The 124,278-nt window shown below is 40.7% G+C and overlaps 1 protein-coding gene across 1 annotated transcript; it reads right to left on the bottom strand.

The window, feature by feature from the left end:
• Nucleotides 1–30,964: 30,964 nt before the first annotated feature.
• LOC311270472 (gamma-aminobutyric acid receptor subunit pi) lies at nt 30,965–88,900 on the bottom strand. The gene is made up of 10 exons (XM_084375369.1): nt 88,655–88,900; nt 76,665–76,754; nt 52,050–52,162; nt 48,802–48,869; nt 45,323–45,540; nt 42,271–42,353; nt 37,449–37,586; nt 37,211–37,363; nt 35,340–35,530; nt 30,965–35,091 (listed from the first exon to the last, which is right to left on the bottom strand). Exons 2-10 carry the CDS (start codon nt 76,715–76,717, stop codon nt 34,726–34,728), a joined length of 1,383 nt encoding a protein of 460 aa, XP_084231495.1. The 5' UTR covers nt 76,718–76,754; nt 88,655–88,900; the 3' UTR covers nt 30,965–34,725.
• Between the last annotated feature and the right edge of the window lie 35,378 nt (nt 88,901–124,278).

The raw sequence follows: 124,278 nt of genomic DNA, 5'->3' as shown, positions 1-124,278 counted from the left end.
AACCCACCGAGAATGATCACCCAGCGCTGCCGTTCCCCTCAGCGCTATGAAGCGTTTAAACATCCTTCAACACATTGTTTTGGTTTTACGGCCCTCAACTTTTATTTCGCTTTCGGTCTCGCCAGTCTCTTCAGTGTCCATTTCAGGTGCAACAGGCAGCTGTTTTCGGCCAAAAAACCCCTCTAAAATAAAATCCTGCACACTACCTGCCAAACGTCGTGGAAGATTTAGCTGTTAAAGAGTTAGATGTTACAGGTGGTCACAAGCATGAGTCAAAATATATGCTGACTTAAGTTGCTATGTATATTCTGGATGTGTAAATGGCGACTGTGTACGACAATGTCCCCCCACATCATGTTTTTATATGATAATATGTTCGTGTTGCGTTAACAGCTTTTTTCACTGCCCCTAATTGGCCAAGGAAATTGATTATTGCATGTTTAAAGATCTTTTAAAAAAGTATAAAAAACTGTAATTTGAGTGAAAATGTAGGTTTTTAACTTTTACTTCGGTCATTAAACCTACAAACACTCAGACACAATACTGAGAACATAACCTCTGTGCCAATGGTACCCTATATTATATTTAGCCAATAATATATTGTCCTGTTTTATCATTATTTCATAATTTATTATTACCATAATCTAATCTATTCATTTAATTGACGTTTACTGTAGTTTTTTCTTCTAGTGAGGCAGGTTCATGTCCAAATCCCTGAAGGTCATGACTTTGTGAGTCAGACATGAGCTGTCCAGACATTTAATCAGCATATACACACGCAATCCTTCCTTCTCCACATACTAACATGTGCTTGTGTAAGTTTGATGAAATGCGACTGGGCACCGGGCACCTGTGACATGTATTGTTGTGACACAGTGGACACCAACATGGCCCCATGGCTTTTAACCAGCTCAGAGCCCAGAGTATTTTGGTCAAGAAAAGTCAAGTCGAATCAAGTCAGATTTATTTATAAAGCACTTTTGAAAAAGTGAGTCCCGAAACCTGGAAATAAGTTTGCATTTTTGCACTTCCGGTTTCCTTGTCTTGTAGTCAATAGGCCTGAAATACGCTCGGTTGTCAACATAAGCTTAAGAAATGTTCAAGTTTTGTTCTGCAACATAAAATACGCCAGTAAAAACCCCATGATTGAATTATAACATTTATGTGTCTCAAAAAAGGTAATCGCTAACCAGTGGCTAATTGAGTAATTACATCACGCCAAATGCGGACACTCAACTACTTACTAGTTCATCTTTACAGGTGGACTTTACAACTTATAGACTATTGAGAAGCAATGCTTAGTGTTGGTGATGTAGTTGTGTAGTTCGTTTTTAGCCCAGTGTTAGCGTTTTCAAAAATCATAAAAGTGGTGCTGAACAAAACATATCATGAACTTGTGTTTCCAAATCCCATTGCCAAGGTGACGCTAACTTCTGCATTAGCCTACAAAAATATGTCATCCCTACAGCAGAGAACAAAGGATGATGTATTGTGTCACTTAAAAGGTGTAATTTATAAGAAATTATAAGCTTCTGGACTCGCTACTCTTTGCTATAGTTATCTTTAAATTGCCCCTTTAACCAACGTTAGCATCTGATCCAGTGCTGCCAGAATCCAAAAAGTGATAATGCTAATTCTGACCAGAGAGCAACAAGCACAACAGCAACACAGTTTAAAAAATCTAATTACATGTTATGCTCTGGACAATCTGGCTTCCTTTCCCGGTTAAAGGGGGTCCTGGGATGGATTTACCATCAATAAACTAAAGCTCACTATAATAAGGTGCCAAGAGGATTTGGGAAACCAGTGCTACTTTTAAACCTGAGAATGGAGGACGGTGTGGTGTGAGCTGGCGTGTTAGTGTTCCTACAGCGGCAGGGCGGACCCACTGACCACCAACCACCAGGGTACGGCACAAGGACTTCAGTGAAGGTTTGGAACATGTATAATGATCTAAACAGAGACTACTGAAATTAATCTTCCGAGGCCCCTTTATGAGAATGTGGATTTGTTATTGCCTCCACAGCCTCCCTCCACTTTCCCTCGCCTGAGAATACAAGCACTGCATCACGGACAACATGCCAACAATGAGCTTGAGCTCTGGTCGTTTTCACCTCATTTACAAACCGGGCACATGACGGCCTTTTCACAGACTTGTTTTCAGGGGAGGCTGCCGACAATAAGTCGAGTATATTCATTTGTAATCACCGTTTCCCCTCCAGTCTCGTAAAGGCGCTGCAAATAAACTCCTCTCGTGTTTTCATGTCTCAATACGGCCATCGTGAAATTTCATCAACTCACTCGTTTGTCATCATTAGCGCTGACGGAGGTCACTCCGCTCCCGTCTGCCGATCCTCAACAATAAGTTTGACGCAAATAAAATCTATTTGGGCTCGGAGTGCTCCGAGGCTGTTTGCTGTGGCTTTTATTTTGTTGTTTTGACACAGAGTATCGGTGGAGAGACAGGGTATACGTAGGGCAGCTCTGTCCGTGGTGCAGCAGTGAATTCGGCCTTATAAGTATTCTAGTCTCCATCCATAATCCGGCCTGCGTGAGCGGGGACCCAATGAGGAGATGAAGTACCATGGGAAGGTTTCCCGGCAGAACAGAAGGAGGGGAAGGGCACTGCGAAAGAAATCCTGTTTCAACAAGTCATTTTTATCATGTTTCCAGTCTAAAAAATAAGATTTTTTACAAAACAAAACACCGAAAACAATCTGCTAGCAGGGCCTCGCACCTTTGAGCCCAAACCAGCTCTCATTTAAAACGAGGAACAATATTTCAAAACATATCACGTCGATACTGAGGTGAAAAGGTGTCTTCCTGCGGCTTTTTCTCTTTACGAAGGTTTAAGAATAACAGATTCTGTTATACTGATACTTTTTGAAGGAGTATAAAAAACATTTCCACGCTGCCCTTTGCTTGTCATCTGAGTTATTCTTGGATTGTGTGCAGTTCTGTCTATTACACAGAGCTGGGAAAGGGCAGGATACATACATGCATACACAGAGAGAGAGAGTGAGAGGAGGAAGCATGCACCAAACAGTCCCACCAGTGTGATCCAATCATGGATATGGGAATTCCGTGACAATACTGGGCCCTGTTGGGGAAAGGGGGGGAACTGCACTATATGGCACTCTTCTTTAGAAGATGGTGTGCATAAGCCAATGGGGATTCATACACTTGCCGACTCTGTTTATAGTACAAACAATGAACAGGAAACAGAAAAGCAAAACCGTGTTTAAAACGAGCATATATTATCAGAATCTATTTTGGATTTACTCAAACAAAGATGTATTGTCTGATAGGTTGAATCTAAAAACAGCCCTGAGGGGCAGCTTGCATGTGAACTCTGACCCCAATAGCTGTAAACTTAGAATAGCCAGGGGTGTAGCAGGCAGGACTCCCATAGGCTGCCCTATCATGCCCGTTTCTGTAGAATAATTGCTACTTGTTCTCAGTGGTGAGATAGGTCATCACGGAGTCAGAGCCGAAGCTCTCCCACGGCAGATATTTCACGCCTGTCGGTGGATCTCTCTTTATCTCTCTTCCTCCCTCTCTATTAAAAAGACACGCTTTGGCTCGTTTCTGGAGACGTCTTCTTCATAGCTGCCCAGAGAGGCTTACAGCTGGACACTTTGGCGCGAGTGTATCGAGGCCCGAGTTCATCCCCGCTTGCACTGCAGTGCGCGCCCAGTAAGTGCTTCTTTTTTTAACCATCCTTAATTCATTGCAAATCCACTCATCCTCGACATGGCCTTCATACAGAAACATCGCTTTTCTGTTTCCCGGCCGCATCAAAGAGGATGGATGGGAGGAAATCAAGAAAGCATATGTCGCTCACCACGGAAACCTCCAGCTAAGCCCTGCTGCCTCACCAAGAGACAGTTCGCCAAGAGAGTAAAAGCAACTTCTGGGCTTTTCAGCGACACATTCTCATGGATGTTTCATGGTCAGGATGTGCTGGTGGCATTTTCCCCCGCCTGTGCCCGTCTGCTCCAAAGTTTTCACACTTTTTTTTGAGCCATCCAAGCCGAGCCCTGAGCTCCAAACTCTCTCTAATTGGTCAAAACCGCTTATTTGGCTGGTGCGGCTCGGCCTGCCCGCAGAATGTTCCACCGCTCTGCCACAGCAAAGACTGGGAGGATGCAGCGGGCTGTGGGCACAACGAGGAGGGGCGTGGCTGGCATCGGCTGGAGAAAGAAAATCATGGCCTCCAAAACCAGGGTCATATAAAGAGCATTCCCACATGAGCTAAAACGGCAGATAGCCTTGAACAGCTGAGCTCATTAAATCTGACGGCTTCTCGGAGAAAATCGAGAAGGCTTTTCTTACGAAACGAGAAAATCTCTGACTGAGCCGCAGCTGGAAAGCCATTACACATACCTGCATTTTTATTTACTACCCCTAGTATCTCTTGGCAAGGGTGTACGCAAACCAACATAACATAATAATCTACTGTGCCAGCAAGAATCATCCAAATTGGCAGAGCAGAGTAAATTCACTCAAGCAATCCCAAAACTGCTATCGTGATGTGTTGAGTATTTGGCAACTGAGAACACAGTTAAATCAGATTTGTGTGCAGTTTTGAATAATAGATGTTGACTACTTGAGAACCAGATGGGTGAGAATTACCAAATTGGGAAAATCCAAACGTTGTGAAGAAAATTTCCAAAACACCTTCTTGGGTACTTTTCTTTTATAGTCTATAGTCTCTTCTCAGTATCGTTTGAAGGTAATCTCCACCCATCTGTCTCCATATAGTAATTTGCAGTTGCTATTGACCCTTTTCCGAGCCACAGTGCTTCAATCTTCACTTACCGGATCATTGGCATGTTTTATTGACTGAATTACAACAGGCACTTTATCCAAGTTCCTTTTTGTTTTATTGTCTGTGTCAATTAAGTCACTTCGCCCTGCAAAATTTAGATATGAAAACAGGGCCGAGCTTTCAGTTAAATATATCTCTCAACAACGTAGGACTTTATGGACAAGTGTACTGTTTAAACAGCCACATGCATTTAACACACGAATAAGCAGGCGATTTATTACCTTCATTACATAACTGTCATGAGGCAATAAAGATCTCGGTCCTCCAAGTTCTTGGATGGGAAAGCAGAGGACTTCTGAGCAACTGCAGGATTTTTACGACTGTTTTTTTTCTATTTATATGCAGGAATTATCAAGCATAGCACCCTTTACCTGCCCTCACTTTAATTCCAGTGTTAATGGTGATGGTTTGAAACATATTTTCTCGCAGACAAGCTCATACAACGCTTGTCTTTATCTCCGAAGGGGAAAATGAGTCCTAATTTAGTCCTGTGCTTGGTGAGCAAGAAAACTTTTGGCGCTAATGAGGGAGGGTATGCAAGAGCTGCTTCGACAGATGGCGTCCAAAATATTTGAAGAGGCAGCCTCTTCATTGTTTGCATGCACCTGATGGTGTCCTGCAGTGCCATGTATGCTGCCCCACAAAGGCAGAGAGCAGCAAGAAGAGAAAATGTAAAAATACATTTTTCAGGCTTCAAACTGTGTGACATCTAATAAGGTTGCCTTCATTTTATGACATGATTATATGGACCCCAAAAATCCGTCATAATACCTTAAATATAGACCTGTCTACTGCACTCTTTAGTTATTTTCATCACAAAAGACGAGACAAATGCAGCTGGCCTACCAGCAAAGTATGTTTTTTTCAGCTTTCATATCCGGTCTACTTTGAGAATAGGGTAGGAAACATCACAATGGACTGCTACTTATAAGTAATGAAAAATAAATTAGGTTGTTCTGTCAGGTTGGAAATATCTATCAAATGTCACAGTTTGAAATAGTCAGACGGGACGGTTGAAAACAAAAAACAAGCTTTAATGAGCTGATGTCCCACATGAAATCCAAAGTCTGAAAACCAAAATCCAAAAAGCAAGTAACAAAAGACAAGCAAGGGAAAGTCCAAGGAAAAGAAGTGAGGAACAAATCAGGAACACAGGGAACACGTAACGACCGGGGAACAGGCACAGCACAGGAGATGCGTGGTAGGAAACAGAACCAGCAAAGTGCAAGGGAACAACACATTACAAACTACACCAACAAGGGGTGCAGGTGGAGAGACACTGGGAACAGGGCAGTGCTAACAAGGCTGATGTGAGACAGGTGTGTGGGGGAACACAGGAGAGAAACAAAACACTGGGAAATCAGGTGAGTAGGAAGCAGGAAGTGAAAACTAGACACAACAGGATATGTCTACAAAATTAAACAGGAAATAACTAACCAAAAACCAAAACCATGACATCAACATGGACTTTTTCCATGGACTCCTGTCAGGTAGGAATATCAGTGAGTATGGACTTCTACCTATATATTATATTATTTTGATTATTTACAGTCGAGTGAACAGATGTATCTCTAAAATGCTACGTGTCTGCTTTTCTATACTATTCAAATCTTATCAATCTACTTATGATACGTTTACTTAATTCAATGTGTTAATTTACATCTTTCTGGTGTGTGAATTCCATTTGTCAAAAACGGAGATGACAGCTACATTGCCAAGCTTGTTGGCTTGTGCAGGAGTTTAGCTAATTTTAATGGTTCATCGTTATTTTTCTTATTTAGCCTTGCTAATTTTTCATTTATGGATAACAGCTATGGAAGTAATGAGGAAAATAACATTTGCTTTTGGAAAGGCTAATCGTGGCTATCTCTCCAGCTAGCTGTTTCTTGACAAAATGTTAGCTTCTGTGCTTTAACTGTCAAGTTGTCTGTCTCTGTAATACAAAGTGCAGTTTTGATGCGTGCTGGGCAGTAGTACAAAGCCAGAGTGGTATATGTGGTATGTTTTGTTTTTTAGCCGTTTTGTAGTAATGAAACATGCTGTTTTCAGATTTCAAATGACATTTTCATGGCCTAAAAGGTCAGGCCATATCATAATATTACATAAAGGAAGCAGTACTGTATGACAAAAAGTCATAATCCAGTCTTAACTTGACTTTGACGGAATATACATACAGTACTTGGTGCATTTTTAGCGGCATGCTCCTATAGCGAGCATATTAACCCTGGTTAAAGTCAACTCACCCCAAAGGGTTTCTCATGTTCACACATACTGTACTCTCCAGGGAGGTCTTGGAACAAGATGGATGTAACTTGAAGCTCAGTGCCGGGGCCCTCGAACCCCCGAGGCCGGCTAACCTCTGCTCCGCTGCTCTCCACTCCGCTCGGCCTTGATGTGTGTTTTTTCACTCTCTCGCTCTCCCCTGATTTCCTGGGCTTATTGAGTCATGATTGCACACCAGCGCCCAGTGACAGAGGATGTCAGTCGGCTGTCAGGCATTCAGGAGGCTCCAGCTGAATCAACAGTCTGTGCACAGAAAGCAGCTCACTCGGGCAGACACACATGCACAGCATCTCAGTCTCTCTTGTTTATATACATAGAGGAGGAAAGCTCCAAAAAAATATGGCTATGAAAAATAGACAAGGAGATATTTACTACCTCATATGGACATCACGGAAAACATAACCTGAGGCAAACTGTGTGTTGTGAATGACATCAGAAGCTGATGAAAGATCCTGGCTGAGGATACTCCTCTTTCTGGCTGCCGCCATCCTCAGCAGACTGGCCCATACATCTCTGTGACGCACTGCAGGAGTTAAAAGTATGAGCTCTTTTTCCTGTTCTCTTTTTTCTCCTCATTCCATTCCCTTCCCTTTCACTCCCTCCAGTTCATGACACTGGAAGCGTGCCAAGCAAAATGTTGACCCTGATTCCCTGGCGTCAGTCGTGAAGCTGGTTCTGCAGGGCCTCGGCTCTGGCCGTAAGCAGCGCCGAGCTATGATTGGCTGTAGAGAGCAAACAGGTAGCCTACCTCGGAGAATTTGCCGATGCACTGGGTCACTGGGCGACAACAAAATAAAACTTAACAATGAAAAATGGACCGAAGTCTTTTCTAGCCTCGAGAAAAGCTTTCTCTGATTTTACTTTTTGAAATAACTTCCACGCTGTCTCTCCCCTCGTCTCCAAGGAGAAGGTCCAACAGGATTTGTCTTCAAAGAGGCTTGACATGTCTAATGTGCCTGCTGGTCAGTCAGCAAGGGGTCAAGCTATTCTCAGAACCTCCAGCGGAAAAAAAACGAATGCGGCACGGAGGACGCCAAATGAGCACACTTGACCTCCTTTCATTCAACAAAATTCACGTCAGAAAATTCACAAAATAAACACTCCGCTGGATATTCACAGAAAAGCACCCAAACGCTCCAAATATGGATTAAATAAACCATCTGACCCTTTGATTTCTCTTCACTGGTTTCGTATGAGACCGTGCTCTTTAGACTCTTCATCTTTTGGGGGACTGGTCACCACTGCACCCCAAATGCCAGCAGGCCAGATCCCAGCTTGGAGACTAGAACTGTGTGACATCACATCCTGCCATTGTGTCGAGAACGCACAGCTGAACAGACGAAGAGTGGGCCAGTAACATCCCAATCGAGTCTCTGACTGCCTTCAGTCCACCAAGAAAAACAGAACATACAATTAGAGGAAAAAGTATAAGAACAACAGACTTCAGTCCAGACGTATGAGTCATGAGAGATAATAGCTCGACGGCCAGTTGCTTCTGTCATTGGCTGGCAAACACTGAGAAAAAAGGTATTTTGACTATATGCGACTAACAGTGTCGTTACTAAGGCAAACCACATTTATCCTGGAATGGCCTCGAAAGATGAAACAGTGTTATCTCTCTGCAGAATACTGAAAATAATGTGAATGCAGATACACTGTTTAGACTGCTCTTCTCAATTTATCTGCCGATAAAGCCTATTCATTTGGTTTTTACGTAACGTGCAGAGCCTTGTTGTTTCTCAAAGACGTTTTATTCCACAGCACTTGAAAACCTACTTGTATATTGCATATTTTTGGTCTTCATAAGAAAGTCCTTCCAGTGTGTGTTTCTAAAATACACCGTCGAGCTGAGTTACTGAGCTGAATTTCCCTTAAATTATAATAATTATATTTTTAAAGCTTTATTACTTCTGAAGTCACAGCGATTTACATTAAAGTAATTTCCTTGAAAAGACTGCTTGATTTGAGTTGGTATCATTTAAATCTATGCACCGATGTAATGAATAAAGTGTCCCTGCCAAACATATTTAGATCATTAAGAAACAGAGTATGTATGTGCTAAGACTGGAGGGGCAAATAAGAGCCCTTTGTCGAGTAGTTGTTGAATGTGATAATAGGATAATTAAGAGTAGTACGTTTATTCTTATGTTAAAATGATCAATGTTCAGTATGATAGATAAATGTAGAGGCTAATGATTTGAAGTATATAGGATAGCCTAAAGTTTTTTCCTTTCTCGTGAAACACTGCACAGTTTTCCGACACAAACTATTCAGATTAATAAAATAAAATCTCCCTTCAGCTTTGCTCAGAATTAATTTGCATGCAACCGGTGACGAGGGGGTCACCACTTGGCATGGCTATGCATAATGTGTGTACATCTCCCTAATTCTGCTCAGGCGTATTCAAACTCTCCAGCAGCCCCTGAACTCTCTGCGTCTGTGCTCTGACTCATATGGATAAACAGGTTTGCACTGTAGCGAAGTTGCCTATTCAAATTAGTTGGAAAATTTAAGTCCTACTGCGCATCTGAGCCATCCCTGATCCAAAGTTTTGAATAAATGAGATGTCCAGTAATGTATAATCTGTCTCGATACAGTATGTACGTGATCTAAATCTCAGACTGCCTCCCTCGGCTGGATTCACTTCCCTTTCTAAAGATATATTTTGAACTCTTCAACGACTGGATACCTCCAGTTCATCCAGACACACATCCTTACCAATCCATCAACACTGTACCACTGCCTAAATAAATAATAAAGTGGCTCTTCACCTGTGTCACAACTCCTCAATGCTGATGGGATGTAAAAAATTCATCTTGGCCTTTACTCAAGCTACTTACGTTACATTACTTACTGCTATGCCTCAGTCATGCACTTTCAGACACCAGTCTTCAAGCAAGGCTGTGTATTACAGTTTTTCAACTCAGTGGTTGTTGGGGGTATTTTATCACCCATGAGCTCTCTTGTCTCTCGGGGCTGAGAGGAGAGGTACTTCACCTCTGACTGTGTCATTCCATGGTGCCTTACAACAGTGATTTCCAACCAAGGGCACTTGTACCCAAAGGGGGTACCTCTGCAGCTGACAGGGACTGTGCACAGAGGTAGTGGAGAAGGTAGGAAGAATAGAAATCACAATGTGATGTAAATATCAACACACTGAGTCAGCTATAACACAAGATATGTGATTGAGAGTGAGTGAAATAAGCAAACTGAGAACAGGCTGGTTGAACGTGTAAAGTATGCAAACTGCTGACCGGCTGCTGCAACGCTGCGCTTCCAATGTAATCAATAAAACTGGCCACACCAGGCGTGAGAGCAGTGCACAAGTTGCGCGTATGTGCCACGGAGAGGTGTCGATATTTTAAAATTAAACGTGTGTAAAAAAAAAAAAATCTTGTCCTCATGTGGATCCTTTCCAATTAAGACGCTGAGATCGAACGGCGCTTCAAGTACATTTTTCGCTGCGTGTTGGATAGCAGCCATGTGTGCCCATTCTCGTGTGACTTGCCAGCGTGGCCAGAGTGGCAGATAAGAGCTCACTAAATAACAAGGAGCAGCCAGCGGGCCAATCTGCCCAGGGACAAGACAAGCCCTGAGGACTGTGGGCCCCAGTGACAAGTTAATCTAGAGAGGGCTGCTCTTCAACTGGTCTTACTCCTTTTGAGTGTGTGAAGACATGTCTGCGCCAGGTGTCTGTGCTGCACGCACACTTCCCTGCAAGCCTTGACAATAAAATCATAGCTCTCTGAACACCTTCCCATGCCCACTTATAAATATTACACCGACCCTGCTTTTACAGTCCCCAGAGCCTGTATTCCAATATAATGAATTGAGGAGACGGGCAGGTAGTATTATTTGAGTGGGAATATTAAAGGATTTATGGAGATCAATAACTTCATATTATGTGTTTAAGTACAAGGGTCTGTCTGATCTGAATATGTTCCCGTTGATGTTTACAGAGCAGAAACCTGACACTCACTGAGTCAATGATATCTACCCAATATAATATGTGTGAGCGTGCGTCTGTGTATTTTCTGAGTGTGCGTGACGCACAACTGATCCTCCTGTGTGTCTATGTGAACGTCAAGTCACGCACGTGTAATTGTGCATCTGATTGTCTGAGTGTGTATGTGTGTGTGTGTGTGCGCCTGTGCTGTTTGAGGTTGTGTCTATGTTTATATCTACTTGCTCTTAATTAGGGGAAGCAGTGAGCATTGCAGTTCTGGAGGGGATTTTACGGCTATGTAAACATCATACATCATGATTCAGCGAGGTGAGGCGAGCGCGGCCCGGCGGCTGCCAGATCTCACTTAGATTGCTGTCTAGATGGCAACAGTGGAGGGTGACACAGCCTGCGTGGATGCGATGACTGATTTGTTTCTTCGGGTCAGAACACATGGGGGTGGATAAGATTGAAATGTAAACACGATATTTGGCTTATGCTATTTAACTTCAAGTATACGTGATATATACTTAAAATGAAAGCAAATGACTGAGTCACATTTTTCATTCGATACGGTTTTATCTGAAAGCAACAGCATGCAACTACTTTTAAATGATGAATGCAGTCGATTTGAAACCACCTCACTCTCAACTATACAATAGGTAGTGGCAAAGGGCTTAAGTTTTAGATACTATAGATTATTGACTGTTTTATTTTAATCAGTAGCGGTGCCTTCTACTTCTACTGCTACTACTATTATAATAAAAATAATAAACAGATGATAAGAAATGACTTTTCCAGTTTACTGACCACTCATAGCACTTTACAACACTTGTCGCATTCATCCATTCACACACACATTCATACAGCAATGGCACAGGTAGCCGTGCAAAGTGCCGACCTGCTCATCAGGAGCCAAAGGACACTCAGCCATAGAGGTTAGGGACTGACGCACAGACCGTCCAATTAGTGGACGACCCACTCGACCTCCGGAGGTACAGTCGCCCCCACAAGAAGAAGAAGAAGAAGAAGAAGAAGACAAGCTTGCATTTATATAGCAAATTGCGAGGAAACCCAAAGGTTTCTTTATTAGGCTAACGATGGCTAACGCAGTCAATTCGGGCATGACGTCATTCTATGTTTTGAAACTTTTAAGGGTGCCAAAAAATATATATATACCAAGCTTTAGAACCCTTTAAGGTTCCACAGAGAATTATTTGTCCTTAGGGTGAAGAAGAAGAAAGTGTCATTTATTGCTAATTCAGTACCTTTCCAAATAGTTGTCTCTCTAGTCCTTATGACTGCATTATTAAATTACTGCAAACAAAGAGGACCATGTAGCCTTCATTTCACCCATCATCACTTTGTTTTGTTATCTTGACGGAGGGGAATAAATACTGTATGTTTTTCCATCAGCACCTCAGTCCTTTCGCTATCTGCCACGGAGCCAAAGACTCTGAAAGCTTTACTTTAGTTCATGTCAGACTCATCCAACAGATGTTTCACTAAATCTGGCACCGGGGCACAAAAAGCTCCACTTCTTTTATCGTGGATGTTGTAACAAGCTTTGATGCTACCTGCATTTATAGACGCAAAAATCAATTCAGTTTCCAGTGTACAGTAAAGCTCCCATTTGTTTCCACCGATCCAACAATATCCACTAGGCTGTTTGTTTCACTGCAGGCGGAGAGATGTTTAACCCGCTGGCTGGCGTCGCGTCGCATGATGGATGTGTTGTGCATTATCAGGCAGTGTTGTGCATTGGTTATTTATCCGAAGTTTTACATGCTCTTATTCATTGTGTCATAGAAAATGACAATCACGGCAGGCAGACGGTTTGCACTGGGGATTGCTCAGCTATATCGCAAAATGCGAATGTCTTACACTACAGAAAAGGTGAAGATTACTTATTTTTTCAAACTGCTCCTCCAGGGGGAAAATTGTTATTTGTTTGCTGCCATCTTAGAGAAATGACAGGAGGAAGTTTGTGAAATTAATATGATAAACAACCAAAACTACTGGAAATATGTAAGAGAAGGGTGCAGCTGCCACAGAGGACCAATCATAGCTGCGACAGTCTCCACACAGCCCACGCCGCACCTATGCATCATTAAATTGTTGTGTTTTGGCTCCAGGGACACTTCATGTGTTTCTGCGACATTCATATGTTTCTACTCTCCTCTGATCTGTGTGATCCAAGAGCCCACTCTGACATGTCTCGCAGTTATAAAAAACTGTATAATAAGTTTTTTTTTAAATTCTAAAAATAAAGACGCTGAATATCTGTAGGCAGCAAATGAACTTAGAGCTGGAACAACTGATTAAATGACTTGTGTGTGTTGACAGAAAATTAATTGGCAATTGTTTGTTTTTTTTGTACACCAGGCTTTCAAACAGTAAACTCTAACCTATGAAGGATTAGTCAGCATGCTCTGAGTTAGGGCATTCTGTACCGTTATAATTAATTTGCTGCAATAAATACAAATTCAATAAATACTGTCTCTAGATGAAAACCATGGTGGAGAGTCTGGATCAGCCGGAGGACGAGCTCCTAAGTGACGGCATAAACACCCTGCTGTACTTCAGCCTGAATGAGGGCTCCGCAAAGCCGGCATGGAGGCTCAAGGTACCTTACCCTGTCCACTCAATGATCCTCAACAATGATATTTGAACTGTTGTTAGCTTAAGGTAAGGTTTAGGAAAATATCATACATTCAGACTCATTGATGTCCTGTAAGTACGTCACTCGCATAACATAAGTTACGTCATTTATGTACATTAACTTAGTTACGTAGCATAACTTCCTTCAGAGGAACAGGCTAGGAAAGAAACAAAAATAACCTGCTAGAAAGTATCATGAAAACAAGCATTGCTAAAAAACAATTTCATAATAATGAGCTAAGGTTAAATGTTATGGATTATTTCATCTTTACATTTAATGTTCTTTCTTAAAATGTACACATTCATTATTCATCTATTTTACAGTATCTTGTTGCGTATTCGTTATTGAAAACTATGGGTTTCTTCAATAACTAAGCAACATTATGTAGAAATTGGCATTTTGTGTGATTTGGCGCCCCCCACTGCATCTGAGACAAATAAATAAACACTTCAAAGATGTGTCCTCAAAACAACCTAATCAGACTGGAGTTGAAAACTAAAGAAAAACTACGAAAGGATAAAATCAATTTAAACAAATAAATAAAACTGTGTACTCTCTGTGTAGGGTTTGCTGGCCATGGTAACTGGCCTCAATGTTACATTTAAAGATCCCCTACAGGCATGTTCTCACACATAAAAATGATCCGCTCAGAATGATAACTTGTGTCTGATATGATTTTTCCATTAAAACCTTCAATACATCTTCCACCGTTCCACCACCAGTCTAACACACACACACACACACACACACACACACACACACACACACACTCCAGGCAGACAGATTCCATGTTCTCCAAATAAAGTCAGCATGAGGATAATCACTGACACATTTTGCTAGGTGTATTGATCACTGCTTCTTTTATTCAGGACATGAGGATGAGCTTCTCCCTGCACGATGTTTTCACAATGTGGTAATGTTTTTTAACACCTCTATTTTTTCCGCCTGGTCTTTTTTTACAGTAGTCTGCCTCCTCTGCATCGGAAAAAACAACTACTGAATTTAAAGTACTTCTGTCGGATGAGTGTCATTATCCTCACTCTTTAGAGGCAGTCACAGTTGCTCCTGTGTGTATAAAGAACGTCTCTCTCTTTGTCTCACTCACTTTGTCCTATCTTGTCAATTACACTGTAGGAAGAGAGTTTATTCCTCTTCACCAGGAGCTCAGTTTGCCCACAGTGGGACTAACCTGATTTAATAGAAAAAAGATAGATAACAAAAATAAAGACTAATAGACATTGTGGCGTAAGTCGGATGGAGGAGCAGTATCCAATACCAACCATACCAATGCTGTTTCTCATCCCAGAATGTTCCACACTCTTCTGTTTGCTTGAACTCGTGCCTTTCCGTCCCGAAATAAACTGATTGCAAAAGGATTTAGACCCATCACGAGTGTCACTGAAAGCCAAATAATAGCGTTTATGGCTGCATCACATGAGCGCCCTGATTATGTGCCAAACATTATCCCAAACCTCAGAGGAGCATTAACATTTGATTGCAACACCCCATTAATGAGCGCGAGGTCACACAGAGTGCAGAGTGAAATCGGGTCCAGTCATAATCTCTCGCTTTATAAAAAGTCCTCTGACACCTGCTAATTAACGCGGCCCCGTGCACGAGTCAGACGCCACGCCACCTCCCTTTTCCAGGCGAGTGGGTGGTTAATCAGCCCTAGCTGCAGATGTGTTACTTCTGATACGGGAATAAAACTTTGTGATTTAACCCAGGCCTCGAGGCCGTCCCTCCGCCAGCTGGCCCCTGCCCACTGGCACACCCTCCCTCCTCTCCTCCTCCCCTTTTTCTCCTTTCTCTTTCTCAGCGGCGAGCTGTGTGCAGCTACTGACCCTAATCCCAAACCGCTGCTGTCACTTCTGCTTAGCCACTGCTTCTGATTACTCTACAGGGGCATGCCATAAAAACCCACTTTCTCCATTTTCTCCAGCTCAACACATGGAGCAGACTGCCGATGAAATGTGATATGAGGGATTTCAAAAGCATGGATTTTTTTTTCCCTCTTCTGCCGCTGCTGCCGCTACTCGTTGCTCTCACCCCGTCGTGGGTTGCGTTTGCTGACAGTTTTTCAGATGCATGTGGAGCAACAAAGATAGCATATGAAGTCACAGGTGTGGGATTGCTTTCTGTCCTGTTCTTCTGACAGATCACACCTTTCTGTGTCTAGAGGAACTTCTATATGTGTTTAAAATGCATGAAAATAACAGTAGGAGGTACGAAACACCATGAAAACTCTCCACTATTAAAATGTGGAACACATTTTCATCTTAGCATGATATCTCGTAACAACAGTTTCCATTCATGTCGAAAAATCTTTTACATATAAAGCAGGAAAAGGTCATTCAAGTTCCCTGGTGTATAAGAGGATTGATCAAAAACCATCCAACCATCGTGAGCATCGCTTGAGCGCCTTTTCCCTCAAGTCTTTTAAAGGATCTTCTAAGTTAAACATAATCAAACTATGAGGGTTTGATGATGCTGGGGGATCAAACAGATGAGGATCTGCAGGGTAAACACTGAGAGGAAGTTACCACAGAGCTCCTCAGACTGAATGCTCTGGAGGAGCTCGACTCTGTGGGCTGTTTTTATCCCTCAGTTTGGATCTTATGATTCATGGGAACACCACTTAGAGGCAGAAAATAGAAGCCAGTGAGTGTATGTATTATGGGAAGTACGGATCTGTTTGTGTGTGCGTATGTGTGTGTGGTGGGAATGAGCGTGTACTGACTGCAAAACGTATCCATTTGGACTAGTGCTTTAATCTGGCATTGTATTATCATCATCATTCAATTTAATTATCATAAAATGGACATACAATTCCTTATTTCTTAGTTGATTAACTTTATCTCTGTACTTGTTTAGAGATGATGCCTTCATGCATTCCCTGTAGAAAGGGAAAGCATGAAAAAAATGCATGCTGGGGATGCGATTGTTACTTCAAGTAAAAAACATGTACAGTACAGCCACTGTCATATATACTGTATATGAATGAGCTTAAAGCAACGCTTTTACTATAGCTGTGAGCCAAGAGAGGCCCCACGGGACACCAAAGTACCCCCGTTAATTGAGTGGCAATTAGTGCGTTGTAGTTCAGTTGTTACACATTTGTTTGGTAATGTGGCGCACTAAAGTATGATAAAAATGAATACAGAGAGAGAAGATTTTGAAGATAACTTAGTTTTATTACATTTAATATATTTCAGTTGTTATTGTGCTTTTATGGTACAAAGCTCCCCTTTGGAGCTTAATCTGGCCCTGTTTAGATGGATGCACCTGGTGCTGGAGAGGTGGTCAGCGAGCTGGGACCTGCCCTGGTGCCCGTCTAATTTTCTCTCTGGTGTGTTCAGTTGACCACCCACTGCCGGCAGGACCCCTCCAATAATTTGATGGTACTACTGCTCAGTCTGTGTAAATGTAAATGTAAACCAATATGAACAATTCCATTCTTCTCTGCTTTTTTATGGTGTAGAATCAAAAATGATGTCACCTTTTTGTTTCATATCTATGTAGGGTTCAAAAGTGAAGCTATTTCATGTATTTCAGAAGTTCGGTTGATTCATAGGTTTGCGTTAGTTTGCTAAAAAATATATATATATTTACAATGTGTGCACAGCTTACTATTTACATATTTATGATAACACAATTATTTACATGTTAAAATATTTACATTTGCATAATGGCATGCAGTTACAGGCTATGCTAACCTCCACGTTAGCCCACATAAATACCTCATCCCTTCAGCACTGGAGGGAGCCTTCCTCGAAGATAACCCTAATGATGTCATAGTGATGTCATCAGAGTTATCTCTGCTTCAAATCAAGTACAGTCTACATTAGGAGTTGGAGCATGGAGTTTAAAAGACGTGGGCTACATGAGTCATGAATGGAGTAATAAAACAGGCCATCAAGTTGCATTGTGGGAAATGTGGGATCCAGCAGTTTTGACCCATCGCTTACAGCAACCTTTCTCAAAGTGTGGTCCATGGACCGCCGGTGGTCTGCGAGAGCCCCCCCTAGTGGTCCACGAGTAGATTTGGTAAAATATCACTCCAAACTCCAATGCTAGGTGGATAAGTTTTATTGGTTAAGTGGTCATTGGTCTAAAAAAGTTTGAGAAACACTGTCTTATAGCGATACGAATATCAGGATGTCCCTGCTGCAACAATTTTGACACCTTTTTCAAAATGTGTCTTTTGAAACATTATGAAATCTGTACTTCAGGCCACATTTTTGTCCAAGTTTGTGACTCGGTCTGCAGGTGTGTTTCTGTGCTTAGACACTGAAACCCAAATGGAATGATAAGCTCAGCCTATTGCTTCTTTTCTCCCCACCGTGCAGTCACATTGCAGCGGTGTGGTGCGTTCACAAGGTATTGTGCATTTCATAATAGAGACCCAGGTCCTGCATGTCCAAATACACCTGATTTGTTTTGTAAATGCCACTGTGAGTAGACTCCCTGGCATTATTCATGGACTGTATTGTGTTGCTGCAGGATATGTGGCTTATTTCCTTGAGCCAGAATGTCTCTAAACCATGACTCATCTCTATATTTTCACTCACTGGAGGCCAAAAGCATTCAAACTCCCAGCGAGGCTCACCTGGGTAAATTGGAGACAGCTCCCCTCTCTGCAGCCCTTTATTCACTTCTGATGCACGGTATCACATAGCTCAAACCCAAGTCATTGATCAGGGGAGCGGCGGAAACTTGTTTAAGGTGGGGAAAAAAAAGAGTCTTGCCGACGCAGGAGCTCCCTAGCAAAACATTTTCCGGGGCCCATGTCACGACTTACATAGCCGCTACTGCAGCACATGAGAGAAGAAAGAGGAAAGAAAGAGTGGGAGAAAAAAAAAACTGGGGGGGGAGTTTAAAGATAGGGTTTGCTGAAGGAAGTAGCTGAAATATACATCACAGCTTGCTGCTCTTGTGAGATCCCGCTGCAGTCTCGGGAGGTGCAGGGGTGGGAGAATGGAAAACACGCTCTTTAGTCACAGAGAGATGAAACTCAAATACTGCACGGCGAGAGATGGCAGGAATACAACAGCGGAAACTGCCTTAATGTAGCGGCGTGTTAGGTAGTAGCGTGAATTTCAATCACGGCGCCAAGCGAAATTAATCAGGGACGTGGAGGGCTCTTGACGATTCCAGCAAAAAGTGAATAAGATCACAGGAACGTCACAGTGCTGCATATTACAGGATCAGGGTTAGACAATAAGATAATCTGCTGCCGGGAATGAGGCATTATTATGAATAACAATGTGAGTGTGTGTGCGTGTGTGTGTGTGTCCGTGAATATCCGTTTTTTTGTTAATTGGAAGGTACGGCTCATGAGCTTACACCTTGTCAAATGTGTTCACCTTTGAAAACACTCCTTCTGCTGCACCGTCTCTCTGCCTCACTCGGAAAAGCAAACCCACACGTGCCAACGCACACACACACACACACACACACACACACACACACACACACACACACACACATACACACTCTCTCTCCTCTCTGTGTTACATGCGAATTTGTCCGCCAGTCAGTTTGTCTGCTCCTCTGTTCGTTGTCCATCTCTGTGCGAGTGTAAAAGCGTCCGAGTGTGTGTGTGCGTGTCCGTGTGTGTTGGTAAAAACGCTGGAGCTGCTCTGTATTCCCGACTCCCCACTGTGATGCAGAGGCTCCAGACTGAGCTATGACTCATCATGGGCTCTCAGCGAGATCTCTGAGGTCAGACACAAAAGAATACAGGCAGACAGAGCGGCAGAGAGACACACCGAAAGGAACGGGCTTAACAAGCGCGTGAACACGGGCTTGAAAATCCGTCGCCAGGTCGAAGCCATTCCAGATAAATAACCTCGGAGAAAATATTCCCCATTTCTCCGAGAAATAGGTTTAATAAGGACGTAGGCTGAAATCTGCCGGCCGCAACATCAAGGGTCAAAGCTAACAAACCATACAAACTGTCTGTCCCTGCGTTTGTTAGATGCTCTACGCCCCAAAAAATGAATTCATTTGGCCGCCGCCAAAAACTGTGGACACTCCCGCTGTCTCCCAGCCTCACAGGAGCAAGTCAGCAGAGAAAAAGGGATGGACAAAGCAGACAGCTCAGTGTCGTTATCACACAAAATGCTTGTTACATAAACAAGCTCAGATCCTGCTTCCAATTTGAGCCCAATTACATGGTGCTCACAGGCCATAGGGAGAAACACAGATCTCAGGGCAGATTAGGGATCACTCCAGCACGCCCAGCACCAGGGGCTCTCAATAGAGGCTAAATGCTGCCATTCTGCTGTGATCTCGCAGATGGGCAAAGTGGGGGGCAAATAGAGGTAGGTGTGTGTGTGTGTTTGTGTGTATGCGTGTGTGTGCACAGGTGAAAGAGGGAGTGAGTGAGCCACGAGGGTTTGTTCATGTTCCGCGGCTGCACATGACAATGAGCGGGGAACCACATGTGATAAGATATCGCGCTAAACAACCACATCTGATAAGACTGTTGTGGTTGATTGTGTGGAACTGAATAACTGTAGGTGGCATGATAACCACAGCAGAGAGAGTGAAACCACTTCCTCAGTTTACAAGCAGCGACCTGGTTAGTGGCCGTATTCTGATTTGCCGTACATTTCTCAGGTTACACGGCTATTGACTTTCATGAGCCAAGTTTAACACTGAGGTTGGTGAGATCAGAGAAACCAACAAAAGCGAGCTAAGTAATGAAAGTTTCGAAGCAGAAAATCCCCACCCTCTTTCCTCAGGCCTTTTTCCACAGCTCCAAAACACACGGCCTGACACACTGACTACACCGGCTGCCCTGTAGCTCCTGCTGGCCAGCTGGGAGTTAACAATGTTGACAGCTAGTTCACTGTGTGAAACACGCTCTCTTAGCTCTTTTTAGTGTAATAATTACATTAATAAATGAAAAGGAAAGAACTAACATGGCTATTGTTGGTACTTATCACAGTCAAGCTAGCATGGTAGTACTGGGAAATTGCACTTCTGCTATTCTTGTGCGTCCAGCTCACTTAGCTTCAGCAATATATCCCCCAGGCCTTGTGCAAGATTACAATTACCCACATTGAGTGCAACAAAATGACTGGATAGGCTTATTAGTGGCCTGCTATGAAGTATTTTTCTTTAATGTCAGATGGCATTTGATTTGTTTTTTATTGCTGTTCTGATATTAAGAGATTTTCTACAAATACAACAGAAAATGCTTCTAAAACAACTCACCGACCCTAGCTTTAACTTGGAAAGATGGTGCTTATATCCTGGAAAATGCTGTGGTTCTAGCGGCGTCCAGTGACCTCTTACTGGCCCTTAGAAATCCAGAGGGGAAAGTGTAAATCTTGCACCAGGCTATACCCATATCTGCAGCAGGTCACTAAGCTCAACAGCCTCATGTTAGCTCAAGGGGGGGTAAGGAACGTTGGCAAGATAAACTAAGATAAGCATTACCGGAGGCCTGGACCTAGAGCGGATCAGGAGGCGCAAGGAGGAAGGTTGGGATGATACTCTTGAGTTGGGAAAGGGACTGGAGGAAGGAAACTGCGTCATGGAAGCAACAGCCTCTATCAGTTTTGGTGTGCCCGGACACAGCAGGCTCGCGACTAGCGTCTCATGTGCACAAGATAAATGTCCCTTGGAGCTCATGGCATACTCATGAACCAAATAACCAGGTTTGATAATGTGTAAGTTCAGTTTAACATTGACCACAGCTCAGTGTCGCACGTAGAGCAATGAGGAGCTGGTAGTCAGAGCTAACCGGCCACAAGAAGCTCCGCTGGAAAGACAGCTCACCTTGTGGAGCTTTGACAGCCGCTATAAGCGCATCTATGTCCCTTTGTGAGAATCACTGTGTGGGCACCTGCATTGCTCTGGGCAATCAGCTCTACTACGAGAGGCTCTCCTGCCATGTGTGTGTCTGCGGGGGAGTGCCAGTACATAGCCTTAGCCATGCTGTTTATGTTATTTTTCTGTTAAGCTCTGAATATGGCACAATTATCAAAGGGCCCATGTGTTTTCTTCACTGTATGATGTCTTTCAGCCTGTGCTTTCTAAGACCAGCCAACGCTAAAGCAACCAGTAGCTATAGAGGCACACACTGGCAACCGATGGCTAGCGTTCTGATGTTTTTCACTTGGTGTGGCATCTGTTAACACAGTTGCAAGGGTGTGAACATGCATATTACCCCATTGAAAGGGGTGAGAAATTTAAGTTGATCCAAACTTTCAAGCAGACAAATTTAAGCTAATTTTAAAACAAGTCAAATTGTAAAAGACCTACTGCCAGCTGGATTTATGATAAACGTTCACTAGAAATACTAAGAAGTCACTTATCTTACAGAGTCAAAGATGGCTGACCCTGTATTTGAGAATGTTCCAACTGCAGATCTCCCCAGCGGGAAGTGGGCAGTGTCCTCCGGCATGAGATGTGACACTTTCTTAAGGATCTGCAGCGGTGAGATACATCTCCTCTGACTGAGCTTCTCTGCGAAACATTATTTATTTTTTGAGGCACAAAACCAGCTAAATATTCCTTCTTGTAGTGTGTTAGCTGTGATGGAAATACATCAGTGTAAGAGTTTATGCCATTCTTTTTCTATGTCCTATTTTTCTATTTCATATTTATGTGCCCGGTAATACTTGAACATTTCACTCTTTGTGCGGCGTTATTGGATTTTTATTTCACTTAAAGCAGTTGATTTTACACAGAAGATACTGTTGTTAGCCTCCAATTAGAGTGAAAAGGACCAAAAATAAATGTAAAAGTAGTGGACCTGGGGTCTAATGAGAGGTCCACAGTTGGATCCTCTGGTGTGGCGATACAGTTTGAATTTTACCCTTCAACTAATGGAAACAGCCTTTTTTTTCACAGCAGCCATTTTGACATGAAGTAGTCGTTGAACACGCGTGTTTGAGATGACATTAACGAAGGTTCTCTTCTGTTCAGGTACAGAGCTTTAATTAATGTGATTAGTAGCACCTATGTTTACCTACCATGTACTGTGATGTTAAAAATGCTGCTTTGAGCGGCAGCCAATGTTGGTGTCAAGCAACAGAACCAATGTCATTAACGACATGTTATCTTCAGGCGCTTTTTTCACAGAAGACATTTAGACAATTCACAGAAGGGAAAACACAGTGTAATGCCTCCTGATTGCTAATAATAAAAGGAACGATGGCTGCCCTACAGTGTTTAGCTTCTCCCGTTTCAGGGTCCTGATTTTGTGGATGCTGGCTGACTGTCATGCTGTCATGGCTTACTGGCACACTTGAATGGAGCTGAGCCATCGTTAATGTGATTAGTAACACCTGTGCTTTTCCTGCTATGACAAGTCAAAATACTGTATGTGCTCAGAAAAGGTCTATGTTGACAGCCTCTGTGTTGTGCCAAGGCACCATGGCTTCGATTTCTTGTTCTTTTTAGGGACCTTACAATATAAGGAGTTCCTTTTTGGCCATTTGTAACTGCAACTTTTATATGCGTCACCCTAAATAAAGTTATATAATGTTTAATATCTATATCTGACCTTGCTGGGACCTCCTCGAACACAATCCTGGCTTGGTGAAGGTAACTCAGTTATGTGTTTTAAACATAGTGAGCTGAATGGCTAGTGATTAAAAGGTTTGATTGAAATTTAATTTAGAGGGTAATGGTCCCAATGGTCCACATTTGCAAATTACAAGGAAATCTGATTGACATGGAATGGCTCATAAGAAGTGGGTGGCACTACTTGTAGCCGAAGTGCTGTAGCTTAAAGCAGTTAGCAGGCACTTCAGTCTTTACTACTTAGCAGTTTTACTCGTTTATGTTTGAATCTATATGTGTATATCATACTCACAGACAGCTTTCTTTGTTCACCTTAATAGTTCTCTAAAATATCTCCTTTATATCTTTTCATTCTTGTTCAGCTTTTGTCCAACAATTTTGTTAATCTCAGTAATATTTGCAACAAAATAAAAAAAATGTCATTTTATGGCATTATTTTTGGATTCTCTAGTTTATGAGCTTATTCACAGCTGATTAGTAGGCAACTGTGACCATTTTGAACGTGTATACCATGTGAACAGTATGTGAATCATAAATACAGTGGGACTGAGAGGGATTCCTTTGCATTACTCATGATGACTCATAAACTAATCACTGTAATGAGCATATGTACCGTTGTTCAGAAGGCAGTTATTCATTTTGAAAACTGAAAGCAGTTCTGCTCATAATAAGTCATACTGTAAACCATAGGTGTCATTAACACTGGATCAGCTGGGGACACGTCCCTGACACTTTTTGAAACCAAAAGCACAATTTGTTAAGAATGTGAAAAATACCTTTCACCAGTGAACGTTAACTGACAAACGAGAAGGTTTTGCTCTCCAGCAGCACCGGCGGTTGAAGCTGGCAGCTGATTCTGGTGAGAACAATGACACATTTTAACACAGAACCTAATATGTACAGAACACAATAAACCAAGCATGTGCAGGAAAACTGTCATTGTTCATTATGTAACAGATGGTGTAAAATCAGAATCCAATACATCATCATCAACAGCCTATGGTTAGCATCATATTTGCTGGATTTTATGCATATAGATGAGTGTTACTCGTGCGGTCAGTGTTGTGTGTTTCATCATGAATGTATTAGTGTTGCCTTGGCTGTGCCCTTTTCATGGGCCGTTATGCTTTTTTTCCCCGCTGTTATATGTGCTCTGACCTCATACAATAGCACCATTACACTGCGTGAAATCAGGTGTTTGCAACACAAATGGACACCCTTGCTGTAACTACATGTCATTATAATAAGCTTATTTGCTGTCAATCACTGTGCAATACCAAGCTTGAATAGACTTACTGTATGCAGGTATTTAGTGATGAATACAAGGCAAAGGCAATTTTTTTCCTCCACCATTGTTGTCAAATGCCTGCTCATGGGGGATTGTTGGCTCTCTGTATATTAAAGAATATGGTCCAGACATGCTCTACATGAAAAAGTGTGAAGATACAAGTTTTGTTGTGATTTGGTGCTTTATAAATCAAATTGACTTGACGATGGGAGTTAATGGGCGTCTGTAGATTTAAGCACATCATATCACTCATGCTGCCATAACTCTGTCATAAACTGTACTATAAATGTCACCATAAAAAAGCTTATATACAGTAGATTGGTGTCCAACAGTGACGCATTTTGAGATGTGAATGAAATTCGCACAGTGTAGAGGTGCCAAGTTATAAACACAAAGGAAGTGAATGGGCATCTAGACATTACTAAAATTCAACTCAGAGTCTAAGGTTGGGCAATAATGAGCATTGTGTTGTTTGGTTAGTTATAGTTTTGTAGTTTATGCTGTATAGCTGTTATAAATACATTGAAATGAAGACTTAATCATTAAAAATGTCATGAGAAGAACAGTGACACCAATCTTTAATGCAATAGACATGATTTGATGTATGCATTGACTTAAAGTCTACAGATGTGAAAGCGTGAAAACAGCATGAAGTTACAAACCTATCAACAGGGGCGTAGGATACAATTCTGGGCCCTGTGCATATGCATTCTCTGTGGGCCCCTTACCAAATCCATGGCTATTCATTCTGCTATCATGGTGCCCTCCTTACATTAAGACTCTGTGTTCTCATTCTCCTGTTTTCCCCAGTCTAACACCCCTCCCTATCAATATATAAGTGGTTTATACTTCATAGCATAAAGGTTCAAGTTAAAGGTAACGCACAGAAGAAGAGTGAGTGCAATCACACCAGTTAGAATGCTTAAAAATAAAGATTTCACTTGTGGTCATCTCAGACTATCTGTGACATGTTGTTGACAAATGCCCAGAAAATGTAAAGTTTCTTCCAAGTCAGCAGTGGTGAACATCTAGAATTACCTCATTTTGCATTAAACAGTGATTTCTTTTGTATAACGTGAAAGATTAAAATCACATTAGTGTCAGACAGAAAAATCAACCAATCAGTCGATCAATCTTTCAGTCTCATCGCTCCATTAAGTCGCTTGTTAACACTGCAGTTCTATAATCCACTTAAACAATTTCATCACCCAAGCTGAACCTCGTTTTAATGAGCATTGTTTTTTTCCCCCCACTTGTATCTTCCTGTGACTGTAACCTGCAGCTCCCTCAGGAGACAAAACACTGAAATTAAACAACAGCCAAACAAGAAACACACACAAGTTTCACACACGTAATCGGCTTAACACTAAAGGGGGATTGTCAATAAATTCTGATAACAGCTGAGGCTCTCTCAGTGCATCAACATGTGAGTGAATCTCATTGCTCTCCTGTTTTGTTGCACGGTGCAGCTCCTGTGCACTGCAGTGGACGTGATGGTGAAATGTGATTCCATACTGCCATCTGGTGGTGACACAGAGCGGCACACTGTGGAGCTGCGCCGGCTGTGTCAGGAGAACATGTTATGGTGCTACAAGGTTAAACGGTTTACTGATTTAAATTTGCGGTGTGACTGTTTAAAGAATTAGCTGTCTATGGACATGTCACACCTTTTATTCATTAATACTAAAAGCAGCCGTGTGGATCTTAATTATGGCTTATAAAGCTGTTGACACACAAACACACACACACGCACACACACACTCACACACACACCGTAGAAAACAAGCAGGCAATATGGTAGCAAGAAAAAACACACAGGTTGTGGTGGAGGAAGTTTCAACCAGCTGAATAGTACTTGAGCACAAGTCTCAAAGTAGAAGTAAATGTACTGTATATACTGTATACTATGAGTCGAGTGATTATCAAACAGGCCGATTATCAGATCTGATATTCGGCAAGAATCAGTGTTTTTAATCTGATTGCCAAAAAAATAAATTCATTTAAAAACGTCCTGCTTTCACTGCAGCGTAGCATGTACTGTAACCTGCAAAGGAACTAAAGTTATACAAAAGTAAAATGTACAGTGTTTGCCTCCAAAATGCAGTGCAGTGGAAGTTTAAAGTAATAGAAAATGGGAATACATGTAAAGTGCTAGTACCTCAAAATTGTTCTTATGTACAGCACTTAAATAAATGTACTCAGTGACTTTTAATCACTGCTTTTAATTGAGTAAAAGTAGCAATACAACAGTGTAAAAACACAAGTAAGAGTTCAGCATTCGAAATGTTACTCAAGTAAAAATACAAAAGTATTTGCATCAAAATATACTTAAAGTACCAATAGTAAAAGTACTTATTATAAAAGAAAGACATATATCATTCTATTTTATGGCAATATTACCAGCCGACACTGGCCTATCACAGATATATCAGTATCTGCGTATATGTTGCTTGATATGTGCCGTTAACGCAGAAAAAGACACTTTGGGTAATTTACTGTTTTCAGTGCACTGATGACATTTGAGACAGTGAAGTTCATTGTTAAACTATGAGATATCCTTCCTCCATTTCGAGCGTTGATAAAATTTGAGGGATCACTGCAAAAAATAAAAGCGTGTATATCAGCTGATGTATCAATACTGGTAAAAACATACTCGATTACATTCCACCATTGCACACAGGCATACTCATGACTGGTGATATGGAAATCTTTTCAGAATCCATCATCCACAAGCGCACACACACTTACACTACGATCAATTTGCTGCATGCTTTCCAAAGGTCTCATCAATTCTGTCTCAATAATCTCAATGACTTTCGACATTTATCTGCTCGCTGAGATTGTAATTACTGGTGGCCTCTACCCCCCCTGCTGCTGTCTGTTTGATTAGACCACTATTGATACTCCATGGACTGTGAGGAGAAATGATTGCACGCATTATTTCACATTCCTGTGTGACTTTTCTGCCGAGACAAATGCCGTATTGGTCTCACCCTTGAATCTGTTTTGATGCTGTGATAACGCTCTGTGCTATTGTCCTTCAAACCAGAAACAGACTCTCCGTCCCGTGGAGAGAGTAACAGGTTTCACAGTGTGACTCCTCTGATCAGTTCTCACACTGACGTAGCTAACACTTGAGACCGGCAAACAGCCATGATGCCGTACAGATACACTATCTGAGAAGCCCCAACATGTTAAAAAATTATCTCTGGGGTAAAAATCGCTTGAAAAAAAAAAATAAAGACTTTATTGTGGTGTGGCTCCACATTTAATTACCCAACAAAGAGAGAAAACTTTTACTCTGTATCATTTTGAATACTGATTCGGCACATTTTCTTCCACGTTCCGACTTCATTTAGATAGACGAATTGGCTGCTGCCGCCTCTGTTTTCATTAGAGTGAGCTGCTACAGTACTTCACAGCATTATTCGATAATGACCATTTTATTTGAAAATGCAACAGTGATTAAAGTCATTTTGGTGAAGAGTTTTGCAAATGGAAACTGTAACCCAGCTATTTTGCATGCATCGGAGCAGGGCATGAAGTTGGTTGGCTAATTGGTCGTGAGATTTCACATTATCACATTCAATTTAACAATTAAAGCAACTCATGCGGACAAAATACAGAAAAGATTTGAAATTACAATCGCATTTTTTCCATTAGTTCTGAAGCCTCTGCTCTAGGAACCACAGCACCAAACATTTTGTGTTTGATTCCCATGGATGAATGTGCTCATCATTGGGTTCATTGCATCATCCAAAATAAATCTGGATCTGAGCTGCAGTTCTGCATGTAATTCTAATAAATGTGAGAATATGACTGTTTAAATATTGTTGTGTTTTGTTTCAAAACCCAGGTTAACACAGGAATGTTGAATGTTGAGTTATGCCGCAGCCTCCTTTCAGCGGCACATGTTGCTTCATATGAGTTTTGCCAGGAGCAAAGCACACAAGTGCAGATATTTATGCTGCACATTCAGCCTTGGGTGGGTGTGCAGTAGCAGTGAAAAGGAGCTAAATGTGATCCAGTTAAATGTTTGACACACGCTTGACATCCAAACCTCACACAGTCCTCAAAGGATATACAGTAAAGTGATATTTTACAAATATAAATCGGTGAAACATAGATAACTGATGTTTCCTGCCAAGCTGGTAGAGCTGCAGCTGCAAGGACCTTTGGCCGCGTCGTGGTTGCAAGTGTTGATATTATTGTATGATGAAATGTCAAATGTTGCTACTTCAGAAAACCTCAATATTCAGATGCAGTAGAGTCATATGCTGCAGTTTTGTCAGCTGCACATTTATAGGAGAATGTGAGATTGACAATAAATACAGGATGTGGGCTCCATCTACAATTTTTTTTCAGAACATTTCCAAGAATAACATAAGAAAGTTAGGATGCTTATTTCCCGCACACAGTACTACACATACTGAGAGGGCAGGATCAAAAACTTAAAGCCTGACTGACCGTGTGACAGTCCAATCATGATCAAAGCTGATCATCAAATATTTGCAACAGAGAGTACTTGAGAAGGTCAAAACAAGCACCTCTGATATGTGCCACGACCCACTGGTGATTTCTTTATAAAGGGATTTCTGATTGAGTGAGTTGAGGATCAGGATTAGAGTGTGAGGATTATAAAGACTGGAGATGCATGGAGTGCATCATTATTTCTGTCCCCCTTTTCAACTCTGAGGCTACAAAGGTATTGACTTGAGGTTATATTGCCCGGCTGCCTGATCTTCATAATCAAGACTCCTGTTCATCCAGACATGGAAATCTAATTTGACTACACCGTTTGTGAAGCTGACCTTCGTTTAGCCTTGGTATTAACATATTCAAATGCATGTAGGTTATGTACCCAGTGTTTACTCTGGTTCTATACTACTGTGTGTGCACTTTGTCTCATATATCCCTGTTTGGGTCTTATTTATGTTTTTATTATATTGTGTAAGTTGAGGTAGTCGTGTTTAAATATATTGTAAACTTTGTTATACATGAAAGAAAAACTCACTTATTTCTCTTTCTCATTGCTTTGTGGTGTTGGCACATACAGCTTAGCTTGATGGATGCAGGGACCTGTGTGCCATGGTTTGGGTTTTGGTTAATCGTTTTGTGTTTACTTTTGTAAATTATATCCTTGTGTGTCGTGTTTTGCTTTCCACTTCCTGTCTTTGTTTTTTTCCTGTCCTTTCCCCATGCTTCATCAGTTCAACATTCCTGTGTATTTAAGCCTGTTTTTCCCTCACTCTTTGTTGGCTTGTCTATGACTCCTTCATCTCCTGTGTTTCAGTCACTGTTCCCTGGTCCTCTTCTGTCCTCTGTGTTCCTGCTTTGTTCTCTTTGGCTTCTGGTTTGTCTTTGTCTTGGTTTTGTATTTGTATTTGTAGTTTTTTTGCTTGATCTTTCCTTTGCCTGCATTTTGTTGTTTGCATTTTGGCATTTTTGCTCTTTTACCTTCCTGCCTCTGTGTGTCTTGCATTTGGACTCTAACACCTGTGTGCATGCCTGTACCATATATTGGCAATCAGACTGCAGCAGCTACATAGAATCCATCCTTCCAGAGCTGGAAGCATCATCAAAAAGTTTTTCTTTTAGTAATAAAAACTTTAGTTGACTCAAATTACATACTTCTTAGTAATGAAGTCATTTAGAAAATGTGTTATCTTTGCTTCCACTCGGATACGCCAAAGAGCAAAGTGGCTTGGTAGAGCTTTAAAGCAACAAAAAAGTAATTCTGTGTGTGGTTATGAACTGTGTGATGATCTCAGATCCCCCTCTCACTCTGTAATCTGCTGACTCAGCGCTAATGAAGCTGCAGGGAATTAAGACTCACATTTTCCGCCAGTCCCACTGGGACACTGCTGCCCGAACGCTTGCAACACACAAACACACACATTTGCATGTCTGCAGGCTAGCTAGTCTCACCCTCTGCACTTGAAATTAACTATTAATTATTGACTAATTAACTTTTATGCTTCTTTCTTTGTTTTTTCCCCCTTATTTGTTATCATTTATTTATTATTTCCTTTAGTGTTTTATAGAGGTTCTTGTGCATGTAAAATATATTGTTAGAGGTGCTGACTCAGGCCCGTGTGAGCTGACCTATCAGAGGAGACAGGGTATTCAGGAGGGGGGCCCTTAAAGAGACAGGAGCTAAAACAGAGCGTTGCAGACAGAGGGTAAATACAGTGCTGCAGCACTGGACAACTGATGTGTTTTTTGAACCTTAAAGCATGAAAGCCTATTCTAGTAGTAAACCCCAAATAACTAATAAAACTATATCTCCTTTAAATTTTGAGAAAGTGTCAGATATTTAAACTGTTTTGTTAAATTATGATGCCATCTTTACAAACAAATATCACAGCTCCCATAATGTAATAAGTAGAATGTACAACAACTGTCAACAATACACACGTTAAACCTTTTATTGCTATCATTCATATTCATACACCAAATAAACATGCATAGTGTTACTATTTATTTACAACAGGTTAAGCAAACTGATGCTTATATCATCGTGGTACTACAGTATATAAATACATTTCACATGAAGATGTCCTAGGGACTCTGAGGTTGGTAGCCAACATCACCTTGAGGCGTTATTTGACACGTCCCACAACAGGAAAGAAAGGGTAGTCCAATGTTTGCCATTTTCCATTTTTCTGTCGCCCAATGTTGCTGAAAAGTTGCTCCAAATATGGCCCCGACAATGCCGCCCATAATGTTCTGTTCCATACCTTTGTGTCTGCAATTCATTAACTTCCTTGAATATGTGTAACCATCCATAATGCTGTCCATTCACAGCAACCCAGCACGAGCCATAGGACAACTGATGCTCTTGAGCCTTGGGAAGGGATTAATTTCATCATTGGGTGGCAGAACGTTCCTTTTGCGTCCACACTGATGGGGAAGCTTGAGTGGTTGCTCTTGTGGTTCTTTGGCTCCATATTGGCATTCATTTCTTGTACTATACACTGAGAAGGTAGCTATCAAAACTACAGCCATGGTGCTATATTGTATAAAAGCTGACAGTCTGTGTTTTATCACATTAACTATTTCAATGGGTCAGTGCTCACCGACGTCCTCAGTCGGAGGCAAACGAACACTGTCACTGATCACTCATCCTTTCAAAGAAAAAGGTTCAAATAACTGAAAATGAGAACAGAAGGTTGAACTTCCTGCACTTCTGGACCTGACGAGACCCCAATTCAGAGTTTCATCATTAACAATCATGGATACAGATCTACGCCTTTCAATAGCCTCAGCTGAGCTGAGCATCACAATAAGCCAAATCAAAATGAAGTAAAACATTAGCAAAAAAAGTTACACTTGATAACCATGCAGGAAGAACAGAAAACAAAAAATAAATCCTACTTTTCTATTATCATCAGGCAAGAAGAACAATCAAAAAAGTTTTGTAGTTGATGTCACATTCAAAACCAGATTAAAACATGAGGCAATGCAGCAAAAATATGAACATAAACAGTTTAAAAGGCAATTAAATATAAATAGATATTGATAATTTTGCTTGACGTTATGTTCAACTCACACCAAATGGTAGCTCTTAATGATGGGATGTCATGAGTGAGCGTATGTCACAGCAATATTGAGTACAGCAATAAATAAACATGCATTTCTGTTGTTAAAACTGAATCCAGTTCTCTATCTGAAATGTAATGTGTCATGTTCATCTGCTCATTGATTGCATGCCAGTTCAGAAATATCCAATGTATAATAAACATAATATTAACATTTGAAAATTAACTTAAAATCTACTAGTGGAGGAACTAAAGGGAAGCCAAGGAGAACAGCAAAATCAAATTGGAATCTTTGGTTCTTTGGTTCACGTCACTGGTAGCAAACATACTGAATCACCTGAACTGAAACACTCAATAGTAACACAGCGGAAGATGACAACAGCCTTAAAAAATTGAAAAGACCTGATATCTCAAGCGTAGCATTTCCAGGAAATTTTTCATTCGGATAATGCTCAGATGATGACATCCCGCTGAAATATTTTGGCCACTTCATTCATATTCAAATCACTCTACAATGTCTAACACATCTAGGTCTGAATACTGCTTTATGCGTCACAAAAAGCACAGTGAGAAACACCAACAGCAACAACACCAAGAGCGCTGCATATGTCACAGTTACATGGTACCTGTACTTCAGGTGTTGCTGTTTATGTTTATCCACACCATTATATTACATTACACCTGTCCAGTCAGTATGGAGACCCAAAGTGTTTAATATTAACTAAATTATAATCTGATGAATATAAAGTGAGATTAAGAAATGAAGCAATACATTGTGAAATAAACTGTTCCCATTAATATGAAATGTTTTTCATTTCATTCTTGTTTTTATGATAACAGATTTATTTTCAATTTATTACAGAAATTGTTATTTTAAAATGTTCTTTTTCAAAAGTCTGTTTTCATTTCGGAACAACACTTATCTGAGTGTCAGTTTGATTTAATGTCACTCTGTCATTTCATCATGTCACTTTTTACCTTTCTACCAGTCAGATGCCGATGCATGGCAGGCTCATCCGCTGTTGGCCAGAGTTGTGTTTCCAGCTAGCAAGCTATCGTCTCTGGGCTAAAGGAACCAAAGCGAAAGACTGTCTTCTTACTCTTCACGCAGCGAGGAACATCATTAGAATCACAGCACTGCAATGGTAAAACTGAGTTAGCCAACATGCTAACACTGCTAACACTGGCTCCTAAGTTTGGTGCCAAGTCAATAATCCAAGCTACCCTACCCTACCTACCTGATTAGCCAAGTTCTTTGCACCGTTTATTTACAGCAGAAGAAAGTCGATTTTTTTTTTGTGACATATGCTTATTATTTTGGGAACAAGAGCAATTGCAGCAGAAGATAGTTGTTTGACTAAGACTTATTCAGCATTGTTGTGGTTCGAGCTAACGGAAGCTAGCTGGTCAAAAACTTGTCACTGTTAGCAGCTGTTGTGCCCCGCTAGTAGAGGCATAGCATCATGAAATAAAAAGTGACATGAAATTTTAAAAAATGGGGAAAATGCCTTTATGAAATAAAAACATAGGTTGGAAAATTGTAAAATGAAGAAAAATCCATGAAAAAATAAGAATTAACGTAAACAAATATCATGAAGTTTACTATATCATAACAGTATATAAAATTTGATGTCATCTTTATGCCATATCATTTATTATTCAACATTTTGAAGTTTCATAGTGTTTCATACGTCGCCTACCTTGTGAAACTGCAGAACAGGTTTGTGTGATGACAAGTTCCATTAAAAACTGTTCATTGTGACCAGATTTCCAGAACACAACTGAAGGGATTAAAGGCCACTACATTTATAGTGTCAATGAAAGAAGCAAATGCAGGCGAAGAGAGAGACAGCACTGCTCTGTGAATTAAAAATAACTCATGGAAGGACACAGAAGAAAGAGGGAGATTTCAACTGTAAAGTAAATGATTGTACTTGGAAGACTGGTTTATAGTTTTTAAACACAACCTCCGTGTTGAGCTATTTTTCCAGCTCCTTTGTCTGTCTTTTTCATCCCTCTTCTCCCATCCATTATTTTCCTATTTCCCCTTAAATGTTGTACCTGCAGGCAGAAATGGAAAATGAAATTGTAAAGTATTAATGATCAATCCATCACAACAGAGAATCGAAAGTGGAACGGGCATTTGCTCTCCCTCAGCAATGCTAGCAAATTCTGTCATAAAGCCTTAAATTACAGCTCCATCTTCTCCGTGTCAGACAGTAACAACCTGCCCGGTGACACACTTAAAAGGAAAGTACTACAGCAAAAAATATGCAGACTGGACACTTTTTTTCTCTGTAAGCAACGTTCGCTTCATCTCAAGGTGAATCAGAATTGATCAAATCTCACAGAGTCAGTGTCAGGTGGGCCTATTTTTTTTTAACAACACCAGACTCAAGTACACATTTGTATTCAAAAATGGAGCTGTAATCATAAGCATTACTTTTTCCCAAAATCAACCCTATATTTAGTTTGCTACTTTGCTTGTGAATCCAAATGTAGAAAGTTTACACACTCATCTCAAAACACACCTAAAGAACACTCACTGTACATACATACAGTAAAATACACCTCTTGTCTGCATACGCTCTCTGTCCTACGCTCTCTGGAACTTCTGCTGCACTCAAGCAAATGCTAAAAGTACAGATAATATGTCCAGTAGAGCAGGTTGACCATGACAAAAGAGAGGGGGAAGGTGACTCTGGAGTAGTTGTCTATGTGGTGGGGGTTCTCCACGTGACAGCAATATATGGCGCGGAGCACTTTGCGGATGGTGATCAGAACAGTGATGCACCAGTGAGTGGGCTCTGGAGGCGATGCCTCGGGGTTAGGCTCAATGCCCGAGGGGCTGGACGTGCTGACAGTGAGTTCTAGGGAGGCCGGAGCTGTGTTAGAAGTTGCGTCAGGCTCTTTGCGTCTCTTGGCCCTGTTGGGGTGACTGGAGATGGTGTGGACCATACCATTCTTTTCGTCGTCGAAGTCGTGCATGTGGTGGCCGTACTGCAGGAGAGTGAGAGCCAAAGAAAGAATGAGTTTTGAATGGAAACAAACACGTGACACATCTAAATTTAAGAGCTTGTATCACTTGTTCAACTCACCCCAAACTGCTCATGATGACATGATGGAGATGACGATGATGGTGATGATGACAATGACAATGACCAGCATCATGAATACAATGGCTGTGACCACAACAACGCAATGACCACAGCAAATAACCATAACTCATACGTCCAGGAAGGTCTCACCATGTATATGTGTGCGTCGGGATGAGTGAGGGTGCAGAAGTGGGCCACGGCGTACTCAATAAGCGCTCCAAAGATAAAACTGAAGCAGATTCCCAAGTAAACATCAATGGCCTTAATGAAGCAGTTGGCATTGGGCAGTGACGTCCGGGCTCCCATCATCAGAGTGGTCATGGTCAGCACTGTGGTCACTCCTGGCACAAAAGAACACGCTAGTAAACTACAGATTCTTTGATCAACCATTCAAGAGCGCATATTTCCTCAATGGGCTTCATCTGAATATTATGTGGTTGTTGTCTGTGAGACTGTCAATCAGTCAGGTTCCAGTTCCAGTTCCTGCATTAAAAATAATTCTAGCAATAGATATATGATGGGGTTGGGGTGGGGGGCAGTAACCCTTATTTGGAATCCAGACTATTGTATTTTCAACTCAAAGAACCACTCTTCAGAGGATCTTATGGTCGTGTTCAGAGCTGTTTCTGTAGTGTGAGGCTGATGGCTTCATTACTCTAAATCCAAGAAAACTTGATCATTGCCAGTTTAAGGTTGGCCTGATTGAAGTCTCCAGCAACAATGAGAACAGGATCAGTGAGCAGTTCAAGTCCTTACAAGTTCTGATAAGGACTCTCTCTGTACTTTCCTGGGGTGGGATGTAGACTTCTGTGATAATGACGGATGTAAATTCCCTTGCTAGAAAGTGCAGTCTGCATTTGACTGACAAAAACTCCAGATCAGATGAGCAGGAATGAGATCGCACTTTAATAACCCTACTGTCACACCACATCTTTTCTTAGTCACCATGAAGCTAATGCCTACTCTTTTTCTTGCCAGATTCCTCTGTTCTGTCAGTTTGGTTTATAGAAAAAGAGTAACTTGGTTGAATGGCACTGTCGTGTACATCAGGATTTTGCAAAGTTTCGCTTAACAAAGGTTGTTACAGTTCCTTATATCCTGTTGGAGACTGATGTGGGCAAAGTGGCTGTCCAGTGCATTATCCAACACAGGTACAATATGCTGGACAAGAAGATTCACATGGTTGCAGCTGGTGTTTACCTCAGCTTGGTGTCTCCTCCCATGTAAAGATGGATGCAGAGATGAGCTGAGATTAGGTTGTTCAGTCGGATGTTTACATTTGAAACCCCAAGGATTTTTATTCCAGATTTTAACTTTGACTGTTGCTCATATATAACGTGGAAAACTCAATTTATGAAAACATATTTTGGAGGATTCAAACCTCCAACGGTGCTCATGTTCAGTAAAAGAAAACATGTCACCAAAAGCACCTGTGTGGCTAATTAATATCTCACAGTTGGTACAACTACAGTAAGATATTTGGATACACTTGCAATATTTGTTGAATAGTTTGCATTCATTGTTGTGTTTTGGTCTTTTGTTGGCAATAACAATGAGGTAAATACTGCTGTGTCCTCTGAGAACAACAAAGAGACAAGCAAGGGCAACCAAGATAATCTGCACTGACACATCCGGTGTGCCGTGGAGTAGGACATGTTGTAGTTTTGTCAGTTTTGTAAGAACTTAGTGTTCCCGGAGCCCCCTGCAGTAGTGGGGGATCTAATTCAACACAACATCTATTTTTGGATGTTCCCACTCGGTAACACCAGTGTCAAAGATGCTCTCTTCAGCTCCCAGCCCTCGAAAATCAAAGCAAAACCAACATATGTTTACTAAAGGAGAGTTAAGGTTTCTTATATCTGTGTAGTAGTAAAACTTCTTTATCTCATAACAACAGTACACAGTACATAAAGAGATACACACTACCTAGGTAAGATTTGGTGCAATGTAAACATATACTCTATATTTGCTTTTATTTTCACATTTTGCAAAAAAAAAAAAAAAGATTGCTTTCCCCATACCTATACAGATACGTGCTGGGACAGAGGACAGGGAGATCCAGAATGAAACCCATGAGAGGACAACAAGCAGGCTGGAGGGGACGTAGGTCTCTAGGATGAAGTACAGAATGCTCCTCTTCAGCTCAAAGTGGAACACCAGCTTTGGGTAGTTACCTTTGAGAAGAGGGACAAAGGTCTGTCATTTTACTTGAAAGCAAGAAACGTGTGAGAATCAGAAATCCTACCAATGAGGACTTACCAGTTTCATAAACAGCCTCTGAGACAGACGTGTAGTGGTCCTCTACTGTGTACTGAGCCAGCTGTAGAGTGTCTAAACCACTGACAGACTCATTTCCTCTGGTCCAGTAGAACATCACATCATTGATGTTGTAACCCCCTGTAAGAGAAAGGGAGAAATTACTTTCTTAGGAAGGTTACACTAAAGAAGTTAAAGCTTCTCTCGTTGAAGGATAACATAAGTTCACACACACTAAATTATCATCCAATTTTTTTGTGTGCGCAAAACCCGTTAATGGCTGGACTGTCTTTGCTTTAAACTCATTGTTTAGGTGTCATGGCTCGCAACTGGACTGTTTTGTTTCTCTTTAAAGGAACAGTTCAACAAAAAAAGTTTAATCCATCCATTCATAGCACATAAAACATTTTCGGAGCTTCACAACAAAACAGTACTGCAGCATTCTCCTGAACAACTGAAGTAGATGGGTACTGTTTTCAAATGTAGAACAAAACAACCTTAAAAAAAAAACATAAAATGGCCCCATACAGCTCAACTGGTGTAATCCAAATCCCCACAAGCCCTGAGATCCCAAATTAATTTGAACAGACATTAATTACAATGGTCGAGCTCGTCACCCACTTCAGACGGTGTGCAGGCAAACACTTTTAGCTTAGCAGCTACAGTGAAGATTTCAGCCTAGAAAAAAGGGTGTGAATAACGTCTTTTCAAATCCTTTTGGAATCTCCGGGCTCGTGGGGATTTGGATTACACCAAATGAGCTGTATGGGTCCATTTTATAATTTTGTTTGGTTGTTTCCCCATCTGTTTACGAGATAGTTATTATGCTGTAAAGCTCCAGAAACGCTTTGTAGACTATGAAACTTCACCTGACTTTCTTATCGGCAGGGGGGTGAGTAGATCATGACTGAATTATCAGTTTTGGATGCGCTGTGCCTTTAACCAGCTGATAAACCCACTTTTACCCGCTACAAGGAGGGTGAATATCTGACATTTACTTGTCAGCCGATAATGTGTCAGTGTTATAGAGTGGGTAAAACACAGCCCTTTACATTTCCTTCTGGAACTTTCAATGCTTGTGGAGGTGGAAATATGACGAGTGCATTACACATCAGCCTCCCTGTGGTGATGATGATGATGATGATGATGATGATGATGGTGATGGTAATGATGGTGATGATGAAGACACAGAAACATTAGTAGTTTTCACTAAACTTCAAAGTAGCTGTGGTGGGAACAGCTGGGAATGTTAATTGCTCAAGCTACGCTAAAGCCTGATCCTCTTATGGTTGAGTTGTTTGGGATTGCAACCCGTCGTGGGTGGTAAATACCCTCTGATGCTAAATACCAGCACAAGAGAAACACTTGGCAAGCGCTAAAGGGAATTTGAAAACACCTTAGAAAAGCTACTTCAAGATGTCACGTTACCCCCTGAGAGGCAAATGGGTATGAAGTGCTCACTCAAGTGACGCCTGCCTTTAAATCAACACATGATTTCAACATAGTCTGTACCTACAACAACCTGGCTTTAAAATACAATGTTAATGTTTCATGTATGTTATTGCTGTCACAGCGGCAACACAACATAGTCCCATTATTCACTCTAACGCAGTTTGACACACTGACACCCGACAGGAGTCGCTAATGGAAATGCATTCGTGGTGTTTATTTACGTCTTCACAGGGGATACAAAAAAGCGCTGATGTAGAGCTTTACTCCCTCCATAACAGACTAATCATGCATATTGCACTCGGCCCTGGAGAGCCTTGATAAACCTAATAAAACATGTAATAAGATGGCATCCACTATTAATATGGCCGAAGATCCCACGGCTACGTGTGGCAGTGCTTTCGAAAGCACCATGTAACAATAACGATATCAATTAATAAGAACTGATGTGGCTCCTATGGTAACATTCATTGAGGAAGCGCTTATTAGAAAGGGAAAATCTCTTTGGGTGTATTCTTCTAATTTGTCTGCAGAGGGAGCAAGAGAATAAGAAAAGTCAGAGGAAGTGCAGTCGGCTGAAGCTGGAGTACATCTCTGCAGACTGTTGCACATGAAATGCTCATTAATTTGCTGTTGCTCTTCCCGTTTAAACCCACACAGAGTCATGTTTTATTGACCAATGTGAGCCATGATGCTGGGAGCAAAGTCCCCTAATGAAGGGCAGTGGTGACTTAAAGGTCCTGTAAATTCACTGTTTCCTCTCTCATTGTAATTATCTGACTAGAAGTACTCATTATTTTCCTGACCTGAAGCCCTGACATTACTGTACAAGTTAGAGAGACAAATGGGTAGTGACATGCTGTGCAATAGCATGGAAATTAGTAACATGGGGGTACGTTCAACCTTCCGCTGCCCTGTCCCCCCTTGAAAACAAGTAGTCACATCCAACAATCAAAGAGTTTTTTAAAGGGGCCACCACTGAATGTCACAAAAGACTGTCACTGGCTCTTTCTGCGGTCGGGACGCACTTAATATTTTACCGCATTCCCGATCTTAACACCCAGCAACCTCCCACAACGCCGCACTCTTTAAGCCTCCCTCCTGTGCAGATGATCCACTTTTGGCACCGCATTAAAAGGAATGAATCCTTGAATATACAACTTCATAAAGAGGCAGAGAGACAGAGCAAGAGGGAGATGGAGATTGAAGGAGCGGAGAGAGTGACAGAGAGGAAAACAGCAGAGATAGAGCGACAGGATGAGAGAGAGAGATTGTAGGAAAGAGAGACACACACAGAGAGAGAGAGAGAGGCAGATATTTAGGCTGGAATTATTGAAGCAGCCGAGGAAGGATCCATCATCTTCTCAGTTACCTAACTTTAACCTCCAGATGTCTTTTTGTCTGCTAAGTGGGACTGGAGCTGCCGTTAAATGTTTTATTTGGCACTAAGGTCCTGGTGGGCTTCTGGCAGGGATCAGACTTAGCTTAGCCTGGCTGGCTGTCATTAAATAGCACAGAGGAAAAGCGAGGTGTAAAGCAAAGGAGGCAGAGGAGCGAGGGAGGCTGAGAGAGACGCGATGGGCTTTTTCTTCCTCCCATCTCATTCAGAGCCAAAAAATCCGTCTTTTCCTGTTATTTAATCTTAATAACAATTTGCTTCAATTATACACAAACTGCCACCACATTTCAACTTTAAACCATTAAAAATGTGTCAAAATTTGGCAAATCTTGCCCTTATATTATAGGAATATGTTTCAGAACTCTTCACAAGTGAACAATGTTTTAAGCCTCCTGGCAGAGCATATTAATATGAGTTTAAAGGATTTGTAAAATTAGGTGGGCTTCTATCAGGGGCAGGACTGACAAAAGAATAGGATGCCTAAGGGCTTGTGGTGAATGGCTGCTATAAAAAGCATATTTGGATCAGTAGAGGAGTAGTTCGAGTGGGCGGCTCTGGACCAGGAGGTAGAGTGGGGTCGCCCAACTCAAAGGTCGTTGGTTTGATTCACGGCTCCCACACTGAAGTATCCTTGGGCAATATACTAAATCCCAAACTGCTCCTGATGGCGTCAGTGTGTGAGTGTGTGTGAATGGTTGAGTCTAGAGTAGTGCTTTGAGTGGTCGGTAGAGAAAAGCACTAGAGAAAATGCAAGTCAATTTGTGGAAAGGAGCTTCGAAAAGGGTTTAAATGCACCTTCACATCTGAGCATTAAAGGTGCCATGTGGACTTCTGTTGTAAACAAACAAATGTTGGGTTTTGCGTTTGGTTTTTCACCAAAACACCAAATCACCAGTGTTCAGGTGCATTTCCTGCCGTAACAAAGCCAGTTTTTTTTTTAATTCTTTTTGTTTGTTTGCTGGAAGTCTTCTTTTTCCCTGAGAGGCAGGACCTTAGTTCCAACCAACTGTTTGACGATATATTGTTTTCTTTTACATGAAGCAAACTTTTGGAGATACAATTAGTTTTTGAGGGCTATAAGAATAAAGGACTGAAGCTTTATATTATATTTGTTTTGTCTCACTCTGTTGTGCTGGGATTGGTAGGACAACTTATCTTTTAAATGCACTTATCGTAAGTCGTTTTGGATGAGAAATGGTAAATGAATGCTTTTTGGATATGTGTGTGTGTGTGTGTGGGTCAGTGCCCCACTATGGCCACCCAGGTAAAAAAGAAAACTTTGTTTAGTTTAGCTCTGTACCTACATCTCTGAAGTTCACTTATTAACATGTTGTATCTTCTTTGCTTTATGCGAACAGAAATCAAAGTCTTGATTCTTGATGTCGTCATGAATTCGCCTCGTCACCAAGAAATCGCTGCAGCACATGAACAATAAAACCACAGCTTTTCCTTTTTACATTTAGCCTTTTGTATGGACTAAACAAACAAGTCAGGTCAGCTGTTCATCCCTGATTTAAATCTAAGTAATAAGGTAAGCTAACAAAGCTGAGTTAACAGGCTAAGCTAATGGTCTCCTGCGTCTAGCTTCAGACAAACAGAGTGTTATCAATCCCCTCATCTAAATCCGAACAAGAGTCATTTGGCAAACTATCCCTTTAAGAGATTTTCACAAGTCATCTTCCAGCTTCATCTTTGCTTTCATAACAGTCATTAATGAGGGACACACAGGAGAATACTCCATCGTGATCTGAATTGCCCCTGCAATTTCTGTCTGCTGTGTGACTTAAGCATGTAGTCTTACACACACTCACACACAGGCACATACACACCCCAGCAGTTTAGAAGATGAGAGTGTGTGATCTGTTTGATCCTTTGGTTTGATCACATTCACTTGACATCCCGCCCACCCACCAACTCTGTGCCACAGCTTGAAGCTGCACACTTCACATTTCTTCATTGAGTATGAGGTGTCCTTACAGCTCTCCAGTTGTAACGTGCAGGTCTGCTTGTCCATGGGATATTTGGTCAGATCCATGTTGCACGCCACGGTGGTGGTAATCCTAAAAAACAGAAGTATTGTTATTGAAAGGGAAAGAGGATACCTGCAGTATTCGTCTTTTTTAACAGTGGCGCAGAGGTTGCAACTCAGACCAAACAAACAACAGAGAAGATTTGTGAGTTATTTCCCTGTTTGTCTCAGCTGACATGGTTTTTGATGTATATGAAATCCATTAATTGAATCCTCTATGGCACATGAAGAGCACTGGTAAAGAATAATGAAGGGTTTTCTTTGCATTGCTGTCATGCTGTTAATCTGGACCAGCCTTTATGAGAGCCTCTCACATCCTAAATTTGTCTTAAGGGCAAAAGAATGATGCAACTTTGGTCTTTCAATTAAGAATAAGTAGCATGCATGAATGCTCCTTGATGTTGCTCACATGTTGTTGTAAAAGTTGTTGAAGGCTATGTATATATGAAAGACATCGCACATGAAAAGGATGTACGCTTACCAATAATAATTTAATAAAACAAAATTAGATCAAGCTCTGTACTTTGGAAAAGCAGAAACAATGAAAGATGTATTTGATTCATATAGAAACATTTTATAGACCTCCAAATATTAAAATCATTAAATGGCTGCTATATATTTCTATATTTCAACCTTAACATACCAGCTTCAAAATCATTTTGATGCTACAATGTCTATTAACAGGGTGAGTGGTGTCTCCGTCACAGCCACTCCGCCCCCATCACATTGCATACATTTCTATCGTCGACATAACTGTAGAGGAAATGCAGTCTCTTCTATACATTTTTCTATCTTGCAAGCATCAATATGTTGGGACACAGAAATGTTCGATACAGCGAATGATGGATAGTCTGAATCGTGACAGGGTGTGTTCTGACGATTGATGTGATGCAGCCATGACACATCATCTCTGGAGGCCTCTATTGGCTGTCGACATAATTGTATTTCCCAACAGTTAGGAGTTGCTGCAGTCAGCACTTAAGAATCTTAAGTTAAGGTTAAACTGTAACATATCCTGCTTCTGCTACATATCTTTCTCACAAGTGGTTGATAACCGCATTTGAGGGATCAAATGCAAAAAATGTGTGTATGTTGGCCGATATATCAATATCTGACTTATTTATTCCCTAATATCAGTATTGGCATTGGCCCCCAAAAACTGCATATGTGGTCGAGCTCTATTTCATATTACAGGTCCGGAAATTTCATAGTATGTAGGTGGCAATCACAAAGCAGTTTATTTGAAATTCCTTTGAGATTATCCCCAAAATTACCACAATGACAACCTAAACCATTGAAAATTACCCAGAACATTGTGCTGTTTTCCAATAGGCATTTAATACAGCTGTAACATCTCTGTACACTTCCCCTCAGCAGGTCACTCAGTTGAAATGAGTCGCTGCAGCTTAATTTCCGACTAGTTTCTGTCTAGCTTATGCAGGTCAGTAAAATAAAGTTATTATTGTGGTAATTGGGGGGATGATTTCAATTAAATTTTAAATATGTAACTTGGTAATTACCAACAACATACCATGAAATTTGCAGACCTGTAAAATGAAGTGTTATTTCAATTTCTATACACCAGTAAGCTGAAGCACATTGACCTAAAAATGGAAAATGGAGTTGGACCCTCAAATAAACCACATGTTCAGTCTACCATGCACCTTAACTGTGACACCAATTTATACGAGTCTTTCTCTGACAGGCATCTCTGGTTCATTACTGTACTCAAACTTGGATTTCTGATTTCGAACTTCATCATATTTTCATCTCAAATATGACCCGCACCCTCCTGAACCATAAAACTAGCATACAGTAATTCTAATTGAATCTTCCCTCCTAGCTGCTCAACCTTTAGCTCCTATGACCTCAGTGCTTTCTCATGTATTCCCCGCGGCGCAGCATTGAAACATTTACCACAGCTGTCCGTTTCCTTCCACACCTCACATTTCTCACACCACTCTGTAGTTCTTCACAGCACCAAATCCCTGAGGTGGCTGTCCCTCTCCTGACCATCTTCTCTGGCTTGTTTTACCCTCACTAGTCCTGCTCTCTGACTGTGACTCGCTCCCCTCCTCCACATCTCCTCTGTCAGGGTTAGAGCCAAGAAACTACACTGTGCTGGTCCATGAAGACATTCAAAACAGCACGAATCAACAAATGCAGTCATACTGTTCACATAACAATGTCGTACTCTCGTTAAAAATAAAAAATTCACAGACGAATGTATAGGGACATAATCGACTGTGCGGCCTGAGCCTGAATACCCAATCCAATTTGCTATAACATGACACCCACGCATGTTTCCCCCCCATGATAGTTACAAATCTGCCATTAGAACAGTGAGAATGTCTCCCATGTGATGTTTGTTTCCCTCTCATTGTGTAACCAGAACACGTGTAGCCACGACCAAAATGTATGCGTGAAAAGAAGTTCAGCACGACGAGGCATTGAGTCAGTGGAGTCAAATCAGGGCCCGGACAGCTCTTATACAATCCATAGACAGGCTGAGGTTAAAGCGTTTGACACTAAAACTGTAGGATGTGTAAATCCCATCATGACAGGCTTAAAAGAGCTGAACAAATTCGCTGACTGGATCATCCATAACCTTTCTATCTATAACCTGTCTGCTTGGCCCGGTATCTAATCAAAAAGCCAAGGCACGTTCCAGGAGCTTGCCAAGAGCTCGTCGGATGTTAAGCCCTTGCACACAGAGCAATAAACGCTGGAAAAGGTGCTAACGGGACTTGTGTGGCCTCGATAGCCCACAGCTCTTCCCATTGACAGATCGCGTGCTCCTGTACTCATACAGTCCAATACCCAAGTAATAGAATTGACACAACTCCTTTCTGTGCAATCACATTATCTCAAATTCAACCCACGCTTCCTCCCTCAGCCAATTTCTTCCCCATTGCCTGGCCTACTTTTCATTGTCTGTCGGAGCAAAAAATAAAAAAAAAACACAAACACATAAACCAACAGGCTTGTTAGTTATCCAACCTCAGCGCGTAAAGGACGGTCCCGTTGGGGAAGATGCGGATCAGCCTGTTCTCCACGGTGATGTCATGCAGGAAGGACTTCTTGGAGTCGACGATGAAGGTGTCGGGGACCCAGAGCAGCTCCACTAGCCTCCCGTCGAGGCTCAGGCTCTTGTTGCCCTCGAACACCAGGCGCTCGTCTGTCCAGCGCTGACGGAGGAATATGGTGGCAGTGTAGTCCTGCAGGATTGGAGATCAAAGGTCAAAACACAGCTAATGTAGTACTTTAATAGGCATGTCAATAACATGCTGACATACAGTACAAGTGAGGTTTTTTTTTGCAAAACAAGCTTGTCAGCATGTGGCTTTCTTTGCCTTGCTGGGTATTGATGGTGTCAGGTCCCTGAGCCCCTCTGTGCCTGAAGCAACAGCAATCCACAACACTGCTACAAGTCAGCAAGTCCATTCTGGTCTTTTAGGACACCGAACATATTTTGTGTAGGACATCCATTCTAAAAGTCCTGCTGTCACATCACGTGGAGCCGTGTAATCAATTTCCTCTGTTGCGTGGCATCATGCTGTGAGTGCAGTGTCCTCGCCAGACATGTTGAGTCCCAGAAGGATTAACTCTATCAGTCCACTGTTGAGTGAGGCTTATCCATGAACTGACAGGTGCATCTCGCTGTCGATCAACATGTCAATAGTCCAGTTACAAATAAGCACAGTTAACTACCATGCTTTGCTGTAATCTCTTCTTGTCTGTTGTTATGGAGATCAGCTTTGGTTGTGTCTTAATCTCCCAAACTTGGGGAAGAAGCTCAAGTTCACTATTGCTATTGTAAATAGCTGCATGTGTCATCAATGATGATACTGCTGCAAATGTTCCTTATCGACCAATATACCAAGTATTTGGTGAATTAATCGATTGGTACTCAAATTGCTTGTTATGTTCAAGAGATATTCAGATTGCTGTCATAGAAGATAAAGACAGCTAACAAGTATTCACCTTTCAGAAACTGGAAAACTGAAGTTAAAATGTCTAAAAATGACTGGACCTTTGTTATAGTTTTGGTCTCAAGTTACGTTGATTGAGTTTCACCAGGCATGGTGGATGTTTTATCAATGAAGCCAACAACTCCCATGATCCCACTGACTGATTGATTATTAAAATTGTTGCAGCTTTTCAGCATATTAACCAATCGATTAACTGACTAATCACTTCAGTTCTGATTGATTATTATCTCTTAAATAATTCACATTGTAGGTGCTGACACTTGACCCCTATAAGTTGAAAAGAGTGAGTGACATAGTTTGACATGTGGCAAAGCTTAGTCAGCTTTAACCCAACATCTGTTGTTGAACTTGACAAATGTTGGCCTGTTAGTGGTTTTAATGCTGTAGTAATGCCATCACACATGTCACTGATTGAATGTAGGTTTTTCTTGTCGAAGACATCGACTGCAATTATTCACATCAAATGTTCTCTTTTATTGTGAAAACGTGTAAATGCATCTATATTTGAAACTAGCACGAGAGTTTGAGGGCAAAAACAACATTTTTGGCCTCAGGTTGAAAGGGTTGAGTAAGGTTAACAGGACATTAGTAAACTCACCGAGCCGTAAACTGAACAACTGCATGCTGCACTTAATTACTTGAGCAGTTTGGGGTTTGTTGTCAAAATGCTTTAATTAGTAGGCAGTGTTGAGAAGTAACTAGTTACATCTAACAGCATTATGTAATTAAATTACAGGGACATAATTATAGACAGTGCAGGCAGAGCAACTGGGGCCCGTGGCACGAGTGAGCCCTGTTTGGTGATGAGCCAGCTTTCTGTGGGCATGTTTTATTACTGACTCAGAAACATGTCTGCAGTCCAAGAAGTCTCAACACTAATTTTTTTTTTTTTTTTACATTTGCTATATAAACTATAATTTAATACTATAGTATATTGTATAATATAATATTGTCACATACAGATGCAATGATGACTGCTGGGTATTGTAACTTGTTGTCAATGTTAAGTCAATTTGATCATGTGACAAATAACAAGACTCCTATTGAAGCGCAATGTCTGTCTGGAATGACAAGCTGAGCACACCTGCAAGGCAAGCCAAGCAAGCAGTCATGCCATTCAAACACAAAGGTGATTGTAAGAAAAGACAGGACAGGAAAGAACCGGAGGAGAGGGTAGCAACGCTCCCTAAATTGGATTCCTGCGAGTTTCTGTACAAACAGTCCACAGACGGCCCTCGTCCCAGCAGTAACGCAGTAGTTCAGCTGGCCTCAGCATCTACACCGCTGCCCTCAGTGGTGTGTTGACAAACATGCAGCAGGTATTGTAGACTATGTGGAGTACACTGTTAAGTCCAGGCCCTGTTGTTTACTAACCACATGTTGACAGCAGTGCTAAGATACTGTGTGGAATATGCAGGATATGGCAGAAATAAGGCTGTTTGTAGTGCAGTAAAACCATCATTGGGGTTTTGCTGAGTGTGTAGCCGGCCAGTTTTCAGGACATGATGTTTATTGCTTTTAAATACTGCAGCTCTCTTCTTTCTAGTCATGTGCCATAGCTTCATTTTACTATAATCTCTGGCCCTTATATCGAACAGGAGTGCACTCTTGAGGTTAATGCCTTTTGTTTAAGGGGCAGTATGTAGATTCAGACTCAGAATTTTAATATTTACAATATTAATGAGATAATAATACAAACTTTTTTCCATAACTGAATAAACAAGCTGTTCTCAGAGGAAAATAAGGTCCCCAGAACACTGTTTGAGGCTATAAAGGTGGCAGGGTCCGCCAAATATAAACAAAGTAAAACAATATGAAATTGTGTTGTCCTTTAAGGTCAGTTTGTGTATTTGCTTTATTCAGTCATTCAAGTAAAGTTTTCCTGCAGAAATAGGATAAGATCGTTCCCTTCTGATTAAATTGGTTTCCTCAAAACTACATGGTGCACCTTTAAAGTCAGCAGCCATTTCAGCACCACAGTGAGTGGACAGCTCCCCTGCTCTCAGAGCCTGTGTGTGTGTGTGTGCTTCATAAATAACGAGCAATAGGGCATAACAGCCTGCACATCGTTACCACCTTACACCACTGTCAAATCACAAAATGAATGTGAACTGTGATTCGTTACAGTTACAGAGAAAAAAATAACAAAATTACAGTTACTAATCAAAATGTTGGTGAATACAAAGGAGCAACCTTTGGGTATATTATTTTCCCTAAAAAGCTCATCAACATTTATTCTGTTGCTTTGCATCTTTTTGCCATGCAGAAAAAATATGTTTTCATATTTCCTGACAACGTGGGTCAACAAAGCCGTCGGGACACATTTGAGTGCAACACCATTAAGGGGAGGATGGCTTACAGAGCCAAGGAGTTGTTAAGGAGTTGTCTCTATGTTTAACCAGGCTCCACTCTCTGTGCAGTATCCACTCAAATTTTGAGAGTTTTTCTTCCCGACACTGTCAGTAGAGCATAAACATATCGTCTTACCATGTTGATCTCTGAGATGGTGTCAATGCTGGCAATGTCCAGACTCATACCCACTGTTACAGGACCATCTAGAAACAAAGAAGACACCATTAATAAACAGCTGGACCTGTCATCTGTTGTATGTTTAACACTGTATAATCCCCATCATTTCACTACACTTATGCTTTAATGGTTGTCTCTGAGTGTTAATGCATACACGTGTCCTAGTTATATGACGTAACAGGGTATTTTGAGGAGGCATATGGATATAAGGTTGTATAATAAAGTATAGTGTTGTGTAATTAAAGGTTATCGAAGGACAGCATATTTAAAAAGACCCCACATTGCCGGCACATCAACAGCTGCAGTCTGTCGAGTGTGAACCTCCTTGAGGGAATTAGTTCTCCCTGATTCACCATCAAAGAGGGGTAATTCTGCTGCTCTCCTACGTTTCATCTTCCCATTCTCCTTTCCTCTCACTTATCAATCTTCATTTCTTTGAGAGAGATTAATGAGCCTGTTGTCATATTGCAGATACTGTCTGAGTCTTTGTGTGTGCCTACTGTTGCTGCGTGGGCAAAGTCCTGTGAAGAAAAAAATGAAAAATTCATAAAACTAAAAATATGATGACATTTGGCTGATAGTTTCACTGCAGTTTCACTTGAAAGGGATAGGTGAGCTTTTCAGAGAAAATGCTTATTCCAGCTTTGGCAGAGAGTTAGATGTGAAGATCGATACAACTCTCATGTGTGTATGGTAAATATAAGCTACCACTAGCAGTCAGTTAGCGTAACCTAGCATAAAGGCAAAGATCGTCTTGCTTAAGGCCTGCTGAAGGCAACAAAATCCCCCTGCCAGTTCACTTAATAACTTGTATTTCATTTGTTTAATCCGTACAAAACCTAAAGTGTGAAAACAAAACACTTCGGTCTGTTTATAGCTTGATTTTGTCACCTTTGGACAGGGTCGGGCAGTTTTTAATGCTACACTAACCATCTGCTGACCGTAGCTTTATAAGTAGCCTACAAACATATAGAGCGGTAATAATCCTCTCCAGCAATTCTTAACAAGAAAGCAAATAAGTATATTACCCAAAGGGTCAAACTAATCCTTTAAGGTTACTTGAGCCTTAAAAATAATGATGAAGTTTGGAGTGAGGGGGCAATCCGCTTCAAAAAATGCCGAGTCAGACTGTATTGAGCCAACCTACTGGCTGTGCCTGGAGCTGTCTGGCCAGAGGATGATATTTACAAGCAGTGACACCCTGCACCTCAAACCAAAATATTTTAGCTCTTACTGTATGTGTGGCTTAGAAATGGCATGAAAATACAAAGCACAACATTGGAGAGGAGTGCACGAGTAAGTTCTGGCTGAACCAACTATCATTCTGCTGCAGGAGGAAAACACTCCGGCCTGTTTGTATTTCTTTAAACCAATGACAGTCGTCTTAGGGGGCGCTAAGCTCGGGATACAGAGACTGTACCCTTGCAAAAATAGTGTCAGGGAGTACATTAGTTTCGGTGGAACATTTGCACATGGGAGGTGAGCTCTGGCATTAAAATTGCTAAATCCCAGGAAAAGAACTAAACAGGCAGGGATGCGAGAAGTCAGTAACAGTTGGGGGTGTTGACGGGTCAGTCTATATAATGATGTGCCACATTGAGTTTTTTGTATTAATTTGAATGGCCGGGATAATATAACACCAACATCCAGTCGAGTTAGGGGAAGCTTTATGAACTCCTGCTGAATATTCTTCAGGTGTTAAACATTAGGTTCTTTCTCCCTTTCTGTACAAAGCATTGTGTCAGTTCCTGTTTATTTGGATATAGGGCAGAAAAGTGGCACGCAATCTCAAGTGGTCACTCCAGATGCATGGCCAGGCGCCTAACGCTAAGTGTGAAGTGATGAGCTGTCCCCTTGTGATCGGATCATCAAAGACATATGCTAATGCCAGACATAAACAGCCTCGTGCTTTATAATAATTCAGCACAGTGAGGATACAGAGGTTTCATAGAGGTGACGTGTGTATATATAATGTCACCATTTACAGAGCCTCCAGTCTGCAGTCAAGTTCACACGCTTGATTGATAGACCAAAGAACTGTAGAGTAACCTTAGGCTTCATGATCAAGGAAAGTTTTCATATCAGTGGACACTTCTGTTGATTTTCACACACTCCCTTTTACTCACTAGCTCACACGAGCTCTCTGTCTCTCTCCAAACCTTCATCAAATTTGCCATTTTCCCACATTGCAAAATTGGTTTTACTCGGCCCAAACACAACAATGAGCACAGGTGGTCCAGATGTGGTAACCAGACCACTGGCGGCCATACGCCTTGGTTCTGGGCCAAAGTAGGGCGAGCTATAGTCAAGCAGTTGAGGCTGAGATATTGATATGCAAATTTTGCTGTGTGGGTGTAGGTTGCTCGGAGGTTTTTGTTTTTATTTTTTAAAAAGCAATGGGGACTTTGAAGGGTAACACACAGAAAGCAGAAAGGAAGGAGAATGCCTGCTGAAATAATCGGCCAATGGCAGGCTTACATCAACAGCTTACTTCCTGTGATTGAGACTACAGTGCTGGTAATGCTAATACGTGTGTGGGTGTGTGGAGACGCTCCTCTCGCTTTACCACTGCTTTTACCATCAGCGTGCGCCAAACGTGTGTTCCTAGGCGGGGGGACTCGTGCTTGTGCTGAATAGCATTCGCCTTGGTAAAGTCCGACGTGTTATTACAGATCAAACAGCGAGTGAACAAACCATAATCCCATTGTGACGGATTCCCGGATCCCAGGACAATAACGCTAGAGAGGGATTTGTGAGGAATGACATAACATGCTTCCTTTGAAAGCGCTCGCTGAGGTAGACTTTGTTTCTCTAGGCGCCTGCTGGAAATCAGAAAATAACTTTCAACATGTATTAGCAGCTGTGATCTCGGTTAATCCACCAACAACAATGTATATTTAGAATCATATAGATATTAGAACTTAAATATATCGTGCACCCTTCTACAGGCCGCATATCAGTGTTATGTATTTCCATAACATCCAAGCTAATTATGGGATAAACCCATTTCAAAGATAAATTTGACTTCATCTCAAATTATAATATACATGAGCAGTACATTTAAATGCCTTCTTGTCAGTGTATATTACTCAGAAGGGAGATGTAAGCACAACATTGGAATATGAACCCCTCTCATTCTCTGTCAAACACATTTCCCTTGAGTTCTCTGTCATTTCCATGGCTGCATGTGTCGGCAGTTTCCTTACTGTCAAAGAAAGGCCTGAGGTACTTGTTGTATCCTTTCATCAGCCTCTGAATGGTAGGAGGCAGAATCTCTCCCTCTTTCACTTCTGCGTTGAACATGGAGCTCTCTAACAACCTGAGAACAAAGACAGACAGAGACACAGGTAGAGAAAAAACACAAGTGAGAATTGTTTTTTGTGTCTCCTTTTTCATTGTACCAGGTGGATCCCTCTTCGGGATCAGCTCACTGTTCACACAACCTGCAGGGTGCCCATTGAGCTCAGCGGCAAATCTCACACACCATGCAGAGGAGAAGAAAAGATGGGAGATTAGAATGGCAACATGGACCTGGAGAAAGAAAAACAGAACAAATACCGCTTCTTTTGGTTATTCGATTAGCTTGAATTGACTGGATTCAGAATATTTCAAACCATCCATCTCGCCGTTTTTTCCATTCACTCACGCCTTTTAAATTACTGTTTGCTTTCATGAGATCTTTTTTAGTCCCGTTGTCTCTGAATGCTATCCTTAAAGGCACATTGAAGTGTGGGAAGATGATTATATTGCTGGCAATTGCAGCAGGGGAAAGAACACTCATTGCTCCTTTCCCAGTGGTATGTGTGTTTGTGTATAAATCAGGCTCTAAATACAGAACGCCTGCTCTGTAGAGAGAAAGCCCGGGGGCACGTGCCATGATGTAAGAGGGGCTGAAGCAAGACAGATCAGGCCATGTGCAGAGGCAGAAAACATTCATCTCTACACACTGGCAGAGTCCCCTCTGTCACTTGTGCGACGCTGTAGTCAAATGTGTGACAGGAGAGAAAGAACACATAAGCTCGCTGGTCTGCTTTTCTTATCAAAGCATCATCTAATATCCAGACAGTCATGGGTCGTTCATCTGAGGATGCTACGCGCTAAGTGTCAGAATGTTAGTGAAGATTAATTTTGCTATCTTAATTGCTGTACAAGCATTGAGTTAATTGACCGGGGTCAAGATAATTGTTAGTTTCTATCTCAGGCTACTTACTTCATGCTCGTGAGCTCTATAAACCCTGTTGCTTCTTGTCATAAGGTGCTCGAAAAGCAAGACAACTTTTTCTTTTTTGTGCAATAACCAACCTCATTTTGTCATGAAGCGTCCCCTATAGCTGACCCTGTGGGACCCAGTTTCTTCTTGGAGATTACCTTGTTTGTATGTGTTAATTATAGAAGCGTCTCAAAATGAATGTGATGATTTATTGATGATAAAATGTGACATTATATAACCCATTGTGAACTACTATAGCGTTGTTTGCTGCAGGGAGACACAGTCATTGCACTTAATGGAACAAAGTCTAAAAATGGTTTACAGCCATGCTAGCGGCTCTGTGAGGATGAACTCAGACACAGCAGCGCTTTGAGCTGAGTGCTAATGTTAGCATGGTAACTAGGTCACAATGATAGCACTAACATACTAATGTTCAGCAGGTGAAGCAACATCTGCTATGTTCATCTTTCTTGGTTCGGTGCGTTAACATGCTAACATTAGCACTGAACACAAAGTCCAGGTAAGGCTGATTGGAATATCATTAGTTTTGGAGGTATTTACCAAATCATAAACCTACGGAAGCACTAAAGGGCCATGCATTCATACATTTTATTTCCTCCGTTCTTCCGTGATAACGGGTGAATTTCAATTGTTTTCTCGAGATCTCAAGTTATTATCTCGAAATAACAACTTTGTTTTCCCGAGATAACGATATAATTAATTCGAGATCTCGAGATAATGACTGTGATATGATAGGCCGGAGATTATGGAGACGCCCGGGACCTCGTAGCTGGTCAGCTATGTAGTTAACGAGGACATCAGGCTCACTTAGAATGCGCCGCCGATATGGCTGAGCCTTGCTAACCGTCTTCTTAGATTACGCACACTAATGTGTATATTATCTGTAATAGCAAGGCGTAATGCTATTTCAGCCTGTGTCAGGCCTTGATTGAAAAGATATTTGATGCGGTGATCGATATGCTCCTGCTCCTCTGACATTGCTACCCTGAATGATGTTTCCTGCAATGATTTAATATACTACACTATCGTTTTGTTTTCTCAAGATCTCAAATTAATTATATCGTTATCTCGGGAAAACAAAGTTTCGTTATCTCGAGATCTTGAGAAAATTATTCCATTATCTCGGGAAAACTGCAGTTGTTATTTCGAGATAATAACTCGAGATCTCAAGAAAACAAATGAAATTAACTCGTTATCACAGGGAAAACGGAGGAAATAAAATGTGTGAATGCATGGCCCTTAAGGGCTTCTGTATAAACCAAATCCAAGTGGACCACATGATATCTTATCTTTATGATTTCCTGTTGGGACTTTGAATGTATGTATCAAAGTTCATGGCAATCTAGAGCTTGATGATATTGTAAAACAACTGTCATTGTGATACGTGGGTTTTCTGCAATATATATGATTGAATACAGGGATTTTCAGCAGATTACTTCAATAGCTCGATGTAAAAATAATTAATCATTCTAAAATGGTGATTTTGTAGCGGAGTTCATTTTATCAAACAACCAAAGCCAGCCCTGCTATGTCTGGTAACTTGATCAAGAATGATTGTGATAGGTGGTTCGCTATGCATGCAGAGGCTGCATGTCGCTCACAACCAACAAACTCGATTGTATCCAAGAACCCATAAATCATCATCATTAGTCATGGAAATGACTGCGATGTGACTTTTGCGCATGCGTACATTTGCAGTGTCAATGCTGAAATAGTATATTTTGCAGCCTTATGGGAATCCATCTTGTTGTTTTCAGGAGAACTGACTCTGAAACAAAAATGTCAACTTGCTAGTAGTAATGGATAAAAATTTAGGAGACCACTCATTAGAAATTATCCTCTGGGGACCTTAATTGCAAATTTAATTAAAGCTGCTATAAGTGATGTTTTTTGTTTTGTGTTTGTGTTTTCAGTGTTAAATAGCTCAACATTCCAACAATAATCACTGTTAAAGCGTGTCTGGTCAGTAACCCAAGTCTCTCCCTTCCCTCCTCATGCAGTAAAAGTGATTTTTTTTAATATCCCTGCCCACTTTATCCAACCAGGAGAGAGAACTCCATAAAAAGGTGGTGCTGTCTCTGCAGGATCCTCCTTTTTGCTGCTTTGCCTGGCGATTACTGCTCCACCTTTATTATGGAGAGGAGGGAGAGGATTGCTTACAGCAAAATGGACAGGAGTTAGCTCAAACGATGACAGCAGATTTTACCCAAAGCCACCAGATGGTTTGTTAAACAGAACCATCTTGAAAGACGCTGCTAAAGCGAGCATGCACTTTCAAAAATTACTTTGCAGGTGATTAGTATCACTGTCTATCAAGAGCTGCTGTAACTTCAGCTGGTCAGATCAACACCAGTGGAACCTGTTGGTTATTCAAACACTTAACAAGGTTTTAGCTGCCATTGTTGTTAAAAATCAAACGGTTGCTTCTCTCGCTGGCTGTCACAACCTAAAACACACAATGTATGATTTAGACCCAAACCCTTCCTGGTTGGCAGTTCCTCACAGGACGCTGATTGGTTCAACCACTGTGTGTCCGGCCACAACCGCATAGCTTGAAGCTTAGGAAGATGTATTTGCAAGATCACATGATCTCACAAATCTAGCTACAAAGGTAATTATGATTTAGGATTTAATGGAAATCCATTAAATATTTGCTGAGACAATTCACACAAAAACACACATTAGTCCTTGGCTAACATCCTCTTGGGACCATGGGTGTCTGTACTAAAATTCATTAAAATGTATCCAATATCTGTGGAGATATTTCAGTCTGGACCAAACTGGTGGGCCAAATGACCAACACTGCTAGTGTGGCTATTAGACCAAAAATATATAACAAATTCAGGAAAAACAGCAATTATCATTTCACATTGTTCATTTATATCCTTCAAATTGTTGGCTGGACCCATTTTGTTTTTAACATGACAGCTACCATTTCCTTCGTAAGATCACCACTTTTTTCTGTGTTCAAAAGTCACAGCTCATGATTGAAAGACAGAATTGGAGAAAGGTGGTGCATGAATAAAAAATACATTGGAAGAATTTCTGAAATCACTTCACAGCGAGTGTCCATCTATGAAAGACTCCCTAGAACAGACAGGTCTACTGGTGAACCCACCGCATGAGAGAAAAAGAAAAAAGGAAAGCACAGAAAAAGTCTTCCCCACGAAACTCAGAACTTGTTTCACCTGACTGTGTCAAATCAGCTTAGACAGAGGAGTAACTCGCTCCCAGCACACTGTTGCTATGCTGCATAAAGTCTCACTCACATGGCTCCCAGCCTGTTGTTTCAGCAGGCAACAGCCTTGGATGGGAGAGCCAAGTTAGTGACGGTTGTGACAGCACTCTGCCTCTGGCATACTGCATTATCAATCTGGGTCGCCCTGTGTGACCCTCGTTACATTCACTAATGGATTTGCAGCGATGAGGAGATGAGGAGACGAAAGCAGCTAGACATGAAAACACATGTCAGAGGAGAGAATGTAATAAAACAAGTGAAAAAATACAGGATAAAGAGAATATTTTTGGGTTATAAAAGAATACTAGAATTCAAGGCAAATAAGAAAACATGCAGCTACACGGTGCCATATATCACTGAATTGATTTCCCGGCTCTTACTGATAGCGACGGAGCTATTCGTCTTCGGTGTTTGTGAGTGTTTTGCAGTCGGACGTTGAAACAATGCTCCTTTGACCAGAATGTGTGTTAAGCGCCTCTAGCTCCTCTCATTCTATCTATCTTTGTAAATCCCCAGACTCTCTGACTTCTGGCTGTCTAAACCTTCACCTGCAGACGGGGATGAGACCTCACTTCTCCAGCCTGCCAAACAGGCGCAATCCACTGAGCCCTGACAGTGTGAAAAAGAAAAAAAGAAAAAGATAGATAGATCCTCAGAATCCTCCCAGAATCACGCAGGCTATTAATGTTAACTCATCTTTGTTATTTATGCACGAGGCGGCGTTATCATGAAGACAAGTGGATATTTACGCTGTGTGCCGCAGTGGCAACCACGCCACAGCGCATAACACAAATGCAATGCATGCACGCACACACAAACAAACATCACTCATATTTATGTACTGTAGGGTCCCTCTCTCCCCAGATGAAAGCACAGTCTGCAGAGTGCGCATTTTCCCAGATTGTACACTGACAGACCCGACACACCTGCCCACCTGGCTGCCTATCAAGAATAACAAGATGACACATTGAATGCCCACAACTCAGCTGAAGAGGGGTCCGACCATACCAAGTCACGAGCTACTGCTGGGTGTCAAAACAATCGCAAAAAAAAATATATATATACATTAAAAATTCATTTTTTTATATGAACTATACCAACTAAGGAGTATTAGCATATCATAGCCAAGCACAACCTTTGAATGTACACCAGTAGTAAATTAACCTAAGCAGAGTAAAACGTCAAAAAAATCTGTGATAATGTGGATTTTAATGACTACTTTGTGTCTACTGCTAGATAATATAGAGGTGGTACAAAGGCTCAGTAGCGCTGGCTGTCACCTCACACCTCATCATGTGTTGCACACCAGCTGGGTTCCCACCCACAGACTAAACACATGCAGGTTATACTCGGATTGCCTGTAGGTGTATGTGTTTTTCTGTCCATGAGTGTTAGGCTTGTGATGGACTGACGGGGCTCGGACCGGGACTGACAGGGCTGTTGCGTACTGGGATGGGCATCCAGCCCCCTCACAACCTTGAGCAAGACAAGCTATATTTAAAATGTATGGATGGGTGCATAGTTTGAAAACGTTACCATTGCATTGGGTATTTGCAACACGCTTATCAGCTACATGATTAAATGAATAAAAAATGAAGTCAGTTTGGTATTTTTGACTTAAAGTAACATGTGAGATTAAAGTGTGATAGTCTGATAGTAAACAACACCAACACTCCCCTGATGCTCTGAGCTCCCAGTCTGGGTATTTGCCATTTCATTTTTTCCTTCCCTTCAGTGTTTTTATAGCTTCTTGTGCATGTGAAAGATCCTGAAAGTTAAAAAGATCAAAGTCCGCATCAACAGAAGCTCCTCTCTCCCACAGAAAACGCTGCTCCTGAAACGCCTCATCAGTCGTCCCGCCTTTAATTCCGTGATTCCATGTCAAACATTTGCATAATTTATGCCTAGCGGCTAGTTTGGCACGTAAGAATTAATGTAGCACAGCTAAATCTGTTGTTAGCGATTCTGGCTCAGGCATGTGTGAGCTGACCAAGGAGGGCCTTAAAGAGACAGGAGCTAAGGCCCTGTACACATGTACACGGGTATTTCTTAAAACAAAGCTTTTTCTGTGCGTTTTGGCCTTCCGTACACACGTAAACGGCGTTTCAGGTCACTGAAAACAGAGCTTTTGGAAAACTCCTGCCAGGGTGAAGATATTCAGAAACATAGTTTTCAGTGTTTATGTGTGGACAGGAAAACCAGGGTTTTTTGGCTTGTCTCCTTTGTTTGGAAGGCTTTTTATTGGCAAACATGGCTTTACGGTAGAGTTTATATCACCACCTGTTGCTTTGGCGTGTACTTGACAGCCTGCGTTTGCGTTTTCATACCATTGGTGTGGACAACATTTTTTATAAACCGGAGAAGGAAAAAAAAATCCTTTTTTAAAAATACCTGCGCATGTGTGGACTAGGACTAAAACAGAGCATTTCAGACAGAAGGAGTTAGTCCGTTTTTTGAGCTGTAAAGCACATAAACCTATTCCAGTAGAAACCCAAACTAAAATTATGAACTGGAAAATGAGCATTATATGTCTCCTTTGAAGTGCATTAAACATTTGCAGTTGTAGAAAGTCAGGGTCTAACCTCAGTGATATCTATAGTGAGAGATATAAGTTAGAATAAATGATAGGTTGTTACAGCAGGAGCATAATGGCGCTTAGAAGACACTTAAGTGAACACTGGCTGACTGATGTCTGGGAAGTGCTGAGCAAAAAAAGACAGAAGATGCCTCAAAAGATGCAAAATACATTCCAAAAAAATGCAGATTACCACTTCAACTAGGAGCTGAACAGTTGATGTCGACATGAGCAGCGGAGTTACATGACACCAGCTGAGTTCTGAGGTCTTGATCTGTCGTGGCACTCGTAGCAGCTACATTATCTGTACAGACACATGCCACAGTGGATCTAAACAACACTTTCTAATGTGCTAATTGGCCAGTCCCAAGTGACTGCTTATTAGCCCTCTGAACTTGGTGGGAAGGAAGCGCCGGCAGGATGCGATCAGTCTGTCTCTTTACGTCTTGATCAGAATCGCTGCTCGCCTTCTCTCCTGTCTAAAAATTCTTCTTGCGTTATTTCTCTCCTCATCAGACATCTGTTTTCCCATCTCCTCCTCACAGTTTTAATAGTCAGTGTCGGCGTTGCTTCACCGCTTCATGATGAAGTAAATAAGGCAAAATATTACTACCATCATGTGTCTGCTAGCTAAACTTTATTCACAGTGAGAAATGAGAATAGAAACAAGGGTGACACCTTAGGCAAAATACTCACTAGTAACCAGTGGAGTAAACAGGAAGCTACTGTAACTGGCAGTCAATTAACTGGTAGTTCCAGGATGCAACTAAAACAATTATGTAGCCTGAAAGAATAGTTTCGGGAATAACTTTTGTGAAAACAAATTTACATTAGAAGATAAATACCAGTGTCACATCTGTATTTTTTTAAAGTTCAATACACTTAAGCAGACAAAATAATATGTTCTATTATCTTGTTCATTCCAATATAAATGGTCCAGGACGTCCAAAATTATCCATCTTACGTCATTTCACAACAAGATACATAGCTTGAATTACATCTTAATACGTGAATTGTTTTAGAGCCATGCTTGCTGTTTCCCCCTGCTTCCAGTCTTCTCAGGCTAAGCTGGGGCTAATTGCCTCCCAGCTATGACTCAAAAGTTAATGTACTGACATGAGATTGATATTAATCTTCTCATTTTGCTTTAAAAAAAAAAAAAAAGAAAGAAAGAAGCCAGGCTTATTTTTCCAAAATGTTGAACTCCTTCATCTAACTTAACGCAGATGCTAAAACAGATCATTTGTGATATGTCCCACCCTGGAGCCCTGCACAATATACAGTACTATTGAGACTCTGTGTGATCAGCCTCTAAGTCATCATAAAGGAATCGATGTAGAACAATCTACATCTTGTGCTGGTTAATGTCTAGGGTAGCTGTGTTAGCTAATAATAGGACATATGGATGTGAAGTACTGTACTAACACACCTATATATGGACAATAATAAAGGAGAAATGGCAAGTTGACAATGCGCCAAATTCAAACTGATTTAGAGCTAACTTTAAATGATTCACTAAATCTCTATTTAATAATTCAACACAGTAGCAGGGGACAGAAAATCTGTCATAACTGCAGTAAATTACACTTTTGATGAGAACAACAAACGGCCTGATGCTGCCTGATGGCTGCAGAGCGCAGTGGATTAAGAGACACACATTGTTTGGTAACAGCATTGTTTTTGTTATGTTTGTTCATTCTGACAAAGAAAGCATTAGAAGTTACCATATCATACCATACCTGAGATTAGGTAATTCTTAACTGTTTTACATCGAACCAAACGCTTTATTACATGTTGTCGGAGTCAACTACAAAACAACAAGTACTACTGAGAACTTACTTGTATAAGAACGTGAGTATAATACTGTAGCTAAAGAAGACCTGGCCAGCTGACAGCCACAGGAGAGCTCTACTACCACATATGGTCTCTACTGTATGCCTATATACTATACCCACTGTGGCCCATTGGCGATGTGTCTTGTGTTTTGATGGCGGATGCGTGGGTGGAGGAATAGGTTCAGACAGAGCAATACAGGGGTGACAGGGTGGCTTGGGAGGAAGGAGTCAAACCCTTTGGGGGAATTTGCCTTTTCAGATCCTGTTTCATGACATAGCCTCACGGATCCCCCCACCACTTCCCCATCCCCCTACTCTTCTTTCCAATCTCCAGTGCACACAAGGCATCAGTCCAGGCAGCGCTTGCACATTTCACAACAGATTAATTCAGTTGAACATAACCCCTGCAGAGAGCTGAGTAACGCTCTCTGTGGACCCCCAGCTCCCTCCCCATCTCCCATTCGTCCTCCCACTCAGCAGCACATTCAGCTACAACCAGCTTCTCACTCTTTTGCTCATTGATTCATGTCATTCCTCGTTCCGCAAACTCCCTCAGCTGGCCTTCTCTTCGCTGCAGAGAAGTCCCTGCAGCCACGGGCGTACCGCGATGTTCGAGGCTCACAGAGGAGTAGAAACATTTGTGTTCTGTATTCACGCGGGGAGCAATTTGATTGAATATTCCCCATTCAGGAGCATGTACAAACCATCTGAGCACTGTGAGATTTGATAAGCTCCATTGCAGGTTTTTTTTTTCTTTTTTTTTTGTTACACATTCCCCCAAGCGGGCACAGGCTTCCAGATACATTTTCATGAGATGAGTTTCCAGAGTTATTGCTGAAGTCAATAAAATATAGCCTCTATGTCACATAACCATGTGATCACATTAATAATATAAAAGCTTTTAATCACACTTGATGAGCTAAATGGTAGAATTCCTCCTTGAGGGATTGCTTCCAATAATGTGGGTTATGTCATCTTGATTTGAATAAGGTCATGGATGTATGAACATTAGTTATTCAACATGCCATAATAGATCAGACAGGCCCTCAGCTGACCTTCAAAGTCAGAGCTTCAAGCTCATTCATATTCAAATGACGACTAATGACATTTACGTCTTAATTCACACCCCCTAATCAAATGGTAAACCATAGAAATTGGTCCATTTTCCCTCGACACAGAGCTGAAATTACACCGCTTTACTGCACTGAAGGTTTCAAATACAGAGCCCTCGTGACTTCTTCGGTACAGTAGGCCGCGAGTCACAACGCACCATTATGTAGTGACAGGCTGCTGGAGAGAGCAGGTAAGACACACAGCATTAGCTCGATCCTCAAGGTGTGCTCCAAACGTTCGCTCCACACCGGATGTTTCGCCTGTCACGACGCATTAAACGTCTCCTTTTTCCTCTTTTCGCAGAGAATATTCATTTTCTGCCGCTGTGAAATGGGATTTGAGGGAAGTCGCTGCTGCTCTCATACACAGAGATTACTCCCTCGCTCATCAGGGACTTTCGAGGCTCCCTCAGACCCCTCAGCCACGCCATGCTCGGAGATGCAGAGGCAGGCAACCATGGGAAAAAAAAGTCCTCCTGAGTTCATGTTGCAGGCTTTTGTGGATAAAAGCAGCTGTTTCTCCCCTTCATGCTATCCTAGGCAGCTCCCTAAGCCCCTCCACATTGGAGAATAGAACATTTACTGTCTTCATAAGCCTACTGAAGTCAGAATCTTCAGCGGTGACATAAAAAACATGTGACAGCAAGAACAGATGTTATATGATCATTTTTATGTGGTTTTTGCTACTTTAGTTTCACTTTTTAGCCCCAAAACCTTAAAAAAAGAAACCTGCTGTAGAGTCATCTTGGCAAATTGGTTTTAATGAACCAGCAGGAGGAACAATCACTATCATTACTGCCATTTTGCCGGGATTACAAGGCAAGACCATCCTGAATTCCATTTCTTAATCATTACAGATATGAATGTAAAGCCTTTTGCTACATGACCTCGTTTTCATTAATAACACATGCAGGCCAGGAATCTTCTTCTTGCTGACGATTATTGAGGGGCAGAGTGAGATCCGTCAATGAAGTGCTCTACCCCTTCACCCCAGCCAATTAAACTGAAGCATTGCTCACTTTGCCCTACCAACTTGTCATGCCCTCTTACTTCCACGCAGCGTTCAATCAATTACAGCAGCGGCACAATCAGAAATTAACCAGTATCCTGAATCATACAGTAAATTAACTGGATGATTCATGTGAGCTTCGCAGCCCGTTCGTGCGTTAATTGTGTTGTTAGCGTAGATCAGCTGCTGCCTTTATGCGAGACTGCTATCCAAAAGCAATTTGTCACTCAAGGAGCTGCTGAGGTATTGCCGCAGAGTTCATGCGCGTGGAAGTGTATTATTTGTGCAAACAGTGAGTTACTGAACTGGTAAACAGCATCTTGACTAAAGAGAAAACGCATAAAAAAAATGACAAAAGACACATATGGCTGTCTAAACAATAAGCGGTGCATGATTTGACAAGAATTCACCAAAACATTATTATTCTTGGGCGAGGTTCTCAAAGTAATTAAACAGAGCTTTTATGAGCCCGCTGTGAGACAAATCCAGCAGGCTGTGGTGGGCACCGACAGTCTGATGTTTATAGATCCACACTCATGCTCACTCTTTTCTGCAGTTATAGGAAAGTAGTAGTCTGAGAACCGCTTTGAGTAATTGATTGAATGTTTGTGCATTCTCCTGAGTGGGCTCAACCTTCTATATCATGCAGGCGAGCAGGTCCCTTACTCATTTCCCTTAATGCTAAAGAAAATTGAGCCCAGTGCTGCAAGATAGTGCAAATTCCTTTGAATGCAACCCTGAGGCAAATTTGAATGGAAAAGGGTTTAACTGACATGAAGTGGCTCAGACTGTCCGCACACTCCAAGAGCTATATTATAATATATAGTTTTGAATCTGTTGACAAACTGACAGAGCTTATCCATTACTGACTGGTTTTGAAGATATAATTGTAGGCACTGTCACATTCACTGGATGTCTGTATTCGAGAAGACTTGGAAAGGGATTCATGTGTAGCGACGCATTTTTCTCCAAGCTCCACTTTCTCTTTAAGTGCAAATATGAGGGAAAGTCTGACAAAATGCTTATATGGGTGTCTGTGCATCCACAGGACAACACTGCTTGTGCAAAGACATTTTGCTTTCATTGCCGTGCTAGTCAGTCTCCAGTTTGATGTCATTAAACCATTGCCTAGGAAGAGGGTTGGGTTGGGGTTAGGGCTGAAGGTGCCTGAACAGCGATGGAAAAGATTTAAAGGTGTGAGCCAGATGCAGCTTTCTAACCACCAGAAAGCTAAATGGCATGATTTACCACATTTTAGTGTCACAGAAAAGTTAAATGTGGAGGCTAATCAAAGCAAAGCAAATAGCTAATAGAAAAAGGAAAAGCAGCACGGACATGGAAATGCTCACAGAAAGGAAATGCTGGGTTAATCTGTATTCTTAGCTGAATTTGTGGATCCCTACTGTACATCTGTTGGGTCAGGCCTATTCTCACAACGTGTCAAATACCACAGCCTGTTCAGTGGCTCTGCACTTCTTAAGTTCGATGCTGCCGGTACGTTCCAGTGCCATTTGTTGAAGCGCCCTTCTAGTGCAGAAGTATAAAGAGCAAGACTTGCGTTACGTGAGAGACGTAGTCATATAACTTGAGTTACAAGACTGAATGTAGTTATTTTAACCCAAAGTATGACCTTTTCCTAAACCTAGCCAAGACGTTTTGATGCCTAAACCTTACCAAGTTTTTTTTTTTTCTTTTCTTAAACCTTACCAAATAGTTTAGGTGCCCGAACCTGACCAGGTTTTTTTTTAATAGCCTAAACGTAATCAATTAGTTTCTGTGCCTCAACCTGTTTAAGTCACATAAAAGAAACTACATGACTTTATAGGCAGCAGTATGGTTTTGGCGAAAAAGTGCAGGACAGTGAGTACTAATTATGAATGCACAACACACACCATCCAAGTGCATTATCACTCTAGCAACAAAGAAAACACTGATACATCAATTTGAAACTCAAGCCCACTGACTCAATTTAACGTGTTTGCCTTTATTAAAAACTGAAGGCTTTGAAACAAATGCCAATCTCTCAACAGATTTGCAGGATGTGGAATCTAATTTGTTGAGAATATATAAATCACATTAAAATGAAAGTGACTGAAACATTAATATTATGTTGACAGAAGCTGTAAACTTCATCCTACCAAGAATATAATCAACAAGTTTGATTTTCATTAAGGGAAATCATCAGATACATTTTATGCCTCTGTGGGCAATCTATAACTACTCTTAACATTTTTTTCTGTCCATTACAGAGTTAAGCCCCCACTGAGAAAAAAAAAACTCATTAGTAATGAGGAAAGCTTTAACCATCCAGAAAAATCCTATCAGCAAGATAATTAACTGCGTTTTCTTTTCACCGCCAGATAAAACAGAGTAACAAGCGTGTTAATGGATGGATGCCTCCACCAAATGTGTCCAAACATATCATAATTGAAGGAAGAGTCATGCAAATTAATGAAATGCAGAACCATCTGCAGCAAACAACAACGTTACTGAACTGACAACAGTGTGCGAGCTGGGAAAAAAGTGACGCTTTCTTCAGGCGTTTTTAGCCACACTTATAAAAACTAAATTTGAATGTTAAATGCCACCACTGGGACACGTAACTTGAGATGGGTGAATATTAAAAACAGACAGCGAAATAGGAGCAAAATTTTGATGCACAAGACAGCCGCACTGCACTGCACTGCACTGCAGACTGAAACCTGGAATAACAATGCTGTACTTCCGAGCTCATGAGGGCTGAAATTACTGTTGTCAAGCCACACACATTCGAAGATCAACCACAAAGAAAAGTTTTAAAGTCCTCACAGCTGTCCAGGTTAAAACACCTCCTCCTCCACCGCCCCCGGCCCTCAAATTAAAGGCTGTCAAAAGTGAGCTGCTGCTGACAAAGAGCATAACAGTGGGGAATAGTTGGCAGCCGCTTTATCACATTCATGAGACAGTATTTAATAGACATTAAATCAGATCCCCGGGGTACACCAGGGTTCGTCAGGCAGCACATAAAAGAGTTAAAAGAATTTTGACGAGATGCAACATTAAGGTAGGTATGAAGAACGAGAACATCTGCAGGGCAAGTATAATAAGAGTCTAATTATATTCTAAAAAAGCTACCATCCTGCTAACATGGTGCAGATTCATACCTATAAATGTCAAACTGAACAATCAGTGCTCCCCACAGCCTGCTGGACTTGTGCACTCATTATGGAGGAAGATCGTCACAGTGACATTCTGCTTTAAGGTCCACTCTTCACAAAAAGCACACACGCTAACTGTGGAGCATTTATATTCTGCAAAACAGACTTTGGAGCAATGACATGAAAGGCTTGAAAGCTTAAACATGTGTTCAGCGACAATGAAGATGCTGAAAGAGTAGTTCCTCACTGTGAAAACACATGAAGTGAACGCCGGGCTCTCACATTTTAATTCTACTAAATGAGCTGTAAAGTGTAGATCATTAGTATCACTTTCATCAGATCTGGCTTTTTTTTTTGGTTTTGCTGTTAAAGGGAAACTGCATTCATCAAAACCTTTACCAACAAAAAACAAGTGGTACCGTACAATCTATGAAACAATGATTTTCGTCATTGAGGCAGGTGGCAGCTTACCGGCTCATTTGACAGAAAATCACGACTTCAACCAGAGAAACTAATCAGTCTAATCAGCCAATTTAGAGTTTAGTAGGAATACAAACCTGCAGGCTGCAGACACTAGCATGTAGAGGGAAAACTCAAATGTGTGATGCCATCAGGTATAAAGTTTATAAACCTCTGCAGAGATTTTGTAAGGCAGGATACAAGTGACTGAGAGGGCAACATGAAACAATAGTGGGCTTGCTGTTAAAATGACTGAAATGAAAAAGATTGAATAGAATAAACCTCTTGAGGATATTTGAACTTTGTTTACCCTTCATTGTTCCTTCTATTGTCCATTATTCTTATTGTTTATCCTTCTATCCTTGCTATGGCAACTGCAGTGCATGAAGATGCAGCGGCCAGTAGCTCCTCCAAATGCCTATTATGTCATTTTTTTTTCAGCTTTATTGCTGAAACACGACTGCCTATGGCAGAAATATTGACATCAACAGTGGGGAAGAAAGCTTTTGGATTAAGAGCAGCCGACTTTTAGACCATCAAGGCCCGCGGCATCTTTTGACCATCCAATCTGACTGGCTGGACTCCCCAGAGAGGAAGAGAGTTGGAATAAAAGCCATGCTAACGCAGAATGGTTTAAGGCTGCTCCTGGCTCATGTCTGGTCACAGGAAAAGGAAATGGACAAATGGGACTCAGGCTGGCCAAACAATATAAAAACAGAGACTGTTTGGCCCACATTTTTGTCATAGACCTGTCTCAACAAGAACATCAGCGATGATTTGCCAACACTACTTGGACTACAAATATAAACCAGAAAGATACCAAAGCCTTGTCACTTGCCGACATATTCTGCATTCACTGCACTGCATGAGAAACATGTAATGAGTACTTAACTACAGTTGTCATTTAATTTGCCCATATGATAGCCTTCCATCAGGGGACTGACTGACAATAGAAAGAACGTGTGCAGGCTGTAATGGATGTTGGCAGATTGTAAAAGTCTTTAGAAGTTCCTCGGCTTGAACTTCCTGTGCCCTCAGTTAATGATTCAATTAAACTGTTACTTTTGAACTTAATCCTGGGATCATCGGGAAGTGAAGCCTGTAAAGCGTGTGCGAGACAACGGAACGCATGACAATCAGTTTGCAAGTGGATCTTAACCTTGAGAAAGAGGTTCTGTTGGTGAGGGAGATAAAAAGTAAACCTCTAAGATCTCCAGTTTAGAGTCCCTGTCCTATGGGATAAGCTATCAGTTACAGTAACATCCCTCTTAAGGCGAGTGTGTGCTCCTTTATCAAATCTTCTTTCACAAGCTCTGAGATTTTAGGAGCTCAAAGGAAGGCCAAAATAAGATCTCAGCTAGTATTAATTAAAATGACACTACAAAGCGTTATCATGCTAATAAGAGCTTTATCCCCGGCTCCAGCTTTGTACTCCTATGATATGAAATGGACCTTGGAGCTTTGGAGAAGCCAGTGCACGAATACTGTACATACAGGCTTAGTTCTTTAAGTTTTCCCATAGGATACCAAATCACTTATCTGAATTCAGACACAGACACTGGAATGGTTGGTTGCAGGCTGTAAGTGACACTCACTTTGGATTTAATGCTGTCCAAGAGATTGAGTGCTGACCTTTCTGGTTTATATGTCAGAGAAGACAGAGCCAGCCAGGAAAATGCTCTAACTTTTGGGCATTTGTACCCTTTCCAGTCACGTATGTGCAGCCTGATTATGTGCTGCTATGTGATATGTCAAGTCCTAACTCCCTGTTTTACTTTGGATTTCTGTGGACAGTATAAAGTAAGAAAGCGACAAATAAAATGAACATACAAATTATACCTTCTGATGCCATGACTAACAATGTACTAGTATGTTTGAATATGTAGTCATCGCACCATTGGATGTCAAATTATAATTCAGATGTGTATAAATACATTATTGTACAACTGTGAGATACTATGTGAAAAGGACTATAATTTCTCATGCTTGGTTGTGATAAAGTGGAGAGGCAGGGCAATCCCATCGGCAGACAATCTGCAGACAATTTGCAGACAAATCCAGATTATGTTTTAAGGGATTCATCCAAGAACCACGTGGATGACCTGAATCTTTCTTATGTGGCATGTGAGAGAGTGATTAAAGAGAATATGTCGCATTCACCAATTTTCATGTACCCTGAATGTTCACTTGAGGCACAGATAGTCTGCTAATCTTTACGTTAAGAATTATAATATGTTAAACTATAGGAAGATAAGTATCATATGGAAATGTACTGAGATAAAATACTTAAAAAACAGATTTAATGCTAAATTAATATTCTGTTCTTTATATAATCACTATCATGACTGTGTTACATAACTTACCATGATGATGCTACAGTGTGTTGTAATAGGGTTTCTCTGTCTCAGCCACTCCGCCCCCCTATCACTTGTTTCTGCACTGTGTAACTTCAGTGAGAGGGTAGGATCACAGCGTTACATACAAGTTTACTTCAACATACAAGTTTTCAACACATAACATTGTTATGACATAATGAGTTTTGTTTGTAGTTGGCGCCTACATTACATCTGACAAATTGTTACACACCTGGGATTTGTACTGACGACAATTGTGTTGCACCTAGAAACTGTTGGGGGTGCACAGAAATGACACTTTCTGCATAATGTTGCTCTGAAGTGTGTTTGCAGGTCTTGGGGAGAACTACTGCATATGTGAAAAAACTAGTACAAAGCCTTTTGTGGCTCAAGAGAAAGCTAATGTTTGCCACCAGTGATGTCACTCAGTGGCTCAACTGCATTGTGGGTAATTTAGGCACCAGGTTTTAAAAAGGAAGAAGAATGCGTGAGGAAAATAATCGATATCTCTGGTTCTGCTGTCTCATTTGTTTTTAAACTGTGTATAATGAGTCCAACAGTGTTATTGGAGTGGACTGCTTCTCAAAACCTGGTTCCTACATTACCCATAATGCTTAGCCACTGAGTGACATCACCGGAGGCAATTTATCAGATTACCTGCAGCTTCCACTGGAGTCACAAAAGGCTTTGTGCTACTGTTTGCCTGATAAACACGATTTATTGTGTAAATTGTGGAGTTATCCTTTAATCAACCTGAATCGAGCTTTCGCAGTTTTCAAAGTTTTCCTGTTCCCTGTTTCCCTGTTTCCTGAGCTTGGTGAAACTGATTTGGAGCGTCTCAGATAAGGTAAGTTCTGCTATATCGTGGGCTCACCGTTTTCTGCATTGGCCTTAAATGTAAATCATTGGGTGCTGAAATGTCCATTAAGAACATAATTCCTGGTTATACTAGGCACCAATGGCTGAGAGGTAATGTCAGTAAGTGGATAAGCAGAAGAAATGCATGAACGGTCTAATTTGCTATTTAAATTCACAAAATTCAAACGACTTGAAGGTTAAAACTTTATGTGCCGTGTGCCCACAAATCCTACACTCCTAAATGGGAGCATGTGTCACTTTGGTCATCTGCAGCAGCAAGCAAAATGAACTCGTCATATAAATTTAATGTATCATTTGTTAAAGCCTCAGCATAAAAGAATATGTTTAACCCTGTCATGGAGATGAAATAGCCAAATGGTGACAGCGCATGCAACATTTATTTCACACTCTCAACCGTCGCCAGTCTGTCTCCCACCAGCAACCTTCTATTGCAAGTCATACCCCTCTCACACCCTCATTTCCTGTCTGCCCCTTCACCGTGTCTACCCATTAAAGCCACAAAATGTCCAAAAAGTAATCTTAAAAACAATACGGTCCTAATTCGTCAAAAGCTTCTTGTTGCCGTGGGAGAGATCCTGCGGTGGAAAAGCTCAAGCATCATTTACTTTCACAAATCATAGTGGTGAAAGTGTTTGGATTGTTCCTCAGCAATCTGCTACGAGTTGACAACATGCTGCTCTAACTGAAATAAAGAAGCCAATAAGTACATGAAGCCCTGTGGTTCAGAAACTTTAACACCATAGTATAATCAGGTCCGGAGTGAGAAAATTCCTTGCTGAGGGAAAATATAAGTGACAATGGTAGCATGACTAACCGCTATGAAAATGGAAATGGTGGAGAAGCCCAACAGAGGGAAGATATTGTTCCAGATAGGGGACCTACAATTAAACCTAATGAACATGAAAAACTGGTTTTCAGTTCGCTTTGCTGCAGAAAAGGATAAATGATGGGGTCCAAATAGGCGAGGCGAGGCAATTACCAACACCCGCTGCAGTAAAAAGAAAAGGAGAGTTTGTGAATTTTAAAATAATCTCTTCTGTCTCATTATTTAACTCAGAGGAAACAAAGCACCATCATTTTTCAAGTAAAAAGTTCAAGCATTCTCTTTTAAGGGCTTCTCTGTTGATCTGTCTCCCGCAGACACAAGATATTTTACTTTAGCCGAGTTTTACATCACTCCAGCTTTGCTTAATGCTGAACCATTTGAACCTAAACATTTAGAAGAAGTAGAAGACACACTTTATGAATCCCTTTACAATTTCCCTAAAAAGGGATTCAATGCAGTTTAGTACTCAATGAAACGGAAAAACTGCCGTAATCCTTCATATGTAAATAAAAGTTCTTCAGCTGAGCCCGCCCGTCACATCCGCTCTGAGACATCAGTGGTGTTTCATTTTGGTAACTCTTGACTAGTGACATCAGTGAGCCGCCTCCAGCATCAACTTGTCAGGAGCAGTAAAATTGAGAATCACTCTTCCAAATCAGTGTGCCAGAGCACTTGTTGGAGTCCGACGTCAGTGTCTTATTTCATCTCCAAGAAGTTCACAGTCCAGCATACCCATTGAACTGCATGCAGAGACGTTCTCAGTTCTTAGTAATAAAAATAATAAACTTCGCTTACATTGAAATTTCCTTTTTAGTCCACAACCATAACAACTCGTCACAGACGTAATAAAGTGGCATTTACGTCTGCTTTAACATACGACATACCAAGCACCTGGTAAAACATTCACCCAAACCAGTTATTTCTCCTCATGTACTTCTGAAATGCGTCTTTTGTTCTGTCAGAGAGGTCTGAGACGATCCAGTCATGTAATTATCAGAACACAGGGGTACACTAAGCTCTCCAGTGACAATCAATTAAAAAAGCTGACATGCATGGGTTTCTATACAGGAGTAAGTCATGTCTCTCCAGTAAACACATGGAAAGCGCAGTGTAAGCCTTTAATCTGCCTGTAATAGGCTTCAGTAACATTTTATTCTGTCGCCAGTGCTGTGAAAGCATTGGTTCCTATATGCAGTATTATGGTGTTATTTTATATTATTTAGCCTCTATTGAGAGAGATTAAATGAGACAACAAGCATCAGTGCTTTGATGCTGCAGCCTGGGTTTTTAAATGGGGGTTGGCTTTTTTAAATAACTTGAAAGTGGAACACAGTTACGTTGGTTGGATCATAAATATACCCTTTCCACCCTGAGGCTGTATTAACAAAGACATTCACAGTTAATCAGATAATTATAAATTAAAGGAGGGCTATAGAATACTGTCTTTAGATATTTCGGTGACTTTAACATGGATTACACTAATTAGCCTAAACCACGACTTGATGTGTTAATTTATAACAGGGGGGTGGACCTAACCCTTAATCCAAACATGTTACTGTACTGTAGTAACTAGAATCACTGCGTCGATGTTGCACGACTCCACGCAGCAGTCAAGTTGCTGTTCCTGAACGGTGGTGTTGAACAATCGCCGGGACATTTAACGTGTTAGGATGTCACGATGAAGATGACCTTTGACCTTTTGGAAATGCCTCCACTTCATCATTTTATCCTGTTAGAAACTTGTGTCAGTTTTTTTGTTATATGTTATGGTCAAGATGTGTTTTGTAAGGACACAGTGACTTCAGATCAGATTTTTCTTTAAGTTCAGTTCAGTTCAGTTCAGTTAGGGTTATAGGAGCCTGGAGTCCACTTGGAATACTACAAGCAGCAGTGTGTCTCCATCATCCTCTGACTTTTCCTTCACAACATACTGCTATTGGTGACTTTGATCGTAGTGATGCTACTCTCGTGTTATACATATTTGATGACCTGAAAGTCTTTTTTCTGAATCACTTTAAAAGTCTGCCTATGACTTTATTGATAGCCTTGACTTTATTCGTCAGAAGTATGTTTTATGAAGTTGCCTAAAGATCAATATTGGCATTGTCTCGAACTTATGAAAAATATTAAAAATGCAAAAAATTGGGCACCAAATTCTCAGCCCACCCAAGTAAAGTATATGTGTGGGAAACACTGTATTCTATGGAGCTTATAGGCTACTTAGTGATTATTATAGATCTGAGACCAAAAGAAAGTGTACGTCTCCTTCAGGACCACATACAGCACCATGGATTTGTCAATATGCAGCACAGTAGGCTACTGATATTTCAGAGCCCTGTTGGGAGATAGATTCTAACTGGCATAATCCTCAGTCAGATAAAGGATCAAGGATCAATGCGTCACAAAGAAACAACCCCCTGCATTCTCTTAGCTACTAAAGGATGGAGAAGGGGAAAAGCGGGCTGACTAGGGGGATGGCAGGACCCTAAAATCGTGAATGAAGAGGGTAACGCAACAGAGGTTTAACAAAGATATTGTTTGATCCCACTTGGATCTTCATCAGGTCAAACTGTTTTTAGTTATCCCCACTAAAGTGGCCAGAAAAAAATAATCAATACGTGAAAAATAAAGAGACTTTAAAGGGTTTGTGTTGTCCGCATCATTGCCATGTTTAGTCAACAATCAGTAAATATTTTAAATGCCACTCACAGCCATGGATGACTGCCTCAGATGACAATTTCTGTTCTCTTTTTGAAACCAACTGCTTTTTTTTTTCTAACAAGCTCAGCTGTGATCCTCAGCGTCTCCACTTGAATTTCTTCTGCTTTGTTCTTTTGACTCGGGGAGAAAAACAACTCTCAAACACTGCCAGGGTTTTCACTGAGAGACACAGGAACATGAGAGCAGAAAGGCTCAATTGACAGTCAGGCATTTGCCAACGTGTCTGTATGGAATTCAGCTTCACTGATGGTGTACGAGACATCAATCTTTCCACAGAGTTCAGGCAGGCCATTCATGTCCCTGTGACCCTTGCCTGCTAGATGAATGTGGGACTTTCGCGGCCCTTTATGAGCTCAGGTTGCCTGTGACCCGTAACAAGGTGCTCATTTAGTGCGTGGTGAGGTGAGGGTCCCGGCAGTTTCAGCATGGTCAGGGTCATAGGTCTCCTTCATAAAGTTGCTGGGTCAATAATGTGACCATATATGCAGGTGAAACTGGATGTAGTGCATTTGTATTCCAGTGGCAGAGGGCAAGCGGTCTTTCCTAATCACTAAAGCTATCAAGGTTCCTGAGCCGAGGACTTCATGCTGACAGGGTTTGCTGATGGATTGCTGGCTGTGGGAAATCAACTTTCCAGGGTCTTCATACAAAAAGTGCCATGGACGTCATGGAGGTCGTAACGATAACATAGTGAGTTGCTTGTTAAAATCTGCATTCATTTATTTCCGATAATCATTTTAGAAATAATTAGTTTATTAGTTTATCAAACACTAAATGAACCCATAAGCTTATCAAAAACTAAATGAATTTTCATTGGGGGCCACTGAAAATCTAGGGGTGGCAACTGAAACCTTTGGGGTGGGAGGTACCCAACAGTACCTTTTTAAAGTACTTTTCTTTCCCTGTAATAATAAAGATGTAATTTCAGTTTCAAAAATTAAGGCACCAAATATGTCTGGCATTGCTTCAAAAGAGGATGCGGTTCAGAGACCTGGAAGCAGCTGGAGAAACAGCAATTCACGTACTATTGATTTCATACTAAGGCTCCAGACAGATTAAAAAACTCACATAGTGCTTTAGAGTAGCAAACAGCATGTTTGAAAGGAACTTTGGGCGCAGCCAGTGGTTGAGTTTTGGCTAACGTCAGTAAAAATGCTCACGTCAACCAAGACAGTGAAAAAAGTCCTACTACTACCTAAATAATTACACAGAGATGTCGATGAAGATGTTAATGCCTTGTTGTCGATCTTGTAGGTGAGTTCAAGTCTTTGTGAAATAGTACAGCGCTGGCTGCAGGCTCGCCAGTGTCAGCTGCAGCTGCTCCAGTTACCAGTACCAGTGGGCTTTTAGATATATTCTACGTTTGACTATGATTCCTCAGGTTGGACTTGTTACCCTGGTCAGCTTTGTATTTTGCATTGCACATCATGAAGCAAGTGTTGCCTCGACTCACCGCGTCCTGCTCCAGTGGTGACACCGAAACTTCATTTCCAGACCATACTTTTTTTATTTAATTATTTAGGATTAAATGTAGATTCAAATCCCAGTTTCAAAACCCACATAACCTACACTTAAGCCCACACTTCCTATTAACTGAGGCAGTTGGTCTAATACACACACTCTCTTCAAGCCACTGGAATCATTATGCAAGCAAGCACTTAAAACTTTATGCAAGAAACCATTCTGTTTTCATCATTGCCCTATTCTAAAGAAGTACAAACTGCTTAGCTGGGAAAACCTCTTCAAATACAAAAATGTCTGCTCCTCCTCCGTCTGGTTTCATTAAATTCAAATCAACCACAAACAGAGATACCAGGGGTGCAGCTAGGAGGGACTGCACACTCCGTCTCAGAAAAACTGCATTTAGCCAGGCTGTTTTTTTTCACTCAGAGCATTTCTTCAGTGGAATTCAGGACCACAATCAATAAGAGAGTTCCCATCATATTATTCATGTAACTATAATGCCAAGAAACAGCCTGTTGAGAAGCAATATAGATGCTATTTTTATCCACCCGTAACATGACTTTACTTGTATCATCTGATAAGGGACTTTGCTCGCATATGTTATTTAACTATAATGTATATGCTTTTAACCACAATGTAGTATGTTTTAAACTATCATACCTATTGTGTTATTTTTCAGTATTTCAGGATGCCTAATAACATCAGGCAAAGGAACTACAGATGAAAACTTACCTGCATTTACATTTGGTTGAGTAACCACAAAACCAAAAATTTCAAAATATCAGTACAGCCCAGAATTTTCATATCGGTGCATCCCTAGATATAATATCCATATATTGCCCAGCCCTACTGTATGGAAATCTCTCTGATGGTCTCATTTGCTTATGTAGGTCATATTGAGGCATCAGTATTAAACTGAGATTGTTTTATACCCAGTTAAAAGTTCCTTGTGGTACATTTCAACTAAACTTTAAATTCTCCTTCATAGACAAATGATGGTTTGAGTCCAAGTCTGTCCTACATGTAAATATTAGATGTGCACTGCCTGTTCTTTTTATTTCAAATGGAAGTCAATTATTCTTAAAGGTCTAAATGAAAGGTTTGTCTGCAGAGGCTGCCTTCTGCCTGCATTTCTTATTAACATCATAATATAGTATCACTGTACAGTATATTATAAAGTACTTCTGAGTCTCATGGGACGTGAAAGAAAATCTATCCAAACCTTCCCTGCATGAAATCATTTTCAACAAGAGAGCTTTGTGTGCACAGCAGTGCTTTGTGCTGAATGCTAACACCAGCATGCTAACACGCTCAGTAACCACCTTCACCATCTTAGCTCAGCAAGTACATCAGAGGCTGAGGAACGTTTTTAGTTTTGGAGTTAGTTGAGCATGTGAAATTAACGCTAAAAACAGATTCATATTCTGCAACATACTAAAGAAGCAGGCAACCTGCTACAGCACATTAATCCCAGAGCTGATTGTGCAAAGAGAAGCACTGCACTATACAGAGAATATCTTATAGCAGGATTCAGTGAGACCCAGAGGGTTTGCCTTATCTAAAATGTGCAAAGTGCATTCACTGCTTTGAAAATAAAATGCCAGAAGAGGCGAGGCTTCTCTTCACGGTGACAGACAAAATGTGCACCAAAACATCCCATCAGTCGCTTCGTATGACCTCTGCAGGGATTATAACACCAATTGAGCACGATGACTGATACATGTGATGCTCAGTCCCGCCTCATCGGTTCTGCTCAGCAGCATCATGAACGCGGCAATGGAATCTCAGCGCTCCTTGTCTGCTGCATGGGGAGTTGTTATTGAGTATTGATGGTCCACAAGAAAATGATACAGCTGAGTTCCTCTCTATGGTCGGTACAAATTAGAATCTGACGTGACTTGATTACGCTTCCTGCCTGTTAAAATAGCTTTGTGGCTGCAGATCCCAGGGGGTGTATTTCTCCTCCTGTATGCATTCTTACCTGCTAATGAGGAGGATGGTGAAGACAGTCCCTCCAGATACAAAGGAAGCCATGGCTGCTGAAGGAGTGGAGACGCCAGGTGGAGTTTATCTAGAATAAAAGCACACAAAGGACGTTAAGTTGCAATTTAAGTGGATGCGACTGATGATAGTAGGGTAAAAAAATATGGATTTTGTTCCCTTTGAAACCAAGATTGTTTGATCCATATCAACAAAAAATACAAGAATACCACATGTACTGATCCAGTGATTCCTGCATCTATTGTTTCCAGGAGCAGTTTTCATACTGAATCAGCTGGCACACATCTCAGGTGATCTGTGCCCACTTTCCTATTTTTAATCGTTACAGTCGACTATTTTTCTTTTTTTTTTAACCACGATCATATCCATCTCCCAGGTAACTGTGGTTTATCTGTGGTTATCTCTCACAGATTCTTCTCGCAGACACTATTTTTCTAGAAACGTTATTTCTACATCACACAACAGTGAGCCACAGCACTGACAAGCCTGAGGGACGCTCTCTTATCGACAATGACCTCTTGTTACTGACTCCAAGTCTGGCACTGTTGGGTGAAAAGTAATAAAGCAGATAGAAGTTTCCTTCAAAGAGAGTCCTCTTGCTTCCTATATCTCCCAGCACACACACTCTCTCTCTCTCTCTCTCTCTCTCTCTCTCTCTCTCTCTCTCTCCCCCCCATGCATCTTTTAAGATGAAAGCAGACAGAAAACCTTCCGAGACCACAATGACTTAGCCACAGAGATCCAACTAATGTGGATGGCAAGTTGAGCTAAGGAAATATTTAATGTAAAGTTGAAAGCGAACCTCTGTGTCTCTGGTGTTAAAAGTGACTTCACAGTGGTGCCGGCTTGAAATGCAGTGAGACCTGTTGGTGGTAAAGTTACCAATGTGGCTACAGCCTTGGTTACATAATACAGAGAGTGTGGTTGTGGTGTTAACAGTACGACTGACAATGAAATTGAATGAAATGTCTTTATGTCCTCATGGTCGTCTAAGTAGTCTGGGCCGCTTTGGACAGATTTCCTGACATTAATTCTGAGTTATGCAACTCTGCGTGAGTTCCAATTTTAGCAACCAAACAAGCACACATTAACCAAAACACATCGCACTCAGCTACAATTAGGAATTATCTCCACAGCGAGTCATTTTGATCATAGCTGAGAAAGCACAGCGCGGCCACTTTCTGTTTGTGCCTTCAGTGCCAACTTTGCCGCAGTCAAAATGTCCAATAAATGAGGTGAGCGTTCCTGACAGAAACGCAGGAATGTTTCACTCACAGCTGATGAGCTCGTTCAGCAGCTTTGAGGAACTCAGTCAATGTAAATAATGCATGCAGTCTAATTTCAGCGTACATTATTTATTTACATGTTTTCCCCTTTTTTATATATATTCTTTGAATTATCCTGCAGTAATCAATCCTACAATCAATTGTATCATCAATCATTGGGATTTTTTGTCAAGTATTTTCTGTATTTTTACTCTATTAGAGTTTACACAGTATAGATATGAGACATTAGAGAGTTAAGAGGAAATGATGCAAGAGACATGTTTATGCAACAAATGTATCGAACTAATCTAAACTCTGTCAAATTGGAATTTGAATTGCTACTATGATGTAGTAGTAATACAAATATTGATAATAATTATAATATGATAAAACTGGCCACATCTCTTGGACTGCTCCCGAAACGCCTCGTAAGTAGTATTGCCCTTAATTTGGTGATGTCACCATTATGTCACCATGTCACACATGTGCATAATTTATGCCTAGAAGCTAGTTTGGCACATATGAATTGACTTAGCACAGCTGCTCTGTTGTTGTTAGGGTTAGGTGTGTGTGAGCTGACCAATCAGAGGAGACTGGCTATTCAGAAGGGGGGTGTTTTAAAGAGACTGGATTTAAAACAGCATGTTTTAGACAGAGGGGGGATACAGAGCTGCAGCACTGCGCAGTATGAGAAAACTGATGTGTTTTTTGAGCAGTAAAGCATGTAAACCTAATGTAGTAGTAACCCAAAATAAAATGACATACCTGAAAATAAGCATAGTATTTTTTCTAAAAGATAACTGAGTAAGTAGTTTGATGGACTACCATACAGTTCCAAAAAAGAAAGTACTATTTTGATTAAAAAGACAAATTATTTCCAAATGTCAGCGTTTCAAAATACAGTAGAAAATACTGATATAAAAGCTGATATTTTATTGTAGTACAAGAAAAAAAGCCAGTTATCATATTTCCCTCTGTGTCCATTAACTAGTGTCAGAGAAAACTGAGCTAATGAGAGGCGAAAGTATGGATTGTGGCCGCGGATAGCAGCATGAATTGAGCATTATGCACTTGCAGCCATTATCGGCCCCATCTCAATGTCCAGTTCACAAAAGATGAATGATAATGCAGTGCAAACACGCCCATACATTTTTCCAGCTAAGTGTCATTTGCTCTTGTTTTGCGTCTGATTGTAATTATCCATGTGGCAATGTGTAGGCTAACACACACACACACCAAAATGAGAGCTGACAGCAACAGTGAGGAGTGTGGCAAAGATGAGATTGGTTGATAGAGATTGTGGCAAAAGAATAAATACCCCTAATCAGCTGATAGGAGGAAGCAGGAGAAGGAAAAGAAAGAAAGATTATCTTGAGCTTCATTTCAATCGGGAGAGACTTCAAAGGAGTGAACAATCATTTCATCGACACCTTAACAATGATAAATGTGTCTTTGGTGATGCCTCCTCATCATGACACCCCTTATACAGTAAATGTGCTTTAATTGCCACCAAATCCCTGAAGACACTGAAAATGTTCACTGTAACTGCTTGTTTGAGCAGTGTTTGTGAATTGGATTTTTTTCCAATGAGGCTCATATTCATGTAAAGGGACCAATTTTGCACCAAATGTATGCATATTACCTCATTTCAGTACGTGTAATAGCACCAGAGCATCGAGACATTATTTGCTTAGCAGCACAGTTAGGAGGGGTTTCCACCCTTTGCAGGTGCTTTGAGAATTACACAATTTCTTTTGTCTTATTTTTGCAGGTTTAGCGGCCGCAAAAGCTGCGTAATCCTTTTGTGAACTCACCCCAGAGTGTGCTCCGTTTGGACCCCAGAGTGCACCACTTGAGAGTGATTAAAGCTCAATGAAGAATGTTTAACACCAAATAAAGTCTTACTTTTGGGCCGATGCACTGGAGACAGTATGAAACTGGGCTCCTAGTCAGTGCACTCAGTGAGCAGAAGAGTTCGGGGAATTAGAGGGGAATGTATTTTCAGCATTTCAAAAGAGTAAAAACACTGAGCCCCAACATATTTTAATACAAGATACATTAAGATCCCTGCTCCTGCAAATACAAATTACAAGGTACCATTTTTGAATGTTAAATACTTCAATTAGATGTATTAGCAATCTTTCACAGCGCTTCATGCTTGGACCCCTACAGGGGAATGCCATTATAAGTGATTATCTATACATGCAGCCTGGTAATGCATTAAAAGGACTGAATGACACCCACTCACTTAAAGCCATTCGCTCAGTCTATTACAGTCACCTGGTGAACGATTCAGGAGATCGGTTTGAATTAAACTGAACATTAGATGCAAATGTTTGACTCCATCTGCCATCTCTATATTTTATCCTGACACTATGTCGAGAGGATACCCAGAGTAAAAGATTCATAGTCTAAAACAATGGTAAAAAGGAAATGATTCAGGGTTTATCTATACGGAAATGTAAGACATGACATAGGTCTATATGCACAAGAGTGATTCTGCCATATAAGGCAATATACGATTATTAAACACATGCATCCTTGGATATATGGAGATATACTGTGTGTTTTTTATATTTTAAAATCATATTTTAAAATGTGTATATGTACATACATGAACAATGTCTATATGTTGAATTTTTTTATGGTATTATATAATGCAGATATAAAGTATATGTCAACAATATGTATGTAGATATAAGTTTATAACATATATGACATACCATAACAAAAAGCATATATGTACATACATGAAAAATGTCTATATGTTGAATCTTTATATGGTATTATATGCTGCACCATAAATGTTAGCAATATATGTAATTCATATATATAAATATATAATTTATGTAAACATTTATGAAATACCCATGACAAAAATGTATCTGTACATATACAGTACGTACAAGAATATACATGGTATTTTGATGGTTTTCATGTATGTTTATTTTTTATATTACACATTTATACAAATGTTGTATGTATAAATAATGAAATAGTGACATATATGCCAAAATATTTTCTTCACACACATAAACATACATACTTATATGGGCTTGACATATTAATAATTAATAATTATTTTATGTAATTTGTTAATTGTTAATCTTCTACCCTGAACAAAGTTGGTTTGGAAAAATGAAAACAAGCTCCTCTTTTAACAAAGTTTGTGCTACCATCATTTGAACAATAGGACAAAAGGTTGTCTGTGTCTTGTCTGCATGTGCCCTCATTACTCGGTGAATGATCTGATGGGTCAGACAGTGAATGACAAAACTACACAATTATATATTTTTGTTTTCTCACTATCAGGTGTAATTGGATTCATCTGTCGATGTCTTTGGATAGCTTTTTGATCTTTTGGCAGAATAAATGACAGAGCTTTCTGACAAGCCTTTGTGTTCTCATTTTTCATATTTACAATACACAACCTCAGACTAAAACACACTTGTAAACACATACAGATACAAAACTGTGAACATAGACATAGACAGCTGGCTGTTGACTTACAATATTTTGATCCTGATCTTCAAAGAATCGAATATTTGCTTACTTGTTATTTTAGTAGCTGAGGGCATGATATTTCAGTGCCCTAGGTGATGCAGAGCTCCATCTAACACACAGATATCTCCACTCTTCAGCCCATTTTTGTCTGTTAAATCTGTCCTGGCATCCGCCTGAGCTCAGTGACCATCCTGATGAAGGGCACTCTAACGTGGGAGGATGGGTAACAGCTCTCCAAAGTGAAGCCTGTCTTTCAGCTTTGACTCTAACTGCTGGCAATTTGATTTTAAGCTGACTTGAAAAGGGCAGCAGGAAATATAAAAAGATATGTCAGGCAGAACTGAGTCACTTCATCTAATTCTCTGGCTTTTCTCTCCTTTGTTGCTCTTCAAGGTACTTATTCTAGGAACTCTGGGTGAGTCACATCAATAGCATGTCAACCTTTGTGGCCTTCAAACTGCTAGTCCATACCCAAATTTACCGCTTCTCCCGGTATTCTTGTTTCTCTCTGTCATAGCTGTGATTTACTAAATGATGGCCGTGATTTTTGTTGTTTTGTGTTTCACCAAAGCTGAGAAATACCACCAAAAAAGCTTTTTCTGCATGGATAAGTTTTGATGGTGCTCTTAAAGGGACAGTTACCTCCAAAATCAAAAATGCATATTTTGTCTCTTACCTGTAGTGTTATTTATCCATCTAGATTTTTTTGGTGTGAGTTGCAATGTTTTGGAGACATCAGCCAATGAGATGTCGGCCTCATGACGTAAAATGAATGTAGCCCTCCTCAGCTGAGCTGCAACATTAGCTAGCTTAATTAGCTTAGTTAGCCGGGCTCTCATCCATGAGTAGAGTTAGGTAGAAAGATAATACAGTTCCCACATGAAACTGGAAACAACAAGGTCCAAGTAAAAGGGTCATGCATTCTGTAAAGAGTCATTGCTGTTGAGTTTCTCAAATGTATATATTTTTGGGGGGTGTTTTTAATTCAAAGGAAGGCAGACATCTCTACAGCCGATATCTCCAATGATGCTGTACCTACCCCTCTAGCATCAGTTTTGGATGTAAAGGGCTCCGTGGTTATTAATGGTAGCAGTTTGGTTTGGTTTAGGCATAAAAACTAATTGGTTAGCGTTAGGAAAAGATCATACTTTAGGTTGAAATAACTACATTCATATTCATTCAGTCGGTTATGTGACATTACTCAAGTCAAGGAACCCTAACCGTAACCCCCCGTCACTCACTTTACATAAGTGTTGCAAGCTATGTCCTTTGCGTACCTCACATAACTTAACAAATAACTCTTGACAATTGGTCACAAACGGAAGTGACTCTAGAGGGGTACCCATTGGTGTCAAACTTAAAAGTGTAGGGCCACTGACCAGGCCGCTGTAGGTAAGAGATAGAATATGTATTTTTGAATGGGGGTGAACTGTCCCTTGAAATGTAACCTGTGGGCACTAAAAGCAACTACAGTGGAAAAAAGAAACTAGTGATGAAGCTAGTAATGACATGTTAGTATGCCACATATAACAATGAAGCTACACCTTTCAGCTGACATGTTTCTTTTCAAAGTTAAATGGGCTTACTAGCTAGTTAGCTAGCTAATCAGGCCAACATCAAAACCATGTCCAAAATGTCTATCTTGCTACATCATTCACTATTAACTACATAATAAAGTAGTTTAGTTTAGTTTACCCTTAAGTGAGTTTAGGTGTAAGGCTGCATAACCCTAATAGGCCTTTTTCACAGCAGACATTTGGACATGTTGTAGGGAGACCCGGGTGTAATTTGTTGAATAATGTAGTCCAGCAGGGCCCTGCTTTTGTGGACTATAGACTCTAATGAGGGAAAAATGCTGGGCCAAGTTCCTGGCTACATGCTTTTATTGCTCTTCTCTGTCACAGACATCAGTTTAGGGTTTCACAAATGGCTCGGGATGAGCAAATCCCCCTTTTTCTCTTCCAATATTGATTTTGATACCTCATCTGAGGGTACATCCAACACTGAGTCCTAATCTGATAGCAATGCTCTCTTTTTCCAAAATTTAAATCTGTTTATCTCACTGCAGTTTTTATGTTCAGAGAGATTGCAGTCAGACTAAAAAGCAGCACCATTTCAAGACAGAATGAATGTAAGTGATATAAATTCTTTAAAAAAAAACAAAAAAACATTGTATTTATAATGACGTTCAATCGATGGACCTCCACTTGATAAACCTTATCTCTCATTTTAAAAACTCCAGCTGAATCCGCCTATGAAACAGTTGGTTTTAAGTGGTCTTTCATGGATTTTCCAATACTCAAAGGGCACCAATTTAGCTTCTTAACAAGTAAACACCATTTAAACTCATTTTAAGATGCAAGCTTCCCCAGAGTGTGGTCTGTTTTGTCCTTAGGGCCCAGCCCTGACCAGAGATTGCTTTGGATATATTTTGAGCACATTATTAACTCCTCTTGTCTCCCAGCATCAGTGATTTAATCTCTGACCCCTAACAACATCAGACCATCTCTGCCCCAACAGCTTCAGCTCCTCTAGTTTGATTTTATCCCACAGTTTTTCACCGGACTTTATGACACGTTGTGATCCTTCACAAATGACAGACCTGTCGTGTCAGGGAGAAAAATTATGAAAGAGTAAATATATGGTGAAAGGGTGAGCCATGGCTCTCTGTCACAATCCATCAATAATCTAAGAAATATATAAGAAATGTGAATGAGTCAGACTTTTCAGCCTTTGTTCGCACACAATATGAAAGCAGTCTTCCTCAATTTAAACTTCAGTCCTCTTCCTGCTTTTTAAGATGCTTTAAAGATTCCACAAGTTAATTGGTGCAAAAATAGCCCTCAAAGAATTACAGAATGGAGCATTTCTCTATAGTTTCATCTTTTAGGGATGTTGTCAATCTAGAGTCTTAACATTCTTGCCACCGTCCAACCAACATTTCTTATTACATAAAAGTGACCTTACTCGATGTACCCCTCAGCTTACCTCCCATCAGAGACCCTCTGCTGTGTCTCTTCCTCCCTTTCAAACATACCAAGGCAACGTCTCTCAGAAACAGTCGGGACCCTACGGACTTCATCTAGGCAGAGGCCTCTCCTACCCTGTTTCATCAGCGGGTATAGAAGCTTCAGCCGAGGCTCTGAGTGACTGCTTCTTCTCATCATCCCAGACAAGCCTATAGTGTCTGTCAGTCTGCATTATTATTGGGATGAGTGTTGCTGTAACATACTGTATGGAGAGGAAATCTGCAGGATTGCAATTACAGCACTGATGATAATGGTGAGGATGATGAGGAGGAGGAATTCAGAGGAGATGGAAAAGGCATAAAAATGGAAGTTATAATGATGAGTAAGGGTAAAGTAAGGGTTGTATTCAAAGGAAGCATCAAGAAGTCTTAGTACAAAGACTGGAAAAGGGGAAACAGATAGCCTGGCTCTGTGCCAAGGTAAGAAATTCCACCTACCTACAAGTAAAAAGCTCACAAATTTACACCCTATAGAGTTGTGAATTCAGAGTAGTTATTTCAAGCGCCCTTGGCTCTAAAAAATTGAAAGTCCCATTCATTTTCTCCCATTGTGAGTGTTACATGACTCATAGTTGAAGCACTTTTTAAAGCTTGGAGAGGCAGTAAAACTCCCCTGGTTAAATCATCAGGACAAAAGTTTATCAGCTACAATAGAAAACATCCAATTCATTTTAAAAAGTCAAAGGAAAAAGCCTGTGTACGTATGATACGATACGATAGGTAAAAACATTTGGGTACCCAGGGGCATTTTGGTTTCAAAAATTCAATCACCAAGTTTAAAATTCTGTTGTGTGCCCTGCCAACAGTAAGCTGGAGCTAAAGATTACACAACTAAAGACAACTGTAACAATTTACAGCTGAGGTTCGTTCACTTTTGGAAGTCACAGCTATGGCCATGTATTTGTTCCCAAATGCGACAACCGATTGTTCTGAATTTGTTAATGCTCTGATTCATGCCTCCACTGTATGTCTGGCCAATTTATTTATAGCAACAGCAACCGAGGCTCATGAGTATGAGAGTATTTAGAGCTGTCCACCATGCCAAATTCACACACAAATAATGATTTCATAGAAAGACGGCTGAAATATGCAATCTCCTGTCAACATAAGCTTCTTCCCTCAGGTTAAAAGACTTATTTTCATGACTGATCATTTATTCAATCAATTATGAATTTCCACTGTCTTTTGTGAGTAGCATACACTGACTATAACTATAATTTTGTTATAGAATCTTGTGTTGTATAATGATAATTAAAATGAATCTTTAATCCCTACAGAGTCGTTACATTTGCGAGGAGAATCCTGTGTTTCTATGTGAGATAACGTGTAATTTAAAGAATATAGAGACAAATCAGAAACAGCCAAGCTCCTCTCGAAACTCTAAATCTTGTTTGTTTAATCCGTACAAAACTGAAATGTAGAAATGACACTTTGAAGTTTACAGACGGCTTTGTGCGAGACACTTTTCTGAGCATGTGCAGTAGCATCATGGAATCTCCATTGGCAGCCTGGAAACCTTTGATGATGTTTGATGGAACAAATAATCCTTTGGTGATGCCAGTTTCCCCCTGTTTCCAGTCTTTGTTCTAAGCTCAACTAACCGGCTCGTGGCTGTGGCTTCATGCATAATCTGATATCGCTGTGTTGGTGTTGTTAAAGCTCCTGTTAGTAAGATAGTAATGCTGCCGCTTTGGGATTGTCTGTCAGGTCGACCGAAATTGACTAATCAAGTTTTAATCAGCTTAGCAACTCAGGGGTCTGGAAAAATCCACACACGAGTGAAATTATCTTTTCAAACACATGTTAAATGTTGTAAATGTGTTTTTTAACCCAAGCCGTGCTTCCCTAAACCCAACCGAGTATTAAAGTTCCCTAAACCTAACCTAACAGTGATAGAAAACTGTAAAGAAACATAAAATAATGAGTGAACTTTGAGTAATAATAACATGTTGCAGACAGGATATGACTCTAGTCTCCTGAGAGACAGTTCTGTGTCTAACCCACTCAACTATGACAGCTTGCTCCAGGATCAGATTTTGATTCTGTTTCATGAGGTGAAATGATGATCCTGGAGCAGCATTCATTATAATGTTCCAGGAACAAAAGCGACACGGGTCGCAAAGGTTTGGCATCAGAATAACATGACTGGACAGTTTTAATGAGGGTCCTGGATCACCAACACAACGATATCAGAAACACCGTAGCTTCATACTTAACATGAAGACATATGAGTGGTATCAATCCCCTCATCCAATATACATCAAGAAAACAGATGAGCTTCATTACCAAAATATCAAACTCCAAGAAATAATGACAAATGCAAATGCACTGGACTCCTACACACTCCACTGAAACATACATAATATGTAACTTCTTCTCGACCACACCTCTGGGCTTTGGTCACACTTCACAAGTAATCACATGTAATCCTTGAAAAGAAAAAGCCTGAGGGCGCCCAGTTGATGTGAAGACGCATCTGGACACTGTGACAGGTTTAGAAAGGACATCACCATGAGGATTTATGCCATCAGATTACATTACCGATGACACATGACACTGTGAGTCAAGGCGAGGTCCCAGAAGACAAAGACCAGAGAGTGACACAACTGCTGCCATGGTGCACCTGCACTTCAGACAAACTCAAGGAGTATTAGATTTTTCTTTGAAGTGGAATCAGAAGGTCTGCCTCTGATATAATGAATCACTAGCTGCCCATTTTCAGTGATACCAGGCAGTGCTCCCATTTATCTTGAGAGACCACGGAAAGGAGTCAATACACAGGTAAAAGAATCAAATAGAGAGGGAACAAAATCAATACGGAGAGAAAAATGAAGACAACACAAGACAAGACTCTCACATGTCCAATAAAGCGAACCCACTGCAACACTTCGATTTGTTGTTTTTTAATTCCTTAATGTTGTCCGTCTGCGAGAGGGGGAGAAAACACACTCCCAGCTCTGGGGTTTTGATGATAACAGGGAGCCTTTCCATTATCTCTCCACAACTCTATTTATGTAAATCTCGTTCCTCTCCCTTCCTGTGCCTTCTTGCGACTGCTGGCCTGCACTGCCAGGGCTCAATCTGGAAGGCAGCTGGCAGCTTCTACCCAACCAGTGAACACAACAATAAAAAAAAGAAAAAAAGAAAAGAAAAATCTGCACCAATTAAGTGTTTCTCACAATCTGTGCTTATTCTGCTGATTAAGGTCATTACGACTGTGGTAAATATAGTTTGAGGAATTAAAGGGGGAAACTCATCTTAAGGCTTCATGGAGCATTAGCGTGATTTTAATTAGTTTTTATCATGGTGGAATCACGGCGTGGCTGCGAGCGTTTATCTGTTGACTTGACAGCTTAACTGTTTTTATCTGATGCAGAGCTGCTGGGTAGAGATAGGCCAAAGTAGACATCAACACAGATAAGAGCCATCTAATATAAAGGGTTAGCCAGTGATCATGTCTGCAATCTGTGGTGGTTCAAATCTCCCAATAACACCCACTTCCATCAGACACCATCCTCATGATCTCTATCACATTAATCCCTGACATTTACCTGTATGCCACTTTAATATCTGTCATCCTTAAAATCACCCACCTGCCCAATTAAAGGTTGACAAGCAATGAGATCCTTGGATATTCCTCCTGTTATAAACCGAGCACAATCTATATTCATTTATTTATTTATTTTAAAGGCCCTGGGGGAAGATGTGGCTTTCATGGTCAAGCAAAAACTTGTTAACCTCCTAACCCTCATCCACATCAACAAAGAGCATCATCTACGCACCGTTGCGCCAGCATCTTGCACAGGCAGAATTCATTAAAGAAGCTCAATTAAGGAGAAAGGCGCGCGCGCAAGCACACACACACACACGCACACATGCACGCAATCTAAGCCTGCAAATGTTGACTACGCATCAGCATTTTTACATATTTTTGGATGATTTCAGGCTCAGAATAAGATCACACCATCCTTCAAAGTTGAAATCATCGGCGGACTTTTGCACCCAGTCTGCATCAGACGACGCGCTTCATTCAGAGGCGCGCTGGGGAGAAAAGACGCACGAAAAGACAACGAATGTCTCCAAAAATCTGATGCGCAGCAAACACAAACAGGTGCTACCATCATTTCAACAAAAAACACCCAGGGTAATGAAGTTAAAACGCCGAACTTTTACCTGTAAGAGCCGATCGCCGCGAGCATGTCCTGTATGTCAGCGCATCCTGGAAATAAGAGTCCGTAACGTTAGAGTTCCCCCCTCAGATCGGTGCGGCTGTAAGCGTGACTTCCATCCACTTAAAGACAGCACCTGCTGATCCGTGCATGCATACATACGCCCGCACAAACAACTGGTAGTGCTCTGTCAGCGGATTCCCATTAACTACTATGGGCTGGACGCGCCGCTGCGCAATGACGCACGCCATGGACTCGCAGCTGATTTGGAGTCTCCAAAGCTGCCCGAGATGAGTGCCCGAAAATATCTGTCATGATGATGCCTGCTTTGCGTTACCCTTACATTACAGTGTGAGGAGGAAAAAACGAGAATTGATGCCACAAGTAAAACGGTAGAGGAGTTTTACTTTTTTCTTTTATGATTCACATGAAATTTTTGTCTCAGGAGGCATTTAGTGAATATTTGTCTCAGATCTTTCAAATCAAAGAGATCACAGTGGTATAATGGGACCTCTACTGACACACAACACATGCACTGTGTTATCATTCCATCTCTATTTTGGTACTTTGAAGAAATCAAGTGACAATAATCCTGTCAGTGCACGTTTAACGCTTCGCAGCAGCACTTACAGCTATTATACTTTCTAATTCACAGAGAAAAGAAATAGGTTGCTCTGAAAATTCAGGGAAGGAAACTCATGCGCTCCAAGTCAGGATGGAGGACCTTGTGCCAAGGTGTTTGCCTCTGATGGATGGAGCCCGACAACCTTCCCCATAGGCCTTACCTCTTTGCCTCTGCGTGGGTGTACCAGGAACACTTGGTAAAAACGCCCCAAGGGGAATGAGGGGCGGTCAGTCAAGCAGCAGCTGATCCGATCTTAGCTCACATGTGCGCCATAACTGTTGGAGCTCAGTCGCTGCATGGTAGGGCAGGAGAGTGGCGGAGTGGTTATGGAGAGAGTACCACTGAAGCAGCAGAGGGTTAAAGCCCTCCTGTTGGCAAACAGTCATTCAGCTGATGCATGCTTAAGCAGTGATTGCCTTCCGCACATGGTTGTATTAGCCTCAACCTCCAGGGAGGCTGCTCTCTTGTTGACCCTGACCTCTGACCTCAGCGTAGAGTGGGGAAGATAAAGCAGGATTGCCCTATGGGGATCTTTAGAGCATTAGCAGAATGGAGCTTCATACACAATATACCATATAGAGCAGTATATACTGTATCTACAGAGGCTGACCCTCTCTGAAAGCATTTCAATGGTTAAGTTCAATGATTGGAAATCAGAAAAAAGTCAAATCTAATGCACCTATCTTGTGTTTTTTAAATAATGTATGAATTTAACCAGTAGAAATGACATTTTAGCAACCTCATTCACACGTACATTTTTCCTAATGTACACTCACAGTTTGCCAACGGGTGTTCAAAAATCCAAAGGTCATATTGGTGTGACCTGGCAGCACACACTGTGTAAATGTGACATCTTCAGTTGGAATTTGTCCCAGAACTTTTGTTACGCGCCATCCTGTCCGTCAGCCAGGATTATTTGTCTCTAGTTCGAGTTCTCATAAATGAAAAAAAGGGGACAGAATATATCAAGTACTTTTCCAGAGAAAGAGTGAAACTTTTGTAAAAGATGAGAAAATATATTTTGTTCGCCATGATTTTGGTTAAGTATATGAAGAGATTACCTTATAATAATGAGAAATTATTTGTTAACATTGCATTTAAATGTGCACGTTTTCCAGTTACAAGTATCAGCCAACTATCTCTTAAGAAAGTTTCTTCCAACCTGGAGGTCGTTGCCCTTCAGAGGGTCACAAGATAAATCTCAACAAAATTATGTCATTTTCTTGTAGATAGTGCTGTTTTGTTTTTGTTTTTTTGTCTGTCTGTCTTGTGAATGACTAAAAACAATGTTACCTCCCCTGCTCTATGCACCCAGGCAGTGAGATGTAAAGCTACCTCATTACCCAGAACCCTCCACAACTCATTCAAGCTCGCCCCATCAGGCCATCGTTATAAAATCCTTCTGGCCCAGACAAATATATTCCAAAATCACTCATTACAAAGGCCATGATAAACAAGCTATGGAGGAGTCAGTACTCAAAAACTTGCACTCTTCACTGTATGTAAAAATACATATGCGTATATATATACTTTTCTTTAAACGCTAAGCATATATTTCTGCCTCACATATGTTTATTTCTGTGTGTACCTGTGAGCCACATAAGTGACACATTACAATCACTTCGCAACAGGCAATAAAATAATATAAAATACAGTACACTTCTTCCCAGCTGTGCAAACAAGTAATAATAAGTATTTTTATCAAGGCTCATATCAAAACCTTGTATGTCTCCCAAAATCCAGATCCTAGTATCAGACGGGATTTCATTTCTTAGAGTATCAGCAATAAAAAAAACACCGTGGTTTAGCTACAGGCGTCCACAAGCCTGCACCCCGGTGGTCCATTCAATAATTCATCCATGATGCTAAGGCTATAATAAGACACTATACCAATCGCCTTCTGGGGGAGTAAGAGTGGCGGGGCCGCCCTGCCCTGAAAGTGATTACAGTTGTATGGAGCCCCAAAGTGTTCCATACTGAATCAACAAATAAATAGATAATCACATGAAAACATTATCAGAATCAGAATCAGAATCAGAATCAGAATTCCTTTATTTGTCCCGCAAATGGGAAAATGTCTTAGTCACAGCAGCCAAAGGACAGTATCACACTTAAACAATAGTAAAAAGTAAAAAAATAAACAATATAATAAGAGATAAGAGATAAGAAATAAAATTTTACGCGTATATACATAGTATTTACAATATGAACTTGGTATTTACAATTTGACATATTATTATAATATGAACAGTGTAAGTATAAACAGTTTGGTATTTTTATTTACATACAATAAATAATAAATATGGGTATTAAAATTTGTCCAATTAGTGCAAACCAGAAAGTGTGTGGATATGTGTAGAGTTTGGTATTGCACAGTGCACATGTGAGGTCTACTGGGAGCAGTGCTGGTTATGTCAAATACATATAAGAAATAATCATTTGTGTTAGTTATTATTCATTTATTTATTTGTTATCTCATAATCTCCATTCTCCATTCAATGCGCACTTTTTTAAAGACTGGTTTATTTACTAATCAAACATTTTATGTCACTTTTTATTCCATAATATCACTTTTTTACACTTGTCAAATATATAAACAACACTTTTTTTGCTCCCATTTTTCACAAGTTGAAATAAAACATTTAAAGCAACATTATGCAGCAATTGGCATTTTGTGCAATTTGGCGCCCCCCACAAATCCACTGTCATAAATACAACTCCCAGGTCTGTAACATTTTGCCAGATGTAATGTAGGTACTAACTACAAACAAAACTCAACAACAATAACAACGTTATGTGTTGAGAACTTGTATGTTGAAGTTAACATGTATGTAAGCTGTGATCCTACCCTCTCACTGAAGTTACATAGTGCAGAAACAAGTGATGGAGGGGCGGAGTGGCTGAGACAGAGACACCATTCACCCTATTACAAGACACTGTACCATCAGAGTGATTTTGAAGCTGTTCATTTTGCTTTAAGGTTTATTTGTGCACACAAGCGCAGACTTGTGACCAAAAATTAATATCTATAAGCCTAGTCCTGTACAGTCCACAGTTCAGTGCCTAATAAATGCCTTATTTCAACATAAAACTGCACATTTTTGAGTGCCCTCCTATCATTGCCAGTTCAAGGCACATCTGTGCATTATTCATGCTGTTTAATCAGCATCTTGATATGCCACATCTTTCAGGTGGATGGATTATTACCCTTGGCAAAGTGTACTGAAATAATTAGTTTATCTGCTCACACTGGAACGGAGAAGTATTCGCTGTCCATGGTTCTGAATGATTCCAAATAAAGGGTCAAGATCTATCTTTAGCCAGCAACTTAATGTCATTTTAGGGATCTCTAATGGTATATAAATTGTTTCACTATAGATATATAGATCTTCACCTCTCCAGGTCAAGGGCAGCAGATCCTATAGTTGACGACGTGGAACTCATTCTGCGAAAGCCCACAATCTTGTGCAATAAATTGTGAATGAGCGATTTCTGGGGCTTTGCATCCAAATCCATCACCCGAGCAGGGAGGGGAAGGTCACCTTGCAACTGATTGAAAACTTGTTTTTTAAATAGATGCATTGTTTAAACCTAAAGATTGTAGTTGTGGAAATGTTGCATAATGCATGGCCCTGCTAGTATGCCAGTGAGCTCTACTGTCACTGTGGTCAAATGTTAAATGGTTTGACATGATAGAGATGCACTGCAATGCTTGAGTGGCAACCGAAAACACTCTGCCAAAGACTCGCTTCACTGCTGCACTTGGGAAAATATTACTATCTTTTTTTAATCTACATATACAGAAGCGTGTAACTCATCACATATAAATAATGTATCTCAGGGTTTGACCCCTTGAGAGCTCAACAGATCATTGGACAGATGCATGAAAGCTTTGGTGTCAGGGTGCTCCTTTCATCCGGTCTCTGACCCAGGACTAAGTGATGGAACTTGTAGAACACAGCCCACTTAAACCATACATAAAACATGCACAGGGCCGTATAACCCTGAGTGAAATGGCTCGGTGAAAGCAGCAGCCGGAGATGAATGAGGGCTCAGGTGGACGTGGTGAAATACCCCAACAGGATTCAAATGTGACAGGGAAAGATATGAGGGGGAGATTCATCACAAGGGGAGCCTGTCGTCGGAGGGAAAGGTTGAGAGCTGGATGGCCTTCGAGGTAAAGGCCTCATCTTCTCACCTGTCCCCTGTTCTCATGCATAAGAAATTACAAGGGGAGGGTTCCCTGTTGGAACGTCAAGGATAGGCAGGAGATATTAAGCCTGTAGCATATGATAAGGACAGCACGACATGGCAGGTGGTAATCATTTCTGCATGGTGTGAAGAAATACGGCATAGGCAGCGCAATTTGTCTTGTTAATCGGACACACATGTTTATTTGTTTGTTGATGGTGGGATGGATGAATAGAAAGACTGTTTTTTGATGAGAGGACACGGCACATATTTAATTTAGTGCTATTTAAGGACACACGGTATGTTTGTAAAAGTGATTATTTTTTCTCGCCTGCATTTTTAGTTCCCTACAGTTAAATTACGTGGTGATTATCCTCAGGCATTCGTTCTGGTGTTCCTAACATTCTGGCTTGTTGCCTCTTAAAGCAACATTTAGCCAAAGAGTAATTTTCCCTCTAAGGTTCTTTTATCCCGATACTTAGTGGAGGAGTGACAGTGAGGAATGTGCGGCGCTTGTTATTTTACTTGCATGCTTGATGATCTGAGAAAGCTTTGATTTGTTTTTTAACAGAAAGAAAGTTGTACCGAGATGTGAAATTGAAAGCGAGGACCGACTGCTGTTAAAATATATGTAGTGACTCTTCCAGTATTGTAAAATAGTGATACAGATTTCTTCGCACAACAGAAGTCAGTGTTGATTAAACTGTGGATCACTTTTTGTTGCTTTCACACAAAATGCATTCAATTGTCACTTCTCCTTCAGCCCAGTCATCAGGATTAAATGTTAGCCATCAACCTTTGTGCAAACCATTCATACGTTCAAATTTCTACGTATCACAGGCAGCGTATCATACTGAGGCGGGTGTCAGGAGGTGGTGTACTTACAGGTGAGAAGGTTTGTAAGCCAGCAACCACAGCAGGATATTTTTAAGGGAACTTCTTGACACCTCCAGTAGTGTTTCTGAGAAGCAAAACAACCACAAAGAGACGCAAAAAAATCACAAAGAGAAGCAAAACAACCACAAAGAGACGCAAAACATTCACAAAGAGAAGCAAAACAACCACGAAGAGACACAAAACAATCACAAAGAGAAGCAAAACAACCACGAAGAGACGCAAAACAACCACGAAGAGATGCAAAACAACCACAGAGACGTAAAACAACCACAAAGAGTTGCATAACAACTGCAAAGAGACACAAGACAACCACAAAGAGACACAAAACATTCACAAAGAGAAGCAAAACAACCACGAAGAGACGCAAAACAACCACGAAGAGATGCAAAACAACCACAGAGACGTAAAACAACCACAAAGAGTTGCATAACAACTGCAAAGAGACACAAGACAACCACAAAGAGATGCAAAACAACCACAAAGAGATGCAAAACAACCAAAAAGAGACACAAGACAACCACAAAGAGATGCAAAATGACCACAAAGAAATGCAAAACAAACACAAAGAGAGTTGTGCTACAGAGAAATGCAAAATAAACATAAAAAGAGGTAAAACAAACACAGAGACAGAAAATGACCACAAAGACACAAAAAGCATCTTACACATACGTGTGAAGGGGTCAGTTGTTTTTTCATCTCTTCATGGCTATAGGCTATTTGGAGCTACAAATAGCAGCTATTTATGGACATTATTGAAATGATTAGTTTATTTTCACCCAGAACCAGGATTTTAAAGTCAACGTGCCCCTCTTCTTCAAAACCGCCTCCCAGTTGTCCAAAAGATTTTCAATGCACACCAGGCATTGCCTATTCAGAGGCGGTTGCGATATTGATTATCTTTAATGTAGCAAGATCATTTACCTGTTAGTCACACCTGCCAGAGTTATTGATAGACTGAAGCCTCTAACTGACGGCGAGTAAAAACCACAACATTAAACTTTAATTATGTCCAATTCACTACATGCACATTGTTTGGCTTGTTCCGTGGAAACCAGACACAGAAATATTGACTAGTGGCATGCAGTCAAGATATTCTCTGGGCCACCACTCTTTTTACAAGTCCAAAAATAGATGAAGCATCTGGATACAGATTGGTGGAATTAGATTTTTAGACATCGCCTCCATTAAACATCGTATCCGTTTTAGCATTTGAGGGTTTTCATCCTCATTACGTAGCAGCTTCTTAGAATGACTTGGAAACCTCATGATATCAAAGCTGCGTTAAGTCTGGCTTCACAGGAGCGACTGTGCACCCTCATTAGACAGATGCTGCTGCCAGAGGGGACCGCGGTATCTGGGGTAAACTGTTAGTGGCGTCCTTGCTTTCCTTTCACAGGAACAGATGTCAGTTGAGCGAGACTGCCTTGTCATTCCACCTGAGGTTTCCATACTTTCATTTTTCTGGTCTATTCATATTAAATAGTTTTTTGCGTTGACTACTTCCTGACATTGGAGCTGTGATAACTGGAATAACCCCTCTGCACGAGGCAGAATGATGTGTCATAACACGGCCTTGCCAGGGTGATGAATAAATCAAAACATGCATGTTGCAATGGAGTGTCATTAGCTCAGAAAGTAATTACGAAGCTAAAAAATTGTGTCACTCTCCGGCTGAATAACGTCATTTATTTTGCATAGCTGGAAGGGATCTCGGGTCATTAAAAGTGCGTGCATGTGTTTTACTTGCAAATTCTTTTTAAAGAAACTCATTTTAAACAGGAAGATAAGAGGGGAATCATTTTTTGTAGAAGACACTACCAATTTAGGAGTTGTGGAGCAGGTAGAAGCACGCCAGGTTTAATTGGTTCCCAAAACACATTTTCCTGTTTTCCTTCCCTTTCTGTCACATCCTTTATCTCTCACTCGTCTCTGTAAATATTTCCCCCATTTGATCCTTGGTTCATTCAACCAGGCTCTCTCTCTTTGTCTTTCTCTCTGTTGTTCTCTGGTTCAACTCACATATGTATGCCCACACATACCCAGGAAAAGCTTGCCACTGCTTATCGGGCAGAAAGAGAATCCAGGCATGTTTTTTTTAGACTGGCAAAAGGCAAGTAAGAATTTTCTACTAATAGACACGTCTACGTGGCGAAAAGAAAAACTTTCTTTTGTTTATCAAAAGTGTCATCTTTTTTTAATTTATTTCCTGTCAAAATAGCCTAGAGGTTACATCACCTGTCAGCCTGTCAGCTTGTTCATTTGATCGACTGGATTTTTTTATCCTCAAATCAAAATTGACACGAATATAAAATCCATCAAGACATAACAACACACTACTGTAGTTTGACAAACCAAACAAAATGTGACCTCACAGAGACTGAGGTAAACAAAACACTATAAAAAGAAAGATGAGAACAAACACAACACCTACAATGGATTCGTGATTTTATTAAATGTTTTCAGTGAGTCATCTGGAGACAATCCCATTTTAAGTACTCGTACATTTTGTTTGTTTCTCTCTGCTCCAAACGATCATAAAAACATTTGTTCCACCAAAAGCTGCTCTGTTACAGATGGCTTGCACAAAAAAGTCACAAGCACTCACAAGTAGTTTGAGAAGTGGTGGCTTGTTGTCCCCTCAGGTTAGAGATTTTGTCAGTGAGAACATGTCAGGGTAAATGTAATTCCAGTTGATGCAATTCGATCTGAAGATTATGGTCTTTTCCGGGCTCTTCTTCTCTGGTGTTCCCACTGGTTAAGATGCATTGAAAACGGTCGAACATGAATGTCCGCTCAGGCTGAAGAGATGTGCGATTTAAGATGTCAAGACAAACTCCTTCTCCTTTTTCATGGGAGCTTCTTCGAGTACCCTTGAAGAAATTCTTTAACATTTCTTTCCTTTCTTTCCAAGAGTTAGATGAGAAGATCTTTCATGCCTGTGCGTTAAGTACAGAGCCAGGAGGCAATTAGCATAGCTTAGCATACCTTAATGGATTCTTGTTTTCACTGAAAGTCTGTCAGACGACTCAGACGCTCTGCAAATTTTTGTTCTTACAATTGTGGATGTGTACAGATAAAGATTCATTGTGCCTAGTCAGTGTTTATAGCCATATTTTTTAATGTCAGCTCTTCCCCCTTCGCTTACATTCAGTAACCACCTCCTTGCTTCAGTTCTATACCTAAAGAGGGTGAAATATTGTGACAATAATGTATCAAATGGCAACGTTAAAACAATGTGATAATTCTAGTGATGAACACAGAGAATTATTATCTGAATGTTGTGTTCACAACTTGTTCCCACTGCCTCCAAAGGGCCAAAAAACAAAAGTGGTTATACATTTCTCATCGAACTCTTTGCAAGAAAGTAAACTTTTTCAAGAAAGCTGAATCTAATTTTCATATACAAAATAGGAAAGTATCCAAGATCATCAAGACCCACATTAGTTTTCAGTTTTCAATTTATAAGACCTGTGGTCAGGCTACCTCAATCAGCAACAGCCAACAGACTGGCACCATTGTATTTTTTTTGTAAAAAAAGAAGGATTTTTTCAGCTTTGAGTATTTGATAAATTTCTCATTTATATTCTGTTTTTAAAGTATGTGGATGACGTTGCCCCAGAGCTAGTCAGTTAATTAAACTCAAGACACAGTATCAAAGGAGCAACATTCAGTCTTGCACAATAAAAACATTAACTCTAAAATCTGTTTATAAAACTTTCTATACAAAAACAAAAGTATGGCTTTATCAAAGGCAAATCTATACACACTGAAATGCATGTTGTTGGTTTTTTTTTTTACATACATACTTTTTTTAGCTCTAGTTCTTAATTGTCATTATCAGTCAATGTTGTTCCATTTACTTTTTGTGGTGTTTGTTTTGCAGCATTTGGCCAAAAGTACTAACATTGCAACAGTTGCGTTTTATCTAAATGTAACAATGCCTATATGTGCAATAGAAGCACCATCCCTGTCAAATAACGCCCTACACTGTAAAATAAACACTTTGGTTCGTGTCAGTATATTTGAAATCCAAAAATTCACATACTATTCTGCAAAACTAGTGCAGGATTCAGTGCAGTTGTATCTGAAGAAAAACAAACTGGATTTGTACTGAATTCCTCAGTGTGTGCTGCAGCCAGATGGATGGAAGGATGGTGAGGAGGCTAAAGAGATAACCTCTAGAGAAAAACAAACAACTTTGAAATCTAGGCTTGCATTCTGTTGAGGCGTCTTTGAGCAATATCTACCAATTTTTGCATTTACAGTATGATGAAAGCGATTGGATACATGACGTGCGAAAATAATTTCTCAGCTGTAATGGTGTAAATTTGATATATGACCCCATAGTTTACATTTCATAAACTGCTGTGGTTCATTTTTAGTTTGGTGACTTTCTCACCACGACACTGAACATGTTGACTTTCACATTAGCACAAAATACCCAATACGATGTCCTCAGTTGGCTCGGAGGAAAATCAAATAGTTTAGCTGAACAATATTAGCGAGCGCTCTCCCGATGTGTTTGCTTTTGTTTGACAAATAGCCTAATTAAACACCGTAATGTACTGAGGCAAATGTACAATTTACTGTCGGTCCATGTCGGGTATGTTTTGTTTCCATGGTAACATCCTGAATATGCTGCTATGTTTTGCAGGGAGATCGATGAATAGAATATGAAGAGGCTTTAAAGCAACACATCCCAGCTATGACCCTAAACACGCTGGAGCTCCGACTCCGTGTGCAGGATGAGCTGACATCAGCTTCATTTCGCTCTACCTGGACTGTTGTTTGAGCAGCATTTGCTTTTTGAGCTGATTTTGGCACCTTGGCGTTTGTGTGGCAGAGTGGAACTGTTTGGCACCTCTTTGTATGTTTATTCACTTCCTCCCCATCTGTCTCTTTCTCTTCTTTTTTTCTTTTTCTTTCTCATTCCCACTCCCTCCTTCTGAATACTCTTAGGTTCGCCAAAAAAAACTTTAAATATAGTCTGAAAAACAAAGATATGTAGGACCACTGCATATATTATTTAGAGGCTGCAAATCAATCACACACTCCGGGCCACTCAGCTGTAAGTAAATAACAAGCTTCCAACAAAAACTAAAATATAAAAGTCATTCTCTCATACTGTAACTGTAAAGATGATAAATATTTAAAACCCCAGAAAATAAATATTTCAGCTCAGAGAAGAAAGGAATGACGCTCGGCCTGATCGGGGCCCTACTGTAAATAACTCTATTCTTAGTAACAGCTGACTTGAACCCACAGGTTCAAACGGCTCCTGTAAATATTTATATTTCCGTCACAGAAAAGTTTGCTGCATTAATGATTATCTCCTGGGAGAGCAATAACTTTGAGTTGGGTATCTGCTGCTGTTGCTTCAGTTTTTCATGAGATTGCAGATGCTGAAATAAACAGTGAGAGGGTACCGAGAGAAAATGTGTAAAATAAACAGCAGTCAGCTAAGGGTCAGACACACACACGAGTGCTGTATCATACATCCGCCAGACATTGTTAGAGTTTTTCGGACAGCAACATGGGAAGGTCAGATTCTGTCAGAATAACAAGAAGCTGCTGTGGGACTTGTTATGGCAGACAGAGCATCGGTGTGTGGATACTGATGTGCTTGTGTCATGCAAAAAAAAAAATATATATATAATGCAATCTTATACAACCAAGTCGAGAAACAGCAGTCTCAACAAAAACCATACAAGTTTCACAATGGCAGACCCATTGTTTTGGGTTGCATTATACCACAATGTGACAAAACGTCTTGTTTCTGTCCAACAAGTGAATGTGTATTTCAGCCTTAGGCCATCCAGAGGCCAGAGGCGTCACACCTGGACAGAATGCTACAGTGTTTTTTACTTCCCTCTCCTTACATTGGCATAAGAAGTTAGATTTGACTCGGAAATTCGAAATCGTCACCTTCATTTTCTGTCATCGTTGCACGCTGTGTGTCAGTGCGTGTTCAAGTCAATGCTGAAAGGTGTTGTTTCTTTCTACTGTAGGGGTAGGATTAGGTCGTAATTTGTCATGGTGCTGTCATTCAGTGTTTTGTGTGTTTTCTGGGTTTTTGTGGTGTCTTTTGCCCTGTTCCCAGTATTTCTGTTCCCCTCCTTTGTTCCTCCCCAGTCTGCTTTCCTGCACCCCATCCCCTTATTAGTTTAATTTCATATTTAAGTCCAGTCTTTAGTTCAGTCTCTATCGAGTCACCTACAGTATTGTCTTTGCCTAATCCTGCTGTTCAGTTATCCTGTTCCTGTGGTTTATTTTGAATAAACCCTCTGCAGCTGATCTGCCGACCTGCAATTAGTTGAGGGAAACTGGGAGTTAACCGGCAGATTTCACTGGGGACGTCTATGTTGCGTTACACCACCTACTTACTTCGCCTGAGTGATGGGATCTCAAATGCATCCTCACTGCATCTTGGAGGCGTTCACACCTGTGCTTAAAGCTGTCTACTTGTGATCGGATCACTAGGGACACATGCTGATACCAGGTCTGAACAAGGCCGTACACTGATAAAAATGATTCTTTGGCCCTATAAATATTACCATGGTTTTATGTTCAAATTCTACAAGAAATGTTTTTAAGCTTTTACTTAAAATAAGTAATGTATTGGCCATATAACCCGTTTAAAGCAAGTAAAATGTACAGTACTTGTTCAAGTTAACCGTGTGCACAGCGGTTGGTGACGTCAGAGGAGAATTTGTGCTTGTTTCCTCTCTAGATGCCAGGATTTGTACCAGGATGACTTACTTTGGCCAGATGAGGGTTTGGACACTCATTTTATGTAAATATTAGTGGAAGTGGACTCATGTGAGTGTGTTTATGTGCTTGGTAGCATAATATCATAGCTAAATTTTCATGAATATAGCTGAGTGATTGTCTCACATTAGTGCTGTGACAGACAGGGTGCCTCCTGGCCTTCAGTAACAAACATGCTAGGATTAGCAATGCGCTCTGAGCATGTGACCTGAGGAAATGACAGAATGCAATCCTATTGAATTACTAATAAACCACTGTAGGACCTGGGCGTAATGGAGGAGTAGTTTGGCATTGACTGACGGGTGATAGATGATGATGGATGACGGTTGAGGCTAAACTAGAATTATTTACATGCCTTCAGCAGTCTGCTACGTCTGCGTTGGGGGACTTTCTGCTCCACATTTGTAATTAGGACACAGTTTTACATAGTGCCACCATGAGGGAGAATCCATCAAACCCATACCGTCTCTGTCAGCATGCTGTCAACACAAACGCATCATGAGAAAGCCAGAAAACATAGCATGTATTTACAGTACGGTGGACAAGCATTCATGAGCAAATAAACTCGTGTATGTGGCACAGACATATGCCAAATTTAGTAAATATAGTCCAGTATGTACATTCGCATCTATGACTAACACGGACATTCGCATACGTGAATAATAACTCAGTGAGGTTTGACTAACGCACTGATAATAAATAGACGATAACCTCAAGACTCGCAGCATGAATTACTTCTCCAGAGTACAAGAAGTCTTACAGTGCCGTGTTTTTGAAGTTGCTTTTCAAAGTGGCTAAAAATGTTCAAAGTCACCTAAAATAGTGTGTGAAAGGATATAAATATGCTCAAAGCAAATGTGAACAATTAAAGTCTCATCGTCAAGCCTTCTGACTTTAATAAGGTAGCATGGTCTGTGAGAGTCCCCCCGAGTACGTGTGGACACAAAGCCTAGAGGGAGCGGTCCGGTTGCAAGGACACATTCAGAGAAAGGCAATAGCCTATACGTCTGTACGAGTGATTAATAACCCAAATGTTCGTGGAATGAGCGGGAGAGAGTCTTTATTGAGGGTTTCATTGGAAGTAATTACACAACATGTACAAAAAAGCATCAATACATTCTTCAGCAGCTCCTCGTACTGTAAAGGGAGTAGATGTTATCAGTAAATGGGATTTCCACACAACATCAGCAACAAAGAAATGATATTGATTAATGACCACAGAAATCAATAAACCTCAGTTAGTTGCAAACTCTAGCAATTCAGTACGAGTTGATATGTAGAGACTGTGGATGGGTGACTTGTACACATACTGCTTTGAATTAATCCATGTTGACCTTCTCAGGTAAATTGAACAAAGGCTCTCACAGTACAAGCGGTACTTGAAGATAAATGAGTCTGTGACAGTTTTATCTCGCAGCCTTCTCCATGAATCCCCACCTTTCCTCTCCTTTATATATGACAGCTCCAATTAAACAGATGATCAATTCAACTCAGTGGTAATTTAGGTTATCGTGTTAAATGATGACATTTAATTAAGGCTACAATTATGTGCGAAGTCATGAGATTTGCTGGAATGCAAACACAATCGCCACTGACGCTGATTGAATTTCGCTGCAGAGGCAGATAGAAAGAAAGAAAGAAAGAAAGAAAGAAAGAAAGAAAGAAAGAAATTAGTATTGTGCCATCTGAGAAAACTTTTAAAAAACTAAATTTTGTACCATTTTGTCTCGTCTCCTCCTCTATCCTGAGGGGGCTCTGAGAGAAACAGAGAAATTAATTCTTAAAATCTGATTTCGCTTTTTGTAAGTTTCGTAAATGATCCAGACATTGTCTTTGCAGCACATTTTTGCTGTAATACACTGGAGAGGGATTGAGAACTTGATCCTCATTAAATGAATGACTGAATTACTGGATTGTGTCATGTCTCGTCTGCTTCATGACAGTGCAGCTCATCTCAGATTTTAGCTTGTTTGTCGAGCCAAATCATGTAATAACGCAATTATAAGGGATTTAAAATGAGGTTACTATAGATATAACAGTACAACATACCAAATGCCAACATGGTGCACAGTCAAGTCCAGTGAGAATCCCTCGCCTGGCACATACGCCAAAAAGATCCTGTCCTCATCAGATAAATGAGCATATAGGTTGAATATGCAAGCTTGATAGACCCATATTTACGTTTGTTATTCAGCAGAGATCTATAGCAGTTGTGTTATTATTACAGCTGACAAGGACGAAGTAAGGAGAAGTAGTTTAAGGCCACAGTCACATATACGTGAATGCAGGCGAATGACAGTCACCTGCCGGTGCTGAATGTGGACAATGCAGGATGTGAGGGACACGGAACTCAGTCTGCTGGTCTGTAGTCCGTTTGAGGGAGTCAAGCACACACACATCTTTGCCGCTGGCTGCGGCCGCGACTTCGCTGGTCAAAGTTGACCAAAGTTGAACTCCATGCAAAGTCAAAATGCAAATTTGCTTCTCTACCAGATGCGAATGTTTGTTTTGCCCCCTCGCTCGCATAGAATGGAAGTAAACAGGAGGCAAATGTTCATTTTACATAATATGTGACCATGGCCCAAAGAGAGGGAAAAGTCCATATAAACCAAAGTATTGTACAAATTTATGTTTTGATCTGATGCAACTTCACCACAGTTGTTACCGTCTATCCTCTGAGGACATGACTGTCTGTCCACATTTCATGGCAATCCATCCAATAGTTTTTGAGACGTTTCACTCAAAACCACAAATGTGGCACTAGTGGAATCATCAGGGGATCGCCAGTCTCCGTCCAATAGTTGTTGATATTTCCACCATGGGCCAACAATGCCGTCCCTAGAGACACATTACTAGTGTGGAGTCATATTGTGTTGTATTTGACCTTGCTTTCTCTAATCATTCGGTGTTCGTCATCTTTTTGTGGTTATTTTGAGTTACAGTATAAACCAGATATTTTCTCCTGAGTTGGACAATTATTCCCTTTGTCTCATCTTAGTGTTGAAACAAACGCCATGGTGTGACAAGTGAAGGGTATAAATGTAAGATATATTTCCTTTAGACTCTTTTTCCTATGGAGTGTAACTCGGTGCGGGACAAAAACAGTTATATAAGACCTTTAAAACTTTCCAACTTGATTGCTTTGGAAAAAAGGTCACAGAACATTTGAGATTTGAAATCCCGCAGTATGACGTATTAAAGGCCTGATACAGCTTTCTAAAACTGCATTTCTATACATACATGCCTAATGTCAGCTCGGTGGGTCTTCTGGGATAACAATTCTATATCCTACACACATGGCTTTATATTCAGTCTTAATGAACCGAAGAGGATGCAATAGGCAAAAAAGATCTGTAAACAAATGTATTCAAGGGAGGGGGAAGGGGGGGGGGGGCAGTACATGGCCTCAGTCTGACCTATCTTATGTTATGCACTTCAAACACATTTAAATAAGACCCCGTCCTCTGCACATGATGTCTTTATCTGTGAAAGCAGAGCAAAGTAGCAACTATGCAAACTGGGTTACTAAACAGCTTACTGTAGCAGCGGGGTTCCGATGTAAAAGAACAGTTTTTCAGGCATAAAACATTAGATTTTCATATCTTAATTCGTCATTATAACACACTGTCTTAAGGCTTAAGAACACAAGGATTAAATAATCAAACACCAAATCTGAATAATACACTGAAAGGTCACCATGATCATCTCTTGTACTTACATTACTTTATGCATTACCTCTGATCCTATATCTTTCTGGAGGGAGCTACACTGGCTATAGCTGTGATTGCTGCTATCAGGCTTGCCAAGGCTGTGGAACAGCATTTAATGGGTGTAAATAACATGTAGGAGGTGTGCAGGTGTAGTGAATTGACACTGTGGAGTTAGCTGTGCTATAAATAGCCACAGTCACAGCCTTAATAAGCCTTAGCATAGTGAAAGAAACACCCCAAGGTATAGCTTTAGCCTTAACTGAGCCGTAACCATAGGGCCATACCTGAAGCCAATCATTGATTTGTTCATTTTGAACAGGGGGGGGTGTTTAATGTGAGAATTCCCCTGCTCCCTTATTGACACACACACACACACACACACACACACACACCTCCCAGAATTCATTGTTGCAGGATGCCTGACACTCAACATCTAAAAACTGTATCTGTAGTCATGTCTGCCCTAAAATATTTTGTTCGAGACTGTTCCTGACCTGGGGGTGTATTTTTTCGCCACACAGTCGCTGCAGAATGTTAATAGAAATATTACTGGAATATTTCATTTTATTTAACCTTTATTTAACCGGGCATGAAGTCTCACTGAGAATAATAATCTTTTTCAAGAGAGTCATGGCCAAGACAGGCAGCAGCATAGTCCCAAGGTTGCTTTCTGACAACAAATTTGAATCATCAGTTGAATCATAAAATATCAGAAACATCCATCAACATTCAAAACATCTACAGCCAGATGGCCTTTCTTCCAAATTGTTTAGAATTGCTTTAAATGCGTCCAGTGAGACCGTCGTCTGAAGATTCAGCCAATTTTGTAGCTGATTCCAAACAGAAGGAGGCAGCGTACTTAATTGCCCTTTTTCCAAGTTCAGTACAGACTTTAAGGACAGTTTGTAGAAATTGAAAACTTCCTGTACTTTTTTGAAGGATGTTGTTCTGCAGGCAGAATGGAAACACATCATGTTAATAAGAATATAACTCTACAGGTGGACAAAGCAGACTGGTGGTATTGAAGGAAGACTTCAGGCAGGACTGTGTCTCTATGATCCTCTTGCCCAACTTTGACAACACATTGTTACTTGTCACTTTGATCATGAAGGTGACACTTCTCTATAGAGTACAGGCAACAAGAAGTGAGTATTTATAGTATATCATTTATAGAATATTACAGATCTAAAATGAAGCTGTCAGAAGGGTGGGACTGAGAGAAAAAGGTACATTTACTCTGTTTGCTTCTTAAGCACCATGGACAGTACCATAGATTTATCAATACATAGCAGTTGGCTTCTGATATTTCAGACCCATGTTCTGTGCCATAGATTCTAACATGAACAAGCCTGAGTTAGATACATGATCAATCAGTCACGCAGACTCAACAAACGATGATTTTTGGTCATTTTGCCTACAAGGACGGTGGTATCCCCACTCATTCCCCCTCAAATTGCCTACTAATGGCAAAAGCTACAGGTATTGTTGCTTTTTGTACTGTTTGCACAGTTTGTTCCCTTTTGTTGCTGTGCCAAATTGAATTTCTCCTATCAATCAAGGTACATCTCATCTCATCTTATCTCATCTTATCTTATCTTATCTTATCACCGTAGTCATAGAAACAGCCCTTGCTACAACTTTATCCTTAGCTAAAGCACTAGACACTGCCACAACTAAAAACTAACAGGGATGTCAGGTTAACAAGGGGGATGCATTTTGGTCATTTTGCTCACAAGTGGGGGTGATATCCTCCCTCTTTCACCCTCAAATGTCCTACAACCACACATATAACCATCGCCATATCCATAGAAACAACCTTAGCTACGGCTTTGGGCTCAGCCATAGCACTAGATATTGCCACAACTACAGCTAGCAGGAATTGCAGGTCAACAGGGGTGATGCATTTTGGTCATTTTGCTAACAAGAGGGGCGGTATCCCCACTCATTCCCCCTTGAATTGCCTACTGGCTACAACCACAGCTATAACCACAACCATAGCCATAGAAACAGCCTAAGCTACAGCTTTAGCCTCAGCCATGCCACTGGAAAGTGCCACAACTACGACTTTAGCTACTGACACAACCACAGCCACAGCCGTAATTATATATAGGGAGAGTAGACACAGTCACAGCTACTGCTAGTCATAGCATAGCACCACAGAAACAACCACAGCCTACTACAGGTGCAGCTATAGCTATAGTCTGTGGTCAGGCGAATAAACAATGTCTTCAAAGTTAACACAAAAACATAGCTCGGGGAAAGAATGTCATAGCGCGACCTTTCAGTGACTCCACTGAAACCTTACAGTAAGCAGTAAATGATCAGATACATGGTTTTCTGTTAGCGGAAACTGGGTTTCAGTGTTTCCAGGAACAAGCAAAATGAATAGAAATTCTCTATACACTGCACCGATCTATGGTTGTCATTATCAATCATCTCCTCGAGCCTACAACTTAAAAATAGAAAACTCCTCTCTGTGCGTGGTAGACTCTGCCGTGCAATATGTGCTGTATATAAAGTTTATGAGGGCTTGTAACTGGAGTTAAACATATGGCTTATCAATTCAGTGCAATGGGCAAGTTTAAGTCTGTCTAAGCCAGCACACAATATAAAATTCATTGCCTTGCATCGCTCATCTATCATACATGCACCATCTGTCTGGGGATTCATTCCATTTTTTCCCTCTCTCCTCATTTGTATTGTGCCTCTCTTTCACCGTCTGTCTCCCTCACATTGGGAGGCTGTCTTTTTAATATCAGAATCCTGCCAGTGATCAGGTGACAGGGGTGTACACCATGTCAGATTAGCAAGTCTGCCATATTATCCAGAAATGTGTGGGAGACTACAAAACCCTGTCAAGTGCCAGAGAGGCTCACTGTATAATCTCTCAGTACAAACTCTGCCGCAGGACACAGCAGCTGTTTTTTTTCTTCCTGCAGTGCCACAAAAAAGGAGAATAGGGGAGAGGGACTATTCTTTACTCCCAGATCAAGTTGGGCTGCTGTTGGTTTTTTTAACAAGGATTTTTAATGGATAAAGTGTTACATATTTGAGGATGTTACCAGAGTGATTGCAGATGACTAGTCATTAGAAGGAGAGGGGAATATCATGAGGAGACGACAGATTCAAAAGTGTCTCAGCCTCATCGAGCTGGTGCTGCTGTTAATAGACAAATCCTTCCTGTGGGAGGGGAGGACATATCTAGTGTCGACTACTGCAGCATTGCATAATTTATTTATTTTTTTTTTTTTCCAGCTAAACATGTTTGGCAAATTATTGACACTGTGGGCTATCCCACACTGAAGACAGTAAGCTATTTCCTCACAACATCTTTCAAGTAATATCCATCCATGTTGCTGGTCCATTTCCATAGAGATTTGTGCACTTGATGTTTCTTCCACACCACGAACACCATTGAAGAGATTCTCCTATCAAAACACAGCCTAATCAAAGCCAAAGAGGGAGCGGGAGAACATCTAGAAAGTTCACGATGAAGAGAAGCTAGTTTTCATGGCTCCAAAACACCATAAATTGACTCTTCAAAGCTCAATGGGTGACCTACTTTTGTGCAGCCAATTATATTATGTCTCCCTCTTGCATCTTTTTTAAGTGGGTCAAGAAACACGAGAAATCTGAAAACAAAGTCTGTGCGCTGTGTACACAGAAGGTGTGGTTTATGTTCTTCTCTTTCTGACTGATGACTAATAAATGCCTTTGGTTGTCAGGATCATTTAAACATGAATAAGATAGACAAACAGAAAGCTGTTGGCATGAATGGAAACGTGTTTAGGAAGAAGACATACTGAGAAATAAGATAAAAGAAGAATGTTATGAAAGGGTGAGGCATGGGAGCTGAATATCAGTTCCGTCTGCTATGGCTCCTTGCATAGTTACCTTCAGCTCACGGTACAGTATTCTACAAAACAGAACTTACTTTCACATTAGTTTAATGTTTCCATGAAGGTCTATCATTGCAATGTTAGAATTTCTAAATGCTAAAGAGTCTGTCGAACAAGATAATTCTTCTCTGAATAACTACAGAAAAAACTATCAGCATTGTGAGCACTTCAGACAGAATGACAAAGACGGATTACTTCTTGGTTCATGAGCATCATGATAGCAGAAATCTGGCAACCCCCAAAACAATCTGCTACTAAACAGTTGCCCAGACATGATTCATGGAGTCGAGAAGCTGGCAACCACCACCCTGCGTATTTTCTAAGTACCTGTATGAGTCACAATGTAAAGAACAACAGATTTGGCTTTCTGTTGATAGAATCCCAATGTCACCTATTACAGTACAATATATGTGGTGTTTGTCTGGATTCCATTTTGCATAATACATAACGTTTCCTGATATATCTATAGCTATTAGCGAAGAGCAGCAGTGAATATGTAGAAACAAACAGGGAGATATAACAGTCTCTGCAGTCAGAGCACTCCAGCTACGTGGTATGTAAGCAACATTCAGAATGATGGTTTTTCTCCTGCTGGCCCGGTAAAATTACCAGATTATAATTAGCACAGTTCTTCTTTTGCACTGTAGGGCTTGCAGGGCAAATACATAAAGGACTCCAAGTAGAACCAGAATCTTAAATTGAAGTTTTAAGATCTGTTGATGTATGGCATTCGTCACGAGGTTTAAGGTTCACTGTTAAAACCTCCATTATTCGTTGCAAATTAATTTTCTCAGGGCAAGATGACATACAATAACATTTGTTGAAACATTAAAGCCGTATCAATCGACTTTATTTTTCTTGTTTTTGACACTCGGGGGCAGTAAAACAAGCTGTAAACAAAACACAGGCGTATTATCACCATGTGCAAGTTGATTTAGTGAACATGCTGTTTCTCCTTCTTCGCCTCTGTTTGATTGCCATTGTAGGTTAAGGTTAGTATTTTTAGGCATGAGGAGTGAGATTGGTTGGTTTTAAAGTAAAAATATCTAATCTGAGGCAGAGTAGGGCGATTCTTGGCAAGATAAGCACTGGGATCCGTACTAACGCCCTCTTATAAGCAGCTCTCTCTCTCTCTCTGATTGATTGAGGGGCGCCTCACCAAAACTTGATCAAACTGTCTAAACTCAACAGTGTTGATATACCATAAGCCAAGATTCTGTTACTGCATGGCCTATTTCTTGCGTCAGTGTTTTCAGAAAGGTATTTTAGTGGACCAATAGGTGCAATGGAGAACGTTTTTGAACTGGAACTGGCTGCCATGTTGTCAGAGGCTGAAAAAAACTCTCAAACTGTAAAGCTGGGCCTAAAATGTTTTTAATAACATATTTTAGTGAACTGTTTAGCTGTGATATGATACTGTTTGTCACTGGCTGGCTGCTTTACTGTTTCCTGTTTTAACATCTCCCATCAGCAGGAGTGTTTATTTGTCTAGTGCCGCGCAGTGCATTCTGGTTGTTGTAGGTTTTCCACCTTTTGAGCAAGACGGATTACAGTGCCTTTTCTCCGTTTTCTCTGGCCATGTAGCACCAATTTCTAAAAATATGTGTCTTTCTACTGCATGGATTGCCCTGGTTTATGCAAGGGCCATTTTTCCAGCGATGAAATGCTTCCTTAAGCTTTTAATTGCTCGACAATGTTCACCAGATCACTTTGTTTGTCTATGTACACAGTATATGAAACATTTTCATACAGATGCCACACTTTCCATATCATCAACATGTTTAAGTGTTTTATGCTTAGAGTATGTTAAGCATCGGAAATTACCAATAACATTAGTTTCACACACCTGTAATGCAGGAAGTTAACAAACAGCAGCAGTGATCATAAACCTTCACAAGTGGACTCTCAGAGACTGATAGAGATCCTTTTCAGGCCTTGATATGTGTGCTGTGCAGGTACCGGCATTATCTATACAAATGGTATTAGACACGGGCTATCAATCCCCAGAAGAGTGTTGTCTTTTCTTTATTACTATCAGAATTTTGTTTGCCCATCAGCCAAATGGAGATGCATGTGTGTATTGCATAAGTGGCATGAGTGCCTCTCTGTGCAGCACATGCACACAGAATACTGACAATACCTCCCTCTCTTGCTGTCTCTCTCAAACTCTAAGTAAAGCATTGGTGAGCACACGAGACTGCTGAGAACCCATCCACTGAAAAGACAAAACAACTTGCCAGCAAAGCAGTCAGGTTCTTTCACAACTCTATTGCTGTCCAAAGGCCCAGCAAGACAGAAGACAAACAGAGGTCTGAGTGGAATTTCAAATGCCGAGGTGAAGTGTGAACCGGGGGATAAAGCCGATTAACAACTTGTACCAGGTTCTATTTCCTGAAAAAGCAAACCGCTTACACCTCCTCCATAACAAAGCATCTGTCTGTTGAAGTCTCTGAGTTAACAAGGCATGAAGTCTCTGTTCCAGCTGATATCTTACCTTCCGCTCTGTTGTCTCGCCTCTCTCTGACTGGATTTCCAACTTTATCTCATTCTACCCAGACAGGCTGATGGATGGGAGAATGTGTGTTTAGAGGCTTGCACCAGCACTTTGTGGACTTAAGGTGCTGAAAGTTTGAACCAGCACTCATTACAAGAAAAACTTAACATTTTCAGGCAAAATACTTCCAAAAAATACAATTTATCGCTTATTTGCCCGTGAGTTTTGTTCACATTAAGTTTGAGGCTTAGTAAAAAATTAAATCAACATATGATGAAACAAATTAATCATAGCCACCGTATTACAGGTCCAGGCTTTAATAAAAATGCAAAACAATCTGTCAGCAAAGCAAATAGTCTAGGGTATCAGTCTAGCTCCAGTAACTGTGTGTCTTTGTGTGTTGTGTAACACAAAAGCATGCCCATGAGCAAAGATAGTCTCCAGTAATACACAAGCACTCTAGGCAAATTGGGAGGAATACACAGCAGAACCCGAGGAGAGGAAAGAAGTGGATGAAGGCAAAACGCCAGCGGACACTCTGAAATAATCACTCCATCCCCCATCACCCACACACTGAGTTCTGTCAGCACAAATGCAGCCACCCACTCGCTCTGTCCGAAGTCCTCCAAGCACTGCAGAGCCAAACCGACACAGTTCAGCAGGTTTTTGCCTGGTAACACATATGCCTGGTAATCATAGTTGGATCCAGACAACAGCAGAGTCCTCTGCACAGGCCAAGCAGGTCACACAATGTTGATGGAAAAGTAAACAACAGTTGCTCTCAAATGTTTAATGAGAATGCCTGAGTAACAGCCTGGGGAGACATGTTGGCTTGACGGTTGATGTTGTGACTTTAGTTATTAATGTTGATGAAATGTGACAACGGATTTATTATGAATAGACTTCAAGCACATGAAACCCTGCTTTCAAAATCAAGAGTTTCTTTTAAAAATAAATATTTGTGAGTAAATTAGCAAAAAGAAAGAAAATAGAAGAAATTAAAGTTCGAAAGAAAGTATTCTACATCCTAAATTAACACGTTTAATAATGAAATGTTCTTCAAGACTGTGTGGGTGCAGTGTGATCAGGTTTGACTGACAGTGGTGTCCCTCTGGCAAAAGAGTACACACTCAACACCTGTCTTCAAATTCTGACTGTGATTCTCGGATTGTAACATTGCAATGGGTGACATCTACTTTTTCCAAAAACTCACCTCAAACCTTACTGTCTGACAATAATATTGATATTAGATAGCGAACCTCCTATATCTGTGCATGGCAACTACGGAATAGCTAAAGCAACTATACAGAATTTTAATCTGTTGATTCTGGTGGCCCCTGTGGACAAAATGTGCATTTAGTTTGGAAGAAAGATGCAACCCATCTTCAATATTGTTTTTCTGTTTTAAACACAGCTGTTTGCAAGATGCATAGTGATGAAGTACTGTATCTATTCTTTGCTATGTGAAATGGTGAAGCAAAGTAAACTTTGGTCTGAGTACTGTAATGTTACCTTTCATGCTTACATGTAAGCCTACAGTTGACAGATTTGGTTGCTTTACAATAGTAATTTTGTTGAGCTAAACATTCTTTAGTAGCGTTATGTCTTAATAATTAAAAGCCAGCAGCAAAATATAGCTTGGTAGCAAAGGCAACGTAAAATGTAAGCCTGTCCTCAACAGAAAAATGAACATAGATTGAAAATGAAAGCATCCATTTTAGACCCATATTTACGTTTGTTGTCAGGTAGCTACCTCTCGCACCTGTAGTAATTATACAGCTGAAATCGGGGCTAGAAGTAGTATTGTATTGTAAGTTACTTAGGTAACGTAGGTACATTTGTAACAGAAGCTACACAAGTAACATAGTGATTTTTTTCCAAAACCTAACCACCCTGCGGCCGTATGATGAAGGTCTGGTTTGTGTGTCATTGTATCATGTTGTGTTGGGGGTGCTATATGTCATTTTGGGAGAAGCTTGTGAACGACCTATTCAGTCATTTAGGGATAAGGATGCGTTGTAAAATATTAAATTTAGAATGATTTGGAATAAACACTTCATTTAAGATGAGGAAATATTGACCTCACATCAGCCTCACAGTGATAATAGGAGAATAGAAGAGGAAATAGTCTGGCAAATAACACATTTGGATGTAATTCCTAGATATACTAGGCTGGGTGAGAAAAACATATTTACAGAAATGAGGACATCTCACATAATATTCTAACTTCCAAATGTAATATTCAGTTCAAGTTGGAACCTTGTTTGTTCGCTCAGCGTAAGGAGCTAAAGGAAAAATACGCTTTGAAGGCCTTTAATATGGAAAACATCATGGCTATGGCTAAGTGGTAACTGTTACTTTATATAGAATGTTTGTGTTTTCCAGCCCAGTTGATCTGTGATGCTTTGACGCAATGACAACAGAGCTAGACGGGAAAAACTTAACTGTCGGACCTACCTCGAAGTTACACGCTATCCCAGCTATGGTGGGATGTTTCAATTAAAACACTGACAGGGTTCGAAATTCAATATGTTTTGGGGGGATTGTTTCTCTCCATTTCATTCCTGTGTGCATTGAGTGATTGACAGAAAACAGAGTGTAGAGTATTGCGGCACTATAAAAAAAAACCACAAGAAATGTGATGAAATATGAACATAATATGAAAACACTCAACTGAGAGATGTTGAAATAAGATTAACTTGAAACTTTGACAAAATCAAATTAAAAGTAGATGCTTACTGCTGAAGTCTTGCGCCTGAAGTATTTGTCAGATTGCAGGAGAATGAATGACAAGCCATTCAAGGACGAAATTAAGTCCTGATATCTGATTATCTCAAATATGAACAAGCACAGTGGTTTCCTTTAGATATGATGTGACAATGCTGCTTTTTTTTTCTGGATAGATGTGCTAACAGCAGCTTCATGGCTACATTCTATGTGTAAAAATGAACCTACGCCGCATGTCCTGGAAAGAAAGGTTAGAAAAGAGTCTTGCCTTGCGGCTGTCCGATACGGGCATATATTAATATTATATTAATCTTATCTATTTTGTTTGTGAGTGAGAAGGCGAGAGGGAAAGTGTGACAATGTGTGTGTGAGAGAGTAAATGCGAGTGTAACAGGCTCCAGCAGGGGCTGAGATTCACTGATCATTTTGGGCTGCATATGGTAGGAGGACAGAGAGGGTGGGTGGAGAGAGTGGAGAGGAAGAGAGCGAGAAATTTTAATTTGCTCAGGGTTGCATGGCAAATATTTTGTGCTGATATGTTTACATAAAAACAGGCTGGCAAAAGACTTGCTGCTGTTTATGCAGCATTCACCAGTGTATTGTGACACAAGGAGAATGTGTCACAATACACAATGCTGCCACTGTTACTGTCGCTGAGGCATTTTCTCCCACCATATAGAAATGTCAGCTTTTGAGCAATTGTTATTTGAAGCATTTTCTTCTCGCTAGATACTGAAGGACGTGGAGTTCATCTCTTTGTCCTTTGTGGCTAACTTTGACATGAGCGCTGATGCACCACTACTCTCTGGAGGTTTGTGTCACACATGATGCTCCGATGTATCATGAATGACTCAAACAAGTGTCGCACTTCAAGAAAAACACTAATGTCAGTTTGCTGCTGTGTGATGGCAGCTGCCATGAAAAGCAATGGTGGGGGAAGGGCATTTTCACAGAGCATTGTCCAAGGATGAGTCATATATGACAGTATCTGGTCTAGAAACACTGTACAAAATAAATAAATAAAATTAACAGTAAAATGTCCAACAGCAAAAGACTACAGTAAAATACTATACAGTAAATTATAACAATGAATTCCTGTAATCAGACTGGAGGTAATTTATCAGATAACATGCAGCTTCCTTTGAGGCAATGCCAGTCACATTTGTTGACTCATTTTTCACAACAGAAATGACATATCTGTTATTACAGAAAGAGTAAATATACCGACAAAAGGCCCTGATAGGTACCGGTACCAAATTCCAGGTACCAGTACCAGTATTGGTTCAAATGTTGGACGGTACCCCACCCTAATGTAAACACAAGGGGCTCTAAATTAGGCCTGGTGCAAAGTGGAGCACAGCGCGGTGCAAGTGTCATTGCCAGACCAACACAGTGGTCATTTTCACAGCCAGGACCCATGTTGTGTAAATACCCCTTTGCTCCATGCTCTTCATAGTTTTCCCAGTTTGTTTGCCATTTAACTAAACGCACTTGCGCCTTACACTTTAGACCATGTGCCATATATCAATTAAAAAGGGCCTATGGCGGCGGGTAGATCATTGCTTCACTGACACGTAATGTTTTTTTTCACTGAAGAATACATCAGAAAAATCAAAGGACAAATAGCCCAGGAGACACTCTTTGATTCATTGTGTCTTGTTAATGCAGTGCAAGGACATATCACCATTTAAATAACTACCAGAAACTTATAAAGAAAACTAACTTTTCTGATGTTGGGTGCATTCCTATAATCTTTGTCTGCCCAGCATTTGAGAACAAAAAAATCCCTCTCTCAGTAGTTGAAATGGTGAACATCTGCGATGGCACCTAGCGCAACATAAAAACAAAAGTACACAATGTAAGTTTAATAGGCTATAGCCAGCAGTGTTTTCAGTTTGATGTCTTTGCATCTGCTGTAAGCAGCAGAGAGGCTGTCTGTTCACAGGAGGTGTCTGCAACATCCTTTCACAACATCATACACATCAAGCTGGGATCTGAGCCCCTGGGATCTGTGGGGTTTGGGTGCAAGTTTCTCTGCAAGTTTCGCACTCTTGAAAATAGCTAACTCTTTAAAAAAACGAAACCTGAATCAGTCGGAACTGGTCCTCTGCAAAAAGACAAATGCTTTGAATGTTTTTCAAGGTTTCAAGGCAACAGTATCACAATATGAATTGCATGAATAAATCTTCTATAATCCATCACACGAGTCTGCCTAACTACCAGTTTTTTTTGTTGTTGCTGTCAAGCCTGTGTATGCTCTGACCAAAGCCTTAGAAGAAACTGTTGGATGCCGAGTTCATGACTGGACTTCTTTGGCAACGTGACAGGACCAAGACAGCTTGGCCAGAGTAACCCTGATCCAAAGAAACACTGAATGAAGAAGTAACGGAGTGACAGCGTGACCTTCAGACATAAATTTGGCAAGGGTCACTGGATGAAGCAGGCAGTCAGCGCTCGGCAAGCAGGGTCAGTGTGTCGTAGAAAGAGGAGGAGGATGGGGGATATGAGGGAAGTCTCTTTGTACAGCCGTGCATGGCTCAGAACACTCACTCCCTGCAGGCTCCTCGGAAGAGTCAGTTGAGCGACAGAGTTATGGTCTGATGTGGACATGAGAAATAGAGAGAGAGAGACAGAAAAGGACGGGAAGAGAGAAGGGGGTTGGAGAGAGGGGATGCGGATTGCCTGCATAAGGTTGAATTTAATGTCTTGGCTCACAGGGATGCATTTTCAGGAGCAAAACAGCCCATCTGTGCCCTTACATAAAGTGGTTCCCCCAAGTGGCATTGTGAATTGAGAGGGAAATGCCCTAATCTGAGCCACTCAGTCTGGTGAAAGAAAAGCCATGTGAACCGTAAAAAAGCTGGGACCATCCTAAAGGGCATGTGATGACAGGGAGGTATCACGCACTCCAGGCTCTGCTGTTCTCTCTTTTTTCATCCCTCGCTCTCATCCTTTACAAGGCTGTAGTCGTGACTTTACTGTAAACACAGAGTACAAGTGACTGTTCGATGACCGTTAAAAGCTCCATTCATGAAAAGCACATCCACACTGGTGGAAGTAGTCTAAGCTTTTACTTAAAGGAACAGTTAGCATCAAAATATAATTTACATATGAAGAATTTTATCATTTTATCAGTTTTTTAACTTGTTGTCAGAGGCATATATTACAGCAGTATGTCTAAATGTCTCTTACATTGTCAGCCTCCTGTCGACAAGGTCTTGCACAAGAGATGCTTGGCTACATTTTACAGTTTCAGCGACTCAGCTGGAAACATTTAAAAGACAGCTGGAGACTTTTTAACACTGATGAAGCCTACATTGGCTAAGTTAGCTAGCTAGCAGCAGCTGATAAAATTGACGAGCAGCAATAGCCATTTCCACTGTTTTCTCTAATTCCACCTGAAATAAAAAAAACATACTAAGCATTATGCCACTGTTATATGTCCTGTGTGAGAAGAAATGCTTCGGGATATCAGCACTATGGTAGGCTGGGCTTATGGTCAATAGTTTACTGGTTACTGGTTACATCTCCACTACCCCACTCTTATATTGGGTCATGATTTCCTGTGGCTTAAGTATACCAGTAAGGCATTGTGCCCCTTTTATTTGAAGAAAACATCATTTAAAAAACAAAGGAATGGGGGAGCCTGAAATTTATTCGGGCTTACTTTCGACATTCTTGTTATTCTATTGTGAGTTGCTCTTGCTTCAATAATCCATGTCATAAGGGGAATTGAGATGCCTTATTTTGGCGTGTGTCCTGAGGCTAGAGCCAATCTGTTGGGCAAACAGCCAAGGAGTAACAGAGACAACACAGAGCACCAGGCTGTATTGAGAAACATGCAAAAAGAAAACTCTCAAAACTTCCTTCAAAACATGTAAATATAATGTAGGACTGACCCAAATTAGTTTTGCCTCAACTTTGTTCTTTGATGCATCTTAAATTCATATTGTGACAGTATTGTATTATAACGTTTTTTTCAAGCTCATGTTACTTTTTGTATCATCAAAGAGAATGAAGGGAGAAAGAGTGACGAGTGAGAGGAGGAGCGGGAGGGCGGAAGGGAGCTGCTCCCTCAGAAATTGCTTTCATAATGCGACCGGGATGTGAACTTTGTCATCAGTGTAGGGTGACAACCACACTCCAGCAAATATATGCACTGTTAAATCATCAGTCTGATATGATTTGATAACCAGTTGCTTGCTGCCACATGTTTATGTGTTTCTATAAGGATGTTTGAACACAGTCTGTTTTAAAATATGGGAATAGGAGAATTGAGGAACTGGAGATAAAATTGGAATGTGTGAGAGGGAGGTGGGAGTTTTGGGCTGTTACCATGGTACCTGAGCTCAGCGATGTTGCAGACGTATTAAATATCACTGAGGGTCCTTTTTGCTTTTGATCCAACTCTTCCAGACGCAGCCTGTTCCCCCCTCCACATCCTGGCAAGACCAGCACCTGGCTAGAGAAACACATCAGCCGCCTGAGAAGAGAGATATATTCACAGAAATTAGCACATACACACAAACTGACACAGTGCTTAGCCTATAACAGCATGATGAAACACAGCTTCTCATTAGCAAAGTGTATCATTCTGTGAATGACAGGTTCCTCCTGAAATATTCACCAAATGTACGTATAACTTTCATCTCTTTTTGAAAGGATGGTGTCAGACTTTGTCACGGCTGATAAAGTCAAGTCAGATAGGCTATCTTTGGAATTTGGAAATGTGATTTCCTTGACACTTTGTATAAATCCACATTTCTTGCCATTTGCAATTGCTTAGAATTTATAGAACATTATTGGCCTGGCTATAAAAGGACCAAGGAATATGTTTGACATGTCCAACTGTGAGGAATTTGCATGCAGGAAGGACTCACAGTTCTTGGACCACCAACATAAATAGGAGGAATGAATATGTAGAGGTGACATGAAAGGTGACATCTGGTTGTCCAGGCAGGTTAAAGCGTGGTGCATCAAATCACACAAAAACACATGTACTGAAAGCAGAGAACGGATCGCTTCAAAAGCAACACCTGTATCATCATGCATCACTCCTGTCCACATCAAACATATTTCCACATTTGGAAACACATAATCGCACATGAAGTCAATGAGTCAGGTGAAAATTCTGATATGAAACAACATGAAACACAATGTATATATATATCAGCTAATTTTAAACTAGATTGGCACTCATAAGAGTGCATGCCTCTGCACAGTCCCCTGTTATACTTACTCACAGAAACCAGCTACCTAAATATGCCTGGATCTGTCCCTTGATCCAGATTTGCACCAAAAGTTAATAGGGTCTATTTTGGTTGGTGACCCATCCTTAATTTAAGTTTTGTGGAAATCCATTCAGTAGTTTTTGTGCAAACCTGTTGACAAACCAGCCAACAAACCAACAGACAAAGGTGAAAACACAACCTCCTTGGCGGAGGTAATAACAGCAAGCATACCAAACCCATCAAACCAAAAATTTGGTTAGACATCAATCTATCAGTGAACACGTCACAGATAAATCACCATGTATGGGTTGCTCAAACTTTTTTCTCTTGGAGGGACAAAAATGAAACTTACTGGTGGATCACGGCCCAAAAACAAGCAATGATTGGATTGGATTGGCAAGATCCAAAATGGTACTGTATGGAAGCACTGGTGGCAAGTTAGGAAAGAAAATAATAATGATGGTGATCCATTTTCTAAGTCTGATGCAAATTGTTTTCTCTCCTGTGTTTATGACTCAAGAACAGATGAAAAAATGTTCTGCAAGGATAACCTTTTGAAGTTCCTTTTTTTCACATGCCTCTCAGGGCTTCCGTAGTACTCGGATCCCAAGTTCCCATAATTGACTGACTTCCTACACAAATTGTCACTCTGCCTGCTGTGCTCAGATTGTGGAAAAAATTAATTTAGGGATCCAACATGAGCCCATTTAAAGAGCATTTTACCTCATAAAACATAAATCAGCATGAACAGCAATTATATTAGATATTCTAATTTTCTTTTCATTTCAAGGGCAAACAAGCTATCTTGCCAGCATGCTAACAAGTCAAACTACCACTGAACATGCTGATAAACCGTTTACCTGTAAGCATGTTACTGTCAATTGTGTAACAGTCGGGGCTCATTTCATCACTTACCAGTTGATTAGAAACTGAAAAGTTACTTATGGAGGGAAATTGTGCCATATTTTTAGCTAACATTAGCATTCATCCACTTCCTAGCTAGCATTACTGTTTGATTACATCCATTTCCAGGCTTAAATAAATGTGTCAAAGATATGGATTGATATTTGAGAACTTATTTATGCCTTTTCTATTGTGTCGTGTAAGCTGATGTTTAACAGAAGCTAATGGGTCATCAAATATGCTGTTCTGCCATGAAAAATGGCCCAATGTCCCTCTGGATTTTCACCATCCATGAGCTTCCCATCCTGAGCATGATGTCAGAGGAAAATGGCTGCTGTGTGAATATGGTCAATGGATTAAAATATATCCTGTAATCTTATTAGCAACACTGTATCACAGATACATTAAATTTGAGTGTTTCACACTGTTTTAAAACTTTTCTGCAACACTGGTCATATGATGTTTAGATTATGTGTGAGCTGAGCTGTGAGTTTTTTTCATCATGTTTTCATCCGTGTTTATGTGTTTATGTGTTAGTTGTGTTTTTTGTGCCTAAACTTAACCAGACCGTTTGCACACCATTGTCACAACATAAAACTGGAAACTGAACACAAACAAATGTGACATTGCAGTGAAGTTAAACATTTGCCAAACATTTATTCTGGTGATAGGGTTACATTCTCACACTTGAGCTGAGAGCTGCCAAACTCCAACAAGATAATTTCTCTAGTTTTGGCTAATGACAGATTGGTTTAGCAGTTTGCAATTCAAGTCCTTATAAACTTCCTTTCAAACTTCAACACTATAACACTTAAGATTGTAAATAACAATACCACCATCAAACCATTTATCTTACCCTGCCATCAGGAAACCAATAGGCCGTGGAGAGGCACAAGCGTTAAATCATGATGAGGAGATGCTATTTTCTATGGGCACTAAATGCACAGGCTTCGGCATATTTATGTCAATGAGCATGAATGATAATCCCCTGGGTGAAGTGACTCAAGGTGCAGTTATGCCTATGAATATGAGTTATGGTTTATGTGCAGGTCAAGCTGTACTGAAGCACTGTCAGGCGACGGAAGATGGGAGCCAAAAGTGCAACCAGCATGTGTCTTTAAGTGGTTTATTGATGCCTGTCAACGGGGAACCAGAGTGTGGCTAATCACAACCGACACACTGTCTCTCTGCTGAGAGGATGGCTTTGAGATGGAGGTGTTGGAACCTCTTTACGAGATCAATCAGCCCGGCTTATCCTTCCAGCAATCTAAATGGAAACAAGACTTCAAGTCTACAGGCACGCCGCAGCGCTGTGGGGATGTAATGATCATAACACATAGGAAAAGTTGTTGGATGAAAAATGTAGAGAGGGCTTTGCTATTCTTAGATTGCCACCAACAGCGGGTTTAAAAGTTTCAAGACAAAGGAGTTTATTTTGTTGCCATGGTTACCATTAGCTTCGTTATCCATATCTATTCAATATCCAAGTTTCCATCCAGATTTAACCAAATTTCAAGAAAATCTGCCAAAGTAAATGCAAATTAGTACATGTTTTCTTGGGGGTGAGGGTCAGCTAACTCTCCAAGCAGGTCTCCATAAACCACTGCAGAAGAACAGGATGTAATGAGATGACATAATTAGAAGAGCACCAGTAAAACATCAGATAATGAAAAGCCATTTGGAAACTGCAATGGAAATATGCCATTTATGTTTTTGTCATGTATTTATTTAAGGAATGTTTCAGTCTCCTCATTGGTCCACACATAGCTGATGCTTTTGTCTCTCCAGTGCAGCTTCAATCATGTTTAAATCACATGCTTCATGTACATCATGATTTATTTGCCCTCTCTGTTTCCACGGCACTTTGACAGCTGGATGGAAACATGCTTACTGAGTGAGACTTATCTGAGTGGTTTTGGACAGTAAAGCAGCAAATTCTGTAATACATGGTTTGCACGGGAAAATGTCTCATTTGAATAAGAACGCTGGTAATAGTATGTTCACATCAAATGGCTGAATTTGTATTTCAGTTGGATAAAAAACATTTGCTTAGCTGATTCTACAGAGCTAGCCGCATAATCCAAGTGCACTTTCATTTCACTTCATTATTTAATCTGACATAGTCTAGCCATTTTACTTTCAGAAGTTATTTTGCCGTGTAAAGTGCCTGCAGGGGTGTTGTCTAGACCGTTTTTACTGGGGTGGCCCAAGTGGGACACTGACCTATGCAGGGGTGGCATGAAGGATGTGCCCCACACATGCACATTGGAATAGCATTAAATTACCATTTCTCATATACTTTTGTTACCAACATCACAGTGTCTCACAGTTTCTTATATTCCTGTGTTTAACATCACATGCTGACACTTTTGTACAAAGCAACCTACTAGCATCTTATACCTTATTAAGTCCTCAGAATCACACTGTACCTACAAAAGTAGGCCACGTACAAAATAAAACATGCACATCTAAATTTCCAATTTGTAAGAAATGCCAAAACAGGAAAATACTGACATGATGAGATGGTGGTTGACCCAACCAACAATCCCAAAGGATCAGTATTTGACGAGTTGGGAATGAGGCTCAAAAATCAACTTTTGTAAAAGTGGACCTGTGATCAAGTTAAGTTCCCACCTCTCACTTAGCAGCCAATTATACCTTACAATAATGGGGTGGCACTTGGGGTGGCCAATCAGATCTCAGGGGTGGTCAGTGCTACCATGGGCCACTCTTCTGGAACTGTCTCTGTGAACTGGACACCTGCTGCCAACAACAGAACAACTAAACATGGCATGTGGACAGCAATTTACAGGATAACCAAGCTAGTGTTGATTAGAGCATACAAAGTGAAATTGTTAGACCAAGGCCTAAGGGTGGATTCAAGGATGAGTTTAGATATTCACTTAGTTTTTATGCCATAGCTCTATATTGACAGACTGGGCTCATTAACTTTCATTAAGTGTAACAGTATTCTTATGATTAGCTGCCTATCTTCACCATGCTAACATGCTAATGACAGCATCTTAAAGATATTCCGTAGAGGTCAGCTGCAGTGTTTGACAAGTAAGAGCTTGACCACTATTGTGGTTAGGTGATGACCTTCATGGATACTCTGACTGGAATTCATCCATAAATGGACCACATTTGATGGCAATCCATCCAATAATTATGCAAATGGATTTACTCTGGTCCAATGCTTTAGAGATTTGCCTCAGATTGACTGACATGCCGACAAAGATGGCAGTCCTCCTGAGACTTACCCCTCTTCTGTGGCTAAAAATACATCTGGTGAATGAAAGATGTCATTTATCTTCCATGCACTTGAGGGTACAACTGATTAATGACTCCTCAATGGATCGTGAACCTCTCTCAGATATATTAGGGCTTTTTAATCAGTCTGTTGAGCAATCACAGTAAAATGAAATGCTCAAACTGTCGAGTGATGATTTAAGTGTTTTTCGGAGAAGACCTTGCCAGAGAGATCATTTTTGCATGGGTACGAGATAATAACACCATAAACAATAAGATAACCAGTGAGCACAGTGTACTTTGCATTCTTCTGCAGTGCTTATGGAATATTGTATAGAAATGTTTTATGAATTATTTTATTCTTGTTTTACAGTACTAAGCCTGTACATAGTATATGCAATCATCTTACATACATCAAATATGACGTAAATATGATTTACAGCATACATGTAAAATATATGCAGCCATACAGCTCGAGAGAGATGCTTTCAACTTGATATTAGTGACTAATCTCTATGGAGTGCAACCAAATCAGCAAATACATGCTGTGAAGGATTGGGCATGGTGTCAGTTTTTGCTAAGTACGCATCCAGGGTGCCATCAAATCCAATCCCCACGCTGATGATGTTTAAACAAATCAGTAACATCCGTCATCTCCAATGAGAGCGTGAGCAGTGAGTCAATACCCTCATTAGCTGTTTGAACACATGCTTGCCTAGATAAGAAACTGTGTGTCTGATGGTCCAGCTCTGACAGGGCAGATTATCTTCAAATGTTGAATTGTTTGAGCTAGACGATTGGGAAACTGCGTCATCCTATGCCTAATGTGCATAAAGTAGGACATTTGAGGAGAACAGAGCTGAGGAAATGCAAGTTTGACAGATTCGGTGGTACAAGATCAGATACCAAGAGTTTTGAGGGGATCAAATGTCCA

The sequence above is a fragment of the Pagrus pagrus genome (genome assembly GCF_965226575.1).
Source record: "Pagrus pagrus genome assembly, chromosome: 15".
NCBI classification, from domain to species: domain Eukaryota; kingdom Metazoa; phylum Chordata; class Actinopteri; order Spariformes; family Sparidae; genus Pagrus; species Pagrus pagrus.
Note: the sequence above shows the minus strand (reverse complement) of the source record. Positions and strands in the feature narration are given on the sequence as shown.

Bases quoted from the DNA above. Each gene is read 5' to 3' on its own strand.
- LOC311270472 (XM_084375369.1), bottom strand. From the start codon at position 76,717: ATGGCTTCCTTTGTATCTGGAGGGACTGTCTTCACCATCCTCCTCATT. The intron at 37,364-37,448 runs GTAAGTCCTCAT...CTCTTCTCAAAG, and splicing joins AGAGGCTGTTTATGAAACTG to GTAACTACCCAAAGCTGGTG. The intron at 35,531-37,210 runs GTATGGGGAAAG...CTTTTGTGCCAG, and splicing joins CCCAGCACGTATCTGTATAG to GAGTGACCACAGTGCTGACC.